Genomic DNA, 144,179 nt, shown 5'->3' on the forward strand with positions numbered 1-144,179 from the left:
GTATTAAAATAATTCTAAATGAACAGAATAGAATCTGGGTGAATTAATTTAGGACCACTTACATCTTGTTTCAGCATCTGCTTATATTTCAAAATAAAATAAGGACATTCACATTAATTTGAAAAACATGAGATCTATTTGGGTCAATACAGTTAAATCCGGGGTGATTTCCCCACCCTTCCCCCACATTTTATTTGTTTGTAAAGTTTAACCAGTAGCAATGTATTTTAGTATGTGTTGAGATGATATTCTTGTGTGTTTAAGAATATGGGCTGTGTCACAAAAGGACTTTGTCTCAATGCTACTAATTTTTTGGTGGGTCAAACTTTCTCAGTTTGTAAGTTGCACTATTTCTTCTTAATTCTGTGGTAAGATTTTTTCTTTGCAAAGAGTTGTTGCTACAATAATAGCAAAAATAACTATAAATATAAATAAATATAAGTAACAATCTATTTCACTTTACACTTGCATCAAATATGTGTTTTAATAAAAAATGTAGCTATTGCTGTATAGTCTTAACTGTTTAAAAATTACTGTGGAGGGTACTGTACATTTGTTAGCCTGAAAGGTCTCTAGTATCAGAAATAAAAACATGCATGATTGCTTTGTTTGATAGCAAAACACATTTATACTGTCATAATACTGGCACATTTTCAAAGCATGCTGTTTTCTGGCTGCTAGCAGGGAGCAATGGAAACAATGCAGTAATCATGCAATTTCTTGAAAATAAACACCAAAATGGTTAAGCAAGCAATGTTTTTAATTTAATAGGGACTCAGATAAGTCTGCATTAAACAGCTGTTTCAGTACCACAGAGATATTTTAATGCCTTGCTGCCTGTAAATTGTTTGTAATTTATTTCTGGTAATTTTCCTTTGGATCAGACTGAGGCTTCTTCTGAATGGTGATATTGCTTGTTGAGGAGTGGTCATGCGAGCAAAATTTGATAACCTCGATATGTCACTTCATCTGCTGCTTTTCTTTTGTTAATGCAAAGCTGGTTGCATAATATCTAATTTCTCCTTTAGCTGACCACAGATGAAAACAATCTATAATGGCAGTGCTGGGTTTTATAAAAAACGCAAGTGAGGAGTTGAAGGATGTGGCTTGTTCTGTTTGGATGATGCAGGATTGCTTTAAGCAGTAAGCTTACTGTTTTCAGATGGCATTAGCAGCATCAGTGATATAGCTGTGTCAGCCTCCTTGTCTACTGGATGTCTGTAACTGCACGGAGGAAACTATATTTAAGATCTGATATCTGGAGGGTAATGACTCCTGCACTTACTGATGGACAGAATGGCTGTTAGTGCTTTCTTCGCTAGCCCAGAAGATTCTGAGAGATAGATGAATCTGTGATGCACTTCTGTAAGACAGGAGATGCAATTTTTGGGGGTCTCTGGAAATAGAAAGGTCATGCAGCTTGGAACCGGTGAGACATTACAATCTTTAAGTCATCAGGTATGACCTCATAGTTTATACTAATATTTCTAATGTAAAGGTTTGTTTTACTGTTTTAGGTCATTTATGATCTCTTTGTCTCCGTAATTGCTTCATGTTGGATTTGCTGCAGGATTTATAGGGTAGACTGTTTACATAAGTAAAGCAACATATATCTTGCAAATATAATGTGTTGTGAATTGCTATTTGAACAGCGTAACATTATTCTGTATATATCTTTTCAACCTGCTTTTATTGTGAAAATGATTTTATTTAACTAACTCAAGGTAGAAGGTTATACCCTTGCTGTAATGCAATAAGGCAAGGTTGTGTTGCATTTTTAGTTTGCTTTGTCTTTACATGGCAGCACAGTTCTATTGTGTGTGTGTTTATCTGTCATATGAAGCACAGTATAAGGCAATTCTACCTACAGTGGCAGGTTATTTAAAAGAACGTAGCACATTGTGTAACAGGACAGAGCTATTCTGCAGGCACAAATCTTCATTTTGCAGTAGCAGTTTTTTTTTTTTTTTTTTTTTTTTTTTCTTCCCCGTTCATCTCAAATCAGATTTTAAAATATCTCCCTGGACATAGCAGTAAAAGTTTGGCAAGGTAATGCTCCCCCTTTTAATTATTATGCTCAGTGATGCATACTAATACTAATGGGCTGTAAAATGGGAGATTAATAGCTTACATATTTAGAATGTTTAAAACTAAATTCATTTTACTGAATCGTGTCTCATCCTTTTTTGTTTTTAATTGTTGCCAACTTTATTGCAAGGCTGGTACTTTGGAATCTGCAAATGTATTGTGGTGACATAAGAAAGTCCGAGTACATAAAAGAAAACAAATATATGGGTATTTTACATAGGAAGATAGTGGCCTAATTTCTTTTAGGGGCACAGAGTGTTATTAGTTATACTGTTACTACATTAGGTATTACAAAGGGTAGATAATAGCTGTTGAAGAGTTCCTATTTTGTTTCCCTTGAACACAGCATACAGCAGTTATATAGGAGAAGTTTTATTTTCAAAAATTATGATCAGCTCCATCTTAAGAAATTCTAGATGTATTTGCAGCACATTTCCATGGCAACATATTTGACCATGTGTTTTAAGAGCTCAGCTGAAGCCTGAAAGTGCAATTTTTCTGCTGTTTGCTTTATTCATGTGAAACAGTGGTCTTCATGTGTATCTATTTAGAATGCAAATGGGCAGGGGTGAGTGGTATTTCCTGACCCCAAAGCACAAGATTTAAGTAATCAAGGTTTGAAGATATTTTCATATTTCCACGTAGAAATGTAAACACGCAAAACATGGTTTTGATTTTGGATTTAGAGCTGTATTCCAGTTCCACCCCCAGCATTTTGTTGGAAATGAATGTGTGGGAGACCACAGAAGACCAAACGTGCAGCAAATTGCTTCAGTAAAATGGCTGTCTTTTCAATTTTAATTAAGAATGTATTTCTAAAAAATGTTATACTCCTCTCACTGTCCATAATTTATAGTTTACCAGTCTACTTATCCAGGTTACATTCTTATTAATAACAGGGAAAGGCTGTCCTACTCTTAAGCTTGATTAGGTCTGGAGTGATTTCACTATACCTTTCACTTAATACAAGATCTTTTTAATCTGTTAGAATTTATTTCAGTATTTTAATGTATTAGTGAGTACATTCTGTTTCTTGGCATTGGAATGAAATTCCTGAAAGTATTGGTTTCATGGTATTTTGGTGCTTTGTGAGGTATTTACAGCCTTTTTAATAGAACCAACCCTCCCCCCACAGTGTCTTTGCCTTACTTATTCAAGTATTATTTAAAATCCTGACTTACCTGTGTTTCTAAGTTCTTCCTGAAGTCTTCTTTGCTCATTTAAAATAATTGGATCTCTGTGGAATTTTGCAATATTGGAAACTATAGTGGTATGCCATGTGCTTACCCTGGACTATGTTTTATCATTTGTATCAATTCTGCAAACTGTATTCTGTGGACAATAATTTCCAAAGAATGCAGTAGACATCTGCTATGGTGTATTTAGGATAGAAACTGTATGTATAGAGAAGGACAAATTAAAAATTGGTGAAGAATGTTTCCTTCAGGAAGTATATGTTTAGGCCATTCCATTTTGAAGCAACAATATTGCTGACCACCTTAGATAAGTTTGTTGTTTCACTCAAGGGATGTATTTCCATTATATGTGCATCTTCATTTGTGGGACTATACTGTAATCATAGAATCATTTGAATTGGAAGGAACCATTAAAGGTTCATCTAGTCTAATTCTCCTGCAATGAACAGGGGCATCTGTACCTAGATTAGGTTGCTGAGAACCTGGTCCAGTCTGAACCTAAGCTTTTCCAGGGACAGGAAACATACCACCTCTCTGGGCAACCTGTTCTAGTGCTAACCTTATTGTAAAAACATTTTTTACTATATAAAATCAAAATCTCCCCTCCTTTATACAGAATCCACTTCACTTTGTTCTGTCAGAACAGACCCTGCTGAAGTGTCTGTTCTTTCTTATAGGCTCCTTTAGATATTAAAAGGCTGCTTGCAGGTCTTCCTGGAGGCTTCCCTTCTCTGGGCTGAACAGCCCCAGTTCACTGCTCGTGAGTAGTGTATTAATGAGGAGAAGTTCTTACAAGATGAGTAATGGAAGCAAGGTAGAGATACACACAAAAGAAGGGAAGTGATCTGAAAATTTATAAGTGTAGAAACTGCTGGAAACGGACTAGATGATCTTGGAGGTCTTTTCCAACCATGGTGATTCTATGATTCTATTTTAAGTTCTGCCAAAAAGCTGACAAACAAACCCAACCTCAAAAAACAAAAACAAAAAAAAACCCACAACAACAAACCCAACCCCAAAATTTTAAATGTGTACAATCTGTTCTGTTTTTATTGCTTTCTTTTAAAAAATGTTTTAACTAAAAATATATTAAAAACTTTAGTTACTTACATACAATAACTGTATTACAGATTTTATATGTGGCCCAAGACGATTCCTCTTCATTCAGAGCTGCCTAGGCAAGCCAGAAGGTTGGATACCCATGGTTTAAACTGTACTTACTGATATTTGGAAAAACTGTTCAAATCCATAGTCAGTGAGTCCAAACACAGTGTGTTGGTATCACTTAAGTTTAAAACTATACCTCCCCTCCTCAGATCAAGTTGACTGCACCTTTCAGTGTATGACGATTACTGTCTTAAAAGCAAAATCAGTAACTGAAGAGATAGTTTCCCTTGATCATGAATAAAGAACACACTTCTTTAGTGTAGTGTATGTTTCCCAGTCTTTAAGCATTTTTTTTTTTACAGAACTCAGTGAAGATCTTAGGAAGAAACAAGGCTCTCAATGGGTTTAAGCACCTGTATTAACTAGCCAATTGGATGAGAAGCCAAATATTTGTGTCATTTATGAATTCTAAACATGAATGTTCACACGCATGTACGTGGCTTATATATGTGCCTGTGCTTCTACCTATTTCTGGTTGCCATTCTAATTCCACACTAATGACTTTTCTCACACCTTACAATGCAAGTTCTTAAGGAAATGGTAGATAGTGGCCAAGCTTTCAGAAATTGCAAAAGAAAGTTAGAAGCATGAAGTGCTTTCAGGACGAATTGAAGGGATTCTGTTTCTTTTGTCCTAGATCACTTTCCCTCCCAGAAGATGTTCTGTTCTCTGGTCAGATTCTTCTTATTTAGTACTGGAATTTATGTATGTGGGCCTAATGACCTGAATGAGGGTGGGTTTATAATAAACATGCCAGAAAGACCTAGGCAGGAAGTAACTTAAAATAAATGTGCAACAGCTAACTGCAGAGTAACAAAATACGCAGCTAAGCAACTCTTTATCGGTTTGTGTTCCAAGAGTGTCACTATGTGATCAATCTGAGTGAAAACTATTTGAAGGAATTTATAAGTACATGAAAATGTGAATATATCAAAACAGTAATGTCATAGTAATCTATGAAATAGTCTCAACCAGTTGCCGTAGATGTAGGGCCTCATAAGAGGGAGTAGTAAGGAAGGTGACCAGGCTGATACAGAAAAAGAGAACGGTTATGCATATTAGGATGGCATTTTGGAGAAGAATCAACTACAGTCAGTCAGTCTGTCTGTCTCATCCCCCCTCTCTGCTCTGATATTGATAATAGGAGTTGTTAATACTGTTCTTTTTTTCTTGCAAGACTGTATTTATTTTGCTTTACTTAGACTATTGATATAAGTTATTAATAATAATAAAAAAACACAAAACACCAAAAACATTAACATAAATGCTGTTTCACTACTGTGATCAGGCTTCATGATAATTAAACTAATAATAGGTGCTGTTCTGCAATTCTGGTAAATTTTGATCGATCAATTTGTAAAGATCAATATAAACTACAGAATAAGCTATATAAAGCTTTCCATTGTGCCATACTGATTTCACTGCGAACGTAGAAGGAAAGCCCTAGTGTTCTTGAATCTATTGTAAACTGTAGATATTACAAGATTTTGAGTGATTACAAGGTTTTTCTGTGTTAGTAAGGGAACTCTGGCCAAAAGAAATAAAATAGATACCCCAAATCAAGTAGAAAATAACAATGTATCCTGGCTTGCTGCTCTGTCTTTGATATAGAGACAAGACACTCCAGAGAATGAGTCTTGGTACAAGTGACAATCTTTTACCATTTTAGACTTGGAGACTAGAAGTGTAAATATATTAAATCAGGAAAAGATTATAATGATTGCAAGACTGAAGAATTTCTGTGTTCGGAAGGAACACCTGAAGGTCATCAAGCTCCCTGGAGCTGAGGAGATTGGAGTCCACCTTCCTCTGCCTAGAGCAGGGACAGCTAGACCACGTTGCTCAGCACTGTGTCTTATCAGGTTTTAAATATCTCCAAGAATAAAGGCTCTGGGTAGCATGTTCCAGTGTTTGACAAATCTCATTTTTTTTCTAGTGTTGAAATGGAATTTCTCATATTTCTGTTAGTGATTATTTCCCCTTGCTCTGTCACTGGTCGCCACTGAGGAGAGTCTGGCTAAGCCTGCCCTACTCTCCCCCACAGTTACTTGTACATTCTAATAAGATCTCCCTGGGCTTTCTTTTCTCCAGGCTGTGCAGTCCTAGTTACTTCAACCTGTCCTTACTTGACAGAAGCTTCAATCACTTCATTGTTTTCCTGGTCCACTTCCACTCCAATATGTCCATATCTTTCTTATAAGAGGGGAGCCCAGAAATAAATAGAGCACTCCAGATATGTCTTCACCAAGATGAGTAGAGAGGATGGTTCCTATTGTCTGGGAAGGAACTTTAGATGGTGTGTGAAATAGTCCATCAAATATAGGAAGCTTTGGATGGGGATCCTTGAAAAATGAGGAGTGAAGGCATATACTTTTTTTTGTAATCTTATGAGAAGAAAAGCTTAGAAAGTGGCTTTATTTCAGTTGTAGCAGTTGCACTAGTGATGAAACTTGTTTTAGAATTTAGAATTTAGAATTTAGAAATTAGTATGGAGTATGAGTACCCAAGTAAAAAATGAAATAAGCAGAGAATGAATTCTAAAGGCAAACTTCTAAACTTTTGGCTTTTGAAGCTAAGTAAATTTTAAAGAACTGATTAATAAGACATCATCTGGCATGGTAATAGCTAATTAAAAAAAAAAAAAGTGAACTCTGAGGAATATGAACTGCAACTGTGTCTTGTCAACTTGCCCAAAATGATTTTTGTTGGAACTTTAGAACATTAAGCATGCTTTCAAGTGTTCTCAGCTGGTGCAGCAAACATCAGCTGATACAAAATATTCAACAGAGTGCATTGAGTGAAAATGCAAAACAGGCATTAAGGGACATGAGGAAGGATTTTGAGGTATTGTAAAACTTTACTCATTTTTGTAATAGCTTCCATTTTGTCTCCCCAGTTGCCTAAATAAAATAGAAGTGTCTGCAAGAGCCATCAGTGATTAAAAATTCTGTTCTGATAACATAATGAGTTTATTATCTGAATTCCCTTTATGAAATATTTTATATAAGCAGATGCAGTCATTAAAATGCATGCAATAAATCATATCCATATGTTATGTATCTACATTTAATGCAGTTAAAACTATTCTAACAAAAGCAGTATCAGTTTTATACCCCAATCTTGTGATAAAAAATTTTCAGCAGAAATTGTCACTTTTTTTTTCACTTGCCTGAATTAAGGGAAACAGTGGAGCCCTATCTTGTCCTTGTGATTGTAAGGATATCTGAGCAAGCTGACACTAGCAATTGCATTCAGGTATGGAGTGTGCTTGCTGATAAAAAGGGCGACAAAGCTGGTGAGGGGTCTGGAGCACAGGCCTTATGAGGAGCGGCTGAAGGAGCTGGGATTGTTCAGTCTAGAGAAGAGGAGGCTCAGGGGAGACCTTACTGCTCTCTATAATTACCTGAAGGGAGGTTGTAGTGAGCTGGGGGTCAGCCTCTTCTCTCGCGTAACTGGTGATAGAACTAGAGGGAATGGCTTCAAGCTGCGCCAGGGGAGATTCAGGCTGGACGTTAGGAAATACTACTTTTCTGAAAGAGTGGTCAGGCAGTGGAATGGGCTGCCCGGGGTGGTGGTGGAGTCACCAACCCTGGAGGTGTTCAAGGAATGTTTGGATTTTGTGTTGAAGGTTATGGTTTAGTGAGAACTATTGGAGATAGGTGGATGGTTGGACTGGATGATCTTGTAGGTCTTTTCCAACCTTGGTGTTTCTGTGATTCTGTGATAACAGTTTACGCGATTGAGACTTGACTAGGTGAGAGGGTAAGCTATTCTTTAGGGGGATTCTGTCCAGCAGTTAGCCATGCAAATTAGTTATATCAGCAGCTGTTGCTCTTTATTCAAAATAGTTCTATGCTGCACCATTTTTAAGGTGTTTAAGAATTTATTTTCTATTTGCCAACAATTCAGCAATTCAGCAAAGATAATCCAAAATACTTTAAATTCAGAAGATCCCCCCCCCCCCCCGACCACTGAATTTCTATTTCCCCTTTTTTATCCCCTCCCTGATTTTCTTTTAACTTTTCTAGTCTTATTCCAAGAAAGCATTTTGGTGAAATGTAAAATTTTAGAATTTATATGTGTGTGTGTTCATCCGATCATTAGAAAAATCTAATAAATAAAGAAAGCACAGATCAATAGATTTTTTTTTCCACTGTCAGTAATGTAACCATTTCTTATAGCACTGTATATTGCACTGAAGATTATTCCTGGATGCTTAAATCGCATGGCAGTTGTAGGCCTAGTGCTATCATTACTGTTACAGAAGAATCTCGATGCCTGGTGACTGTGATATAACTTATCTTTAGAATATCCATTGTGGTAGTTGTGCTAATATGTGTGAAAGTATGACTTAGACCACTGAGGCACAGGTCTTAATGGAGATGACTGGATATTGCCAGTAAACAAATGAAAGGCGAAGCATATCAGAATGAAAAGCACTCTTGGCAGTGATGACTTTCTCCACCGAGTGATTGCTTTGTTGCATTTGCCAGGCTTGTCCCCCCTGCGAGATCTCAGTGTACTGTCATCAGTCCTTTTGTATGTAATCATAAGTGAATTTCTCATTGCTGTTAGTGAGTGTCTTCCAGTGACTGACTCACTGGGGTTGATTATTGCCCAGCCTGCTTTCTGCTCTCCTCCACCTCTTTCCTGAGTGGTTTTTTGTTTTGTAGGGTACAGATGTGATGAGATTTCTCAGCCACCTAACTACTAATGCAAACGTGCATATTTTCTGTGGATGTCAGTGAAAGATGTAATCTGTGCTGTCAGAAGTTGTTACAAGATCTTCCTTGTGTCCTGAACATCTATTGTACAGGCAACTTCAGCAAAGATCTGGGACACACACTGTGTCCTGGTCTTGCCTGCTTCAATAGTGAAGATGTGTTAAATTGTTTCTTTTTTAGCATCCTTTGCAATTGTTGAGACCGAGGTTAAATTTATGTTTTTAGCAATGTCTGTATCATCAGCTATAAACAAATTTCCCTGGTAATAGCTCAGACTTAATTTTCCTTCTGGGCCTCCTTTTACATCTATAAAAATGTCATTATCAATTTCTGGTATAATTTCCTTTTAATTTTACTGTCTTGGCTATTCTGTGCACACATGTAGATCCCTAATTTAATATAGAAATGTACAGCAAAGTGCCTTTAGCTTCTACTATGGACAGTGTAAAATTTCTTCAGTTAAACTGCAATTTATTCAGTCATAGTAAACCAGGCTCTTGGGCTTTGGTCACTTTTAGTACATGATTATATAGAGACCTTGGGCAGCTGTGAGCCTGTAAAATAAATTGCCCAAGCCCTGCAGCTGTTGTTGTCCCCATAATAGATGTTCCTGCCCTCCCAGCATGTTCATTGACAGATATGTTCCTCTCTTGCTTTACAGTTTGCATGTTCATGTTAGGCACAGTGATGTATGCAGATGTGGCAGGTAATTGTGTAACTAGTCTTTTCATAAGACAACAGAGAACTTGTTATTTCCAAGTCAAGAAGTACCTGGTGCTCGGTAAACCTAATATTGGGAGATTTTTTTTTTGTTAATGAAGGCAGCAGTGTTTTGTTTACTTCATCAGATTCTTAGTGCAATTCTAGTCTGTTGGAATAGATACACATGTCTAGTTTTCTAGCCTCTTGTCAGGGGGCCTCTTGCTGGGATTGCAGAGGTTGTGCTGGGTCAGACCAAGAGCTCCCCATAGTATCTTGTCTCTCTGATAGTGGTAAAACCCCAGGGAAACAGAAGTGGGGCATGTGCACAACAACACTGTCTGGGTATTTTCTGAGAACCTCACAGTTCTCAGTGACTCCAACAATGTCTTGTCTGTTCCTTAAATTGTATATTTGGTGCTTTTGAAAGACTTCTATTCCCTGATCAGCTCATTTCTTGAACAAAACTTTTAGTATCCACCGGAGTTCCATAGCTCACCAACATGCTGTGTGAAGAACTATATTTCTGTACACATCTGACTCCAGCTGTCATCATTTAACATTACCATCCTTCTTTACTCCTTCAAGGAATTACAGCGTGGTTCCACAGGATGAGTTCTTTTCCATTATACCATAATTACTACTGTGCCTTGTAATTTTACTCTTATAATCTGCTACTAACCAATAGCAGGATCACTGGGTGATTATTGACAAACGCTGTTCAGAAATCTTTGCGAAAGGTGACATCCTTATGTATGGTCATCCAGTTCAAACGTACATGGATGCCTTCAAGGGTGCTGCACACTACATTCATTCCACACCTGTGGAACTTGGATTATAATCTGGGATTTGTTGGCTAAGATATCCTGATACTTCTATTGGAAGGTTATGCAAATTTAACAGCAACTGTCTTCCACACAGGCTGGATCTCCACAGAAATGTAGTGCAGCATGGCAGTAAAAAGAATAACAGAGGAAGCAGGAATGTGTAATAAGTGTTTCAAATATCAGAAAGATAAATATAAGATAATGTCAGAATTGATTTTTTTTTTTTTTTTTTTTTCATGGCAACTTCAAAGAAGTCATCACACCTTTGCTAATATTTTATAATTCTTTGAAATGAGCATTACTTCTTTGATTCAGGGTGATGAAAACTGAAGGATGAGAATGATCAGGAATTAAGTTTTTAAGTGATTAACAGTAATATCTATTACAAGAATTACGCACAAGATTTATTGACTTGGTCTTTATGCTACAGAAAAGGAGAGCTATCTTAATTAAATATATCACTTGCTACTTTTTCTTTTCTTCCTCTTTTTTTTTTTTTTTTAATATTTCCCTTTTTAGCACATAAATCAGAAACACACATAGACTGCACAGGTAGAGTGTTAGTTGTGCTGGAACCAGCTTCTATAGTGCTTGTGAAGCTTTGGTGGATGGGTAGCCTTACTGACTGTCCTGTGAAAGTCAGATCCACTGCTAAAGGCAGAAGTAGGGACTTTCCTCCGAAAGTTGTTCTGTCTTCTTTTGTTCCTTTGTCAAAAGTTCTTTGGTTTCAGTATAAGCAGAACTGGATGAAATGGCTTCAGTCTTTACCTGCTTTATAAAAGCTGTCAGCCATTTTGATTTGAAACATGGATTAAGATAGATTTGTTTTGTTCTGCTAACTTCCTATTACTCTTTCCAGTTTCCAGTTGATGCTTCTATGCCCTGCTTCAGTTTAAAATGTATCATTCTGCTTCTATGCGGAAGAAAGCTTTTACATATTCAAGTATTCTGTGGCAGTCTTTAGCAATGCTGTAGTTTAAAATAAAATTTCCAAGAATGTTATGTATCTTCTGGGTTCCCATTGACCACATTGGAACTGTACAAGGTGCAAATAAATGTAGGATGTCAGTTGTATTTTTGTGGATTAATATCTTTGTTGTGATCCAGATTGCTGTGAATTCCTCTACTTTGCAGCAGGATTTTGTGGCTGATGCAAATAAATGCAAATAAAAAACCTTATGGATTATGAAGCTGCTGCTTTGGGTTGAATTCTGCTACTTTAGAACTGGAATCAATTTGAAACCATAGGTGTAATCCATAGGTGTAATAATACTAGAATACAAACATTGTAAAGAAAATATAATTATTACACATAATTTTAAGTGTTCCCATTGTTTAAATATACATAACTAGCATGATTAGCGCGTCAGAGTGAGGGGAAGGAGTGGATTTCAATGCGCTTTTTTTTTTTTTGTTCTTTTTCCTCTCAGGCAGATCAACTGTGAGAATTTTTATTGTGTTAGCCAAGAGCTGTGGTCCCCCTTTCCAAGATCTCAGACATCTATATGTCCAAGGATGCAGGGGAGCACTTAACCAGTGATATTTTTAATTCTCTTGTGTACTATATTATAAGAAGAATTAAGCAATCAGCGTGCTATTCTGGCAAACAATCCATAAATATGATTAAAATTCCCAGGAGAATAGGACTTAAATTAGTCCAGTTCTACATTACAAAAGATATATTAGTGCACGTTGGCATGAACTACTAATATAATTACAGAGAGCACCAGTATAAAATGCATCCACCAATACTGCTTATGTGGACTAGGTATGCAATATAAGGAACGGGATTTCATTTTAAGCAAATCATTCTTATCAACTAGTATTTTAAATTAGCATGTAATTTATTTAAACAGCAAATATACAGAGTATGTAGAAAGTATACACAATAGCCTCTGTTATTTAGAGACTTTAGAATATACAGGAGAGTAACAATCAAGATGGCACAGTTTCTTTTCTATTGTTATTGTTGATTGCTTTATTGGTCCTTGTTTATTTATGTTCTGTCTGATACTTCTCATACTTTTATATCCTATGTGCAGATCACAGTTCTAGCTTACCCTTATTGCTTTAAATTTCTCTGCCACAAGTTCATCCTCCTCTATTTGGTGTTTTTTTTCCTTTAGGTGCCCCCATTGTCTTCATTACCTTCTCTGTTCTCTTTTTTCCTGTTAACAATGGTTCATCCATGATTGTGGGTTTTTTTTTTTTTTTTTTTTTTATGAGACTGCTATCTCTGATAGTACTTTCTTTGGATTTGGGTCAAAGAAATTGGCATGTTGTTCCTGAGCTCTTCTTCTTTTTTCCTTTTTTTTTCTTTCTTTTTCGAACAATAATTATTTGCTTTTTTCTAGCCTAACATTTTTAGCATTTGCTGTGCAGACAACTCTACCTAATACCATCTGTGTCTCTGACTTTGACTTGCAACTTTCTTCTCTTTCATTAATAATTCCTTACATTTTGATTTCCATATGGATGACCGTCCAGCTCTGTAGCTGCCCTGGTGCTGTTTTTCATTTGAACGTTATTATACGTACTCAGCTACACACTTGAGTAGTAGTAGTCACCTCTAAGCGCAGTGTTCTCTGAATTCCTTTTCTGTGATAACTTTTTTTTTTTTTAACTTTCCACATTTTTATTCTCTCACTCCAAGAATGGAAGTGTGTAAAATTTTTTTAAAATCAATCTTGACTTCTTTTCTGCTCTTATTTCCTCTATTTCTCTATAACTTCCTCTATTAGCATAGACTCGCTTGTAGTCTCTGTTTTCTTTGCTCTTCTCATCTATTTTAATTGTTGTTCTCATCCACTTCCAAGCCCTTCTGACAATTCACGGTCCTGATTGACTCTCAATATCTACTTTCTCATTTCTTAATACCATCTGCCATGCTGCAGAGATACTGCTTAGTATCTCTGGTGGAAATCTTTTGATTTTGCTGACTTTCTGACTTAGGGATTTCTATACTTCTAGGATTTTTGTTATGCGATGGGTATCTTTGCTTGCAGTTTTCCCTGTTTTGTATTTTGTTATGAACTCTATACTCCCCCCATTTAAATAATCTATTTCTTCTTGCTTCCATGTAAATTTATTAAGATTAACCAACCAGCATCAAAATTCAAGCTTCTTCCTCCTTTTTTTCTGAAACACTGCTCACTTCTGGTTTGTCGTTTGCACTGATATTTATCTTACTAATGTTCAGTTTGACTTACACCTGGAAGACTTCCAGGCTAGTTCCCTATTCTCCTCCACTCCGTCTGTCATATCTCCAAGCTTGTACGCTGTATTCTTCACAAAATTTTGTTGGTTTTAGGCATCTGTCATTTTGTTCCTGTTGATTCTCTTTCCAGACTTTATTTCCTTTTAGGTAAATCTTCTTCTCCCCCTCCTCCTTTTTCTGTACATAGGTGTGTTTTTCACCCAGGAATCCATTATCAGCCTTTGTATTCTCCTTCACACCTTAATTTTGGATAATGTAGCCATAAACACAATCTTTCTGAAGATATTGCTACTGTATTTTTTGTGGTCTACCTCCACTCCAGTTAAACTCAACCTGTCTCAGAAAATCTTCTTGGTCCTCAGTGGTCATCTGAACACAATCATGTCAGACACAATTCCAGAGTTTTCTTTACTGATGCATTCTTCCTCTATGCAGCTCTGAGTTTGAGAGCTCTGAGCTCTTGTTTGTCCCTGTAGCCATAATTCACATTGAAGGCCTGCTCATATCAGTACTATGACTATTATGATCTCATCTTCCTGTCTGACTTTAAAACTTAAAGCTTTGCTTCACTTGATTAATGGTGTTAATATCATCTTAGCTTTTTCCTCTGCCTACATCATTTGCTTTTAAAAGTCTATTTACTCATCTTCTCAAATAAAAACTTCTGGTCTTTCTTTTAAAAATTATGTCTTTCTTTCTTTCCCTTTCAGGAGAGGTATTCTATCACAACTTTGAATTTTTATTTGCTCTTCTGGCAGTACTTATCTATTTTATCTATTTATCTCCCATTTCTTTGTGTGCTTTCTCTTATAGTACCCCATCTTTCTCAGAACTCTTCTGTAGTCTGTAAAGTTAAGTATAAGACCTTTTAATGACTGCATAGGTTGGTTAGCTTGTTTGAATCCTGTTACACTTAGCTTGCTGTGTATTCTTGTTTGCGTACCTACTGCTCGTCTTTTAAAATACATGACTGTTGGTGTAGTTATAAACTATTTACTATCACATCATACATCATACATACATTTGGAGTATATATCTTAACAGAGCCCACAGATGCTATTTTTCTTTCTCTGCATGTGAACACATTTATATTTAGTAGCAATACTAATTCAAAAAAATGATAGTATTTGCAGCTATAGGTGAGGATCCTTATGAGGCAAAATAAAGCCTGGGATATTGTTATTTGCTAAGTATCTGCAATGAGATGGTACCAAGAACTGTCTGGTAAAAATGGGTAGTAAATGTGAATGGTCCAAGTACCTAGCAGCATACAGCATACTGTTTTAATAGCAAGTATTATCTTTTTAGAGTATAAAAACACACACACACAAATCAGTCTTAAATAAAAGAAGTGTTGTGTTGCAAGGAACGGTATGAAAAGCATCTGTTGATCATTCTTTTTCATCATTGTGTATATAATCGTTTTTACAGCAATATAACGAGATACAAATAATGGTATGTAATTCAAAAAAATCATTACTTGTGCTGAACCAGTAAAACTCAGTATCAAGTCATTTCTGCTGTTTTCTCCTGCATGCTGGAAGTACCTAGATCAAAAAGTTTGAAAGGTTAATTGTAATGTGATATTGATAATCTAGCAAATGCATAAATAAATAGGTAAATGTTATGCCTGTTAGAAGGGCCTGTTGAAAAAACTTTTGCTTTGGAAAAGTTTCCCTAACACAGCAGGATTTAGTGGCCATAGAGAAAATTGACAATGAAAACTGTGAAGATCTTTTCTAACAATAAAATTCCTTTCACATAGTAGTACTGACATTTTCTTTCTACTGTATGGTAGTACTTTTATGAGGCAGATTTTGTAATTTTAATATAAAATAATATTAAAGTAATATAAATGATTTCTAACTTCTAGCTTGTTTTGCTGTCAAATATCTTAATGAATTTAGAATAGCAAGCTCATGGAAGTTGATGTTTAAAACTGTATTATGTCGCATATGCACTCTGAACGAGACTAGTTCCTAGATCTCTTAGAGGTGAGAACATCAGCTGAACTGCTACTGTTCGTAATTTGTGCATGGCCCCCAATGGCCACTATGACTTACTGATGATCTGAGATGGGTGAGGAACGAGAGGAGAGATAGCTGGAATACCTTTGTCTAATTATGAGATATTTTTTTCTTATACTGTATAGACATTGTAAAAGTTCTTTACATTTCACTCAGGGAAAGTATGCATTTGCATGCAGCAGGACATTTTTGGGTGATAAAAACCTGTGATTGTCAATCACATCAATTACAGTTGCCTTGATAAAAAAAAAAAAAAATCACTAATGGCAGAAAAATTACGTAAATCAAATTAAATCTCTAGAAACAAAAAACACTAAGTTATCCTTTCAGAATTTTCTTCTGATGCTGCTCCTAAAGGAGGTCTAAAGATGTAGTGCTTCTGGAATGGATTCAGAGGTGGGCCAGAAAGATATGCAGAGGTCTGAAGCACCTCTCTTACGAAGACAGGCTGAGGAAGCTGAGCTTCTTCATTTTGGAGAGGGGAAGGCTTGAGGAAGACATTATTTGCAGCCTTCCAGTTCTTAAAAGGAGCTTATAATCAGGAGAGAGACAGATTTTTTACATGGTCTGATAGTGATAGGACAAAGGAGAATAGTTTTAAAATAAAAGAGGGAGGGGTTTAGATTTAAGATTAGAAAATTAGGAAGAAATATTTAATTCAGAGAATGATGTGTTGCTGGAACAGGTTCCCTGAGAAACTGTGGATACCCCATCCCTGGAGATGTTCAAGGTCAGGCTAGATGGGGCCCTGAGCAGCCCAAGCTGGTGCCTGATTTAGTGGCTAGAAATCCTGCCCACATCAGGGAGGGTTTGGAAATGTGTGATCTTTAAGGTGCCATGCAACCCAAGCCATTTTATTATTCTATGATTCTGTGATTCTATGTGGATGATTTAGGGACTGTTCAGACTGAACCCTACATTGCTATTCATACATTTTGGACAAGATAGATTTGTTGGAAAGACTTGTCAGGAAGCTATTTACTAGTTTCAGTCTAAACAAAAAAAGCCAAAGAAACGAAGCCCTCTCAACTTTGAGAGGTTTGATCACTAGCTGGTATGGTTCAATCTTTCTTCTCTTTCTGCCTGCAACAGAAAATTGTACAGTACTCTAAGTTCATTTTTTTTTCCTGACAATGGATGAGAAGAAGGCCATCTTATTTTTAACGCTTTTTAATTAGATTTGGTTTAGTCAGATTACTTCCCCTACTCATATAGGAAGGATATTATTAGTGTTAGCAAACTTATTTGAAAGGTTAGAAATGAGTTTGGCCAGTAAGAATGTTCACAGTCAATCAGTCTAATAGTCCATTCAGTTTACTCTCCTGCCTCTTTAGATAGTCAGATTATACAGTAAGTCTTGGGGGAAAAAAAAAAAAAGTGCTTCAATCTATATTTAGCATACATTTGTATGTAAAAGATATAGATACCAAACTTACCACATTTTTGTGCCTGTAAATGAATGGAAAAAGTCCTCTCTCCTGATGTTGCAGTTGCTGTAGAAACAAGTCCCGATAACTTGGTCATGACCTCCTTTCTTCTTTGCACTTTCTACTTCCACATGAGTAACTGCTGCAAGAAGACTGCCTTCTGTGATTCTTCTACATGAGCTATTTCTGAGGAAAGAAGTCTGCACACATTTCATCTAGAGACACCTCAATTTTCTGAGACTGAAGCAGGACCTTTGAATTAAGAAGTGTATCCAACTTAAAACTCAATATATCTTACTGCAGATTACGAATCTAGAAATCAAAACAATTTACTTTTTACCATTTGTTACCCAGCAGCAAATACCTTCTTGCACCATGCGCTACACTTAGCATGTTTAATTTGTAACTACACCTAAATAATTCTGTTACCCTGGCTATATCCTCACCTGGCATTAAGCCAAGAGGGAGCCCAGACAAGCTGAAAGTAAATCTGATTTAGGCCTTAGATAAAGTCTTCACATCTGTTCTTCATGCTGTTGGAGTTTTCCTTAGTAGTTGACATAGCCATTGCTATGAAGCGAAAGAAGATTTCAGCTAATGGGACTACATTAGGATAAGATATTCAAATAATAACTGCAGAGTAAAATGCCTGAGATTGAATCTTGTGCTCTTCTTACCTCAATAACTTACAAGTATTTTGACAGTGTAATAAAGAATGCGAAGCACAGGGAATAAAATTACAGTTACAGAGATGTGAGCCAGCTTCTATCTCCCTTCACTAGCAGCAAGAAGCACTATCTTTTATTTATTCAGAGGTCTTTCTGAGACTAGTAATTGATTAAATACTAGCTTACAAACTTGGCAGATGTGATGTGGAAGGAAGGAAGGAAGGGGAAAAGATAAGGGAGTCTTAACTAGGCAGAAAATGTTCAAAGGAACCCAACTACTCTAAGGGTATTGTTCAGGTTTTCTAAGACTCTCACATTGTTTAGACATTACTGATAGTTTTACTCCAAGATATACAAAAGGTGGCAAATACAATTGCAATTAAATGTAAATTTTGAAAATAAGTACCAGAATCCAGAAAAAACAGCTCACCACTTCATCTCTGTATCCATTGTTACAACTTCCTTTTTCTGTCTCCTCCCTATTCCCTCCCCTTATGTTGCTGCAGCCAAAGAATTCTTTTCTGATGGGTGAGTGAAGGCAGGAAAAGTGGGGCATCTAGGTATTAATGCAATAAATAAATGTATTATTTTATCTTGAAATTTTGTCTCCAGTTGCATAGTTATATTAAGAATATATGTAGCAAAGTAACATAATTGCCTTGCAAATGCATTAAGTGGATTTCTTGTTTATTCTAAGAAAGAAGTTCTTTATTGCACGATAAGGAAATATTTTAGCGTTTATGCATTCATTTATGCACTGCTGCATAGCCGTTTGATATTGCATAATGTGTATAACCAGCACAGGATATGTCAATGTAGATAAACACAGGAATTACATGTAATAGTGAGCATTTATTTGTCTCAGACTGCTTTGTTTTAATCATATGTGTTTTCTGCTTGTGTTTAGTTGCATTACATTTGTAACAATTGTATGTGCTTATATTTAATGTCTGAAATGATTGTCTATGCGTATATATTACAGGAATAGCATTATTGTATTAAAAGTGTCTTCAGTCTCAGGTCAATAGCAGACCAGTTCTTTGGAGCCAGTGCTTTTTAGTACAATTTTTAGCAGTGCTGCAGAGAATGGTACTTCTCTATTGAGTCATACTAAGCAGTTCTTGACTTCTATAAAAAGAGAGAAAAGAAGAGGGGAAAAAAGACAACACGAGATGCTCTTCTGCATATGGCATTCAGCCTTGAGCAAGATACAAATCTGGAATGAAAACTAATTGCTTTCTACTTTTTGCATAGGGTGACTTATGTGGAGAAGAGCTGACCAAAAAAGTATGTGCTTTGTGTTAACTAGTAGTGATTACTGAAGAAAGCTGCTGCAAAAAGAATCCTAGTACTATTAGAGAGAAACTTCTAAAAATTATTTCTTTAGACCTTACAGAATAGATGTTATTGTATAAAAAGTATGTTTTGATGATTCTTCCTTGATAAATGGTTAGAGGGGAGAAGGATGATGTAGTATAGCTGGTAGAATAGAAAAATATTTCATATTTCAATATTTCATCAGAAAAATAAAATTCACTGTCCTTTCCACTGCAACAGATTGTTAGATATGATTATATGTAATAGAAGCAATTAAGTGGTAATATTCAAAACAAGGTTTTTTTTTCTTATCTTATAAAAGAGAAGAGAATTACAGCATATAAATTGTAAGCATACACTCTGTATTAAATCAATTTTGTGTGACTGTGTCTGCTCAAGGACAATCTGAAGGACAAGGCTGAACATTGCAGTCACTGATTTGCCTTCTACAACATGGAGGCATGCATCTACATACAGCAGTTTTGTTTTGTTTTGTTTTTTTCTTTTTACCTTTTAGGTTAATTGTCTTTGCAAGATATTCTCTGAGTTGGCAGCTCTTGAGTTCAAAAAACTACTTTTCTTTATCTGTGTTAATGTCACGTTTATGAAATGACAAGCTGCTCTTAACCAAAATGATTGTAAAAATAGATATGTCACACTGTGTCTGAAATAATTACAACACAGATATATAAATAATACAATGCTGAAATCTTCAAACTGGGAAGGCAATCAAGATGTGTATGTGAGGTCTGGATAAATGTGTAGAGTCTCACTACAGATCACAGAAAAGCTGAACACACAAGGTTTGTATCACTAGCTTCATGGAAAAATATATGAACTAAAATTAATACATTAGAATTCCATCTCCAAAAGATATAAACACTGATAATATAAAGTAACAAAAAGTATTTAATGTAACAGATTTCTATTGTTTATAGGAATGCAGTACTTAATATAGTATGCAGTGTTTAATATTCTAACAGGCATTCCATAGTACCATATGGCATTTGAGAATTATGTAGGTTGTCTAATCGTCAATAAGTGTCTTATTTAGAGGAACAATTAATAACATGATTATTTTCCTAATGAGTCAGCACATGTGTCACAGGCACTTCTACTACGGAAAAAATAAAATGGCTCCTGCTCTGCCTATGCCATTTTACAGAAAGAAGAATGGTGAAAAAGGATTGTTGGTTATGTTGCAATTTTTTACTATGAGTGTATTAAGAATTTAAGAATGGAAAGGATTTTAAATGAACATTTGAAAGTCCCAAAGAATTTTCTGGAATACCAATACACTTTATAGCTGACTTTTTTTCCTATTTCGAAGAAAAGCAATCATCCAGTTTACTTTAAACTGTGACCAAAAATCAGAGAAGGAAAATAAAGGTAGCCATCTGTGAAGGAAATTTAGATAGGAAGAGGGATAAAAATAAATGAATAAATAAATAAATAAATAAATTCTAGGTTTTGCTTGCCTAAAATATATTAGCACCAAATATATTAGTAGAACAGAGTACCAAAGGAAAGACAGCAAAATGTTTCTTTTGACTATTTGATAATTTTTTAAATTAGCATGTATGTTAATTGTTAAACCATTATTATCTTATTTACTGTAGCACAGATGATATTCAGTAAATGTTTGTGCAATATTCAGATGGTTTTATGCTGTATGCAAGTGTCTTTTAAGACCATACATTTTCTTTTTTTAGTAAATAAATACATAAAATGTGCATCCTAATTCCATCATCTAGAAATACCTTGAAGTTCTACAGGTTTGTGCATCTACCTTAGCACCTAACATGTCTAAAAATATTTCTTATATGCTTTTGCTTGGATACATCTTTGAAAGAAGTTACTTTCCTCTTCTTTTTGCTCAGACATCTAACGTAACTGAGATACTGAGTATTGAAGGCTTGCACAGTTATAACTGCTGCAAATAAAAAACACCCACAAATATCTGCTATAAAATGATATTTCTTTGCTTTTCTGAGTGTGCGGTTTCTTCATTAATTAAAATGGTTTTAGGTGTGGAAAGGCACTTCAAGTGTTTGTTACAGCTTTCAAAACCATGAAGTTTTTTGTTACTTCTCACCAGTATACTTACAAATACTATCAAGAGTTGTGACCTCACTTTATAATTTGTTCATCTAAGTGTTGAAAATCTGTATTCCTAGCACTTACTACAACCTTCAGTCTTCATGACCACATACAAAAAATAGAAATAAAATATATCTAAGACAATTTATTTCTTTTTAATTTTGTTCAAAAATAAGCAACTTCACATACATATTTCAATTTAAAAATGTGCAGTTGCAATGTAAATGATGCAGAGTTATTGCTCTGTTTTCTGCTTTTCTGTACTTACCAATATGTTAAAACTAGTATCAAGAAACAAAAACTGTGATGTCAGTATTTATAACACTTTTTCATTAGAATAGATTTTTCCTCTGAGGTATGTGCAGTGGTGAGTCATTTCACTGTTCATTTGGAAAATGCAAAAGGTGAAATCCTGAGCTGAGCAGAGTTGCTGAGCCCTGGTCTCTAAGGAGCCCGTGGTTTCCACATGAATGCTTCAGCTTTTCCTTGCCCTTCTATTCCAGATACGTTATTTGTTCTTCTTACTTTGTGTGCTTGCAGATATTTTACTGTTTCAGGGAAACTGTTTCCTGCCTACGTTTTAATTAAACCATTCTGCGATAACACAGAATATTAACAAATATAATTCGAAAGAGAAAAATGTTAGGTTGTTTCTAAATATATTTATATTTATTTAAACATTTATTGCACTCTGGCTGCAGCTCCAGAGAAATGCAATTTCACTGGCTTCTTTAATGTTGTTCTTGGATTAGACCAAAAGAAAGTTAACCCAATGTACTTGTTTATATCATAACCTTTTCCCAGACAGTTGTCATAGCTGTGCACTGCATTACAAGGTGGTAGTATAACTTGATGTTTTGTTTAGAAAAAGTCTAAATGTTGATTTTTACCAATCTGTAGTGTTCTATTATCTCTTTACATTGCATACACTGTACATATTTCTGAATTGAATGACTTTGCACTTCTGTAGTGCTTTACAATTTTTTTAAATGCTGTATGAATATTAATTGTGGTACAGAGCTGATCAGTGAGGAAGGCAGATAAGTAAGTATTATTGTCCCTATTTTACAGATGAGGAAGCTGAGGCAATGAGATTAAGTGACTTTTCCATCACATCGAGTCAGTGACAGATTCAGGATTAGCGCTTGGGTACATTCTGGATCCTCCTCTCATGCTTTAAACAGTAGACCACAGTGTTTGGTGGATTTAGCAAGCAACTCATTGCAATAATGGACAGTACCAAAGACTCCTACCTGGTCAGTGTGTCCATAAATTTGTATGCAGACTGCTCCAGTAGTTCAGTATGGCTTAAACACCAAACTAGCAGACCTGTGCATCATGTAACATTTCTGACCTTCATCATATTCAAACGGGGAATTGAAGAAGCAGCAGAATTCTGACATGAACATGGGAGGGTTATGAAAAAGATCTTCATGCCCCTCTTTGATCACACTGAAAGTGGTGGGCAAAACTGCAGTGAAGTCATGGCTTTCATATACTATGAGGATATTAGCGTGGAGGCTGGTGGCTATTTTGTACATGAAAAGCCACCCAGAGCATGCATTAAATTTCTCATGACTGTCTTATAGTTCTTCTTGCCTATACTTTCAGTTTCTTATTACAACATTTAATAATATCTTAGTTTTCGTGACATCCTAATAGAAAGCAGGGCATTACCAATTGAAGTTATGTTTCTAGTCTCTAATCATCATCTAAAAGTGGAGAGAATCTGCCGCAATTACTACTTGTATTTCTATAGTGCTTCCATCAAAATGAGATTAGTTGTGTTAAACTACTAGTGAGTCCTTCACTTCCTTATTCCTTCCTACAAGTAGGCAGCACAGGAATCACAGAAATTATTTCTGGACTAAGTGCAATACGACTCTTGTGCTGGTAAATGCAAGATGGCTTTCATACTGCTCCCTGGGAAGTGAAAGTGCACAGTGCAAGGCTTGTTTAATTGGACTTTTCTCAGAGTTTGACGAGTGAATTGGCAACAACACAAAACTCCCAGTTAAGCTGTTTTTCCTTGTAATATTAATGGAACAAACCCACTTCTGAGAATGAGGCAAGGCTGAGACTTGCTGTGACATTACAAGAGGAGACAGAGGAGGAAGAGATTGCCAGAAGCTGAAAATTGAACACATGGGAAAGGAGAAGTCAAAGTGTATGAGCATATTTTGATAAATATTAATGAATTAGTTTGTATATAGTTTAGTTAGATGATGTGTTAAGCCTTAAACTTCCCTGTAATTTAATATTCTCCCTGTTACAGAAATTCCCCTAAGTTTACTTCCATAGTGCCTTTTCAGTAACAGCAAAATGCTGGTGGCTGTCTTACACTAGAACAGCTCTACTTCTGACATGGCTGTAATACCTGGCCTTTGGCATCCTCTTTGCCCATTCACCCATGGACATTGTGCCAGCCTGACCCACATGCCAAGTCTGACTTCCTTAAATAATGGTTTAATGTTACCTAATATGATCAAATTGTTTGTGTGATATACTGTTCTGATGCATCTTAATATATTTTTTGTGAATTTTAAATAATTGAGCAGTTTGAATAGAAAGCCTTTTCTCTACGTCAGACTTCAGTTATTTGCTATTATCTACTAGAAAGCTCTAATAAAGACAAATGTAATGCTCACAGTCTTTTGCTTTAGCAGCCGAAATGCTTGGTGCTAACACATTCCTAGGATTTTTCTATATAAGATAGCTACAGCATGACAGCTATTTTTAAAAAAGAGAGAAGCCTGAAACAAAAAACTTAGATCCAGAATTTATGACATCTAGCTCTAGATGTGAATCTTTTTGCCTAGGGCATCTGCTCTTTAAGGATTTGTTCTCATGTGGTTTAATTTCTTGTTATGTTCTATTGCATTCTATATATAGATGTATATTCAGCGTGTAACTGGTATTCAAATCCCTTGTCTCAGACTTTCATTAAGATACCAATTTTATACATAGAAATCATGCAGTTCCAGTTCTAATATATCCCTTACTAAAACCTTTCCACTAATGAGAAATATGTATTGATATATTAACTGATAGTTTCACAGAATCACAGAATGGGCAGGGTTGGAAGGGACCTCAAGGATCATGATCTCCAACCCCCCTGCCATAGCAGGGCCACTAACCTCCCCAGGCTGCCCAGGGCCCCATCCTGTCTGCTCTTGAACATCTCTATGGATGGGGCATCCACAACCTCTCCGGGCAGCCTGTTCCAGCACCTCACCACTCTTATAGTAAAGAAATTCATGTGGGACAAAACAATAAGCCTCCCTGCTTGCCTTTTAATTTCTTTTGTATAGTTAACACTTTTTTTCTTCATCATTATTTACTGGAAACCACTCTGGATCATCTTGTGAATTATAGCCTTCCTGCCTTCCTTCCTGCCTTCCTCCCTCCCTTCCTCTCTTTCACTATTGGTGATGTTAGGCTTTTAGCAAAGCCAACTTGTTTTGCACAGCATCCAGTGCCTTGTTGCTGACTTTTTCCCAAAACATTTCTCTACTGAGAGAGTTTTGATACTTGCCTGAGGTGCCTGAAGTGACTACTTCCTGTAGCTCTTTTTAGTTAGAGCACAATGCATGGCATAATATGTTTAGAGTGCAGTAGAGAATACATTTACAATGCATATATGAGCACAGTAAAAATTAGGCATAAAACGAGTTCCAGTGGAAGAATAGATTTTTTATTTTATGTTGTTAGTGTATAGTATTTGCCTTCATTGTAACTGCAGCTTGTTTTTTGCAAGTTGTAAATCTGGCCACTTGTCTTCATAGTATTAATGTTCTTTTTCTTATCATACTGCCTCTGAATATCATTCTCTGTTTTTGCCAAAGTGGAAGGAGTGTTAGTGCTAATAATTTGGGAATTCTCCTTGTAGCTCAGTATATTTCATATTATGTAAACAAAAATACATATACAATCTCTTTCTTCAAGAACACAATATAAATAAAGCTAAAGAATAAAGCTACCTCAGCCAGACACTTTTCATTTCTTTCACTGTCCCATTGACTCATATTTTTTGTAGTTCACAGTAAGTGCAGTTTACTCATCGTCTTGCATGTTTCAGCAGAACTAATTTATGTCAAAATTAGCTGTAATCATACCTCAGTAAAAACTGACACAGGAGGAATAGACTTTAATAATGAAAGTGAAGTTCCGAAAAACTTTTGGTTCCTGAGTTGAAAGAGTAAAGAGTAAGCATATCCATGTTTCATAGCAATCTTCAGTCTTGGTAATAGATTCCTAGTGGGAAGCAGCTTACCTGTCTTTTTTTCCTTTTGCAGAGAAATGATGAAGAAGCTGTTGTGGATAGAGGAGGAACTCGGTCCATTCTCAAAACTCATTTTGAAAAGGAAGATCTAGAAGGTGAGAGATTATTTTTATATGTATTACATTGTCTCTGTCTTCTGGGAGTTCTGAAATTCAATTCTATAACTGTAATTCTGTAAACTTACTGATTGGAGGATTTAAATGTGAATGGAAGAGGAGAATGTTATCAGTTATTTTAAAACTAAGAAGAAAATTTTCTCACTGTAATGTTCAAATACAGACGGTGGCGGAAATTTGTTAGTTTTCACAGTGCTCTATCATCAAGTCCTACAAACAAATATGCATGGATTTAGTAAGTCTTTTTACTCTAAAGTTTTCAAAAGCTCAAATACAAGTAGGACAGATGATTTAGCAGCAGAGGGCTATGGTGAAAAGAATGCCTCCTGTTTTATTATTCTGGTCCATGACACCAGAGACAGATGGTGGTGGTATGATAGTGGAGCTTGAACCTTCCCACCAATATTCCTTTACATGTTGTTGCTGTGTGACAGATGGCAGCAAAGGGCAGTCTGACCAAATGGCTTCTGACATGGAAGTGCATATGAAACAAAGGTGTGTAATGGAATTCCTCTACATGGAAAAAAATTACACCCGTTGACTTTTATTGTTGCTTGCTGAATGTTTATAGACACCAAACAGTGGACGTGAGCACAGTGGGATCAGTGGGTGGTGTATTTCTACAGTGGTGACAGTGATGTGAAAGACAAGCCATGTTCCAGATAGCATGAAGGCTTTTGTTCATTGCTGGCAAAAAATGCATAACCAGTAGTGGTGACTATGTTGAGAAACAGTGTTCTTAACAGAGAATTTGCTCTATCAGATAATGTTACTGTAGTAGGTAGTTACTTGTAGTTTTCTGTAGAAACAAATAGGAGGCATTACTTTTAGTAGCAACCTGTATTTATTGGCTTCTATCCTTACAAGCCTCTTGTAGTTGACTAGCCACATCTGGTGCTGAACAAAAACATTCTGGAGTGTCACAGATCAGACAGATAGATACTTTGTAATATACAGACTACAGAAACACTGCAGAAATCACATACCTAACGAACCATCTAAGTGTGTAGAGGAAGATAATTCAGTTTATGATATAGGACTAATAGTTCAGATATCTCTGAATCAGTTATGTTATTCTTGTTATGAGTGCTCTTCCACTTCACTACTGAGATATGTGACCTCCAAGTCATAATTACTGGATTACAATGAATTTCTACTGTACATAGGATATCCCACTTTAGAGGCTGGAACTTGCTGATTTTAATTGTTAGCTTCTGAGGCCCATGAACTAGCTAAAAAGAAATGCTAAGATCTGGGGCATGTTTTTATATTGCACGTCTGAAGAGTTAACTGCCTCCAAAGAGGTCCAAAGAGAGTTATCTCTGTTAGTACATGGACCCTGGCTTTCTAAAATGGGTTCCCTTGATTAATTTAGTTGATCCTCATGATTTGTTTTTTTTTTTTTTTTTTCTCTCTGCCTGTATAAATTTTGCATTCTTTGTTGCACAGTGGCCATATTGGTGGTGATATCGTATAAACATCAACGTGATAGAGGGCAATGCCTTGTTCCTCATTGCTTCCCATAGCAGAGCCTCAAAATGCAGGCACGGCTGCAGTTCACACTGTTCAGGGCAAGTCTGAGCATGTGCAAAAGTAGAGTTTCCTGCCTCAGATCTCAATTAGAATATTTTCAGGGTGACTCGTAGAATGTCTCATGAGACTGCTAGCATACCAGATTTGTAATGACCATGTTGGACTTATCCCTACAACTCCCTTTGTGCAGTCTTGCTCTTTGTTTTCTGCAGTCTTCAGACTCTTGAACACATCCTTCGCCAGCTTACAGTTGTTATACCTGATGTTCTTAGAGAAACACCGGATAGAAGAACTGGGTGATCTGTCTTCCCTTCTCTTTATTAATGAAACACGGGGTTATCTGTGGAGAAGATAAAAAGTGTCCTTTTGCTTAATCATTTTTATTGATGATCTTTTTAAAAACTGACAGCTTTCTGTAGAAGTACATCTTCAAAATTAGTCACATGGGTAGACAAGCATTAGGCAGTCAGAATTATTCTGATGTATATTTTAGGTTCCACGTGTGACTGTGGAACACAAAATCCTATCTCAAAATTTGCACAAGTATGTCATTTAAAAACTATATTTAATTACTATTTTCACCCACCATCCTGTATGTAGAGTTGCTTCTGTGAAATATCACTAAAAATATTCTTTTAAAAATCTGCTTATGTGTTGTTATCAATAGAAACTAAAACATGACTGTGACTTGCAGTTGCATCCCCCATCCCAGGCTTTCCATCAATTTGAATTGTTTAAAATTCTTGAAATTGGAGAATAAGTCTGGTTTTCTTCAAAAACAAAATCACGCTGTTTCATAACGTTCTAACAAAACGACTGCTTGATGTAGAATCCTTCTTTATGTGGTTAGCTTTCTCATAATTTTCACGTCCTCTCTGAATCAGAACCTTGTATCTTTAAATACATAGTCACTGCATCCAGAAATACCAAGTGACATAAAAAGGTTTGAAGAGACCGTACATTTTAATGATCAAGTTGTTGTTAATAGCATGCCCTCTTGTTTCACAGCAGAGCTAGGCACTTTTCCATTTCAAAACAATGTATGTGACTCACAAATGTCACTGTCTTATTCTTACCCAATGTACATTATAATGTACTTTGCTAAAAATTTACCTTTTTCTTAATTATGTAGCAGACTTCAGCTATAAAATATGGAATTACACAATCAGGTGCTAATTGCTTAGCTTAGTGAAATCATATAATTAGATAATTAATATGCATTAAACAATTAACTTTTTGGAAGATATTTAATTTGCTTAAAACTGTAGGTAGCTAGTTACAGAATATTCTAGCAAAGATGAGTTTTGACAGAGTTTATGATTCAACAGCGTTGTATCAGAAACTTTTCAAAAACTGCAATTTGAATAAAGAATTAATGATTACTTAAATATGAAATTCAGTTTTCATTTTCTTCTGCGTAAATTTTAAAATCATAACTGTTCTGCTATTCTTTAAATTGTGGACTATCAAGTTTAGATGTTAGAAATAAAGATTTAAATAGGAACTAAAATTTCCAATTGAAATTTATTGGCCTGACAAATACTTGTATTTGCATATTTTGAGGCAGCCATTGTGCAAATATGTTGGAACTGCATATCATGCTGAAAAAACATGGAAATACTGTGGTGAGTAATGCTGCCGGATAGAACATTCCTCAGAATTAGAATTTTTTCTTCGGTCTGTCTGTCAGTGTTTTCTGTCTCTGAGTAGCATGGCAAAAAAAAAACCAACACAAAACACCACCACCACAACAACAACAACAAAAAAAAACAAACAACAACAACAACAAAACAACAAAAAACAAGCAAACAAAACAACAACAACAGCAACAAGAAAACCCCACAACTGGGGAAGTAGGCAGGAATTGCAGGATTTCCTAAGTGACATGCTGTTCATCTTAATGGCAGTAATGATACATTCAGTATATACTTCAAATTGTATCTTTTACCTTCACCACTGTAGTTCTTCAGAAGTAGGTTGTGTGTAGAGCATCAGCATTCAGGTTTTCCACATGAAGGATTTTTCCACGTAATTCATTTTTATTGAGTTGTCAGCTCTGTAAGTAATACAGAACATGTAATTTGTCTGATTGTCGCATTAACAAAGGGTTGAAGGAATAAATCCTACAGGCAAAACAAGAAAAGAAGCCTGTTCCCCTTGATTATTAACGCATACTTTGCAACTTATCTTTCAGAGTGTATACATTCAAAGTTTCTACTGCAATAAATACACTCTTATTTTTATCAGCACTGGAATTCTTAAGTGAGAATTAAACACTGATTCTGAATGCTAGAGGATTTCCTTGTAGTAAGAAGGACAAGTTGTACACATAACAGGTAAACATGTTCCCATTAACAGACGGGCACATAAAACAATAGTTGCTCTCAGTATATTCTCTGTTACTGTCTCTACCAGTGTTTATTTAGTAGTAACGATCGTCTGAGAGAATGAGTGTGCGTACTTCATGTTTTTCTCAAAAAGAAATATTTAGATTCATTTGTATGTGTGTGGAGATCTTATGCTCTCTGTTCATCTGCTTAGACCTTTGGGCAATAAATATATGCAAAATAATTGGCTCTAAATGCACTCATATTAAGATCTTTGTTTAAGCTCTTCATGTCAGCTGAGAGAGAAAAATGACTGTTGTCATCCCTACGTATGGTCAACTGAATCTTTGTGTCAGGACTGCAGAACTGCTGTGGATATAAGTGTCATCTGATTGGAGAAGTAGCTGTGACAGGGAGATGGTTGGAGATGAGGTAGTTTGGTGGATTCCAGGAAAGAATCAGGGATGAATTCTGGCTCTGTTGAAGCAAATTGCAAAATGGTACTTGATTCAGAAAATAGAGCTTAATCTGTTTATACTTTGTGCTTTTTATCTGCCTAAGAAGGATGGGAAATATTTGTCTCGTGGGAAATCAAGTTTGCCTTTTTTCGAGTCTCTCAAGACACATAAAACATCCAGTATATGAATCATGTACATAAGAATATGCACCAAGAACACAGAAATCCCAGAGTATTTAATTCTTCCCTTTTAAATATGGTTATCTTAGTTATTGTTTCTTTTTTTTTTTATTTGCTGTAGTTTGTGGCAGTCAATTAAAAATAGTTTTTATGATATTTTTATGATGCACACATAGGATTTATATATGAAAAAAACATTGTGATTGAACTCTAATCTTCATATATTATTGAGTGAAGATCAGGGTGGCTCCAAAGCAGATAATGAACTGAGTTTCAGAGACATTTTGTAGAAATAACAGAATAGTAGAAATGTCTGCCACTAACATTATTAACCTGAAAATTAATAGGACCTAGCAGCTCACAGAACTGAGAGAACATTAATCATGTTAACCTGCTAGCCTTGCATCAGCCTTGATCTTGCATAGAAGAAAGTCAGCTACTAATTCTACTTGGCTGAAAGGCAACAGTGCCCAAGGTGTCCCTTTCTTTGGCTGCTAGGAAGCTGCAGCTATTGCAGTGTTATCCCATCAGATCCCTTGCTCCAAGCTTCCTTGGCTCTGCTTCTCTTGGGTTTCCTGTTCATTTTGCTACTCAATCTGGTCTTCCAGGTGCTCCTTGTGGTAACATTCATTATATTTAGAGCAAAAAATAAACTGTGGAGGTAAATTTTTGAGAGAGATGTGGGTTGGTCTGTGTCTGTAATGTTAGCTGTGGTTATATAGGTGCAGTAGATATTTTATATTCTATAATAAGGTCTCTTAAACAGAGCAATTTTGGCTTTACAAGCACAGAATTCTTTCATTTTATTGCCTAGCAGGTATTACATGTCTAGCTTCTACCCTTTGTCATTTTCAAGGCATCTCTTGAATCTATTTTGGTCTTTTACCTGTGTCTCTAAATATTCCTTGAGATCACACTTTTTTTTTTTTTTTTTTTTTTTTTTTTTTAATCTTGAGCTGTGCTTAAACTCTTGCCTTGGCAATTGCCCAGTTTGGTCCCTTTGGATGACTCTCATTTCCTTTTCCAAATGATCTCCATGTTCATGGAAAAGTGGATTCACCTTGCAAATTTGTGAATAATGCCATCAGACATTTTAGCAAAATTACTTTGAAAGTTCATATGAAGAATAATGAAATATTGAAAGCAAACAAATTATCACACAGTGTCTGAAAGCCAAATGGTGATCTTAAGCTTTAGCTTTAAGTTTTGAAATTTGACATTACTTTAAACTTCACCAAAAATAAACCTGTTCAATATTTTTGGGAGTTAATATTTCTAAATATTTCACACTTTAAAATTTTGGTAAATAAAATGTACCAAACTAATTTTGTAATAAAAGCTGTACATGTTTACGGAAGATGAGTTACCAGAGAAAGGGTAAATTTATCTTGTAATAAACCTGTTTTTCATAATGTTGTGAGGTCATGATGGCTACAAGATGACATATAAATCATTTCAATGAAATGTTCCCATCCTGTTAATAGAATGTTTCATTTTCACCCAGCTTCTCACCGTTATAAGTGAAAGCTGCATAGCATGCATGAAAAAAATGGAGCATTGCAAGATAAAGTCATTTAAAATATTTATTTAAAATATTTAAATAAATATTTAGCTCTTAACATACTGTTACGCTAGTACTGTTTGCTCTTTTTTTTTTTTTTTTTTTTTGCTTATTAATAATGAAGAAATATAGGTCAACATCTTTCCTCCAACAAACATCAGTGGAAAGGGCATGTGTGTCTGAGGGGACTCTATTATGTGTTTTCTGCTGAGTGTTTTTTACTTCTTCTTCTTCTTTTTTTTAATTGTTTGGAATGTCTGAGACCTGATTGTGTCATAGGAGTGTGTATTCCATGTCTCTGGACTCCTCTGGAACAACATAGAATAATGGGGAATGGAGATAAGTGCAGTTAAAAAGATTTTTTCAGTCCAGCTGCAGCCTGGAAAAATGTTCTCTTAAAAGAATAGATTTGTTAGGAAGGCAGTGATCAATCAGTGCTCTTTAAAAAGGTCCTGTAATGACTGCAGTGTGATGCTCTTATATTTCATATTCAATATATCCTTAATGCTTCCTTGAACCAGAATATGGTTTTGTTGTATTTTAACCCAGAACATTAGTTTTGTGTATGATCTAAAAAACCTGTAGAGGCTTTTTGTTGATTCTTCCAAATCATAGCATCACAGAAAGAAAAAGAAAATATTCCTTGAACAAACCTTATCCACAAACAGCTATGTAAACTGTTGGTTTAGGAAGCACAACTTTTCTCTTTTCTGCTTTTTCTGTAGTTCTGCCTCCTTGCTGCAGTACAATAACGAATAATGACTCACCTCTCTCAACTCCTACACAATTCATCATAATTACTTGTTCTCCTGTAAGGAAAAATACTTTACTTTTTTTTTTTTTTTTTTTTCTGTCTCTACCTCACTGTTCATTTTTGAGTGCATTTGGCTCTGCTCTAACTGAGAATACATGTAAGATGCTTGAAGGCAGTGAGTGTTTTCTGGAGGAGAGAGAAACCCCATTCTTTTGCTGAGGTCAGCAGTCATTTGTCACTTGAGCTGAACCACTGGCAAAATATTCTCTCTCAAGGCATCTTGACATTGCAGAGCATTTTCTTAGTAGGTCACAAAAGCCTGCTTTTGCTCGCTTACTGGAAATGTGTCAAGAGCCATCTGCCCCTATCCATTGTGCCCGTGAGCCTGTGAGCTGGGTCTTGGCAGGGGCCCAAGTCTGGTTTGAATAGCTGAGAGTGTAGAGAAGCAGAGGCAGGTGTCCCATCAGTACTTGGAGCTCATGGATGTCCCGATCCATGGCAGGGCATTTCCTTTGCATGCAAAAGACCCCAGCTTGGCTGTTCACTGAAAGATACACACTTGAGTCCCAAATGCTTGGTGTAACATGGAGACACATGTAGTCTCTCCTGATGGGGAAGAAGGGAGGTGAATGTATCTTATATGTGTCTTCTGACTACCAAATTGGTGTGTGTTTTCTGGGTGAAATTATTTGGAAGGAGTGCGGGAGGCACTTGGGCAAAAATGTTTGCACATTCAACATCCTGTTAAAAAGATACTGATTTATCTAAACTAAGGGAGACAGTTAAATTCCTTTCTCTCCATCTCTGTTGTCTCAAGCAAAGTCACATCCATTCAGATAATTGCAATGGTATTTCTCATTCCCACCATTTCACATCTTATGCCATTGAATGCCATTAATTATAGTGGGATATATGTTGTCAAAGTTTCAGAAATTCTGCTAAATTTATTTCCTTTCTATATAGTTCATGAATATGTTAGGAGCTTAAACAACCTTCAATTTTAAAAATTCAGAATTTTGAAATCCTGGTTTTGAAAACCATTTTTAGGTCTGTCATTTTCAAAGGCTTTGTAGAGAATGTTTGCTTTCCTGAAGTTGCTTTTTTAAATAGTTCATTGGCTACTGGATCTTAAAATAAAATTTATGTGTAAAGGAAAATTTCTTCTGTGGAATACAGCAATCCTAAATAACTCTTCTACTTAGATTTTATTTTGAGAAATATCTCTGCAAGACATTTATGTTAATAATACATGTTTAATTTATGTCTTTTCTAGGGTGATAAGAGGGAGAAAGGGCAGATATTTACAGCAAAATAATACCCCTTTTGTTCAAAAATTTAGAGGAAATCTTGATTTTATGTATGCTTATATGCTCTCTGAACTTCATTATAATTTTAAAATCTTTTAAAACATAAGTTGGATTTATTAATATAATCCTGTAAAACTGAAAAGAACACATAATAATAAGGCTTATTATTTCTTTAATACTTTAGATATTTTGCTTAAGGAGTGTTTTAATCCTTTGAAGGTAAACTTCATGGAGCGAACGCCTCATTTCCTATCAATGCATAGATTTAAAATTATATTCTAGATTTTATTCCTCAGACATTTTTTTTTCTTTGAATAAATTTATATATACAGTGGATTTATATATGTAGTGTATTTATGGCGTTGCATTAAGGTGACATTGCAGAATAGATCAATTCAATCTACTGGATTTCTTTAATAAGCTTTTAGATTGTAAATAAACTTTTCATATTAAATTAATTTCTCAGAAGTTCATTTTTAAAAAAGTCCTAATGCTTAAAACATTTATACTTAGGTTTAGTTTTCCTATTAGCACATAAGAAATAAATTAACATTTTAGTTCACCTTGTGTTTTTGCAGGAAAAAAAACATTCTTTCCACAATAAAATTTGATTGATGTTAATGTAAGGTTAGCTGAAAAGGCTTAGGAACACAGATAAATCTTGTGGTTCACTGTTGTCTAAATTAATTTTGATTTTTTTAATTTGAAATATAACCATGGAGAGGAATAAATCTGTCTTTGTATAAAATTTATTTATTTTGAATATAAGTATTAGTAAGATAAATCCTTTTTCATCTATCATAGCTGCTTTTTATTCTAGAAAAAACAACAGGCTAACCTCTTAACTCTCTCCCAAACCACAGATCTGCATGTGTGTACTTGAGTGCAGTTCATCTGCATGTATTTCCCCGGACCTGACTATGAGTAGGTATCTGTGCATGCATGCACAGAAGTACAGAATAAAGAAATGTTTTTTTTTTCTTAAGCTTTTATCATTGGAGGACAGTTCATAAGAAAATGGGAGAGGAAAACCAAACCAATTGAATTGTTGTGGTTTAACCTGGCAGACAACTCAGCACACTTTGCTGAGCCCTTTGCTCATTCCATCCTGCCTCCTCAAGCAGGATGAATGAGAGAACTCAAAAAAAAAAAAACAAAAAACCACAACAAAAACCCCCACAAAAACAAAACAAAACAAACCCAAAAGAAAACAAAAATCTATTTACTAAGACAGAAAAAGAAAGGAAAAATAATGGTAGTATATCCTAACTTTAATATATATATGTGTATGTGTGTATTTAATATATATATATATGCTTTGTATATATGTATACGTATAGTGTTTGTGTGTGCATATATCTATATAAAGATATATAGGTATAAGTATATATTTACAAAACAAGTGATGCACAATGCATCTGCTCACCACCTGCCGACTGATGCCCAGCCAGCTGCCAAGCAGCAGCTGTCTCCCTGGCCAACTCTCCCCAGCTCTGTAGTTTCACATGATATGATATGGTATGGAACATACCCCTTAGCCAGTTTAGCTGTCCTGGCTCTGTCCTGTCCCAGCAATTTGTGCACCCTCAGTCATCTTGCTGTCAGGCTTCTGTGAGAAGCTGAAGCAACTTTGTCTCTGTTCATTTCTCCTCAGCAACAACTAAAGCATCTGTGTATTATCAGCATCACTTTTCTCTCAGAGCCAAAATATAGCATTATACCAGCCACTATGAAGAAAATCAATTCTGTTCCAGCTGAGATCAGTACAGCCAACTAAAAAGCCAACTAAATAAGGATAAATAGGAATAATATAGATGTTGAAGGTATAACAATGTCTTGTCTGCAACAAACCTAACAACCAAAAAGCTTCTTTACCTAGCATTGCACAGAATGGCTTGGATTGGAAGGGACCTTAAAGTGCATCTAATTCCAACATCCCTGCTGTGGGCAGGGATGCCACCTACTAGGTCAGTTTACCCATTCACTTTGAAAAAATGTGATTCCCTTGGTGTTTGTTGGAATTTTCCAATGGAATTTTGTGATGTTCAGGCATTATTCACAACTTGTATTCATAAAACTGCATAAAATAGCAGTACCCAACATAAAAATGACGGAGTCCAGCTTATTGTTGGAATTCGCGTATGGTGATGGGAATAAAAGCAAGTCTTTTTAAGTTTCTCTTAAAATGTAAAGGGTTGAGTAAAATGTTGCTTTGGAAAAAGTCCTTCCTTTAGAATGTTGGTATAAAAGTTCACTTTGTATTTCTGTTATAAATTTTATGTTAAGCATAGTTCTTAATTATGTTCATCTTCAAATTACTTTCATGTTCAAGTGGTATAATTCTTCACGGGGAAAAAAAAAATGTATTGAAGAACTTCACTGGGATGGGTATGGATGCACATCTCCAGAGTTAAGGCAACAAGAAATGTATCAGAGGAACTGTCCTGCTCTATACTGGAGCCTGTGAGATAGCTTTATGGCTGGCATTCTGGGCTTGGGAAACATGTAGATCTCACTGGAAACAATTATTTAGTAATATCTTAGTCTACTTGTACAGGAAAAGGTAGCTTACGTTCTGTTTGTAAATTTTATCAGCTGTATCATCAAAAAGGTTATTTGATGTAAGATCATCTTATTGATTGCATTCAGTTTATTTTTCCTCCCCCCAACTTTTATTGCTGTCATTTTGCCAGCAGTTTAGAATTCATTAATTTTTGCTTTGATCCCAGCTGATCTTCTTTTTCTTCTTTTTTCCCCTCTATATTTGCTCTTTTATTAAAGCGAACTATTTACTCAGATTTTTCACTTTTGCTCCACCATTTCTCTATAGAAAACTATTTCCCCTGTGAATTTCTTTTTTTTTTTTTTCATTTTTATTTGAGTGTACCTCATTACAAGGGCATGGATTCCCTTGTATGTTGAAATTATTCCTTGGCCTCTACATTTGCACAGAAGGGATCAATTTTGCTTTTTACTGGTAATTCGTATCAGTTTCTGGGTTTAATTTCTCTTCAGCATGAACTAATTCAGTCTGCACTGAGAAAATTATCTTGCAATTCAGACACTTGGCATTTTAAGATGTATTTCCCAGTTTATTGAATATAAAACAGTCTAGATTCAAGTCCTGGTTTCAACCCTGGAAATTAGGTGAAGTGTGAACCTGAATCTGCACTTCTGACATAAGTACACCTGAGTACTGAAGTAGCACAAACTAGGATGAGAATATCCACTTCTTCAAAAATCATCAAGAAGTTATTAAATTACTAAATTAAAAAAAGCAATCCATTTGCACCTGTGGAAATGATTAAAATCCTTTCAAAATTTTATTTTGAAGGGTTTTTTTTCTACCGAAGAAAGTGAACAGGAAAGTGTTAAGTACTACATTATTGCTGCCCTTCAATATCTTTCTAATGAATTATTTTTATGGAATACATTTTAATTTGTTTCACTCGTCACTGATTGCAATACATTTGGAATACACTGAAGGCAGTAGTTTTCTTTAAATCATTCCTTAGGCTACATGTAAGAGGAATGAGATAGGTAAAATAAATAATTTCTCCTCATGGCCTTAGCTTCAGAGAATGTCCTGACTCTAAAAGAATGGTTTTCTCAGAATTGATGGTTCTGCTTTCTAGTCTCCTCTATGCACACAGTTAAAGAAATAAAATGAGGTAGTGTCCAGAGCCTGCTCTCCAGCTTTTCTTGTTTTGTCTCTGCTGAGAATTCCTGTTAGCCTTGAATTTCCTTGGTGTATTATCACAAATGCCTTGCTGTGTATTTACCCCCACTGAAGGCTCCATGAGATTAGAGATCATGTGCTCCCTTAGCTTAATGTTCTTGGCCTTTTTCAGATGGTTGACAGTGCTGAATGATTACAGCAAAGCAGCAATTATCTACTAGCTACGTTATGCTTATTTCAAGGAGAAAATAGATGTTATTTGAGATGAGTAATCTGGACTGTGTCTTTGTGCTGAATAAATGTAGGAGACCAGCCTGTAGTGAGTCATGATTCATTTCCCTTCTGTTTTGTGATACTTTCTGCATGTTTCCCCTGTGCTCTCCTTCTGAATGCTTAACTGTGCACAGAATTTGCTAGCCTACATAGCTGAGGGAGCTAAATCCCTTGGGCTTGATGAGGAACATAAATTCCTCAGGCTCAAAGCGCAAAGATGATGGCAGGCATAGCAAGATGTACTTCCTCATTTATTAAAAAAAAAAAAATAAAAGAAAAAAAGAAAAAGAAAAAAAAAGAAAAATAGAAAAAAATCCCACCCTAAGCTAACAACTATATATTTATAATGTGAGCACATAAATTTTGCAGACTAGCTTCTGTAGTGTTTTATTGTCTTTTTTTTTTTTTTTTTTTTTTTTTTTTTGTCCCAGTCTTTTTTCTCTTCTCTCTTCAGTAAATTTCCCCCAAGAATTCTGTCAAGGTTTGGCTCATAAATAGAAATGAGTTTTGTAAAGTTCCTTCATACACAAGGCAAGCAGTGACTTTATCAAATGTTCAATGCTAAGTGATCTGTGTGTCTTGATATTACTGTTTTGGAAGATATTTTACAGAACACCTGTCTTCCTTTAATCAAAGTTCATACACAGAGATGCAATTTTTTTTTTTTCTAAATCTGGCACTGTATCATGTGGACTTCCAAACTGGGATTTTGTTCTGTATCAGGAGGTTGTATATCTGTGGCTCTACACCATTTTTATTGTAATTAATAATATTACAATGATTAATATTATAGTAATTTATACCATTGCAATTATAGAAATTATTATAATTACTAATAATTAATGACAGTATAGTTATTAATATTCTTATTTTGCCACAGCCTCTTTTTAAAAGGTAACTCTTTTTCTATTAATAGGTCATCGAACATTGTTCATTGGTGTTCACGTGCCACTGGGTGGAAGAAAAAGTCACAGGCGCCATAGGCACCGTGGACATAAACACAGAAAAAGAGACAGAGAACGAGATTCAGGATTAGAAGATGGGAGAGAATCTCCTCCATTTGGTAAGTTAGATTTTACTTTTGCTTTTTTTTTTTTTTGCAATAAACATCAATACAACTGTGCAAGAGCTGTCCCCCTGTTGTGGTTGTGACAGGCCTGGAAGCAGGATTTTGGAAACCCCACCAGAGTCTCTCTGGTCTCTGCTGAAAATACAGGATTTGTTTCTCTGATGAATGGCAGTAGCCGGAGGTGGTCAGTTCACAAGAAACCTCACTAATCCCTACAACTGTATGAGTCTGTTCGTGAGTGTTTATAGAAAGGTAGAGTGCGATGACCATCTAGAGAGGGTACGTGCTTTCTGGCACTAGTAGAGCTCCATGAAAGCGCTGGAATGTTTACCCCTAAAACATAACATAGAGGTCTGCTCCAATTTATAGGAGGGAGATGAGGTTCTTTTAATATCTGCATACCCAGCGTGAGATTAAGAAACAATGGTTCAAATATTGGTCCAACCGGTTTGTTGTAAATCCTGACAGACACCTTTGTTCTTCATCATTGTGGTAGAGCACAGAGGAAGTCCAGGAGGGAGAGAGGCAAGTCGTGAGGCTTCTCATGTCAGAAACCTCCTCTTCTTCATGAGGAATCTGTTGCCAGAAAACCTAAACCTCATAATTGTAGGTCCCCATTTTATCCTTCTTTTTCTGCCTATGTGACATCCCTGGGTGCTTGAGCAAGAGTCATGTGAGTACCCCCTGAGATGGCCATCTTCCTCGAGATAAGCTCACACAAAAGTCCACTTCGTGGCCATTGAGCTGCACCTTATCTCTCTCTCGTTTCCCCTGGCTTTGTCCATCTGTGTCCCTCAGACAAAGGATTTCTCAACCCTTGCCCAGGACTTGCTTGGACTTGTTCATCTGTGTCCCCAGCAAGCTTTGAGACAATGATGTAAAAGAATAATCTCCTACAAGGAGTTGCGGTTCTTTACAATTAGTTTACAATTAGTTTAGTTTTAATACTGCTGATGTCACTGAATCTGTAGTGTTTTAAGATAAAATATCATCTAGATTGTGCCTTTTTCCTTAGATAGTACTCTAAGATGCTATTCTGAGACAAGCCTACTGTGCACTTGAAGGCAAAGAGAAACAAGTATCTTTCAATGAACAAATCTTACAAATGATATAAAAATCCTAAAACTTTCAGATTTTTAAATAAAAAAGTACATTACATAGAACAGGAAAAAAAAGTGGTAATGAGTAGATGAGGTAAGCTCTGTCTCAAGACAAATGAGAATATTCTTTGCTCTTCACAAATAAAAAGTGCATGTGCTGTAATGTCCAAGGCTATAAATAAGAGCTGAAATTTAATGGAAGCATGTATAAGAAACCAGTTGTCAGTGTGCAAGAGAAAGTTTTTAAATCATTAGGGAAATGTACCAATGTAATTTCAGTTTACAGAATAGTAATTATAAGATGTTCTTAAAAGCTGAAGTTTGTATTATGTAATCAGCTTGGTTTGAAGCAAATATGTTGTGTAAATGCTGGTAGTTAAGTGTACAGTAAACACCTTGAAATGCTCAAATATTTCACATATTGAAAATGAATCAGAAAGTAAAAACTTTTTCAAATGTAGTAAATATGAAATGCTTTGAAAACTGAAAAAAGGTTTGCTGAATTGTTTCCATCTGGAATACATTTCAAATGCATTGTAGAAGATTCTACATTGTATTAAAATCAGTTTCTTGGAAAACAGCAAGAGTTCATAAATTACTAAAAATGGTTTTCAGAAAGAATATGCATATATATATATATAATATCAGATTAAAAAGAAACAATGAAAAGTTACATTAACCAAGAAGTGAGATGTCTTAAAGTATGAAGCAGTGTCTTCTATTGAGTCGTCTGGTTTTATTTAATTGCCAATATGTAATGTATTTTGGCAGAAAACTTAACTCTGTTCTTTTAACTTCTGGAGTCCTAGGCCCATGTCCTTCCTAATGTCAAAAGCAAAAATAAACTGAGATGGCTCAGTCTAATAGTCTTTGACAGCGTGCAAATAATAATATGCATTCTTGAATACAATTATTTTCAAACTGAAAATTAACCTGTTTTCTGGGGAGCTCCAAGAGTGGAATGGCAATAATTTATATGTGCATACATAAATACACACACACACATACACATATATATAGAAGGTTTTGAAGTGCGTAAGTTAGTGAGCTTGTCTGGAGGTGTACTTGTTTGAAATAAGTGTAAGACTGCACATTTGTGAGTCAAGTTTTCACTTATGATTTTTCAATTATGACTGCCATGTAGAGGGTGTGTAGGTCATGGCACTTAAAATTATTACTTTTGTAATGACCAGGATAGATAAGATATAGGCCAGAAATGTCTTGATCTTCTCCAGAGCCAGAATGCTGAAGATATTCTTTGAAATGCTGAAGTGATTACAATAGTCTTTGTAAGAGAGCCAACAGCAGAGCTATTAAACACTGGTAAAAATCCGGGAATATCCGGTTTTTGACCTTAAAACAATATCTAAGTAGTAAAATTTGAGGATTCTTCCCCTCAGCCTCACCATGAAACCAAACTTTTACTAAGCTTTGGCATCTGTCTATCCAGGTATAAAAGTGACACCACATAGACCAAATCAAGAGAGATTTGCCTTCATAATGCTTAAAATTATATGGCATTTTAGGGGTTAAGTACAGTCAGAGCAAATTACAGGCAGACAAAATTATTCAGGAATTAATGGTAGTCTACATCTACACTCTTGTTTTTGCTGAGGATTTTCTTTACAGGAAAATTTTAGCAGCTTATGCTAAAACCTAGATAGAGCAAAAAGAATTTTTTTTTTTTTATAATTTATTTTCTGAGAGGGAGTGAAGGATAATTCCCTTACTAAATCTGCATCCACTGAACTTCAGTAATATTTCTTATCTCTTATTGCCCATGGCCACATGGTTATAACAGTACCCAGGGGCTCAAGGAAGTTGCAAAGAAGACAAATGCACTTTATTCTCTCAATGCATAACTTGGCATGAGGGCCAGTGCTACCTAAGAGAACAGATCTGAAATAATCCCTTTTATTTATTTATTTATTTATTCTTACTTAATCGAACATACAGAAATGCTTTACTGCCTCTCATCATAGTCCCCTTTTAACACACGTGCCCTGAATAGTAGAAGGCTGCATTTTTGGGAGTTTAGGAGGAGGATGGTAAAGAAAAAGCATTTCAACAAGCAGGTGCAAGAAAGGAACAGGAAAAAAGGCACTGTGAGACTGGCTTATAGAAAATAGTGCTTCTAAGTAAGTTATAAAGATACAGGATGACTTTTACAGTACAAGAGAATAAATTAGCAGTGTTTTGAAGTTGCAAAGTATTAAAGGGAGGCATAATAAAACCAAAAGGTGTGAGAACTGAATAATACAGATGCTGGAAGAAGTAAAGGCCTGAAATATTCAGACATGAAGTGCTCCAGAGTGCAGTTTACCAAGTGTGAGATAAAGCATTTTTTCTGTGTGGTGGGTCATAATTTATAGGTGCATAATTTGTAACTTCGTCTATGTGGTTTCATTAGGAGTTGCATTTGCATGATGCCAGGGGCTGCACAGGCCACCTCTCCCACTAATCTGGTGCCTGCCTAGCTTTTAATTAGTGGGAGACAGAACTTTAAATTCCTTGTATCAACGTGGGTCTGAAACACCTGCGCTGAGTGCCCACAGTTGGAAGATTTTAGGTAATCCCTTTCAATCATGGCTGAGAAAGCTGTACCAGCTACTTTCTGAGGGATTGTTTCTGCAGATCATAGATTTTAATATATTTTTTTAGAACATTTGCATGGCAGCTCATAAAAGCTTTTCTAGAAAAAAAAAAAATGATCTCCTACTGTCACTTTTCAAAAATAACCCAAATGTTTTCAATTTGCAATTTCAGAGTTTGTAGACAAATAAAATGTAGATTATGTAGTTAGTGGAGTAAAAAGGAGTGAGCCCTGTCACTTGAGGGCGCAGAATACTTACGGAAATGGGTTTTTTTCTTTGTTTTCTCTACATCTGTGTCTTGCTGCCTGTCTGTTCACTCTTAATGATGGTATGAGTTTGTCCAAGTTGTTTGCACTTGCTATAAGGATGTGTCTTTGTATAATTTTCAGATTACGTGGCTTGCTCGTGGAAAGGTTTTTTGGGTTTAAGAATTTAAGCTAAGCAACTACAAGATCTTGATTTTGACTATCTCACCTCATAATTCATAGAAGGAAAAGAGAAATCCAGTGAAATTATCCACTCTAGTTAAAGTACAGAAATGCTGTTTGCTCTGCTGAACAGGGATGAAACACAGCTGTTGTAATTAAGGTTCCAGTTTCATGCTGGTGTTAAGCTCCCCTCCTCCACTGTTTTCTTTGTGGTGCAAGTACAGTGGCTGTTCTGTGAATTAAATTAAGGAATTGATTCAAGTTAAAACTAATTTGGCAAAAAAGCTGTCTTTAGTCTAGAGCAGCCCCTCGGTGCTGTTTGTTGGGAGGGTGATGGGAGCCACAAGCTAAGTGGGGACAACGCTGTCAGCTAACACTGCTGATTGTGGTGGCACTGAAAAGGCAGCACAGGTTATCCCTTTGCTGGCAGGTTATTGCTTGCTTGCTATGCAGATTGATTTTACTGGCAATTTTCTGTGTTTTCTATTTGAAAATGGGGTAGAATAGGAAGACATCAGCTCTCTGTACTATGTCATTAAGTACAGGTTTGATGAGGGTAAAGTGAATGCAGCTGTGAGGATCTGGGGTTTGATTACAGCCTCCTGTGGTGTCCTCTGAAAGAGCAGACACTGGTGAGACTAGTGCCAGTTTTGCTTTGCTGTCTTGGAAACTAGCTTTAATAATTATCTAGTTTTAAAGAGATTTAATCTTGTAACTCATTATAGTAGTTATGGTAAGCAGTCCTGGAAGTGAAATGAGCAGAGGAGTGTACGCAGGTTTCAGGAAAGGTGCTCTGAAGGTAAGACCAGCAAAAGCTTGAATTGTAAAGTGGGATTTTTCTCAGTAGAGGGGCTTGTGGAAAAGTGTAATCAAAGAACTCACCTGATTATATTCAGTAGCTCATTTCAAACCTCAAAGGGGTGTTAATGGGGAAAATTAATTTATTTATAAATAGTTCGTTTAGGAGAATTGCCCTCCTCTTAACTGTGCTTTGTCTGCTGAACTTGGAAGTCTGAATTTCTAGGCAGCTGTGGAACAGATTGCTGTAAATCTGGATTAAAATAATGTAATGTAATGGCAGTTTTAAGAGTTGGGTAAAAAAAAAAAAGTGAAATAGAAGCTTGGGGATTGTCCATGTTGTGACGTGCAAAAGATAAGGTTATGTGTCATAGCCCTGGGGTAATGAAAACAAAGTGAGGAAAACATAGAGTTTACTGAAAACAGGAGTAAGGTTATATTTTATCACATCTTAACAGACAGTTTCTAAGGTCTTTGAATAGGTTTTCAAAAGCGTACTGTATGTGTGTTTACTAATTTGTGTGTACTTTAGTAATGTAATTTTTAAAAAACCATATTTCTAATAAAAAATAATTATCACTCCATTTGCAAATTGCTGAGCTGAAGGGCAAAGTCTTATTTGCACAAGATGGAGGTGGGGGGGGGAGAACCCACACTCACCACTTTCTTGGTGAGCACAAGCAGGAGGGCAATGAATGTTTGTGTGAAGTGATCTTTTCATTTCTGTGATCTGAATTGCTCACACCACTTCATTTTCATTTGAAGAAAATTTTTATTGATGTCAGTATGTTAAGTCAGTTCACACCCTGCCTACAGCATGTCCTATGCAATGAACAATCAGAAACAGTTTATTTAGTATTAATGTACTAGAGCATGAGTTAGGAATTAAATATTTTCTGTGATGCTTGCTATCTTATGCAAAATTCTTTAATGCAAATTGTATTTTAATGTTTGAAATGCTTTCTAATTTAGAAAGTATTAGCCTACTAATACTGACCTTAAATTCAGATTCCTAGCAGGATTAGAAATGCAGACCCCTGTTCTGAGACTATAGCACAAATATTACCAGAAATACTTTTTTGTATCGTTCTTAGATTACATCAGAGAGGAGGACAAAATATGGAGTATAATTGATACAAACCCAAAACCATAATTCTGCTTGTGGTATGGCTTGGGCAGACTATATGTAATTCTGCCTAATGGCAGAGCATTTTGTTTTGGGAAAAACTGTGGCACACACTGAGGAGGAGCTGTATTTCACTCTGAGTGGTGCAGTGGAGTGTGTTCTTTTCTGAGCTGAGCTTACAAGAAGTGGCTAAGAATCATAGAATCAGTGAATGGCTTGGGTTGGAAGGAACCTTAATGATCGTTCAGTTCCAATCACCTAAAATGGACAGGGTTGCCATGCACCAACTCAGGCTGCCCAGGGCCTGTCTGACCTGGCTGTGATTCTTTCCTACATGTGTGTTACAAGGTAGAATGGTGGTGTAGGCCATTGTTCCTCCAAGCCTACTTTCAAATGTAGTCCCAGAATGCAGTGTTTGCTACTGTCACCTGGGAATTAAGTGATGTCCCAATCTGGTTTTTAGCACTGCTGTTTTTTTGGTATATCTGTGTACATACCTTTCTTTTGATTTGTGAACTTCAGTCTGAAGGTAATGACCACACTGAGCAGTGTGTCTGGTATAACAGAATGTCAGGATTAGAAGGGACCTCAAAAGATCATCTGGTCCAATCCTGCTGCCAGAGCAGGAACACCTAGATTAGGTCACACAGGAATGCATCCAGGCAGGATCTGAATGTCTCCAGAGGATACCTCACAGCCTGTCTGGACAGCCTGTTGTGTGTTCTGTTACTCTCACTGTGAAGTTTCTTCTCATATTTATGTGGAATCTTTGTGTATCTGTGGGATCACTTCCTTTCTTCAGTACTGCATCCCAATTTGACTTTGTGCTTTTTACAACAGTATATCTGCCAGATCTTAATGTCTATCCTTTTGATGGTGAAGGTATGGATTTTTAAAACTGCAATCCTTAAATTTTCATATGGGCGATGTATTTAAAGCATCAGAGGCAGTGTGGGCGTCTGTGTGAGTGCTGCATGGATGATGTGAGCATTAGCCCAAGTGTTATGCTGGGTTTGGCAGTAGGCTCCCATGAGCTTCTGTAGCCACAGCAAATAGAAAACTGCTTCAGCTTTTCCTGACTCAGATGGCTCAGCCAAATGTGGTATTGACAGCAGTCCTGCTCCTGTCATGCAGCAGACTGCTTTCTGCCCAGTCCCAGCTGGTCCTGGAGGATTTTCTGAGCAAGTGAGATGAACCATTTACTTGAAATAATCATCAGCTGCTTAGTGCGCAACTTAAGGCTCACGTTGCTTCTAATTTCTCTGTGCTCTGTTATAAAACAACTGCAGTAATAGAAATAATAATTAAATTAATCTCATTCATTCTTTTTTTTTTTTCAGCCCAATCTAGATTACTTTCATCACTTTTTTGAAATAGAGCTAATAAAATGAAGATTTTTTTGTTTTTCAAGCTGGCTTTACTACTTCAAGTGGAAATAGACAGGGATGTGTTCAAACCAGTTTCTGTTTTCCTTACTTGAAAAATTGAGTATCCTATTTTGCAAATATTGTGCTTTTACAGTGATGATTAAGTTATCACAGTTTGACAGTCAGCAATTGAGGTATTCTTTCATAGTGTTTTCGAATCACACATTATTCATTTCCTATATAACACGTTAGTGACATTTGATATTTATTTCTCCTATGAATAAAAGCAAAATCTATCTGGCATTGCTTGCATGTGTAATCCTGTTAACTCAGTTTTATAAGCAGAATCAACAGATCTAATTTTTTTTTTTTAATTTTGTTGCTATTGTTTAATAGCAATAGTTTTGTTAGGGTTTTGTCCTTGAAATAGAATTACTGTTTTACAAATAAAACTGTGTGTGTATATGTACATATATAAATATATATATTCAGCAGCAAATGCAAGTAGCAAAAACGGTATCCAGAATCTAGCAGCTAGTTTCACTATTGTATTAACAGAGAAAAAGAGAACTTAGTGCATTTTTGTCCTTCATGCAGATTCATCACTGTTGTTAATCAACAATGAACTAGAGAGGAGACTTAGAGCAAACTGTGGCTATAAATTGTTCTGTTGTTACTTACCTGACTTCAGAAATCCTGTTTTGCTTCATGTATTGAAAACATGCATTTGCATGAATATTGGAACTGTCATAAGGTGCTAGCCACCTTATGACAGGAGATGTCCCTGCCTGTAGCAGGGCGGTTGGAGCAAGGTGATCTTAAAAGGTCCCTTCCAACTCAAACAGTTCTATGGCTTCTGTAATCCTATAAAACTGCAGCTACACTAATTTATTACTTAACAGTAGCTCTTGCTGTTAATCATTGAATCAGTTCTTGGTGCTGATTTTATCAAGAGTACAGGATGTTCTTGGCAGTGCTTATTCTCATATTCTCACTCAGTCCAGCTCTCTCCCAAAGTAGGTTGTTTTCCATAATCTGTTAGTAGTCATATGTGCTTGTCCTTTCTAAGCTGGTATCTCACTGAATTTTTTTCCTTCTGGAGAATAGTGTTAATAAATTGCACAGTTCTTGACCAGAATGTACTTTCTAGTCTCAGATCACAGCCTGTTGTTTGTATTTATTTTACTGTTCTGTAAGAATGTACCAATGTGTGGATATGAGGGTCATAATTTAACAAATAAATAAGTAGGTAGAGAGAGATGAAAAGAGAGTCTAGAATAAAAGCAAGCTTGAAACATTGTTAAAGAAAAAAAGAGAAAAGAGCAACAAGGGAAAGGGTGAAGTGGAAGTTCTGTTCTTTTTTGCCTAAAGTAATTTCTGTCCCCTTAGCTGTTCCTCCTGCCACTCCGTTCCCTAAAGCTTTTAGTAGCTCTTGAGCCATCTCTTTGTTTACCTACTCTCCTGTATTTAATCCAGGGTTTCTTTGTGAATTAATAAGTAGGCTTTAAAATTATTATTCTTACAACGTTTGAGCTGAATAAACAAGTTCATTCAAGTTCTAGAAATTTTCTGAGTGACATGAAGGAAGAATAGTACACCCTTGAAATACATGGAGTGTTCTGAAATGAAGGATTGAGAAGTAGTATAGAGGATAACAGAAATGTGAATGAGAGACGGGAATAATGAAATGGGGAAGCTGGGGCAGACAAAAGCATGCTCATATGAAACAACCTAATTACATAGCAGTTTTCAAAGGGTTAAGCAGTGGCAGAAGTTCCCAGTTATTAGGCTGAGTTTTGTTTCTTTCTCCTGCTAGGTAAAACAAAGAATGCAGATATAGTTCACCAGATTTGTGAACAGTTAGATCTATAGATGCAGATTTACAATGTGGCAAAGTGGGTATTACTGTAGCATTTTTTGTTTTTTTTTTTTTTTTTTTGAGGCAAATGTTTTCATCTGGATTTATGAAATATAGGTCAAAATAAATATCAAGGGAAAAAAAATCAAAGTAAGCATACTGTATACATGAATTATGGATCCCTAGTTTTATTCATATTTTAGCTCTTCATTTTAATAGATTTTTGAACAGTGTATTATTTTTGAATCCTCAAGAAACTGATAAAAGATTAAAGCAAGGAATAAGATAAACTTTGGAGCAGTAAAACATGTTCTAGGTATCACTGAACAATTACTATTGAGACTTAATATTTTCTTTTTTTCTTTTTCTGCTAAATTAATGCAAAAATAACTGTTTAGATTGCATTTCTGCTGAAAAAAATTATTATTAGAGAAGAAATTGTGTTTTTGCGTGCTTCCTTCCTCAGGCACCTAAATCACACATGCTTAGCTTCATTTTTCTCCTTAGAGACTTAATTGCATCTTTCTCAGTCAGTGTTTGGTGAGAACATCCTTCAAAGCTGCCCAAAAATCAGTGGACTGCATCTTTGGTGTCCTTAGGACAAAAATAGAATTTAAATTTTCAAAAGGATTTTGTGGGAAACTATGTGCCTAAGCTCTTCATTTTCCCTTTAGTCTCACTGCAAATTCCCAGAGGGCTGCAGAATTTTCTATGACCTTCTCCTCCTTTATACATCCATAAGAGGAGCAGGCAGAATCTAAGTATAGAACTTTACATGTAGAAAATCTTCATATGGCAACTGTACTGCAGAATGAATGTAGTGGTGCTCCTAAATCTTATTAGTATTCAGAGAGAGAAAATCTAATTAAAGTAGTAATCTGCACTATTCTCATACTGATTAGAGATATATAGAACCTCTTCTAAGAAGAGGACTTATATTGTGGAAAAAATCCAGTGGCGTATGTTATTTTTAACAGGAAAATAATTGCTGTTCTGGTTCAACTTAAAAATTTCCTCTGCAAATCATCGTAGAGATGTTTCTGAAAATTGTAACAACTTTCATTAGGATAAATAGCTAATAGAGATAGACGGAAAGGAATAAATGAGAAAAAAGGGATTGAAGTTGATCTATCTGTCTGTACAGCCCTTCCTACTGTCATTTGGTAAACAGAGATAAGATTGCTGAAGGATGTGAGAAAGAAAGCAGTCAAGAAAACTGTATTTTGGAGTTTATGAAGTACTGAAAACTGGAAGACCAATAAACAGACTATGACCTTAAATGGTGAAATAGTAAAAATATCTTTCTTGGAAACAAGATTGAGTGAGGGCTACCATGCAGAAATAACTGGTCTAGGTGAATGGTCTTTTCTAGTTTGTATCAAAAAATTTCGGACAAAGTTTGATATAGGAGATTAGCTATTAGAAAAGTAGTATATGGCAGTGAAATGATGATATTCAATATGGTAGTAAGAATCAAGGTGCTTTGCCTATGCAAATAAGAGAGTGCAATATTTTGTCTCACAGAAAGCTGAAAGAACACAAACTAAATCCTATCTTTCTGTGATTCTGTCAGGTAAGTTGTATCATAGCAAACATAGCAACACTCTTCAAGAAAGAAGAAAAGTGGTCTAAACAAACATGGGCCTGTTATTTGGCTTTCAGAGATATGCAAGACTTAGAACAATATCTGACAGAAATAGTAATGGTAGACTTGGAGCTAAATGGAAAATCGGTTAAAGTTCGGTGGTCTATCATCAGGCTAACTTAAGATGCTATTTAATCAGATAATTGATTTTTGTGACAAGAGAAACAGTTGAACTGATTTTTTCTTTATTTAGTAAACCTTGTAATATGATATAGCAAATGAATTTATTACTTAAAATCTATTTTATTGCAAAAATTACATTAATGGGAAGGGCACTAATAGAAGCGGTCACACTTGAAGATGAAACAGTGTGAAGGAAAGAGACAAGGTATAAGAAGAATTCTATTAAATACCCTTGTTATTGAATGAGACAAAAATAGGGTTATATTAAAACTTGCTAAGAAATTTTGGGGTATTGTTACTCTAGTAATAGATAAAGATACCATACACAACAGAATCATGGAATGGTTTGGAAGGGACCTTTAAGATTATCTAGTTCCAATCCCCTGCTATAGGCAAGAACACCTCCATCTAGACCAGGTTGCTTAAAGGCCCATCCAGCCTGGCCTTGAATGCTTCCAGAATGTCAGAGTACAGTGATGGAAATGAGATGTTGTTTAATACAGCAATAAGAGACGGGGTGGTGAATGTTCAGAATGACAATGAGGTGCCAATATTTAATAATAATAAAAAATAGTGTTTAACTGTGCATGACAAGTGGTGTTATCAGTTGTATACTTAATTAATATTAAGATGCTATAATTACAAAATAAACAAGAGAGTTTGGCAAAGCAGATAATGATAACAAAAAGAGAATAGATAGAAAGCTTACCCCTATCCTGGGCTTACTTATAAAACTTGAGCAGAAGAGATCATTCCCCACTGGTAGCCAGCTCTTAAATAGGTCTAGGAGGGGTGGAGCCTAGCCTTCCGGCAGCACAGGTGAATTGCCTTCACCTGGCTGACTTGCCTCAGCTTGCCTCAGGTGATCAATCAGAGGTTTAGGCCATGACTCAGCAGTTCCCATACACCAGTACAGGTAAGGAAATGTTCAACTCAGTATAGAGTATAGAATTGAATGCTTAGCATACATAATTCTAGATATTCTAAAGTACTATTTTGATACTGATGCTTGATCTGGGACTTGATTTGATTAGAAACATGCTATGACAATGATAAACACTGGGTTTGTTGCTGCACTAGCCTTACAATAACTTGTCCATCTGTATGAAAAATGGCAATGGAAGTATTTGTATATTTTAATTGTGCAGCTTTGTAGCTCCAAATTGATAAATTTAAATGAAAATGATACAGAGATTGTCTCTGTCATTATTGTGTTTATTGGGAGTGACATCACTAAGCAGTTCTAAATTCATTTTATAAGGGCTGCTGGAACAAGGACTTGTATTGACTTAGGTAATTAATCTGTATCTTTCTCTTTTTTGATTGATCACAATTGCATGCACAAATTAGCCTTTAAAAAAAAAAAAAATCCCAAAAAACAACTTGAGCAAACTTTTAGAAGTATTGGAGACATTTTGTTCTTGCTTGATCAAAATAGCAACATATCAAAGGGAACTGTGGATAAGAAGATTTGACGAAAGCTTGATGTTCTTTATGTAAATGTGCTCTATTCCTATATCATTTGTTTGGAAGAGTAAGTCATTTTGTAGACGTTTTTCTCCTCTTACAGGAGATAGGGGACTCCTATCTGTTTGCCATTCTTCATTTTTTTCAGTTCTTGATTGACAATTCTAATCAGCAAAAGTGTTCCTGCAAATTAATTAGTGTGTGAAAATGTGCACTGCTACCATAGCCTGTTCCACTCAAAGATCTAATTTAAGGTGCACCATCCGTGGAATTAGTCACCAAAGATGAAATAACTTTGTTTTGTTGGTGTAGAGGGAGTAAAATATTTTTTTTGTCCTGCATTTGCAAGCTATAAGAAGTGGATACCATTTAAAATTAAAAGCTGGTACTACTAATATAATAGATGGAACAATTTTTGGATATGGCCCAGCTGTACAATTTTGTAGAGAATTAATGATGTATAGTTTATACCCTGAAAAAGGAACACAGTGAATCACGAGTCTGGCTTACTGGGGAGGTTTAGACTGGTTATAATAAAAAGCCTTTTCAAGATAAGAGTAGTGAAACACTTGAATAAGTTGCCCAGACTCGGTCACCTTTAAAGGTCCCCTTCTGATGCAAATGATTCTATTCATACAGTAATGCAGTTGAAAATTGCAAGTATTAAGAAAGCAATTCATGTTCAAATCTATCCTATAGCAGCTTGCTGTCATGACTGGAAAACAGTGGCTAATTTGAAGGAAGTATATGTCAAACTGCTGGATCTCAATTACATGTTCATATGAAATGAAAATTTCAGGAGAATACTACTTCATTTCCAAAAAAGGAGGAAAACAGACATTTTGGAACCAGGAGGAATATTTTTAGGTTTGAATTTTAATGAAGTTGCTTTGAAAATAAACCTCTGTCCATAGTTTAGAAAGTAAATTGTTAATAGTAACTGATTAGAAAATGAAAGTACTAGCAAAAAATCAGGATTATGAAGAAGTGGAAATGCATCTCCAAATGGACCAAAATTCCCAAAGGTATTATGTAAAAAAAAATCCTTACATTTGTCACTTCTGTTTTGTTTTTCAACATGCTTATTTCCTTTGGTTTAATCTTTAGACAGCCTAGACAAGGAAAATCTGGTGTGGAAGTTGATACAGATTGTAAGGTTACATTAATAACATTGAATCTTGAGTAGGTTGTAGGTGAATACATGCTCCAGCACTCCGCTGGAGAAATATAATAGACTATGCAAATATAATAGACTATGAAATGGATTGTGTTGGAACTCTCCCAACTTCATGCTGTGTACCAAAATTCTGTAACCAAGCCTACAGTAAAGTGTGCACACTTCTTTTTTTGACTGCTGAAAAAATCAATGGAGGTGGCTTTAGTAGACCTTTTATGTGCACGAACATCTGTTATATATTTTTTCCTGTACTAACAAACTTGGGTGAAGGTCTTGCTGGCACAATTTGTCCTAGCAAATGTCCTGTCAGAGGAACTAAATCTCAGTATACCTGTTCTAGACTTTACCAACACAAGAAAATTGTACAAATTAAACCATTCTGTATTATTGGACCCCCCAAGTAAGGTAGTTACTATCTAGAGGATATATTTCAAGCACATAGAAAATGTGGCATACGAGATCAGAATATATGTGGGGTTAACACTGTTTTCTAGGAAATCATAAATGGCTTTTATTTCTTAATCATATCAATTTAAGGGGTCAAGCAGTAGAACTAAATATATATATTTTGGCTAAGAACTGAAATATGGAAAAGTGTCACACTTGGGATCCATGCCTGAGTTTGGATTTTAGTCATATCTATATCTATCTATATCTTGATATCTTGATATAGATATACTTGAACCTTGAGTTCAGAGGGTTGTTGACATTTTTACTCTAGTCTTAAAATCCACTTGAACATATATGATCGAATGACTGTAAGATTACAGATTTACTTTTTTTTTAATGTGGTTTTTTTTTTTTTTTTTGCTACTATTTCTCACTTCTCATGTTAAATAAGGATAATCTGATGTAATAATTCTGAGGCACAGTTCTGAAAAGCTAAAAGGTGATAAGCATGATTTTCACTTCATGAGTAAGTTCATGTAATGCTTCTTAAAATAGAAATTTAGTCCAAAAGCAGAATTCTCTCAGCTGGGTATGATTTATGTTTATTTAGTAGACTGTTAGTTCATTAGATAAAAATGTAGGATGTGTTTGAACATATAAGTTTTAGTAATGGGAAGAAATTGGATCCAACCTATGAAATTATACCCTTCAAATAGATTGAAACTCAGGTGGATATGATCTTTATGGAAAAAAATAATTATTTGAGTCATAGTAATAATTTTCTATGGACTTTATTGCTCTGCTTTAAGTTTCGTGTCTGATTGACGCCATTAACCAAGGAGCTTTAATTAAAATTCTTATGATGATTTCTATGTCCGTGAAAGATATCAGCTCTAATTATGATGCTAAGAGATTGCTTGTTTTTGTTCTGTCACCTGATTTTATGAAACTTTTAAGAACATGTTTTTCTTTTATCTGTAATTTTAAATCTATTTAGAATTGGTCATTACGTTCCAAACTGGGCAGACTGTAGCAGTATAATCATATAAGTAGTATTGAAGACAGTTTACAAGAACAGAAGCCAATGATAGTATGAGATTTCTGATCAGATTCTGTACGAATCTGTGCTCATATAATTGCTTCTTTGTGTATATATGCATGATTTTTCGTCTTTTGTTTGAATCAGCGTAAAATGAAATTATTGTATGCTAGAAAGAATTGGTAATATCCAAGTATGAATATGATATAAAACTCCTAAAGGCATAAGAAACATGGACAAAAAATGGAAAGGGATGTGAAGGCAAAGCTATAGATAAATGCCTCCTAAGAATTTCTAGAATAATGCATCATAGAATCATAGAATCACTAAGGTTGGAAAAGACCTAAAAGATCACCCAGTCCAACCGTTCACCTATTCCCAATAGCTCCTACTAAACCATGTGTTTAGTATGTTTGGGATGTTATGGCCACAATGTGTCTAGCACATTTTTAAGTTAGACACGTGGGTGCTATAAGTAAACTGGAAGCTGTCTTTCCTTATGAAGTTCAAATGTAGCTGCAAAATGGAGGCTTTTTATTTTTTTGTATACTTTTTTTTTTTTTTTTTTTTTTTTTTCATTTTTCCTCTCTCCTTCTTTGAAGCTTTCATGGCTTGCTGTAGCCATGTCTTTCAAATCTCTTAGCTCATCTCTTTCAAATCATGGCTTTGAATGTGGTAACAGTGGGGGATGAGTTAACGTACGTTTAATGTCTTGATGTTACTTTAGAAAGTCCTGCTGGAAAAACCTTGTTTGCATATATGTATTAGAAACTTAATTTTAAATTCATTATCCAGCTCTCTGGGTAGTGGAGGCAAACATTTTTGTGGGCTGTGACCCTGGTGCTTCTCTGATGGAATGAAAACAAGGAAATAACCCAACTAGATTTGGAGGGAGAAGAGAGATTACAGTGAAAGGAGAGAATAGAAGTATAATGGAGGAAAGGGTCTCATGGGCAAAGATGATATGTGAAAGCAGGCTGGTACAGAGAAAATGGGGCGGAAATGTTTAAATACAAAGAGGAGAGACAGCTAGGCGCAGGAAATTGGAGATATTTTACAGGAGAAAAGTAGAGGAAAAATTGGGGGGAAATGGTGTTTTTAAATAAAAGATAAGTGATGAGAAGGCAAGCAGCTGATGGAGTTAGAATCAGTCAAGTGCATCGGTAAGGTAGCAGATCTGCTGGTGAGTGGGTCAGTAGACTGCAGCAGTAGACTGGTGTCTACTTGCAGCTTAGCATTGGAAGATGTAGTACGTAGTGATGGCTGCAAGGAGGAAAGTGCAGAATATTGGTACACAGGCGTATTTTGCAGGAAGGAGCAGAATTAGGTGAGTGAGACAGGAATGGAAGAGGAATGGGCATGTCTGCTGAGCTACTGGGCTCAGAGGGTTGGTTACATTAGAAAACGCTTAGATCTAGAAGTCTTAAGGCTCTACATTTCCCTGCTGTCTGGAAATCAGTGTGAATGTGCTGTCAAGATGTGAGGCTCTCTCTGACTTCTCTGTTGCTTGGTCCACATAAAATAAACAAGTGCTGTTGGTGTTGTCAAATGATAGAGGCTTCTGCTGTTGCTACAGCTGTTCAAGGCTTGTCAGGCAAGCATGCTACATGTTTCCATTTACCAGCATCTGCATAGGCTGGTTGGTTGAAGGTCTGAACTTCAATTTAAAACACTTCTGCATAAGTGAGCAGCCTTTTCTGGGTTTTGTTTGTGTGTTTAGCATTCTTTGAACATTTTTAGTAACATTCTTTGAACATTAATTTTTATCAGCCAACTAATATGAAGTCATAGGAGTAAGTTCATCCAACTGGCTAGTAACAAAAGACTTAATCTGTCATGTAAGTTTCATGTAATTTTTAATATTATTGAAGTCTCTTCAGAGTTGTACAGAAACCAAGAAGAGCCAAATGAGACATAAAATAGATACAGTTATATTTCTGAACTCTAAAGTGCTGTTTCACATCATTCACATGGTGGTTCTATCAGAGTAAGGACCATATTTTAGGGCTTTCAAGATACACAAATATGTATATGCTGTCTGCATGTGCTTGCACATTTATGTGCCTGTGAGGTTTTTCTTTTTAATTGACTGAACTTTTAAATGAAGAATAGCCTAAATTTTGCATAAAGTTTTACTGCCTTTTTGGGTGGCGTAGTACAGCTAAACAACTAACAAAAGTTCATATCATTGTCTTGTGAAAAGCTTGTGGTGGTGAGAATACATTGATGCATTAACACTTCACGAAATCTCAGTGTATGTTACTTTCAATGAATAATATATTTTTATTCTGTGGTGGTCAAATTACAAACTTGCGTTTAGTAGAGTGTTTCTTACTATGTATAGCTTTTACTTTTTTCTATAACAAATTCTTCTTGAATCCTTTCTACAGTTGTTCTTGTTCCGTCATAGCATTATCATTTTATGGAGAATTGCTCAAAGTTTTTGGAAAATACAGAATTATTGCTTAATATGCTTTTCTTTATCTCTGTGACAAGTTTAACGGTGCTCTTGCAATATCTATGGAAGTAATGTATTTCGTATTTCTTATATACTGTTGTAAAATTGGTTGTTTGGGGCTGTAAATTGATTATTTGGAGTTATAGAATTGTTTGCTTGCACAGGTGGTTGAAGTTTGAAGAAGATGTAGAAGATGGTGGGGAGAGGTGGAGCAAACCGTATGTTGCCACACTGTCACTTCATAGCTTGTTTGAGCTGAGAAGCTGTATCCTGAATGGCACTGTTTTGTTGGACATGAGAGCTAACTCCATAGAAGAAATTGCAGGTATGTATTGATGCTGCATTTAATAGCTATGAAAATTAATTACAAGAATCAAGATACATGTTGCTTACAAGAAAGTCTTGGAAATATTTTGCTCTATGTGTTAGAATCTAAATTCAGACACAACTGATGTGTTATTTTTTTCATTTTCAGTTTTTACTATTTTCAGAGTTGATTCTTATGTAAGGGAGAGAATTAAAACAGTAAAGAGAGCACACTAAGAATATATTTCAGTAGAACATATACATTCTTTACTCCTGTACTGCAACATCACTTTGTGAATTATGCCTGTGCTAATTTCCACAAACTGAAGCTACTGTTACTCTAACTGCAGACAATCTAGTTTAAAAACAAACTAAACATAAAGGAAGATACATTATAATTATACAAGATGAAATCAGACTGGTTTAAAAAATGTTTGAATTAAGGACTAGATCAGAACTGGTATTTTTATGTGCAAGTTTTTCAATGAGTTTTAAGATGTATTTACTTTAGGTAAAGTTGAGAATGTTTTCTTTTCAATGAATTTGGCAGGTCAAATTCTAGAGCTGTTGAGAACAGTAGTAGAAATCAAGCAGACGTAGTGCATGAGCCTTCTGTCCCAAAAATAAGAGAATGAGACTGAATGCCATTTCCTGTTTTCCTAGTATTTCCTATGAAGACGAATTGGTTACTGCAGCAGGCTGGCAATGTGCTCATTGCTGTAATGAAGCAAGTTGTGAGGGGCTGTGTAGGATAGATGTGCAATGCAGTCTCAGACAATTCTAAAACTTTAAAGATGATTGCTTGGCTATGCTAGAATCATCAAGTGCAGTATGATATGTTTTTCCCCCTTTGCCGATAAAGCAGCTAATTTGAATTAGATTGTTTATAAATAATTTTGTTAGTAGACAAGATAAGTTTTCTTTATCAAGGCCGAGCGAATATGTGTTATAAACAAGTACATTTAAGAGGGTCTTTAAAACCCGTTGTTAAAGTGACGCTACTCTGTTTGTGCTCTGATGTGCCCTAGAAAGCCTCTAGTGCTGTATTCTTGAACCTATTTAAAAGTTTCTGTTCCTTCCATCAATGAAGACACAGAGCAAAGAGCAACACTATTTTATCATCTGAGGTCTCTAATTTCCCTTTTCTCTACTTTTAGTGAGGGTTGGTCTCATGCTCGTTATGGCTATTGGACTCCAAATCCTCCATAACAATATGGAGGATTATTTTACAACTTGCTTTATATCTTCATAATCAAAAATGTTACCTTGCTTCTATCTTACTGGATTTTACAGTGTTTCTGATATTTTATACATTTATATTTTGTATAGCATTTTAGACAAATATTAGATTAGGCAATATTAAATGAAACTATATGTTAACGGAAAATGTAGGATAGATAACTTTTGTTGATTTGAAGATACCAAAGTCAGTGCAAGAAAACTTTCCGTTGCTCAAGACTATGAAGACAACTGTTTTACTGATGATATGAAAATCTAGGCAGGTGTCAGATATAATTTGGTTTAGTTACTTAAAAGATCAGATAAGGGAGATGTTGTTCAGTGGGTTATATTTAACAGAGGAAGCAAAATTTGCTACTCTGCATTTACCTTTCCTATATTGTTTATGTCAAACTGATAAAAAATATTATAAATTCAAACCTGCAAAAACTTGTGTGGGTTTCCACTGTGTGCTGAGATCTAGTTCTCCCATGAATCATGATCTGTGAGTCAGAGCTTGAAAATGTTTCTTGTTAATGATAGCAGCTAAACATGAAGGACAAAAAGCAGCTGATTGCATGAACAAAGGTGTTTATCAGTATGCTGCTTTACTGTTTATTTTTTTTTTTTTTAAATCAAGAAGTGCTCAGATCAGCTGTTAGATGTGCTTCTATTACTGTTTGCTTAAATAGTGCGCTAAGATTTTCAAGCTTCAGTTCGAGTGTTTTTAATCTAGAAGTCATTCACCTACTTCCATAGTCACTGAGAGATCCATTCCAGAATTGTTTTTATTCATGTGGGAATTGTCAGAATAAAACTATAACTTCATCAAAGTTCTCTGTCCCCCAGGAGGAAAATTCCGTATAGTGAAACCAAAATAAACGTACATTTATAATCTCTTAACACTAATTAGCTGTAGTCATATTGGTTTTGCTTTGTTTTGTTTTTAGTTAATATATCCAAGAACTCCACGTTTCCACTACTAATTGTGGTTTGAAACTCATCTCAAGTATAAGTTGTCCCTTGGTATAGAATTGGATGAGTAACCGTAATGCTATTTTGAGTTCAGTTTTGCTTTGGGGATATCTAAACTTTTCTTTTTTGCCTAGTTTTTTTTTTCTCCCTGAGAGGAAGCTTTAGATGACTTTCCTGATTTACAGTGTTCTATTTTAAACTCATAAACACCTCACATTGTTGCAGATGTGTATGTATTTTATTGGTTATTTTATTTGATCTTAGTGACAGGTGTGTCTTTATGATAACGTGATAGTTTGCAAGGGTTTTTGTAATTGAGAAAGGAATTTTTCCACTGCCAATTCAATAAGAAATGAGGGATTTTTATTTTTTCTTCTAAGCAGTTTTTCTGCAGACTTTTACTGTGAGCGAATCGTTCTATAAATTACCCCTCTTCTGTCTTAAGTTTCTTTCAAGAGTTTTCCTTATAAATAAAATTTCTATTCTATTTGCTTTTGTCTGTTATTATTGTTTGTGTTGTATTTTTCTTCCTCAAGCATGTTGCTTTGCAATTTCTTACTATAATGATATATATGAGGTCCTTCTCTCCAGTATTAACAGTATGTTACAAAGGCACAAATTAGGCAGGATTGGTGTAAGGAATGATCGTAATGGTAGTAGTGGCAAGCATGCCATCATGACACGTGTGCTAGATAAATTAGAAATGTGATAATTCCAAATAATGTGTTGGTCTGCTCTTTTTTTCCATATAAATTACTTTAGAGCTGAAGATGGAGCAAGATCTCTCAGGAGATTTTTTCCCTTCTCTTCTAATAAGTTGCTATTCAATGTCAGTAGTTATCATAGCTATGATCCTATGTATTGTGCTATACAGTTCAAACTCCAGAGTTGATATCTATTCAAACTGTGTATGACATTCCTGAATGTTAGACTTGACAGAAATGGTTCCTAGTCTATTGGCTTCAGTTGTTTTCAACATTTCATTCCTTATATTAACTTCAGTTCTTGTGCTTCTGATTGACAGCTCAATAATATGTTTGTTGTTTTAAAATTTCATCAGTTGATAACTTTCTGCATTACTATTTTTCATCTTTTCTTTTAAGAACAACTAAATTAGTTGTTCGTATGTAGTTTTTTTCTTTTTATTTTAAAGTTTTTATTTATTTATTTATTTTTAAGGTAGACGTGTGTGTTATGTATTTGTATTTGCTGGTAACATCTTCCTATCTGGGCTACATTCCAATTTCAAATTATACTGTATATGCAGTACCAGTCTTTATATCCTTGAAAGAGTTATACTTAATCTACATTGCTAAATTGAGACCAACAGTTCTTGTTTGTTCTGGTCAAGGCTTTTAATCTATAAATGCTTATTCACTAAAGCATTAAAAGTCCGGCACTTAGCCCTTGAAAGTTTGTTGTGTTTTAAGATCTTAATGGGCTTGCAGTTAAAATCTACAGATGAGAAAATATCTTTTATACTGTTTGTATGGCTCTTAGAACATTTTGTATTTCATCCTTGGAAACTCTGATAGTTCTGCATAAAAATATTTTGGCACCAGTGATATGGTGAGAATTTTTAAATCATCTTGTCTTTCAGCTCGTCCATTCTTGATTAGATTCTTTCTTTCCAACTCTTATTAAAAAATGACTTAATCTACAAAGCTGAAAATTTCTTTGGACAGGCACCCAATTTTCTTTGTTGATAAAGAGCTTATTCATACTCACGGTGTTGAATTTACAGGTGATATCTTACCACAGTGGAGTTTCCTGAGATGATTTCCAACATTGTAATCAAGGAGGGAAAAGAGCATGTTAATTCCTAACATTTCTCAAATTATTCTTAAATTTTATGCATTGTTTCTTTTCCTTTGAAAGTGGCTCAATTCCTGTGCTGAAATGTCATCTTAAAAAAGTACTTTTAAGTATATTTTAAGTTTTTTCTTTTCTTAATGTGACTTGCTTTTTTTTTTAAAAAAAATGTCTTTGAAGTGGCTCCTTTGTGAGTAAGCTAGCACTGCATACGCAAGGAATTCCGTTGAACATTTGATGTAGTAATATTTTATCGATCACTTCTGTATAGAACATATGCTAAAAGGAAGTCTGAAAAATCTATGTAATCAAAACAGTTTATTTTGGAACTTGTCTCTTAAGGAGATATTTGCCAGAATCTGACTGCGCCATTAGAGAGCAGCTTCACTGTGTTGTTCAAGTTGGCAGATGAAAATGTTCTCTTTTGATATTTTCATTTAGTTCCTTTGAAACCATGTAGCTTCTCAAATCACCATCTGTTTTTTTTTTTTTTTTTTTTTTTTTTTTATTGTAATCACTGAATGAACCTAAAAGATTCTTCTTTTTAACATATGATGCCATTTTATATCATTTGGTTCAAAAACTGTTTGGTCCAGCCTTTAATGGCAATACATTCAATCATGAATCACAGATCTTGTGTTTTCTTGTTGTTTTGTGGAGCGTACTGTGAACGAATGTCAAGCCTTTTCAAATACAAACTGTGCCCCCTGAGTTAGTTGGTGGTGCTTTGACTTGCACGCATTTGAATTATTAGAAAGTTCTATTTATTTTAAAAATCATTTTAATATTTTTTGAAGTATAATTTTAAATATTCCCATGCTTTTCAATGCAGATATAACTGTTTTGTTTTGTTTTGTTTTTTTTTCCAAGCAGTCTTTTGTATATGTTTCTCACAATCGAATTTTCAATCTGTTTAACAGCTTAATCTTGTGATTGAGGTCACTGGACTCTGCTCAGCAACTCAGGGCATTACATACCAAGTGTGCAATTTTATTGATTTCAGTAGTATCATGTTAAGCTTTAATTTGAGCAAGTCGTCTTTTGTCTTTGCTCAAGCTATATTTCTCCATCATAATGATCTACTTAAACTGGCTACAGTTCAGATTTTATTTCACTGATTTCCTTTGCTTCAGTTGCAATGCTCACATTTTATTATCTTTCTGTCAGTGCTTTTATGATAAAGTTAGCTTTTATTACAAACACTGCAACAAAGCACTGGATAACCTGTCAGCAATCTTTTTCTCACAGTTTGACCCTCCACCTGGCTTTTGTTCAGCTTTCACCTTCTCACTTGCACATATTTTTGTGTTTGTTTGCTTTATTTACTACTTGCCATGCTGTGATTACCTCCACTGAGAGGCATTTTTCAGGTTTTGTTCCTTTGTGTGTAAGCTATAAATCTCACACCAACATTTAAGTTGTATGGCATATTTTTTGTTTTTGTTTTCTCCCATATCAACTCCAAGTTTGGGAATATTTTAGATCGCACCAGTCAATCTCAGTTATCATTTTCTGTGTATGTAGAACCAATGTCACTCATAGGTCTTGTTCAACATACAGATGCAAAATACCTTGTCCTGTGCTACTTGCAGTGTTCTTTGGGTAGCATCCACTGTGAGATGATAGGACAGCTCTGTGTTTTAACATTATAACATTTCTTTCTCTCTGAGCTTCAAGCTGAAAATATTAGCCTTGACTTCTGTGTGATGTTTTGTGAACATGCTAGTACTTGCTCTTCAAGTTGGAGACACTTAGTTTGAAAAGCAGACGTTTGTCACTGTCCCTCTTTCCTTTTCAAGTAATTCAGCTAAGAAGCTGAATAAAGCAAATTCAGGTAGAGCTGAAAATAGAATCTGGCACTCAGTGCAGTGGAGCACTTTACTTCTTTGGATGAACAGGCTAAATCCATTGGCTTAGATAGCTCATTTATAATCACTGTTGTAAACACCAGAATCCGGTCTTGAATCATAAATACAGCCCAAGAATCTTAATTGTTAGTTTTCTATAGCTCTTAATGTCTGACACACTAGGAAATGTGTAATGGGGTAGGTTAATGATAGATTAGGATAAAAGACAGCATTTCATCTGCATGTCCTGCATAATGCACTGCTTTATGGTTGCTGCTGTTTCTTCTCCTCATCTTTGAGAGAAAGAAAACAAGCACAAAACAAGCAAAGCTTGGCTTTCAAGTTAGATTTTGTAGTTAGCTGTGATTGCAATCATGATGCACAGAAAATCTCATGTGTTCTTTTCTCTTTTTTTTTTTGGTCATTAATCTCTTATTTTGCCCTGCAATTGCAGTTATAAAATTTGGAAGATTGAGGGTTGTAAATAACAGAAACCTCACAGATACACACTGAGTTCAGTTTCTCCGGTTGTAAATTGTCAATAGCAACCTATATCAGAAGAATATAGGCCCAGGAATTCAAAGGTGTTTTTTTTTTTTTTTTGTTTTTGTTTTTTTTTGTTTTTTTTTTGTTTTTTTTTGTCTGGTATGCTGTTCAAAAATAAGAGCTCCAGATCTTGTTTGTTTACTCATTGCTGCAGAAGGGAGATCCAGTGTAGCTTTTCTATTAGATGATACTTGTTTGACTTTAAAGGTATCTTATTGCCAAAGACGTGCACTTTCTTCTGTAAATTTACTGTGCGTTTTACTTGGGAGTTGCCTGAAGTATTGTGACCTGATGGGCATCCTGTGAATCTAGAGAAACGGACAGAAAGCTGTTACTCTAGTATTTTCTTGCTCATGTTTGTTTGGAACTAGGATGACACCATGTGGCTCTAGCTGCATGTCCTTGTGCAGCATCCACTGCAAGGAAGCTGTAGTGTCTAATAGCCATCTCTGTGGTGAGTGAAAGCAGCCAATCTGCTCTAATGTCTTAACTGACCTTAGGGATGAGATAGATGTGGTTTGCTGTGCTGGGCTTGTACAGGTGAGCCATGCTATACTTGAACTCGGAAGTTTTCAATCCTGATGCTTTAATTCACAATCTTTGTAAAATGTTCACAAGTGATGAGGAGTTATATTTGAATTGGTACAATAACTTTTTAAGTTGCCCTGAAAATAAATTTAAAGGTGGATATGTTTTATGTAAATAAAGTACTGTAACAGAGAAAGTGTTCTTGAAACTGTGTGAACCCCCTATTTCTTTTGAATCTTTTTTTTTTTTTTTTTTTTTTTTACAACTAGAGCAGGAAGAATATCTGTCTTTAGAATCTTTAAAAATGTATTAATATATTAATATTAAAATATATATTTTAATATATTAAGTCAAGATTCCTTATGGAGGAAACAACCTGTCTCAGTTATTTCGATGTCAGTAGAAATGGTATGTGAGCAATTAATAGAATGAGTAAAACTATGTTGCTGGGTATTCCATGCATTCCATCTTGTTGAAGACTGTTGTGAAATAATAATAAAAAGATAATCTGTGTCCCTGATTAGAAGGGCTCCACAAGGTGTAAAAGAACATCCAAGAGGAAAACTCTTCAAATGTTTTTTAAAACTCCATGCGCCTTTGTTGCTTAGCGTAGAAAACCTGCAGAGTCTGCATAATGAAGCTCTTATATAGATGAGATACAGTGCTGTGGGATTATTGGTCTTTTCTCTTTTTTTATTTTATGGAATTTGGAGAAATAGTTATGTGCTCTACATACAAAAGTGCCTATAAGAAACAACTTTGGAAAGTAGATGCAGCTTCAGGTGGTGGGATCACATAGTATCATCTTTGTCACAGCAATAAGGAAGTAGTATCTGTTTTGAAAATCGTATGTTTAAAATGCTCTAATTTACAATTTGCCCTCAGACTTTAAACCATGTTGCTCTTGTTTTCAAACATACCTTTGTAATCAATAGAGCTATCTATTACATCGCAGATCCTGGGACTTTTAAAAGATGTTTTGTAAAAGTTATGAAGAAACTGAAGTGGAATCCAATAATGGAAGATAGTAATGGAGGCAGACTTTGTTAGTACTATTCAAATCTGTTCAGGTTGAGAGAAAGTGGTCAAAATACAGGAATCTGGAAGTAATTTGAGTGCACTAAAACTATGGCTGTGACTGCAAATGGATTTGTATTGAATGAATGGCAATTTGGGGGAGTATCAATGTGCAAAAACAAGTTTCCACTCTTCCCAGTTCTGAATGACTTTCCCACTTTTGCATGTGGCAGACATGCTGAAGTAAGCAGGAATTTATGAAAACTGGCAACTTAAGGAAAGGCCACCTCTTTCGCAGTTTGGAAGAAAATACAATTGATCGCTGTAGTAGCAGACACTGCTACTCCCCTGCAGATGTTGTCCGACTGTTAGTGAATCTGTCAGAGCATCCTGGCAAAGAAGAGGATAAGGATATGATTTTCTCTTTTTCCTGGCATTTTCTGTCCTTCAGTGGAACATCTTAAATATCGACATCAGCCTCCAAATTTAAAAGACATTAATATTTAATGTGCAAAACACTGTAATTCCAGGAATGACAATATAGAAGTGAAGTTCCACTGATCTGTAAGAAAGGTGATGATCACAACTCTAAATATGACTATACAAGAGGAGACCTCTGTTCAGCTCATTTGTTGCCTTAGAGCAAGTCAAGATAATACTTGGTTTTACATTTTATACAATTTGTCTTTTGTCACCAGAATTAAAAAGAATGGAGACTATTATCTTCTACTTTGTGCCTTAGCCCAAATGCCCCAGGTTATATGATTACTATCTATTTTTTCCTCTAAAGTTCATATCTCATATGTATTACTGGTCTGGTTTTGGTACTGCACATATTCGTGTACTAAGCCTGTTGGAAAAGAATAGTCTGAAATCTTTAGGATAAGAGTCTCAAAAGGCAGTAAAGTTGGGCAGGAAAATGGATACTTTTCTTGGAGTTGGTGTTTTCATTCCTTTTTTTCTTTGTGTTGCAAATCTGTTCTTATTCTTTGCTCCTTCTGAAGAAAATCTACTGAACCCTTTCTCTTGAATTTGTGCTACCCTTTCTTTTGACTATTTCTCTGTTATTACTATGCTTCTGTCTCTTCCATGAGAGTGTAGAGTAATAGAAAAACTCAATCTTGGCAGGGATCACAGAGTCCAGGTGAAGAACTCCCCAGGCAGGCTGTATTAGTTTAGGCACAGTACCGAGTGGTGTTACTCCACGGTGTGAACTGTTCAGTCAACATATTTGCTAATACTGTGTAGAATGTAATTGTGGAGAGGGTCACAGGTGATGTCTGTCAGGTCAGTACCTCTCTTTATGATGAGATGTGGGTATATCTCATGTTTGCATCTGTTGACTTATGCACTGTCTATGGACTTAGCCATGTCTTTTTGTGTGTGTTGACATAAAGAGCTGTTGGGAGCCTCTTCACATTAAGTGAAATATGTAGTTGTGGTTCAGCTCTGAAACTAGCTACATTTAACACACAAACTAGCTACATTTAACACACTGAATTTTTATGTGGATGCTGAGAACTTCAAAAAAAATTATTATTTTTTAATGTAGATGTGGGTAGTTGACTTAGTAATTAAACTCTGCATATAATTATTTAATGCTTTTTTATTCTCTCCCTTGTGGTTGGCAATTATCACAGACCTGACAAATTATGTTTCTACTGATGGTGCATCTGTTTTTTATTTTCTTTGCTCTGCTTGCTTTGCTGCTGGGTTTACTGGTAGATATCAATCTGACTCCAGCACAGACTTGTGAGCTGTCTGAATTTTCAGTACAAGAAGTTTTTGACACAGCTTATTATATCACTGTTTTTGTGCAGCAGTTTCTTCTAATGGGTATGCAAGGACACTGTGTACTCAAATGCTGTTTTACTTGCTTTTATACAGATTATTATTATTTTTTCCTTCTGTTACGCATTATTACTACTTCTAATAGAATTCCCCTAAATAATCACTAAAATAATGCTACAAAATTCTCAACAGTTCTTTCCCATTTGAAATGTATAATTTATCTCTTAATTAATATATCTGAATGTTAGTATGTGAACGTTTTCTGCCAGTGAATTGCAAAAGTGAATGATTTTTTTTTTTTTTAGCATAGGGATTAATTTTACTCACACATCCATATAGTGATTCTATTGGTTATTGGTATCTTACCTCATTTAAAAAAAAAAACAAAAAAAAACAAAAAAAAAACCCTAAAAGTATACTAAATATACTAAAATATACTAAATAAATATACTAAAAATAATGTAGTTGTAAAAAGCAGTACTTTTAATGATCTTCTGTGGTAAGTATGAAAGGAATCAAAAAATTATTTCTTCTGAGAAGACATTTTTTTGTATTAAATAAGGTGCTGGTTTTCTGTAGGAGATGATACCTTATATACATCATAATCCTGAGCTTAAAGGTATTGTGTATGGGAATGCTTTGGAAATGATTTCCAAGCTGATTTCCAAGGTGATCTTGGCATGGGAACTTCCAACGTTTTTGAGGTAGTGAGCTTGTTATGTTAATAACCTCTTTTTTTTTTTTTTTTTTTTTTCTCCTGACACATTTAGATGAAACATACCATTGAATTTTGTTGTGCTAAAGGAACAGATATCTTTGATTTATAATCCTGTAGGATACTAACTTGTTACTGCAACTTCTTTGAAATTAAGTTTTTCGTCTTTCCCCTCTTTTGTTGTGTTTATGTGCTTATTTATTTATTTATTTATTTTCAGATATGATTCTGGACCAGCAGGTGGGCTCTGGGCAGCTCAGTGAGGATGTTCGTCATAGAGTACATGAGGCATTACTGAAACAGCATCACCATCAGAACCAGAAGAAACTGAGCAATAGGATCCCAATTGTGAGATCCTTTGCTGATATAGGAAAGAAGCAATCTGAGCCACATTCCATGGATAAAAATGGTAATGTATTACTTTATTTTGCATTTTGAACTATCAGTAAAATCTACCTGTACAGTGTTGCTTGTGCTTTGTACCCAGAGTTTGAACTTCAGTGATCATGCTCTGCAAAGTTCCTGTGTAAAAATAGAACCTTTCATATGCGAGAGTGGTTCCTCTTATACATTTAGTAACACGCTTGTTTAACTTTGAAATTCAAATATCTGGAACAACTCAGTGCTGTGCAGAGATGTCCAGCTGAACTAGTTCAAGTGTTGCAGGCAGGTTAGCTTTGTCAGTGTGTCATTCTGTAATTGGTGTGGGATGTTGTTCCCAGTGCAGGACTGCTTGAGTACATGCTTGACGCCATATGCAGTGCATTTCAGATTTCATAGTTGACTTTGCAGGGTTAAATTGAGAAAATTATTTTCAAGACAGTGTTGGGGAGAGAACATGAGCTGTACCTAATTCCTTCAGAAAATCAGTAATTGGAAAATTATGCTTATGAAAGCATTGAATGAGCAAGTCTGCAGACTGGTTTGACAGGAAAATATTTGTTTTTTTCTTACTTTTTATAGAAGCCTTTATAAGCTTATTGTTATGCATAACTGTAGTGAAAATATTTTCTTATTGCCTCTTATTTACGTAAAAACAAGCACATCTAATTAAACTTGCAGATATTTACAATTAACTCACTGGCATTATCCGCTACAGTATTACTGATCCTCCATATCCAGTATCATCACAATACCCAGACATTTTAGTCTGAGCACCACTGGATGGTAATTAGTGACTTTCGTTCCAGAAGTTGCCTTGGTTGTAGTGAATTCTTAGTCCATCCTACTGTGTCTCTGTTCAGGACTCTACTGAGCTCACCTGCAACCTGGGGTGGGGGGGGGGGAGGATGAGGAAACAGCCAAGCACAGAGAAGTTGTAGGATGAAAGAAGAATGTGTATGCTGTGAGGTGTAGGATGGAAGGAGACTGAGAGTACTGTAATGAGTTTTGGTCTGGAAACTTGAGATTGTCTATACAGAGATAAGATTACTTTTGGTTTCAGGGACAGTTTACTAGTTTCACTTGCTGCTGTGTAAAGATTCTAATAGGTACTTCTAAATCTATCTGCTTCCATGAGGAATGCTGTAAGACCTGAAAGAAAATGTACAATTTCATCTGAAGAGGTATTAAATAGAATTGTACTGATCATGTCAAAATATCATTTCAAGAGTAAGAGAAATTTTTTTTAAGATTTGAGTTTTTGTATGTATGTATGCACAGAAGCAGTAAAGATATGTTGGATGATTACCCATCTTTAAAGCAACTTTCAAAACAAAACTTTCCTATTTATTTTATTCAGCTTTTGCTGATGGTCTTAAACAAATATTCATTAATAACTGTAAAGAAATGCAATCCTATTTCTCATAATCCATGGGAGAAAAGATGGAAGCTTGCAATCCTCAAACTTTCTGTAGTAATTTTTATATGAAAATATGCAATAGATCTCCTTAAAAAGACCCCTCAGGTCAAACCGTGAAAACATCATAAGCTCAATTTCACTAACTCTTTCTATATTAGTGGACCTGATGCATGCAGCAATTCACTCCAAAAACTTCTCAATTTTAACTGCTTTTTTTTTTTTTTTTTTGTGTGTGTGTGTGTGTGTGTGTGTGTGTATCTGAACCTTAGATCTCTATTTAATTCTCAAAGAAATAGATTCTGATCAGAATCAGTGTAGCATGTTAAAAAACTAGTTTAATATACTCAACAGTTAAGTGATTCTATAAGTAGGGATTTTTATTACAGGTTTCCATTTGTTTGTCTTTATTGTGCAAGATTAAAAACTACAATTCCTGTTCATGTGCTTTTGTATATGTCCCTCAGGACTTCTGGTTCAAAAAGTCACCTGCTTACGTTATGTTATTTACATTAAGATTAAAAAAAATAATAAAAATACAACAAAACAAATCTAAACGATCGTAGGTACATTTATACAGGATAATTCAGCCTTTTATCTAAATTACAGTAGAGCTTTCCAAAAAGGGTCTTTTTGGATACAGATGTCTTTTAATCAGTTTGAAGTGCTGCTCTTCTGCTTGCATTCCATAAATGCTACTGCACATTAGGGACTCTCTTGTATTGACCTCTTCAAAATAGATGATGACCCTAGGATAAAATAAAGAAGGGCTGATTTATTCTAAGTTTCTATTTTTTTATCCATTGATCTATTAAAAATTTGTAATCTTATTTTATTATCTGAGTTGTAAATATTATGCTAATTTTAGTACAAAATAAATCTCCAGTCTAAATTTTTGGTTTTCCAAACATAATCTTTTTTTTCTCTTCAAGACAACTGGAGATAAGCATCTCATGGGCTTTAAGACATTGTTAATTATATCTCTGGTGTGGATAACCTACCACAATAAATGGCGTGTAAATTATGCAGACGTTATGCTGAGATGCTCATCTTTCAGGAGCTTTGCTGTCATTAGAAACATCAAGAGCAGGAATTGAGTCTTGTGACCATTTTCTCTTGCCATTGCCTCATGATCCAAATGCTAGAGTTCAGCTACAGTATTATACTCACTGCAGCAACATATTTCTTTTCTGATTACTGTGGAACATGTGTACAAGCTTCTCTTAATGATACAAAAATGAGTTGTTACAATACAACTCTGGGTCAGGTGAAGGTAAGAAAAATGAGCTAAATATGTAAATAAATTGAAAAAAGCAAAATTGAGAGTTATAAACATCTAATGCTATTGTTTGTTAGTTACACTCTGAGACACCTTTTTGTTTCCTGAGAACAAACTGGTACAATCCAATCAAGGCATAATTTTCACCTATTAATACCCATTTGTGCACAAATATTGTGTAGAATGTTTGTTCAAAAGAAAATATTTCATGTATTGTCAACAGTAGTGGTACTGTTCCCTCTCCTTATTATTAAAGATATAGAGAGAGAATACGTGCAGCCCAGAATATATAGAGAGATGAACATACAGCCCAGAGATGCGTTTACCCTTAAGAAGGACCACTTAATTTTTCCATGTTCAGATGAGTTCAGAGTAAGTTACTGTTTATGGCTGTAAGGAGATTCTCAGTTTGGTTAATTTTATTTTTAGTGTTGACAGGTTAGCTGATAACAGTCCTCAGCAGCCTGTAGTTTGTGAAATAAATGATTCAGAGGAGTTGCCATGTAGACTATGTGGTACAGCTGAAGGTGCAAAACCCCTTCTTTATCCAGGTTCCTTACCCATGGTAGTTTATCAGTGCTTCCATTTTCAGACACTCCAGAATGAAATCTGAAATGAAGACATGATCTTAAATTCCATACGTGGTTGTGCTGCTGTCAGTCCACTGTGATATCTTTGCTGAAAGTTGGTTGTACATATGTACTCCCCCCCCTTTTTTTTTTTCTTTCTTAAATAGTGTGTCAGACCATCTAGTTAATTTGCTTTGTATTGAGTAGTATTATCTTTTGTTTACAATGGCTTTTCTTCACATCCTCTGCAGGGGTAAGATGTCAGAGTGCTATGCATTTACCATGCATTTTTAATGCTACCATGCTGTGTTTAACTTTCACTTTTTCATTAAGCATCAAAACTGTGAGAGTTAAAAGCCTGCTTTTGATGTTCCAATAAAAAGTGACAGTCAAATTTGGCATAAGAGCAGCAAAAATATATTTCTTTTCAAGTCTAATTTGACACCAAATACCCCTAAATAGAGGGTTGCAGTAATTTTAGCATAAATACTCTAAAAGGTAGGTTAAAAGTAGGAATCTTTGTCATCGTTAAACCTATAGGAAGTTTGACTTGAAAAACAATTTAACCTATTTTTATGGGGATTAATAGGGTTTTTACTCTGGTATCTGGAAAAGCAAAAGACCATTGCAAATTTAGAACACTTTTCTACTAGTACCACAGGAATGCTAAAATAATTTCATAAGTCTCTCCACTTCTCTAAAATGTTCTACAATTCAGAATTTAAGCAAATGAAGTATGGGAAAGTAGCAGATTCAATGAAAATTAAGCTAAGAAAAGCAATTCTCATGATGCACACATTTCCATTACTTTAATAAGCTATTTCATTTTTAATATAGGTTTCAGAGTCCATGTGTGTGTATACATATGTGATGGGATCTAGCAGAACTTTTACTGATTAAAGTTGAAGAAATGAGAAGATATGGCAGGATTAATGACTTGCAAATTGTTTCCATGCACATTGTTGAAGTGTTCATTATCCATAATTGCATGATCTTTTGCATGTTTTCTGTTCCATATACATGCCAACTATAACTGCTGCTTCTTCTTTAGCATCTGAACAAACTATTAGTGCAAAAACTCTGTTATACCACGCATTGTGTTTGATTTTGAGAAATTTTGAAATTCTAAGTTGTTTATTGAACTGCCAAGGAGCTTGAAGAAATCAGTGGCATGTTAAATTTAGGGTCTTCAGAATTAACTGAACAAGTTGCTGGAGCAATTTACTTTGACAGGTTCTTTTTCAAGCATTATTCAAGTTAGTTTGGTTGGTATGTTTGGTTAATTTGGACTTTGTTGTTTGTGTGAATATGAGCATATACAGAGTCATGTAAGTCTATGCTTGGCATGTGATTAAGAAGAGTATCCAAGTAAGTCTAAATTACCAGTTCTCCAATGGTGTTCTTCACTCTACTCAATTTTTATGCCAGTGATAGCTTACAGCATGTGAAATTTAGATGATATCAGTAGTACTATATGGAGACAGAGGGGCATTACTTGGAGCCCCCTGAAAAGGGACATTTCTAGGTATGTGACCTTCATTTTAGGAGCTGGTCACAGTGAATGCTATATGTATAACAGATTTCTACCAGTGGTGATTTTGGACCATATGAGTTCCTCCTGCTTTCCTTGCAGTGCAGGCAGGTCCACTGTTAGTTAATACTAGCTCAAACTATCTAGTACTGTGTTTCTTTATATGCTTTTTGAATGTATGTATTTTAATCAAAAATATATTATCCACAGATTTTTATATCACTAAAATATAACTTATATTTTAAAACATTTTCATTTGATATATATTTTTTTTCATATTTCCTCGTACCCATGATAAAATGTGTAAATCTGTATGTATAAAGCTGTATCATTCATTTTTGTATTTCTTCATTTTGCTCTGTCTTTGTTGTGTCTGTCCCTAACAGGCTCATCTCATCTCTGTATCTTCCTCATCTCCTATCCTTTGGGTTCTGTAAACTCCCTGAAGGTTTGGAGGTAGTATAAATACCTATTCTTGCTTGGGCTTCAGTTCATTTCAGGTGTACACCCATGTCTTCATCTGAGTTTCTTGACAGCATGCAACTTCTTGCTGTAGTGATTAAAAAGTATCTCAGACCTTTGTCAGCAGCCATGGCAGTTATGAGAAGCTTACATGGAATGATGTTATTTTTTTAGTGGGAGGGGAGTTATTTTGGATACCATTTTTTTGTAAATCCGTTATATTGCATCTATTTTTAAAATTGCAAATCATAGCATTTTAGTTTTGACTGCATGACTTCATATGAATTATGTTTGAGATTCAGGCTTAGTGTTAGAATAGTGAGTGAAATTATTTCTGTATCCCCTTAAATTGTATATTTTTAGCAAGCACCAAATTCTGCTTGTAGTTATCCAGGTACAGTGGAGGTATGATTTGAAATGTTATTAAGAGACCTGAAAATACATATGAAATTCACTCTGCAAAGGTGGTATCACTACTCTGTTATATTAGAATTTTAATATATACTTTGGAAAACTTACTGCTTTTCAGTCTTTGAATTTTAGTCTAAATGGACAGCAAGTGCATTTAGATTTGGCAAGTTGGTGACAAGTTACAGTGAAAAGCCTGAAGACTGTGATAGTTGGCTTGCAAATTAGATTTTTTTTTTCTTCTGAATGGGAAGAAATGCATATGGTTTAGAAAAATAAACTACTTTTTTTCCAATTGAATTTCCTTTGAAGTGTCAGATACATCCAATTTTTTTTTTCCATTAACTGTGATTTTTTTTTTTTAATCTGAATAGATTGTACTTGGTATTTGTCATTTTGCATTCTAGAGACCTCTTGTATTTTAACTAAAAAAATACAATATTCATAGTTTAATGTCTAAAGCTTTAAATTTTAGAGACTAAAAGTATATTGTATGTGAACTTAATTTACTGTAATTTTTTTATTTGACAAGACTAATCATCATCTCAAAATGTGAAGTTCTGAATCTGCAAATGCAGATATCCATTAGTGTAACAAATACAGACCTTAACGTTGACTGGTTTTACATGGCGTGGCTTTGCATGACATAATTGCTTTGTGTGAGTTTTGGCTCTAGTGAAAGCTCTGGCAAGTTCAAATTATCTGGATAAAAAGTCCAACACTTCATACCAATTTAAAAAAAAATAAAAAAAATTAAAACTGTTGATACTGACATTTTAATACATAGATAAACCTTAGCACTCATTTCAGTACCAATTTACCTGTTAGATATTAAGTTCTTTTTTGTGTAGGCTGGATATTTCAATGATAATACATTTGTCTGCTACTTCGAAAATCTGAATAACTTTCTGATGACATCTCAAAGAAAGTGACTTCATTCATGTAGATGAATATGCAGGATAAATCACGGCTTTTAAACTTCAGATTTTATAAGTACTCCAACTATTACATTAGACTTTAAAACAAAACAATATTTATGCCATAAAATACATGAATAAAAATTTTGCTTGAGAGGGTTAAAATAGAACTGTCGAGGGCGGAATAAGGAAGAACAGAACAGGAGGGATGTTGCTACCTTTGTGCCCTCTCTTAAGAAATTGGTGGATTATGTCTTCATCATTCTTGCCAGCTTAGTGCGCATACTGCCAATTTGAAGAATCACTATACCATTTCAGTTATGACCTCACTGAATTTCAAGGTTGCCTTAAAATCAGAAGATATGAATGTCTTTGTTAGGTGAAGCTCAGAATTGTGTCTTCAAAGAAGATATTTAAAGCCTGGTTAGAGTTAGATGATAGTTGTTTGTGTATTTATTTGTTTTGGACATAGTGCTTCAGATGTTCATTTGAACATTTGGATATGTTTGGATATTATAAAAGTAAAATTTGGAGAAAACTTAAACAGTGTAGTTGTATTTCAGAGATGATTTGATGCAGTGGTGACTGTTGAGGTTTTAGTAGAAATCAGGAAAGAAATGTGTATTGTTCTTTTTTTTTCTTTTTTTTTTCAGTCCAGGTGTTGTGTGACAGCTCCCCCCTTCATTTGCCTAGCTCTTCAACTATCTGATGTTACCTGGGGTCATTATAGTGTTGATAATTGTGTCCTTCACTCAAAGAAAACAACCGGCTGCTGAAATTAAAATGCACTTGAGGATAAAGCACATGTGTACTGGCCAATATGCATTAGCAAACTGAACAATGAATGGAAAAACCAGTGTAACATGGTGATGTATGTGTTCACTAGGCAGCCATCAGTATAATTCTCGACCTACTCCATTGATATTTTCTTATTCACCTCAAAGAAGTCTCCATTAAGTCAACATGAAATTTTACACAAAGTTCAGGCTACCTTTGTGGCTTCGTAGGTCTGGAACAGAGGAAGCTACCAGGTATGAAAACAGTCTGGTCTTTCAGACATTTTTGCCTGGAGAGAGGCACCATAGCACAGTATCTACACATTTAAAGTGTAAAATACATGGGTGTTTAGTAAACTACACATGTGTGGGAGTAAAAATCTCTCCAGATAACAGTTGCTTTTTATCTTACTTTCTCTGGGAGGACCACATGGAGATCAGGTTGCAGGTTCTTATTTTGTAGATTGTATTGTTTCATAACAAACATGTTTCTGCAGCATATTATTGTATGGATAACAAAAAGTGAAATTAGCTATCTTCTCTACCTTGTATCTTTTTGATTGCTATTCAATCCAGTGAAATTAAAAACAGAAACAAAAGCCTTCGTTGTTCCGAAATCCAGAAAGCTGTCTGAAGTTACAGTTATTTAAACATCTCTTACTGCCTCAAGGTAAAAGTTGTGTTGTAGTCCAGCATATGGGAAAATCAAAGTCTAAGGTCTTCTGTTGGCACAGAAAAAGAACATATGTTATTCTTATAAACTTCACACACTTGCTGTTTGTGACTTTTATTTCCTACCATGTATTCCTTTAGTCCCTGCCCTCCCCCGCCCCCCCCCCCCCCCAAAAAAAAAAATGTGAACACGACATTTAAAAGTTAGCATTTTGGACTATTAAGGTAACTGCTTAGGGGAATTTTCACAGTTCAAATTATGATTGTAAAACTTATGGTGTTAAAACTTCAGTATTTATAACAAATGATCCATGTTCCAATGGTCAGAGTTATTTTCTCCCATGTAGGTATTCATGTTCTCATTTTTTTTTTTTTTTTTTTGAAAGTGTGGTTCCAGAAAAACCATAAATGTAAATCCCTAATTAGCAACAAAATGATCATAATTACTATTTCTTATGCTTTCCTGTGCACAAAATCTCTATAACATTATGTGGATGTTAGTATGAGTGATTATTACAAATATTTCCTTTGGTATAGATCTTAGAATAAGGAGGACTCTCTAAAAGGAAGAAAGTAAAAGTTAAGTAAACTTAAGACTTCCTGGTAGAAATATTCCCTGTAAATTTTATGGCTTCTATTTTAGGACTATTTAAAGATTTTTTTATTTTTCTGTTACATTATTAAAACTATCAAAATACTGCAGATCCCATATTAATATAGAAATTATTTTAATAGTTAGAATGCTAGAGGATCTTTCTTATAAAACTACATAAACTTAATAGAGATAAAATAATGGCATTAAGTAGTGTATGGGTATACTTAGTGTTAAGGTGATGATGGAACTATGATAGTGACACTTTAAGTTCTGATTAAAACAGAGAAGTTGAATGGCCATTTATAAGAATCTTGCACATTTAGTAATTGATGGCTTCCAATTTGAGGAAGTTGTCCCATGTTATATTTAGGAATTAATAGTTTTAACATTATTTTAACATACATTCCTTGAAGTTACAATAATATGTTGTTCTGAAATTAATCCAGAATTCCTGTCATATAAAAATTCTGATATTTTTAACTGCTTAGTTAAGTAACATAATAGTCATGTCTGTTTTTCTGTTGTTTTCTGTTTATTTCACTGGAGTCCTAGGAAAAAGCCCTTATTTCTGTTTTTATTTTTATCTTTGTTCTGAATCTGAGATAAAATTGAAATATTTACATTTAATAAGATTTTTATGAATGATTTTTGAAACATTCTGTGCCTATGCTTCCTAAAAGTGAAACCTCTCTTGCTAATCTATCAGTATGCTTCACAAATCTAAAAACTGATTTATGGTATGAGACTTTCGCTTAGTGGGAAATGAAATGTTGATTTTGATGAAAACCAGCCTTTTTGTCAGCAAGTGTTTATACTGAACATTTGTGGCCAGAGTTAGAGAGGGATATTGAACTGCTCAGTTTTCACAGAAGCTGAATGCTGTAGTTTTCTGACCACAGCTGAGTTTCTCTTGCAAGTCTGTTGTCCTGTTCAGTTTGCATCCTACAAAGTGTTCTGTTTCCTGACTGTGGCTGAGGACATGCTTGGACTACAAATGGATGTAACAAAGATGCTGAGGGTACACGATGGCTTTTTGATTTGCTCAAACAATGTGCCTAGCTTAGGATTGTCTTTGTAGTCATATGTCTTGAACATATGGTCTTTGTTAGTACTCAAGTTTGGATTGATTTTTGCCAGAACCAGTGTTTTTGCATCATAAATTCTTAGTCATATGAGAGACTTTATTTGCTATGGATACAAATGTATGCTGGGCACAAGGTATTGATTGTTGGCCAGTTGGACTCTACAGTTATTCCTGAGTATGTGCTACAGCAGTACTTTTTCCTGTTGATTTGTTTTGGCGTTCAGGGCTATAAGCAGGCCCTGCCATGCCAGGGAGAGCATTAAGAGTAAAGGCAGAGAGGCTCATCAACCCAGCTAGTATGTGTTGCTGCTCTACTGCCTGCATCACAGTGTGCGTGACCTCTGGCTGTGCATGGGAGTAATGCTGGCATTGTATAAAGTAAAATATATTTTAAGTTGTTGCTTAATATTGTTTTTCTTTTTGAGCTTTTGCTGTCAAAATTTAGTTGGTCACAAGAGTTACAGTTGGCTTACATGAGATTGAGGTGTGCTTAAACACTTGTTATATTGAGATATTTTATAAAGATTCTGTAAAGTACTGTACTAAATCCTTGCAAGAATTTTTGAAAATGTGTTCGCCGAAACATTTGTTCTATATATGCCAAGTTCAGTGTTCAATACTGAGATGAAATCATCTTAATTTCCAAAATGTCTTTCTTATATTAGCCCACTCTTATGCTAGGTTTTGTAATATTTATCTAATCAGAATGTTGTTATACATATGAGTAAATATATGGATATTAATACTCCTGTTTTATTCAGTAAGGAGTAATCTAGCAGAGATATTGCCCCAAATTGGCAACTCTTCAGAGTAGTTTAAAAAAAAAAACAAAAAACAAAAAAACAAACCAAAAAAACAACAGACAGCAAAGCAAAACTATATGAATGCAGGACTTTATTCAAGTATAGTACCTCGAGAAACAAAAAGCTTTAATTGACACAGAAAGCTTATCTTCAGTATCTGTGTGACATGGTTTAGTGCTTGTGGTGGCAATGGTGATGAGGAGACGGTTGGGCTAGATGATCTTATAGGTTGTTTCCAACCTTGTGATTCTATGATTCTATGATCTTAGATTTTCTGAGTTATGTTCTCCCACTCTTAGCTGCATGTGGTAAATATTCCCTTTTGAGAATGTTACTCTAAATAAGTATTTAAATAAACATCATGTTTAGATGTTTCATATACACTTGATATGGAATGGATGTCACTCTTTAATTCTAGCAACTGTTTCACTGAATCTTGCTTTATTTATAGAAGTGAATGTTAGTATTCTGTAATGGTATTTTTTTTAGCAGGTCAGATTGTTTCCCCACAATCTGCTCCAGCCTGTGTTGAGAACAAAAATGATGTGAGCAGAGAAAATAGCACTGTTGACTTTAGCAAGGTAAGTATGTTCAATGGTGGCAAATGGAACTTCATGATTACCAAACAGGTCTTCTAAATACATTGAATCTATGTGAGTTAGGAAAAGCCATGAAATGCACTTTTTTACTTGAACATTAAAAATTTTCAAGTGCTGCAATAATGTTTATATGTAACAACAACAAAAAAATTTCCTCATTTTCCTGGTAAATTACTGGTAGTAAGAAATGACAGTGTAAGAATGTGGATATTCATTTGTTAGACCAAAGTATAGTAGGTGTATAGCTGGAGGGGAAGTTTTTACCAATGAACAAAAAATTGCCTCAGTAGAAAGATAATTGAGAATTCTTGTAATTTGAATTTACCTTTCAGATTTCTACTCTTTGTAGAAGTAAAACATGAATGTAAACTGTGTTTTTTATAACCTGAACTTGTGGATTCCTGATGTCTGAAACAGAATGTGTTTCTGTAAACCTATAACTTAATACTTCTGGCAAGCCAAGATATTTCAGTACGCATCACAAAAGATGTTAGCTGTTCAATAGTGGAGATTGCAATGACAGTTCAATGTTAAATAGCAAAGAAAAGCATTCAGCTTCTCAGCTTTAACGTAAAGGAGAATCTTAATTTAAGAAGTTTGTATGTATCTAAAACAAACTGTCACATTAGATGCAGATGACAGACCTGAGAGGAATAAGTGGCTTCAGCTGACGCATTAATACAACAAAGGTTGAGTAAGTGAAGAAAGGTAATTTAAACCAATATTCTGAAAAGCAGCACTTTTGAATCTGTTGAATCTTAATGTTAGTACAACTGAGCTAAAAGTAGAGTTATGTGACTGCTCCATCTGGTGCCAGAGATATTTCCTAGCAGCAGTAGCTATTTGCACCAGTTGAATTCTTGACTGAACATGCCAGACTAGAAATGATATATGGCTGAGATGAAGATGGGAAACAGATCTTATTGTCAAAGATAGTGAGAAGAAAGGAAGAGGGTTGGGGATGTATTGTGGACCATAGCTCTTCAGAGGTAGCAAGGACTATAAACTGAGACATGATAAAAAGTTGCAGACTAACCTTTAAAAATGTTTTAAATTAAGAATACAGAAAATCATATGTGATTTTGGTTTGCTGGTATTAATAGAATTGTTAACTGAAAATAACTGGTCTGCCAATTGTTCTAGAATCAAGGTAATGGTGCTAAACATAAATAAATCTGGCTATTCAAAATTAAACCATACTGAGTTGAAGCTTGTAACAGCCTAGAGGAGATTATGTGACTTTCAGTTGTGCTTTTCTTGCTTATTTTCACTATTTCTTTGAGTTTTGCAGGCTCAAATCCCAATCCATTATCTAGCTGCAAGTTTTTCCTCCTTCTTTTTCTTTGTATTAAACTAGAACGGAGGCTGCAACAACTCATCCTTTAGTCTCTTCAATCTCTAGTTGTGTAGTGCTGGAGCCCTTCCTAGTTAAATTACATGAGAAGAAATCAACATGTCATCTTTGGCTAGGTTCAGCAGCGTTGGATAGCGGCAAGGATGTCAGGATATGAAAGAAACATCTTCTGTTAGCTGAAATGAATTGAGAGACTTCTAATCTAAATACCTTTTTTTTTTTTTCTTTCTTTTTTTTCTTTTCTTCTTCTTTTTTTTTTTTTTTTTTTTTTTTAACTGTCTTTAAATACGTCTATTTATCACTTTGAAGATGCATACGTAAAGTACAATTTCCACTTGAAAGGTGCTATTGCACATAACTCCCAGTGGTTATAATTGGAATTGTGTGCACAGATTGAGAGAAAAGTAGAGCAGTACACTAATTTTCTCTTGAGTATTGTGATTTCTTGCTCTAATTTTGTTCCACATACTAATGTCATTTATCTTCTCCAAAAAGACAATTTTAACTTCTTTGTGTATTTTATCTTTGCTAATCTATCTCCCTTGAGCTGCTTCTAATGTTCTGAACTTTGGAGTTGATTCAAAAAGCTGACTTAATCTGAATATGGCACCAATATTGCTGATTGTATTAGTATCTATTTATGAATAACATGAGGGCACATCACTATAAGCTGTCTTGAGTGTTACTTCTGTAGCCTGAAGAGGGATGTTTGTAGTTGTAAATGTGTCACTCTTTCTCTGGGAATACTTTGTATTCTCAGGACCCAATGAAAGTGGTTGAAATAGTCTGTCACTCCTCTACTTCGAGCTGAGCCAGCGAGCAGGGTGGGGATGGCAGTGTAACAACTGTTTCTGGCTGAGCTCTTATACTGCTGCTTGCCCTGGAGGCTGAAGTGATCCTCAAGTGTCCTGAAATATGTAATGCATTAAGGGACTGCAGCCTGTTTTGGCAACATTTCTGTGCTCCATGTGTAAATGGTATTTCTGAATCAAAACGGTGTCCCTATACTTAATGTAGCTTAAATTTTTTTTTTTTTTTTTTTCCAAATATCACGTAAAACAATCAGTTTGTTCTTGAATGCTTCATGACTCTGTTTATAAGTAAATTTGATTAATACAGATCAAGGCTTTCCTGAGGACTGATGTTGGTTTTTTTCTGTTTGTCTTCATTTCAAGTTGTGTTTGGTTCCTGGGAGCCCTCCCCCTCCTCCTTCAGTCATTGAGTTGAGGTTCCCTGCAGGGGAGCAAACTCCACATTAGTCATTTACTTATGCGCTTAATTGAAGCCTTCTGGGGCTATTAAATGCCACATCATGAATATGCATCAATTTGGGGTTAAGACTAAGATGTGATGAGGACTATCCAACTAAAGACTTCTTGTAATAAGAAATGTATGATGGAGCATGGTGGATAGATTAGGTGAAGCATTTGAAGGATGTAACTTTTGCCATTGCCCCAGATGCACTGCAGGGCTACCTCTGCTTTTATTAGGTAACAGAAACAGCACCTCAGTTTTGCATGTTTTTGGTCATTTGTTGCAGCTTTTGGGTCTCTGTTCAATAGCATATAGATTTTAGAATCTCAAGCTGATCAATTAACAGGAAACTTGTCTCGAAATACTTGCTGGTAGATAAGAGAGTATATCTGAAAGATGTGAATCTTGGTCCTTTGGTCTGTATGTTAGTGGACCTTAAAGTGACAGCTGTAGCATGTGGTATATGAGACATTAGGTTATTAAATTTGTAGAATGCACATTGTTATGTGTGCCTGAAAGATTATTTTATTTATCTCAACTATAATTGACGTAAGTTGCCAAAATTAGATGCAGAATGAATTTGTTTATGTATTGTATTCAAGTCTAAAGAGTTATTTTATGGTTTGAGTGGGCAACAGAAGAATTTATCTCACAAGTAGTTTTAAAAAGTACTTGCACTCCAACCTCTCAGGTTGATTTGATGGCGGTTAGACTTTGTGAGGTGTTGGTCACCACACTTGATTAGCTCAGGGGTAGCGTTAGGCACCTCTTTATGATCTTAGAGAAATTCAATTTCAGATACAGGCAACTTGATCATATCTGAATTCTGATTTAGTGCCAGAGCCATTTGCGAGAAAGCAATTTTCTAAATATTACCAAAACCCATGCATGCTAGTACTGACAGATGGTTGGAAGATAGACATTAAAATGGTCCACTTTAACAGTTTATGTTGGATTTGGTTGCTGTTGTTGTGTTTAGATTAATAAAAGGAAAGCAAATGACAAAATTCATGTATTTTGAAATGTAGACAATACTGGTGTATAATGAAATCAAACATACATTATATACTCTATTTCTCCATGTCAATTTTTGTTACAAACTGTCAACTGACACTGAGAAAAGTAAATACAAATGAGCTCATTCCTAAGCAAATACCTAGAGCTGACATAGTAATGTCATTATGAAGCTGCTTTTTTGTCTCTTCCTACCCTTCCCCTGGAGAAGTCAACATCAGAGACTTAAAACTCCAAAGTTTTTCTTCTGCTTTGCTCTTTCAGCTTACTCCTTTGAGACAATTATGGTCCTAGCTTTTCTGTTGTTTTCAGTAGAAGAAAAGTGTATTCCGTTAAATATGAAAACTACAGAGTAGTGGAAGGGGGGATTTGGGGTAGTGGAGCCTGTTCTTTTTTTTCTCACAGAGAAAATGTAATATGGCAACTATGAACCATGAATTAATGAGTTTAACAATTATTAATTATGCAAAAATTAGATGTCTTCATTTCTTCTACTGCAATTAATTATGTTATGAATGTTGATGCTGCTATGATTTTTATAAAATTATTAAATAGGAGATTAATATTATATGCCTAACAAGACTGTGGTGCTTTCTTTTTTTTTTTCATTATAAATGATTTCTGGAGTATTTTAGCTATGTTTTTAAGATAATGTTAGTCAAATACTGAAAGATCATTTTCTCTTTTTGAGAAACACCTTTATTTTTGAAAATATTGCTTTTTCAAAAGACAGAAGTAAAAGCTGAAGAATTAAAATTATTGTAAAAATTAAAATATATAATGCAGCAAGTGACCAAAATGGGGGGAAACAGAAATCCTTATCTGTAACTCATAGGATAATTTGATATCTTTTTCCCAGGTTGACTTACATTTCATGAAAAAGATACCACCTGGAGCTGAAGCATCAAACATCTTAGTTGGTGAGCTGGAATTCCTGGACCGTGCAGTTGTTGCTTTTGTTAGGTTATCGCCTGCAGTGCTGCTTACAGGACTAGCTGAAGTTCCGATTCCAACTAGGTACTGTTAGATTTGTTTCTTTTCATGTTTTCCTAAGTACCTGTTGGAGGCACGTGTTGTGATCTTCAGCAAATTTCATCTCACCATTAGTTAAGGACATCTTTCTACTTGCAGTTTAATTATGTATATTCAGAAACACACATAAATATGTGTATGCATCTTCTGACACATGCTGTTAATGTGTGATTAGATTTATTCTTTGTGGAAGTAGAAAATACAGTTTGTCAGTTTACAACATGGGGTTAATAATTTACAAACTCTCAATTCTATAGATGAAATACTAGGAAAAAGCAGCAAAGTGGTAGAACTTTAATCTGGAACTAAAATAAATCTTGTGATACTGCAGAATTAAGTCCAGAAGAAAAATATGGTGGAAAAAAAATGGGGTGTTTAAAAGGAAAAATTCAAACTATATGGTTTAATTGGCTAGGGATTGTTAATGGATAAAGAACATGCTGTGAATATGCATCCCTAAAACTCTGTAGATACTTGCATGAAAGGAAATGTAACTTTTGACCATAAATTTTTATTAGATTATATTTTTCTTAGATGAAATTTTTTCTCATGACTATTTTGGCATTGAGGACAATTTATGAAGACTCGTTTTAATGTCTAAAATATACTTTGTAGCCAAATATTAAGCTTCTAAGATCTTTGTTGTTGTCTGTTGGGGCTAATTTGGATCAAAGCTCTATTCTCCCATATCTAAATTCACTGGCTTAACTATTATGCAGCCTCTCAACTTTGTTGTTGGCTTGGCTTTGAGCACATGTATTCTGTTTCTCCTCTTATCTTTCCCTGTTTTTATAAAAATAGAATTTCATCAGAAGACAACACTGCATTGCGGTTATTTATGGCCTTCATCTAGGAGATGAAAAGCTCAGACTCTGATTGTTGCTCACAGTCAGATAAATAGTATAAAATTTGCTTTAATTTTTAATTTTTTTGAATGTGACTTTAGGTCTTTTACTTGTACACATGTATAAAAGTTATTGAGATACTGAGTTAAATTTTTAAAATAACAGGAGCTTTTTTCTGCATAACCTCTCCCACAAAGAAACCCATGACAATGAAGACAGATGTCTTGATTTTTGGCCTAGAGAAAATTAAGAAATTAAAAATTAGGATAATTAATATTTTTTGCAAAATACTTGGTTTAGAAATAATAATTTTCATTAGTAAAAAGTTGTTTTTGCATTTTTACAAACCTGGAAACTACAGTTATTTCATCTGATGAACCCATCCTGTGCATTTTAAAGAATGCAGAGTAGAGGTTAGAGTCTTCTTACTGGGAGGAAAGATGAATTGAAAAATATTTTCATTCAGAGGTAACTTCAAAATCAGAAAAAAAGAAATAATACTTCTGTAACTACCATAAAGTCATTAGTTCCATGACATTAACAGAATTAACGTTAATGTTTTCTGTATGTAGTGTATATCTGCATATGTTTATTATGTAAGATAAGGTTTGTTACGTAAGGGGGTTTTGATAGTCTTAGTCTTAATCAGAAGTCTAATTGTGAAACTTAGGATATATTTCCACAAGTTGTTTAGATGTACTTTCTAACCAGAGCTTCATGTTTAAATGTTTATCTGAGGATCTTGAAGGAATATTATACACAGTACTTGATCTGGGATTTTTTTATTGTCCAATTTTCAAATAGTTATTTTGGTAGTATGTATAGTAACTAGCATACACCTTCCTTTTACATATTTTCATTTAACTTCTTCTTTCAGATTTTTGTTTATTCTTCTTGGGCCATTGGGTAAAGGGCAACAATATCATGAGATTGGAAGATCAATTGCAACGCTGATGACAGATGAGGTAATTTTATTCTTGATTTGGCTTTAGTCATTTTGTAATGACTGAAGGAGATAATACAATAGAGAACTTGGAATGTGGAACTGCCCAGTTAAATTGATGCACAGATACAATGGTGGAAAAAAAACTTGAATTCTATAACTGCTCAGATTATGCTGCCAGGAGATGATAAAATGAGAGCTGAGCCTAACGTACAAGGACATCTTCACTGAGAAGGGGCCACTGTGAAATATTTGGAGTGTTTCATCTCTTTTTCCTTTCACATATGCCTCTTTGCTTTTCATAGGTGTTCCATGACGTTGCTTACAAAGCAAAAGACCGCAATGACTTGGTGTCTGGAATTGATGAGTTTCTTGATCAGGTTACAGTTCTCCCTCCTGGAGAATGGGATCCAACAATCCGAATAGAACCACCTAAAAACGTTCCCTCTCAGGTTTGTGCTTGTAAAATTCAGGTGCTTTTAAAGATTGTGATGAAGTTTTGCTAAGAAGAATTAAGTCTAAATAAGTTAACATTTAGCAAAGTCGCTGTATGGAAATATTGTATGTTTTTTTCTGTCTGCTACTTCACTTTAAGAAAATTGTCTTGAAAACATAGTATAGTGATGACAATCAGCATAGTTCAAAACTATTTCTCTCCTGAATAAAGACAGATGGATCTAAAGATCTTAAATTCAAGGTTAATTGGTAATAAGCATGTTTGATTATTACAAACAGCTGTAGTTTGCTTTTATTCTAAACTTATTGCTGTATCTTTGTTTTCTGAAACAAAGAAAAGCTTAAATCCCAAATATTCTATTGTGTATCCTTCTAGAGGTGCTTAGTTTTTCTCTGAAGATGACTTAGAAGAAGAAAATATTGTGGAAAAATATGAATTCTTTTTTTTTTTTCTTGTTGGCAGTTTTATAATATTACACGATTGTATCTAAGTACTGAGTGCAGGCTGTTACTGAATGGTGGCTATTGACGAAGCTCTTTCAATCAGTATCTATTCTTCTATTCTTTGATAGTTGTAATCTATTTTGAATAATGTCATGCACTTTTAGCCATATAACGTATAATTTGTTATTCATTATTCTTTTCTGCTGCTCATTATGCAAAGTTTCCAGTGAAGTCAGAATACAATGGCCTGATAAGAGCAAGAAATGATCAAAGCAGCTTGGCATGCTGCTCTTTAAAAATGCTTTCTGATAACAAGATTTTTCTGAGATGAATTCTTTAAATTTCTTACATCACAGTTACTTCTACTTCTTCTGGTTACGCAGCTCCTCTACTGCTTATGAAGAGGTTATGCTGATGAATCTTACAATAAAATTTAAATGTTCGGTCTTTCAAGTTTTGAAGTCTGATTTTTTTCGCTAGGTTTGTGTTTGGTTGTGAAAATCTAAGAAAAGTATCTTTTCTTCCTGATAGGAAAAACGTAAGATTCCAGGAGTACCAAATGGGACTGCAGCTCATGGGGAACCAGAACATCCTGGAGGACACTCTGGACCAGAATTGCAACGCACTGGAAAGTTAGTGAAAACATATTCAGAATCATAAGTGTCCCAGATGTTGCCCTACTATAAAGCTGAAAAGGATAGTACTTCTGAATTTCTTCAGAAAAGAAGAGGGCGAAAAAAATTGAGTATTCACAATATAATTACAGAAATCTCCTTACTCTATTATTTATAGAGGTCAGATCACTATTGAACTCAATTAACATTATTTTCTATTTTTGTATGAAGAAAAAGTTGGTAATAGGCTTGTCACATATTACGAATTCTAACAGATATTTTATCGTTGAAGTTACCGTGTTGTGAAGCTCCATCATTTCTTTTTTTGCCTCAGTAAGCCATGATATGCCCTGGTACAAGAGACTGTGGTTACTGTGGTGGCTGCAGTATACGTGCATCTGAAGGAAGGATTTGTCCCAAATAAGACAATACATACTTTCTTAATATATTGTGAAGTAAGCCCACAAGCAGTCAGTGTCTGCGTTAGAGCAGTATTATCATGCTGGTAGCTGTGTGCCAGGCAATTTTGTTACTTTGCTGCCTCTTGATAATTAACTATTATTCCTGTGTTGCTGTTCACAGTGTAGTAGAAGTCGGTAATGGCCAGCCAGTCTGTAAATTTTACTTTTGCTGGTGAACCTGGTGTTGGTTGCTTGAAGGATCATTTATGTTTAGAAGGTGGTAGCGCTGTCTCCTCTACCTCAGAGCTGTCTGGTACATCAGATACATTTGAGAAAAAGAGCGCTGTGGGACATTTGCTGTAACTTAATTATGTATTGTAAAGGAATGCCTGATTCTAAGTTTTTTATTATATTTAGCGTAATGTAAATGACAAGATATGAGTTCTTGTCCATGAAAATTTCTAGCCTGGATTTCATCCTATTGTCAGATGTATTTAGGAAGAGTTTTGCAAGGAATATAATGTGCTCTATATATGGGAATGTAGGCAAGCGTGCAGTATAGTAGCTTTCTGATAAAACAAAAAGAATTATTTCACAAAAATACTGGGGCTTTATGCATGGGAGCTAACAACTGTTCAAAAGTTTTGGGCCTGTGTGATGAAGCTTTTAAATAAGAAACATGAAAATTCTTTTGTTTCAAAACAATTTTCTGATTAAGGTTATCAGGACAGAGTTCCCAGAAACTTTATTCTGTGGAAGGATGAATTATAAGGGTATGTTTCATTTGATTAAGGAAGAGTAGTTTCTCTGCAGCTACTAAGGAATACTGTGGAAGAAAGTTCAGTAAGCATTCTTCATAAATTTTTTCTTTTATTTTTAGATTTTTTGGTGGATTGATTTTAGATATAAAAAGAAAGGCTCCATTCTTCTGGAGTGACTTCAGGGATGCTCTCAGTCTACAGTGTCTGGCATCATTTTTGTTTCTCTACTGTGCTTGCATGTCTCCTGTCATCACATTCGGTGGTCTACTGGGAGAAGCTACTGAAGGTCGTATAGTATGTGTTAAATCTGAATTTTTTAAAACAAACTTACGTTGCTAGATTTATGGTTAGTATTTTTTTTTTTTTACTGTTCCAAGCGGATAAATATATATTAAAATCTATTTTTATGTTTTATATATTTAAAATATATTTGTTTCATTATTTAGAAGTCTACAAATCATTATGTTGCAAAAAAGAACCAGTTGGAAAATTTATACACACTTCTCTCTCTGTTTCATATTCAGAGTGCGATAGAATCGTTGTTTGGAGCGTCCATGACTGGAATTGCCTACTCTCTCTTTGGTGGACAGCCTCTCACTATACTTGGCAGTACAGGACCAGTTCTAGTGTTTGAGAAGATTTTATTCAAATTTTGCAAGTAAGTGACGTAGAACTATATAAAATTTCTAACATATTATAAGATGTAGTAGTTTGCCAGTGACATTTATAGAATCTTCCTAAGCAAGGTTAAGACTTCATTGATTTATTTATGTACCAACTGATGTTTGAGGTGAGTGAGATCTAATATGCATAACTACTGAAGTCTTGTTAGGTGAAATTAAAAACATTGAACAATGAATTCCAGCATCTGGAAAATAAGATCAGGGGGTTGTTTTCAAGTGAACTGCTTAGTCTGAAAATTGTTTTGACAGAAACAAGTGAATTGTTGATCATGCAGGAAAATTGAAGAGTTGATTCCACTTTCTGCCTCCCTCCCTGCTTCTTATCCTCTTTCTGAAGAGCTAAACTGTTCCCAAAATTGCTCATTCTTATACAAAACCTATTTTGGAGTTGCTTCTTCATCTAGGAAACTGTGGCTGGACAAATGATTAACTGTATTGTTTGTTTATTTTTTCTTTAGAGAGTATGGGTTATCATATCTTTCCCTGAGAGCTAGCATTGGTCTGTGGACTGCAATCCTGTGCATCATCCTTGTTGCAACTGATGCAAGCTCCCTGGTCTGTTACATTACCCGGTTTACTGAAGAAGCTTTTGCTTCTCTTATCTGCATAATTTTCATTTATGAGGCCTTAGAGAAGCTATTTCATCTCAGTGAGACATATCCAATCAACATGCATAATGATTTGGACCTGCTGACTAAGTACTCGTAAGTACCATCTCTTAACACTGTTTGTTGTTTTTGTTGTTGTTGGTTGTTTTTTTTTTTTTTTTTTTTTTTCCATAAATGGTGAAATCTTTGAAAGGAATGCAACTAGTGAGCAGCAGGATAAGTTTTCAATTGTTGTGAATATGTGGGAGCTGTTGAATTAGGCATGATTCTGGGATATAGAAGTAGTATTTACTGGAGATGTGTACTGTAATTTAAGTAAAATAAAATATTGGAATTTTGGAAAGCTATTCAAATGAAACCTGGAAATCATTTAATAATAATAATTTAAAAATCAGCTTTAGTTTTTTATTCACATTTTTATTTAATCAAGTGCAACTCAATGGCCTCTTATTATAACATAGTATTGGTGCTTTATAATATTTTATATCATACTTCTGTCATTTTTTTTTTTTCCAAATTGAAATATTGACCTATCTAAAAATTTGATGTGACTCCTTCATTTTAATCCAAATGGCAGTAACTCCGTGAGAACTCAGTGAGTGGATTCAGAATTGTTAGGTGCCTCTCTGCAGTGCTTTTATCATAATCAATTTGTTCTTAATTACAAGATTTTAGCAGGACTGCATTTGTATAGCTTGACAGTGGAAGTTTTATAGGCCTTTTTGGATATAGGGTATTATCATTGGGGAATAGAAAAATAATTGCTTTAATTGATATAGTTTCATTTTGAAGTAAAAATTCAGGATTGTTTCTGTAATATCGGAAGTGTTGGTAAAGAACAAGATCCTAGTTGAGCTTGAGGCCAATTAGGTGTGGTCACTTCAACAAATCAAATATCATTGAAAAGCATTTTCAGAGAAGATTCACCTTCAGGAATATCTTTATTTCACTGAACCCTTTTGAACACTCTGCGTGTACAGAGTGGAGCCCCTATAAACAATGCTTGAACAGAAAAAATATTTGAATTTTGTGCATGCTATCATCACTAGTAAAATAGATAATAAAACCTGAATCCAAATGTGCAGTACCTTAATAAATGGAACAGACTGAAATATTTTAACAGCAGTTCTGCTGTGACATGTTCTGCTGTGCCGAAAAAGTAGTACTGGTCTCTAACAGCTTGACTGGTAGATAAAGTAATATTAATTTGAAGAGAAAGCAGTAAGCATCACAAGCATGCGCACAGTTGAAGTTATATCCCGATATCAGTTAACATCACTTAATTTCTATGATGTTCATACTTTTACTCTAAAGAGCCTTATATAGTACAGTGTTGGTGTTTTTTTTTTTTTCCTGTACCACTTCAAAGTAGTCATGGCAGAGGGAAACGGGATATGATGTTCTCACTGTGTTTTTGACAAGCTGAAATACTTATAGTATAGACACAAATTTATTCAGAAACCACTTAGCAGGCAGAGCTAAGTTATTAAAATATGTAATGAAATATGTAATGAAAAAAATAAATGAAATAGGGATATGGATCCCTGGTTAGCTAGATTTGTTTAGGTGTGAATCTATCTGAGATTACAGAGACAAATTCAAAGTTTTGCTTTGCAGTGCAATGATAGGTATCTCCATATTTTATGATAAAGTTTTATTGTTCTCCTCCTTACATTTACAAATTAATATTTGTTTTTATTTAAAATGCCTTTCATTGATCAGAATCCAGCAAATTAATTGTTTCCGTGATACATTTTGTACGGGCAGTGATTATCTAACTCCTGCTGTGATTTTTTCACTTTTTAAAATAATATGCTGGGTGCAAAAGACCCAAACTAAGTTAAGTACTTAAAAGTCTAATTAACAAAAAATAATAAATTTTGCATTAAGTTACCTTTCAACTTTTTCATTCAGGTAGCAAAGCTAGTTTTCTCAAATGTTGCGGAGTCAGAAAACCCACAGAGTTTGAAATTTTGCCTGTTACTAAGTATGAATATAAAAGCATGACAATTTTTAAAAATCAGCAGTTTGGAATATGACTTCAAAATAACATTGAAGGAAAAAAAACCAGTCAGTCTAGCAATTCAGGGAGTCAGCACTGTATTTCAAGTATGTAAAAGGGATGTTTCTCCTAAGCTTCAGAGCTATGTACCTTCAACTTTCATCTTTCTGAGTAAGCATTTGTAATTTATTTGCTTCCAAGTAAATAGAAACAAGGAAGTGTTTCTATCTTCGTGCTTTCTTCCAAGGAAAAGCCTCTCCCTTCCTTCTATATTCTAAAGACCAATTGTTTTCTGTTAATAATCTGGTTCCTTCAGCTTGCTTTTCTCATGGTCAGGAGGAGTTTGAGAGATTGATTTTTCTCTTTTCAACATCTCTGGTGTTTGTTTTCATCTGACACTATTCTCCTCCATCCCACCAGCTTACCAGTAAAAATGATTGTGGAAAGTTGCTGTTTGGTTCCTTCTGCACAGACAGCCCGGTACAGCTTTTGCTACCCTGATTAAAATATCTGTATGTGTCTTCATCAGTTCTTGAAAGATCAGAAAATGAGTATGTTCAAAAACTTACTTGAAATAAAAAAATCATTTTTGTGTACTTGAAGTGAGGATATTACTTCCACAAGAAATGAGAAGCTTTTTTTTTTTTTTTTTTTTCTGCAGTGTATGACTCCAAATCTTCTATTTATTGTTTAAACGGGTAACAAGCTTGGTCTGAAACTGGTTCTGTCCTTAAAGGACCAGCATACTCTGTTACAGAAGCTAATTAATATCTGCTGTTTGCTAATTAAAACAGCTGTTTGCATTTTTTTTGTTTAATCATTGGGGATTTTAAAGACAAGTTTTTAATTGTTAGTGAAGCCTTGGCAGTTCTTTAATTAGCAATGGGCTAACTTCAAAAGGTTCATTTCTCTTTGGATGTTTTGCCAAAGCTTACGCAAAAAATACTTCTTGGATCTGCAATTCTGTGCTAAAAAAAAAACTTAGGTTATACAATAAAATTTCTGTTTTCTGTATTCTCCTTGTTGTCTACTTGAATAAAAAAGAAGATAAATAGGTTAGGGTAATTTGAAGCTCATTTGTGTAAGTTGTGAGCTCACCCTCCTCTCTTACCCCATAGGCCTTCTAAGGATGTTCTGATGTCTGTAGATAGTCAGTGTGCAATCCCAGTATTGCTGCCTTTGCTGTGGTGAAGAAATGAATTTGACTTAGGAAAAATCATTGGCGTACTATTAGTATTGTCCTTTGGAGTACTAAAAAGACAAAGAATAATAATTTAAAATGATATTTTATTTCAAACAATTGTGTAACCATATTTCAAGTGAGAAAGATGTATTTTTGGTGGGTTTGTCTTCTGTTATCACAGAAATGTAGGGGCTGGGAGGCACCTCCAGAGATCATCTAGCCCAAACCACCTGCCCCCCAGGTCTTGAATATCTCCAGAGAAGGAGAACCCAGAGAACCTCTCTGGGCACCTATTCCAGTGCTCTGTCACACTTACTGTGAAGAAGTTCCTTCAAATATTGACGCAGAACTTTCTATGCTCCGGTTTACGGCTGTTTCCCCTTGTCCTGTCCCCACAGGCAGCTGAAAAGAGGAAGGCTATGACTGTTTGACTCCACACTTAAGTAACATATAGACATTAAAGGGCAACTTATTTTATTTTTACTCTATTGCAGGAGTTTTATATAAACAACTGTACTACATGTATTTCTACTTACTGTACAGCACCTCAGGTTGCATCAAAAAAGGTATGGCCAGCAGGGAAAGAGAAGTGATTGTCCCCCTCTACTCTCATGAGACCCTTTTTGGAGTACATCCAGGCCTGGAGCCCCCAGCACAGGAATGATGTGGAGCTGTTAGAGTGGGTTCAGAGGAGGCCTGCAAAGGTGATCAGAGGGCTGGAGTACCTCTCATACAAAGATGTGTTGAGAGAGCTGGGCTTGTTCAGCCTGATGAAGAGAAAGCTCCCAGGAGCATCCCACTGCTGCCTTCCAGTACTTAAAAGGAGCTTATAATCAGGAGAGAGACCAACTTTTTGCGTAGTCTGATAGTGATAGGACAAGGGGGAATGGCTTTAAACTGAAAGAGGGGAGATGTAGGTTAGAATTTAGAGGGAAATAGTGAGGCAGTGACTTAAGCTGCCCAGAAAAGCTGTGGGTGCCCCATCCCTGGAGGTGCTGAAGGCCATGTTGGATGGGCCCTGAGCAGCCAGAGTTGGTGGGTGACAACCTTGTCCACTGCACGGGGTTAGAACTATGTGGTCTTTAGTGTCCCTTCTCAGCCAAGCCATTCTATGATACATGTTTGAGTTTGTTACAGAATTCTATCTCAAAAAGATACCTGTTGTTTCATGATCGGATTACCACAGAACTAGTTCTAACACACTTATTTGCTTTAGTATACTTTTTTGTTACTTTGTGTTAAAATGTTGGCCATGATATTCAAGTGTTCTTTCTGGAAAATCTAATTTTTGTTCATTTATTTATTTTTTGAACACAGTCTTTAGGATATAGATAATTAAGCATTTTAAAAGTAAATCAGAAGGAGAAGGCAATGTGATTTTAAGCATGCAGCTGTGGTACATTTTTTCTTTTTAAAACGCATAGTTTTGAAGGAATTTAAATACATATTTCTGTATGAAATACACATACATTTTGATCTGGATTTTCTCTTCCTTTTTTCTCGTTTTCTCTGTGACCTTTTTGTATTTGTCATGCCATTAGCATTTGTAGGTTGGCATAGCAACTCTTTTATTTCTGCACTTTCCTCCTCCTGCTTTTTCCTACTTCTGCAGCAAACGTATCTCCAGTTAGTGAATTCAGTCTGGAACACTAATACACATCAGTTTTAATGTGTACTTTAAATGTTAGGATATCACATTTTACTAGGAAAGGAGACCCCCTACAATTGTGTGGTTTGAAGATCTTGGATGAAAGGAAAAGGATTTAGAAAAGAAATCTAGTGCTCTCTAAAGGGCAAGCATGTTATGGTGGTTGTCTTTGAATACAGAAGATAAATTATTTCTCTAGCTGAAGTTGCTTAGACCTTGGGACTTTATATATCTTCTACTTTTTTATTAATTTTATGTCACCCCCCCCCCCCCCCCCGGGATAAATTTGTGTTATTTTAATAGTTCTTTACCAGAAGTTACTCAATTATTAACAGATTACATTGAATAATTTTAAAGTGATTTTTTTTTGGCATAGTAATATGCATATTGCAATCTGTCTTGGTATTGACATGCACTTAAGGATTAGGAGTAGAAAATCCCATTCTTATGTAATGAAGGAGCCAAGATCACGTCAATCTCAGTATTTTTTGCAGGCTACAGAAACCATTGCTTCTAGAAGTCATTGTGAAGATAAGCTTTGTGCATTCCACTCTTTGCACAAACAAGTTTTAAATATTTAATTATATGTTCGCAACTTAATTTGCATCCTGTAATAATGCATTTACATTGTTATTTTGTATCTCTCTTCCTTAAGTTGCAGCTGGAATGCATGGTTAGTGATTCTAAGCACAGAATTTCTCATTAAGATCCCCAGTGTATAATGGAATTCCACTTTATGTAATGATTTCTTTGAACTCGGATATGAATATAGATTTTCTTCATCTATTCTCTATAGATATTTTTCCCCTCAAGGTTAAGTAACTGTGCTATATACCCAGTTTCTTTCCCTGAGAGTCATAGAGTAGAATTACAGAATGGCTTGGGTTGTAAGAGACTTCAAAGATCTAGTTCCAGCCCTGCTATCACAGGCAGGGTTGCCAACCAGTGTCAGGCATCAGATTAGGTTGCCCACAGCCCCATCCAACCTTGCCCTTGAGCAGTTCCAAGGATGGGGCATTCCCAGCTTCTCTGGGCAACCTGTTCCAGCACCTCATGAAAATGAAAATGAAAAATTTTCCCTGATGTGTTTGCTAAATCTCTCTTTTCAATTCTTCATTGTCCTATTACTATCTACCCATGTAAAAAGTTGATTTATCTGCTGTTTGCAACCTTCCACTACTAAAACGGAGCTAATAATGAGTCTTCTTAGAGCCTTCTCTTTTCCATGCTGAAGAAGGCTGGCCTGTCTTTGTAGGAAAGATGATGCTTCAGCCCTCCGATCATCTTTGTGGCTCTTCTCTGGACCCATTTTAAAAGGTCCACAAATTTATTTAATTTTTATGTGTGTGTGCTGGGGATCCAGGCACACACACTGTATTCCAGACGGGATCTATAGAATATCCCTCTTATTCCTAGAGCCATTCAATTGCCGTCAAGTTTAACTGCTGGTTCTATCTTTTTTTTTTCTTGGCAAGCCTTGGAATCCAGAAATTTATTTATTTATTGCATTTATTCCAGGACTTACCTATTTCTGTTCAAATCCAACTAACTCACTTTATTTTATTTCTCTATTAAGCTCAGTAAATGCTTCATTCTTTCCTATTATCTATCCCCTCTGATTTGGAATAGAATCTCTTTGTTAAGCAATTCTCCACAACAAATAACTTCTCTGCACAATGTAGTCTTAATCTAGAAAAGTTTACAGGCAATCCTTGTATAGTTTTGTTAGAGTACATTTATTTATATTGGTACACTATGCTTGAACAATCAAAAATTAAGCTGATCACATAACGTGTATCTCTTTAGGTATTCATTGATTTTTATTGTTATTTTTCCTCACTGTGGAAATGGGGTGAGATTACAACTTGGAATTACTAATGAATGAAAGCTTTCAAATGAAATTTCAAAACAAGAAACATCCCACGTAATAACACTGATTTTCTTCCTGATAAAGTCTATGCGTAGCATAATATTTTTACAAATGTATAGACTGCACTCTGTACCAGGCAGGTAATAGAGCAGCCTTTATGAGAGACAAGCTTGGCTAACAAAACTACAGTGTGATTATAAATCTGTTTTCTAGACTTTCCACTTGGTGGGACAATCTTCTTCTCACACAGTTCAAAGAAACCTAATTCTTTGTGATTTCTTCAATGTAACATCAGATGTCTGATGTAGATACGTTCTTATTTGTGTGTATGAAGTGATGTGGAGTTACCTAGATACTTTTATAGGCTTCTCTGTTTTCCTCTTCAATTTCCCCAACTAAATTCTATGTACTTCAAAATTTATAGAATATACTTGAATGTCTACTCATGTTTGTGATTGCCAGAGACAGGCTACTTAACTTAATGACTCAATAGTCTAAATCAGGATGGCAGATCTCATTAATAAATGAAGAAAATAATTTCATCTTGCCCTGACAGCTGTGCTTTGAAAGGATTTCATGATACTGAGAATAGAAATTAACTGACAAGACCATTTCCCATCAGTATTAATTATTTTTCTTCCAGTCTCTCCTCCACTGAGACTTTAGTTTCATCATTATGAATGCTGACATGAGAAGGAATATGGTGAATACAATGTCATGGATATACAGGTGTTGTACATATGGGGCAGCAGGGTATGTGAGTGTGATGCTGTTGTTGTCACTTTCATGTAGCAGATGTTAGACAAACAGAAGGACTCTTCAGTGCTTATAAGGCTCACGTGAAAATAGTATGTATTTGGAGACAACATAAACATGCATGGCATTATAATACTGATGGGCTTGTCTTCAGTCTTGTAAATGCAGTGTTAGCAAGCCTGATGTGCATGTTCCAGTAGTTTGCTTTTAAAATGAAATTAGTGATTTATTTAACGTTTCTTACTGTGTTCTTATTCTGTCTGTTATGTGATTAATGCACAGTGTATTTGTAGAGCATAGTCTGTTTCTTAGGATAAAATCTTCCTACCCGTTACCAAATATGTGTTCTGATATTCAATGAGACACATTATTTAAACAAGCACATTTTGTAACTTATTTGTCATACTTGCCTGCTTTTTTTATAATATAAATATTCATATCAAGCAAATCTCATTATCTTTCTGAAGCGAGCTCAAAAATATTTTTTCCTCTTCTAGGAAGGGGAAATGGTACATTAGCTAATTGCAAAGACAGTGCAGTTGCATCTTTTATAGACCAAAGTCTTATCTAGTATTAATATGTGTAGCTTATAGTATGTACATGCTGGAAAAATAGGATCTCTGTAAATTGAGCCTTGCAACTTGAATAAAATTGCTAGTAGTTAGTGCTTCCCAGCTGTAAAAACAAAATACTATAAATTGACAGTTGCATGGGAATGATTGAGTCTTCCAAATGAGCTGCACCAGTTGAGCATTTTTTATTCACTCAGATACACGCTGTGCAGGACACTTGTTTGAACATTTGATATTGTCTGTGGTGGCAGCAGAATGAGCAAGCAACATGCTGCACTGTGTGGGGAGGAGGATGCGCATGGTGGGCTTAGGAGCTTCATTAACACATGGAGAAGAAAGAGCTTGAAGAATTGGGATGAGAGGTGGAAATGAGAGGGATTTTCACACCACACCTATGTTAAATTCAATCAAGTAAACAGGCCTAGGGAGCAAGTTTTTTTGTTTTGCATTAAACAGTCAGAATTCAGTGGTTTTATTCCAGAATCTTTTATCTGACTACTTGCTGAGTAACAATGATGTGTACATTTTATTGCTGATCTGCAAAAGAGAGAAGAACTTTTAATATAAAATAATAGGTTTATGATCTGCTAACCTGTATTAGTCATACAGGCCATCTTTTGGGTGCTAATATTGATACTATTAACTATTTCTTTTAGGGAACAGTGAAGAGCACTTCTAGTTATCTGAGATGATCTGAAGCCTCTGTTGTCAAATCCTATCTCTGCTCTTTGATAACAGACCAAGATGTTGAAAATTTTGTGTATAGTGAAGTTACAATGGCTGCCTCAAGTTAATAATAAATAAATAGCAGATTGAGACTTAAGAAACAAGTTAGACAGTTTAGCTTAAGTTCTTGTCATCCCCATCCTGATTTGCTTGAGTACCTTAGAAGATGTAGACAGTGAAGACTCCTTACCCTGCTTATTTTTCCATCTAGCAGCTTAGGGCCATTATAATTCATTTAAGGCCAGAATCATTCCCTATCTTTTATCATAGCAAAGGTGATTACTGACTCCTTATCACTAAACAGCATGGAAATGTTTTGCATGGTTCCTGCTCTGTTTGAACCTGAACCTGTTGCTTAGAAAATGTGTCTATAGCTTTATGTATAGTCTCTTTTCCATTGTTAAAGATCTGTAGTTGGCAATCGTTCAGCACTTTGAACAGTTCTACAAGGATTTAAGTACACTGGAACCTTCAAAAGGCAATACATATTTACTCGCCAGCCTTCTGAATAATAAGGTATCAAAAAATAGAAATAGGTGTTTGTAGTTAACAATTCAGTATATTTTTGTCCTGAGAGCTGACCTCTCCATTAGAGTAAAAAATAAAAGAAATTTAGACTTTTGAAAACCTTACTTTTCTGGTATGAGTTTCTTTTCGTAGGTCAGTTGTTTTGGGAAATATTCATCATTACAGAATTATATCTATAATGAAACGTCACATTTTGGTAGTTACTTTTTATGTTCTGGAACTCCAGTTATATTTTCTGATTTGGACAGGAATTGTTTCCCATTTCTATAATGCTAAGCAATGGTCTACTCTGATTTTAATTTTACCTCTTTCAATAAAAAGTGGGATCTTTACAATTAGAATGTAATTCTTTGTCCATTCCTTGGCAATATCTAGATTCAAGGTAAAGTTTTTGGTCATCATGGGCAGAGTTTGCTCAAGTTACTGTACTTGATGAGTGAACTGCTGCTGGTAAATGCCCATGAAACTTGGTATAGGCCAGACTTGAAAGCTCTGAAGAAGGAAAGTGGTACTGATCTAGCAATAAGCAGGAGGATGATCTCATCTGAAGCTGAATTACTTGAGCTGTTTTGAACTATACCTTAAATTGTGAGACTTATCTAAATGTAAATTTGCAGTTTGCAGCAAGTATAGCTATACCATATAGTGTTGGTGACATTCACAGTCTTACCTTCTAGTGAGGAAGAAGTGACTGTGATTGAGCAGCCCACATTACCTTGGCCTACTGTGATCAAACCTCAATGGACCATTGCCCAGCGTCTGGCCACTCTGCGATCAGCAATGGGCGTCAGGGGCAGGGAGCTCCTGTGCTCACAAGAACCAATAGTAACCTGAAATAGCCACACTTGTATTGTTGCATGAACATCAAATACTCTCTTGTAATAACATAGACGTACCGTTTATTGACTTATTATGCTACCTTAGCTCACTGCTAGTTATGCACTTCATTTAACCTATTTTGTAATATTTAAAACTATGCATTAAACACACATTTATTATGCCCTTGGGGCCTGATCCAAAGCACTTTGTCTGTTTGAAAAAATCCAGTCTACTGCAGTGGCTTTTGGCTCAGGCCCTCTGTTTTTCTGAATAGCATTGCTTTGTTTAATTATTTATGGGCTGTAAGGGATTTTTCTTTCTTTATAAATAGCTGCATTTAAAATGAAAGCAAGGAACTGCACACAGAAAACCTGCATCTTTCTCTATATAATTATTAAATGCAGCTATTTTGTCACATGCATAGTATTGTAATGGAAGTACAATAGCACTATTTTGTAGTCAAAATGTAGATGACAGAATTCTACGTATAGAAAATATTACAAGTTTATATAGGAATCGTCATCCTTGTTTTGTGGAAAGATGTCTGCAGAAAAAAGAATGATGGCTTAGCTAAGTGAGAAACGCGATACTCTGGTGGAAATGGGACACAAATGTGTGCTTAATGGTTCTCTGCTATATCATCAGATTTTATCCTTTACCCAGCGACTGAGAATCAGGAAAGGAAATGCAGTACCTAATTGCACCTGTCATAAGTGAGTTAAAATACCAGCAGAGTAGATAGTACTACAGATTTTTGAAGTAGGATTAATTTAAAGGGAATTGCAAAGCACACTTGACATCTTGGAACCTGCAGAGTATTCTGCATATTTTGAAGTCTCTGTCAAAGGAAAAGCCTCCCTCAGTTCCTTCAGAGGCTTAAAAGACTTAATTTTTTTCTTCAAATTGCCTCTTTGCAGTACTGTCCTCCCACTCTGCCTCTTCATGTTTTGCATGTTAAAATACGCAATTTAAAATGAAAAGCATGCTTTTAACATAGCTGCAGGGAGAGGAAAAACAATAGACACAAGTTCACGGAGCCTTTGGTGCTGGTGATCTTGCAGAGCCCTGGCAGTTGACTGGGCACTTAGTCTGGTCTTAATGATAAGACCCTGCGGTAAAGAAAAAGAAACAGATTAGAGACAGTTTGCTTTTGGGAAGTGTATCAGCCTGGTAGAGGGGAATAGGACTGGCACATTGTCAGTGTTCAAAAGCTGCACTCAGAAACATCAGAATAGGAGGAAAGTAGGTGGAAAACATGCTGTGGACAGTAGTTTAAATACATTAAACACGTTACATACTATATATGCATATGCACCTCACAGCAACTTTTACTCCTGTAATAGCACTAGCTGCTGAACTCCAAACTGCTTCAGAGCATGCATTTACTGAATTCATTTAAACTAAAATTACATGGCAAAGTAGAGCACAATTCTAATATATCATAATGTTGATAATTTGGATCCATTTGGTATGTCTTTTGTTACTAAGGAAAATATACTATTTTGTCATTTCAGATGCAATTGTGTGGAACCAGAGCATCCTAGCAATAAAACCTTACGATACTGGCAGGACTACAATATATCTGCATCTGATGTGCCATGGGGGAACCTAACTGTGTCAGTAAGTGAAATACTGGGACTTAGGGAGTAAGGGTGTAAGCATGAATGATTCAATCTGTCCTTAATACAGTATATAAATAGAAAAAGTACTGTTTTTTCTGATCCTATTTGTTCAAAGTGTATAATATACTTAACTGAAAAGAGGTTAACTTAGACTTTGTAGAATTATCTTTTTTTGTACACATTTTCCTAGATTGTTATGCAGTCTTTGGTAGTACATGTTAAAGCAAGTATGCTCATTCTGTGCCCTGCTTTAGAAACTCCTTGACATGCTAGCACAAGAGTTTGACTGAGATTAAGTCTAAACATGTCAAATGATAACGGGTTTGTCCTAAATTCTGCCAGATGGCGAAACCGAAGTTCTCTTGTGTAGAAAGACTTTAGGAGTATTTACTTCCCCAAAAACATTCTTCCAGCTGTTCACGCTATGAAGGAGAGGAAGGGGAGCCATTTTGCAGTGTTCCTGTTCAGTGGCCACATTTTTCTCTTATCTAGGCCCTGAGTGTTACATATATCATTTCTATGTGAATTAGTTCCCTGAGTGGAAAGACAGGAATAAGCAAAAGACAGGTTGTTCACACAGATACATTATTTCTAAATTGTACAAATTGTACCATTTTCTATATTTAAAGGATTTACTAGTAAAGATTTTCATTCATTAAAGTAACCTTCACAATTTGATTAAAATGTCATATTGAGGTCTGGCTACCAATTTTTCTCACAAAGATAGCACTTCATTGTAAAGCCAAGGAGATGTTAGAACTATAAGTTATTTCTATCTCAAAAAACAAACAAACAAAAAACAACAAAAAAACCCAACCTTGTTGTAAGCATAATCAAATGAAGTGCTTAAAACCCAATCCAGTCAATCACCTCCAGCACTTTTTCTTTCTAAGGCAAAAATGCAGAAGAACTGCTGTCATGGTGCATGGTGCATGGAAGACTGCAGTCTTCCTATCATGAGTTAAGCAAGAGCTGCCTTCCATGACTGTTATGCTTTAATAGAAAGGGCTGCTCCTCAACTCTGTTGGTGTGGCAACAAGCGGGGAGAAATTTGAGAACTGCTGGCCTGAGGAATTCCAGCAAACCAGAATGAATATTCCCAAAACTGCAGCACACTCAAATAGCATCTGTGCAGGGGCAGACTCCTCCTCTCACTTTCTCAGATCTCTGACAGTGTTTTTCAGAGTACATTTGCAGCTGAAGAGATTTAAAATAACAGATTTTGTTTTAAATATAAATGTAAAAGACCAGCTGCATTATATAAAGCCCTTTAAAACTTCTCAAAAGCTTATTACCAAAACTTGAGTTTAAATGGGTAGCAGTGTAACTGTCCATCTTTACCCATGAATTACTACAGTTGTCAAATAAATACCCATTTTTTTTCATACTTTCTTATGTTTGCTTCTGTTGCATCCTCAGGAAACTTCAGTTCTCCTGTTGAAATGCAGTAAAAGATTAGACTTAGTTATCTTTAAAAATTTGGTCAGCCTCTCTGTGTATTCTGAAGATTAATTTTTCTTGTTTCTTTTGTCAGATTTATAAGTTCTGAGTTTCTGATTACATAAACTGGCCATGAAGGACAAATATCTTCTCTTAAAGAACATAGGAAGACCGATTATTTTTTTTTTAATTGTTTTTTTGTTTGTTTGTTTGTTTGTTTTGCTTTCTACAATCTAGGACAAACCAAGCATGAAAAGAGTTCTTATTCTAATGGTGACAAAGTACTTTTCAGTAGATGGCGTTGGTACCTCTTATACAGTGAATTTCATCCCCATGTTCTCCCAGCATCAAGTACTAGCTCAGACTTGGACAAGTTCTCTATTTGATTTTCTGATTATTTGTATATTTTTTTCCCCAGTTGACACATCTATAACCTATTTCATCAATCAAAACCACATCATGTTTATTTGAGGAGTCCTAGTATAGGTATAGTTTTATCTCAATGCTTTCAAATCTTCAAATAGGAATGATGGTTTTTTTTCAAGCCAGCCCTTTGCTCATAGACTGTTTCTCATAAAATGGCAAGCCACAGTGACCCAGTATGTTTGGAGCAAAAAGATCCTGATCTGGCCAGGATACTGCTGTCTGGAGTTGCTGGATGCTGTGTTTCTTTTTGCTTCATATGTGTGGAGGGGGTTGAGTAAGGAGAAGGAAAGAATTACAAGTCCAGAGCTTGTAGTTCCTATTTTTATAGCTGCTCTCTATTCCTTAGCTTGTCTCCTTGGAAGAAGTGTAACAACTAAGGATACTATTGGAGAATTACTAGAAATGTTTTCTACTGCATGCCTGCATGGTTGATCTTAAATTACATTCAGTAAAGTTAATACAGAGTTTGGATTTTGCGGTGTTTTGCCCGATCGCTTTTTTAAAGCAAAAGGTAATTTGTGGAATGTGCTGCCCTCATGTGGTATTAAAAGTATTGGTCTCGTTTTAAGCTAATACTATACATTCGAAGCAGCTTTTCTATCAACAGCTTGGCCTGTGGAGCTAAAACAAAAAGTCATTTCATGTGGATATATCAGGAGTAGCCTTTCTCTTTGTTTTTTTTTTTTTGTTTTGTTTTTTTTTTGTTTTTTTTTCCCCAAACTTTCAAATTGGGAAGTTTGGGGCATAAAGTAAATATATGTACATGTTCTGTTTTAAATATATCTAGTTTTATATGAATTATTTATGTTATGTCTTAGTGACTCTATTATCCAATATGGTTAAAAACTGTGATTCTTTTGAGAGTTTGAGGCTTTTCAGAGATACTTTTGAGATCAGATAGAAATACAAGTAGTCTTAATTTTAAAAGAGTGCCTAAAGAAGATTGTAATATGTCTAAATACAGTCTAGTTTACTTGCAACTTAGGAAAGGAATGGGAAAGAAATTACCAGAATAAGCATGGATATTTTTCAGAACAATACTAATTTGTTCTCTCTGATAGGAATGTAAAAAGCTTCATGGAGAATTTGTTGGACGAGCCTGTGGTCACCATGGTCCTTATGTTCCAGATGTCCTTTTCTGGTCTGTCATCTTATTTTTTTCTACAGTAACTCTGTCATCCACACTGAAGCAGTTCAAAACTAGCCGATACTTCCCAACAAAGGTGTGTCACATTGTTTAATTCAGAAGTTGTGGTTAGTTTTGTGCAAGAATTAATTGCATTTGTTTTGCAAATTCAGTTTACTGCTGGTAAAGTGGACACTATTATCTGTCCTCTGTTAAAAATTTGAACTAGAATAAATATTTTTATCTGTAAGCAAAAAATGGAACTCTGAAGAGAAATAAGTTCTAGTAGGTCCTAAACCATGTAAGTGGTGTGGTTAAAATTGTTGTTTCTCCTGATAGGTACGATCTGTTGTCAGCGATTTTGCTGTCTTTCTTACTATTTTGTCCATGGTTTTAATTGACTATGCCATTGGGATCCCATCACCAAAACTTCAAGTTCCAAACGCTTTTAAGGTAATTTGATGATAAGTTGCACAGCCTGATTATTTTGGAAAAAAAAAGTATTAGTGCACTACAGTAATTTTTTAGTAATTTTATCATGCTTTTATTGTCAGGAAGTATGTGAATTTGTTGTGCTCACTGAGTGCTAAACAACTGCTCTGAATAATGACCTGTGTAACTGACTCTTTCCAAATACACCTGAGTCTGCAATATATTATATTACATATACTTTGTCATCTTTATATTATGGGAAGTTTAGCATTTTTCTGTTGTTTCACATAGAGAGATTATTTATTCATTTTAAAGAAAATTGAATGCTAGAAACGTTTTTCTGTGTTCTCGCATGCGTAGTCCTTAGAGTTCTGACTAGCCATGCATGACTTTCTTTTTGTAGCCCACCAGAGATGATCGTGGATGGTTTATTACTCCTTTGGGGCCTAATCCTTGGTGGACAGTGATAGCTGCTGTAATTCCAGCTCTGCTTTGTACTATCCTTATTTTTATGGACCAGCAAATTACAGCTGTCATTATAAATAGAAAAGAGCATAAACTAAAGGTATTCCATCAAATACTTTTCATTGTCATTTTCAATCATGTAGCTTCATCTACTCAAGGATGCTAATTTATTTAATATAGTGCTTCTTTATATTGTTACACTTTTTTCCTGTTTGTCCATGTGGTACCTATGCCCTGTGTCTTTGATCTGTTACCTTGGAAAAGTCTTTGCTCGTATTATTTGGAGCAGAGGTTCTGAATCAAGACAGTGTTTTCTTCAATGATTTATTTGTAGTATGATATCAATTCATCTCAAGAGAAAAATCATGAAGTTAATTGTTTCCTTAATCACATTGATTGCCCCTTCAGATATTGATAGTGTTGTTCTGCAGAATGGGTTTTTGAAAGACTGGGGGCCATTCTGTAATATGGGATTTTTTTTTGTTTGCTCTTCCTCCTAAATAAAAAGAGAATAAAACTGAACTTTAGAGGCACAATGGGTTCTTCAAACATAGGGTAACTCTTTGCTCTGTTCTCTAACACTTCAGTTGCCTACAGATGGAGAGAGAAAAAGGGACATCACCCCTCTGAAAAACTGTTGGGCAAAATGTAGCAGCAGGTTTCTGTACATGTATATGCAGCAAGCTTAGGCTTTTTTTTTGACATAGTTTTAATAAGCAGGAATCCAATCCCAAGTTGCTTTAGCAAATGCATTTGCAACCTTCACTCTGCACTGCCTCTTCTTGGATGATTGTGACATTTGATATGTTCTTTTTTTGCCCTCTTTGTCAGCCTGGCTCCTCATGTCAATCCATAGCATTGCATGTGGTTAACTTGACAGATGCAGGAATTTGCTGCCAAGCTTTGGAATGTGTTTTTTCAGCACTGGCATCTGGGAGTCAGATGGTCCTCCTGGCTGCCCCCTTGTCTTGCTGCGTTTTAGTTTTGCTGGGGTCTGGTGTAGCATCACCTGTTGCTATGCTTCCTTTTCTTCCCATATGTCAGGTTCCTCAGATCATGTATGAATGTGAGGAAATGCTCTCAGATTCTGTATGCATTAGCAGATACATTCCTTATAAATGTGTCAGAAGGTAAAAAAAGGTGTCTCTCTTAGGATTTAGAATTAGACTCTTTGAGTGCGTTGTGCATGTAACTAATATCTTTGTTTGACGCAGCTCTGAGTTTAAGATATGTCTTGGAAATAAGACTTATAAGTGCTTTGAGGGAGTGAGGGAAGGTGGCTAGAGTTGCATTTTAAAAATTTTCTTTATATGAATTCCCCTTTTCAAATAATGTAAGTAAATAAGATGGCATTTTCATGTGGCTTACATTTTCATAAACCCAGACACTTCCCATTTTAGAAAAAAAAAAAAAAAAGTTGTCTTCAGAAAGAAATGACTTGTTTGCTTCCAGCTCGTTTCCCCCTCTTTTTATATACTTCCCATAGCAAATTCTGCATTTCAGTTTTTGGCAGTCGCTGTAGCAAACCTTTCCAAGTTTAGTTTAGTTACTTTTTTTATGTCAAAATGCATTTGCATGGGTTTGCAGGCAAAGTTATGGTTCAACATATTATTGTTTGCATGAATGTCGCTGCTTCATCAGACCATGACATTGAATTTGTTGCCATATTGCAGAATTTTGTGGAGATAAATCATTACCTGACTTTTTAAAGGAAAAAAACTTGCAGCTAAATAGCATTTCAGGAGCCTTATTAAATCAGAAAATATTCTTTCCAGCTATGCTAAGAAACATTCGTGTGACCAAGTTTGATGCAGTTCATCAGCAATTTTCAAATTTGCAAGAAAAGTTGGCTGTGCAAGTGGATGGTCTGCACACTAGCATCCGATGTTATTAAGAGATTTAGTTAAACTGGAAAAATACCTGTATCTTCCATTTTCTCGCTGTTATCTCATTTATAAAATTTCTGCTTATTATTGTGGCACAAAATTGTTTTGGACTCATAATACATACATTTACTGATAACAGGAATGTGACTAACAAAATTGTTTCATGTGAGCTAGCAGGAACTCAGGAGATCCCCTTAGATAACTGGTTTACCACCACTACTGCCCCAGCCTGGATACTGCTTTAGGAGAAAGTGATTTTTTGGCTATAAGTCACAGAATTTTAAATCATCTCTAGTTGTTCATTAGGAATGCCTGCCAGGAGTGCTCTCCTTAATGCAGGTGTCATTTTATATCTTTTTTTTTTCTTTTTTTTTTCCTTCTTAAACAGAAAGGGTGTGGATACCATCTTGACTTACTCATGGTGGCAGTCATGCTTGGAGTGTGTTCCATTATGGGATTGCCGTGGTTTGTTGCAGCCACTGTCCTCTCTATTTCTCATGTGAACAGCTTAAAACTGGAATCAGAGTGTTCTGCTCCAGGGGAACAGCCGAAATTTCTTGGAATCCGGGAGCAAAGAGTCACAGGGCTCATGATTTTTGTACTCATGGGCTCATCTGTCTTTTTGACAAGTATTCTGAAGGTAATTTGGGGGAAATAAGGAAATGCTAAATAATAATGCACTGCACAGAACATTTCACTGTTGTTACTATATTACTTAATGTCTTTTCCAGGCATATTACTATCATGTTTAGATTCACAATGATAATCTAAAATGGAATTCTAATTTTGCATAATGAAACAGCTTTGGACACATAACATTTGTGTAGCAGAAGCCTTGTAATAAAAGTTTGGTCTTACTGAAGTCAAAATAAATTCTACCATTGACCTGTAACGTATCAAGATTTATCTTTTCTCTGTACTTTGGGCTCAAGGCAAATATTATTATGAGCCAGCCTGGCTGAGCTATATCATTAAGTAAATGTCTTCAAATAATTTTAAAGAATGTTGTGATTACTAGCTAATTTAAAAAATATTTCCACAGTTGCAGGAGACTCTTTGTGGTTAATTACTTGGCATGAACCGAAAAATTATCTCATGCTGTCAGCATGCCCTATGCTGCTCACCAATGTCCTGAAACTGGATGTCTAGTCAAGTGCTGTAATATCAACTTTATTTTTATAATATTTTTAAGAATTTTTAGGCCACAGGGAAATCAGTAAATACTGCCATTGGCTTCAGTAAAATCAGAATTTAGACTTGCACATTGTCACAGTAAAGGGAGTAAGCCTTTAGAACTTGTGCAGTATTTTATTACATACATGTATGTAATAATTAGTGAAAGCAAACTAGACAAATTTTATGCATTAAGTATATAAAAAAGATACTTATGTACGGAAATATTTTGTAACTACACACTTCATACATGAGTGTCTGAATATTTTAAGTGCTCTTTTCCATGCCATTCCATGAAAATCATCCACCATTTTAAAATGCTTACAGTATAGAAATTTTCCATTGGCTATATATGAAATATTCTGCGTGTATCATGAACAGGTTTTTGAGGATTATAATTCTACTATTCAGATCCTCTTGAACAGTCCTTTAAGTAAAATATTTCAGTATGAATCTAACACACACATTTTTCTTGCAGTTCTGTTAATTTTATTAATAGTGAATAAAATATGTTGGCCTCAGTTCTGGCCATGGAAGGAGAATAAAACTATGGAGCCAGATTAGTCTTTTGCTTTATACTCTGAGTATCGTTATTAATTTGTAATAGAGGAATCTGAGTTTACAACCTGTCTGATTAATGCAGGCATATGGCACATTGAATTTCAACTGCTTAGCATTTAATATTTTAAAATTCTATTTAATGTGTTTCCTTTCCTTTTTTTTTTTTTTTTTTTTTTTTGGTGCAGTTTATCCCTATGCCAGTACTTTACGGAGTATTCCTTTACATGGGTGCTTCATCTCTAAAGGGAATTCAGGTAAAATGCATTCACGGAGTGTGTTCCTGACAGTGCTTTCTTTTAAATGTGGAGCTAATTTTATTCAATTATTTCATTCTTTTCCATATGATCTTAAAGGAATCTTGTCAGCCTTAAATTCTTGAAAGTGACTCACTTAAAAAGGAGAATGGATTCTCTCTAACTAGGATATTTCCTTTAGGCACTGTGCTCCATATTTTTGTTAGATGCTTATTTCACTGAATCTAAAACCTGAGTAACAAATGTTGGGTTCTCATCCCTCTCTGTCTCCCCTTTCATTTGTTTGCCTGCTGCCTTTTCAGCTTCCAGATTAGTGCCTTTGTAATTACATACTTGATCTTGAACTTTGCCTATATGAAGCTTTTGTATATGTGCCATAAAACTGAGGTGTGATTTGGAAGATCTTTCCTCTGCAAATAAATTCCCCAGCTGGTGGAACTGTTTTACTTAATTGCTGCTAAACTTATGGCTTTAGGGCTGTAGGACAGGCTTAGAGGAAGGGCAGCATTCCTACAGTGGCCTTAAGTATGAGCTCCTGGTGCAAGCCAGGCACTTCAGCAGTCAGATTGAGTATTTATGTGCCATTTCTTGTAGACTGCTGTAGCGTTAATTGGCATGGCAATAAATTGTAGCCCATCTGATTGAAACAAACCCAAAGTTTCAAGTGTACCTCAGCACATCTGCAATAGAAAATACATGAGACAAGTGTAAAAAAGGAACTTGACAAGTATGACTAATGAAATAATTACATTTTTCATAAATAATGTGATTCTTATTCTTACTGGTGTGGCTTGACCAGAGAGAGGACTGCATATCCACTGTTGGACTCGCACAGATTCATAGTTTATGATTGTAACTGTGGTAGTTTCTTTCTATGCACTTGAACTTCTGCAGTTTTTATGTTTATAATAACACGATTCTTAGGATAACCATGCTATCTTATGTAGTCTGTAAATATCAGCATGTTTTGATGCAAATTTTTAAAAATATCTCTTTCAGCTTTTTGACAGGATAAAATTATTCTGGATGCCTGCAAAGCATCAGCCAGATTTTATTTATCTGAGGCATGTTCCTCTTAGAAAAGTCCATCTCTTCACTGTAATTCAGCTGAGTTGTCTTGTACTCCTATGGATTATAAAGGTTTCAAGAGCTGCTATTGTCTTTCCCATGATGGTATGGAATATTTTTTATTTCCCCTAAAAACTCATTTTCTTCTTAATTTTGGGTCGTTGTTATTGAAGAAGAAAGTTAGTTGTGGATGGTTAATTATAATATTGCTTTGATTCAGTGTGCAAGGTCAATTTATGTTATGTAAATAAAGTTATGTATATGAACTCAAATTTGAGTCTAGGTTGCACTAAGTTTATAGCTGTGGATGGTCCTACTGTATTTCCTTAAAGAAAATTCTTTCAAATTTTAGAAATTGATATGATGCTTTTGTTTAAGGAGCAGTGCTTAACCTGTTTTACAGAAAGAACGGTTACTTAGTAAGGAAGACTGTTTATTGCATAGAGGAACTTTGTTTCTATACCTTGCTGGAAATAAGAATCTGTCCAGCTGGTTAACTGATGTTTGCTTGACTATTTCACTAATGTGAAATAAAAGAGAAGTACTGAACTTCCATCATTGTGAAATGCTTCAATTCACACTAATTCCAAATAAAGGAAGTCCAGGCGTTGACCTGTCCAGTATGAACAATAACATTCCAGCTGAAAAACTGTGGTGACTTTTGGAAGTAGAACTGTCAATTTTGTTTGTTTAATTTCCTAATTCTTTGAATAAATATCATTACAGGTCTTAGCTTTGGTGTTTGTCCGAAAACTCATGGATTTTTTTTTCACTAAACGGGAGCTCAGTTGGTTAGATGATTTGATGCCTGAGAGCAAGAAAAAGAAACTAGAAGACGCAGAGAAAGAGGTGGGTCCTGGTTTCAGGTGTGGATTCTTCTTGTTTTGGGATGGTGGTTTCATCGTTTGGATGGTTTTATTGTTTGGATGGTTTTGTTGTTTTCTGTTTGGTTGGTTAGGTTTTATTTATTTATTTATTTATTTTTTGTAATATGTTACCAATATCTCCTTTAGACAATTAGAGAAAAATTCTGTAATGAAGGCATATTCAATGCAACAAGCAGATTTGCTATATCTTGGATGAGCATTTCCCTTCTGCCACTGCAGAAACCATTTACTTCCACTTTCTAGTGAAAAAATGTCAGTGATTTTGCTTACCCTGTTAATCAAATCTTCAGATTTCTGACTTTAGTTTTCTAATCAGTTTTGCATCTGATATCATTTTCCACTAGAATGCACTTCTTGAGTTGCTTGTTTGAATATTGTGTTAAGCTGAAAGAATACAAAGTAACTTCCTGTGTGGGGGCCCTGATAGCTTTCTCCTCTGTTGCCATTATTCATATTTACCTGATTGAATGCCAACTGTTAGGGGGCATTAGGGTTGTGTTCCTAAGTCATAGGTCCAAATAAATGAAGGACAGGTCTTGATGGAAAAGCACTAACTGTAGAAGCAGTTGTAAGAATATGTCAGTGCCTTGTTCTTTTAAATGTCTGTTGTGTGTCCTGCCCTAGTATGATGTAAGGTGGTTGTGGCATGAGGAGGCAAAGGTCTAGGCTGTTCTAATGTTGTCTTGGAAGGCTGTGGTAATTTCAGTGCTCTGGGCACTTTTTTTGTACAGGAGTTGCAATTTCTAAGTTACCCTGGAGACTTTGCAAAGGCCTGGGACCCATGAGGCATAAGATTTTGGTGGTACAAGTGTACTGCAAGAACTAGATAATGTGAATGGATAAATCAGCAATTTATCCTCAGAGAAGCCATGAGGTATCTGAGACCAGTGAAAATGTATGTGTAGGGATTCCCCTTGGTAAGTCGGTTTACAGAAATAGGACATGAGCTAATAAGTTGAACTTTGTCATGAGGACTAATTTTCTCTCCCTTTTGCATTCTTTTGTGACCTTTGACAACTCACTGCCTCAGCTGTGATCTGGAGAATGTAACTTTGGTTTCTTTAATGCATGTTATGTACTTTAACAAAATTCGTTTGGGAAAAAGTTCTACCTAGGTAATACATACCACAGTTACTATTTAGTACGTGCCTGAAAAGATATTAGGATGAAGTTCAAGTGCATGGTTTGTTTTTTCCCCTTTGAACTATATAAATAATAATAATAAAAAACCCTGTTATTTCATCACAGTATTTAGCTTTCATAGCAATTCAGAGTAACCAAAAATAATTAAGATACGTCTCTTTTTTTGGGTCTGGTTACAGGAAAAATTTGTTACTCTTATATTTTGGTTATTTGTCACTTTGCTTCTCATACTTGGTAAGATGGCAGCATAAAACAAAATTGGGAAAATCTACTGGTGTTACTTTATTTCATTCACTGTCTGTTTTGAGAGGCTATTTTTACATATTTTGGCATTTCTAAATATTTGAAGCTATTATTAAAACTGTTCAACTGTCAAAAACTTATAAAGCTGTGAAGCCTGGAAATGACAAAATTAACTAGTAATAAAACTTCTGACATGTAGCCTAAGGAATTAATTGGAGAGTTGCTATCACACGGCTTTTAAAAATAGAAGTATTCTACCCACAAGAATATTCAGAAATATAGTTGACAAGATCTGAAACTTCATTGGATCCTAACTTCATCACTTAAGTTGTTTTTATATTTTTAGGCCATGTTTTTCCACGGCATTCTACATTTATAGTGGATATTTTTTTTGCCTTCTTCTCACAGATCTTCTTTGTCAGCAATTTGATGTAATCAAGTCTTTCTGAGACCAGAATGAACAAAAGTGACTTCTCCCATTTGGAGGAAAAAAAAAATCACAACTTTTAAAATAGCTGTAGTAGTAAAACATGAAGGAAACTGGAAAATCACCTCAATTCTTCTAGCTAATGCCAATTTACAAACGTGTGTGAGATTTGTCAGGTTTTGGGTGGCTGGCCAGGGAATGACATGCTTCTCTTTTTGGGAAAGCCAATGTCACTTTAAATCATGCTTTTCACTAAACACCAGGGTAAGTTGTTACCAAGCCATCTAATAAAGGGAAAAAAGAACAGGCGGTCCTTGTGTGTTGCTATGCTCACACACACACAGTGCAACAGTATAGGGCAGGATCTGATAGTTATTCCACATGAAGGCATGTTAACCTCCTGGCAGCTGTTTTGCTATGTATGAAAACATTGATTACAAGAGCCATGTGGGTTCTGGGGAAGCGTACAGAATCACCTACTTACATGGTTGCCAGTAATTTAGGCCTTAAGCCACCCTTATTTCAGAGGTTTTGCTTTATAGCTAATGTCTTGTCATGACTGCTCTGGTTTTCCTGACCTAACAGTGGTGGGGAGTCTTCAGAATCTTCCTTCAGCTCATACCTGTGGAGCCATGAGCTGTTATGGTCTGAAAGACAGGCTGTTTTTTCTTTGTCTCAGACAGGAGGGGGAGGCTGTTTTGTTCTCCCCTTCCCCCTTATATTTCCTAAAGTTGTAATTATTTGACAATAGATTTGTTGTAGATACATCTAGTTCTCATAGAATCATAAAAATTTATTTTCCCTGTTTAGGTGAAAACTAATATTGGCATCTTGTTGCACTACCTTTCATTGCATTAAAACTTCAATCAGTATTTAAACTGTGTGCACAAACTTAAATTTGACTGCCTTAATTTTCGTATGTTAATGATGCTATGCATGTGTCTAGGTTAAGTGTGATATTTAAAATTCGCCATCTCATTACAAAGTTGTCTTTATTAAAAAAGTGTCTCCTCTATTTGGTATTGATAAGTAACATTAATTGGAGATATTGCTTCGAAATAGCGGGGTGTCAATCTTGAATATTCAAATTAAGAGTTGAGAATCTTATTTTAGGAATCATTAACAAATAGTAAATATTAAGGGGTAAGATGCTTATAATTAAGTTTTCACAACAATATATCCTGTCTCACATTTAAGTTCCTTCTTCCTAGGAAGAGCAAAGTATGTTAGCGATGGAAGAGGAAGGGACTGTTCAATTGCCTCTAGAAGGACATTACAGGTAAAATATACATTTCCTCTTTTAGGTGAGTTGCAATTAAATAAAAATAAACATGCCACCATATTTATTCTTAATGTTCATTGAATGTTAGGAGAATGCACGTCTGATAGTAGAGTAAGCCCTGTGCACTGAACCATATAATGCAGTGTTTAACAAGCTGTACCCCTTTCTAGTATTTCCATAAGATATCACAGTCCTTAGGAAGAGGACTTCATTTGCCCTTGGACAAGATAGCAGGATTCGGCTATTCAGAAGCAACTTTGGCTTCTGATATATACAGTGTGAAAGGAAGGTGTAGAAAAGACAAATCCTTCACTCTCATGATTGCTAGGGAACAAGAACAGTCTTGAACATACTGGAAAAAAAGCCTAGGCTCTTTACAGTATCATGTTTTGTAACATTCTAATTAAGATCCTAGCTGTGTGAGATAGTAAGTAAATTAAGAGTTGTCTGGAGCAGATGAGGCATAATGGAATGATGGAACATTTTCGTACGAAACGTTCTGTTTTGTCAAGTGTGTTATTACTGACCAGCCCAATAAGACCTTACTCTTATTGACAGTTTTCAGAAAGTTAATAATGAAGATTGGAAATATCTGCTGATAGGAATCTCTGCATTACCACAAATTTGTAGAACACTCATGTCCCAGAATGGCCATATCTTATATTTTGATATTATCTTAGCGTATCCTAAGGCAAATAGATGTAATGTTTTACTGTCTGTGTATCTGAAAAATCCTACACTGTTTCTTATTTTTGATTAATCACATTTCTAATGTTCATTTTCTTTTCTCTACACATTTTGTTCTGTTTTATATTAGCAATATATAATTTATAGCATGTTTGCTTAGTTAAAGTTGCCTGAATAATTTGTACAGTTCTTTACTGCAAGGGCCTCAGGCCTACAGCTGAAAAGAAGGATCAATGTATTGGTTGATAAAGGGATTCCCCTAAACAATGTGAAAACAAGTTTACTGAGATCTTAGTGTCAAACCATGTATTAGCCAGAGTTGGAAATAATGTACAGACAAACTCTTCAAGGATTATTACTCTTATGTGTAAAAATACATATTCAAAGCAGCTAAGGGCTACACATTACTGATTAAAGCTACTGATTATCTTGTTTTATCAGGCCATTTTTTTTAGATCACTTAAATCTTTGACTTTTTCATGTTTTTGATAGCTTTTAAATTGTTTTCAAAGCGGCTGATGTTTCCAAACATAAGTACCTTGATAACTGTTTGGAGCTGTTAGAGTTCTTGTTAAATCCAGCTATGCCACTGGCAAACTGTGAGATCTTGGGCAAATACTTGCTTTCACAGAACAGGCTTCCTGGAGATGGTGCTGGTGGCCCATGCCTATGGGCCTATGTTCAAGGAACATCTGACAAATAATATCATAATGCACTTAAGAATATTCTTAACTTTTATTTAGCGTGAAATTAGTAGCCAATTCTGAACTATTCTATTCAGGACTATTCTGAAGTTCTAAATTTAAAAATTTTCTATTAGTTGTTAATCATATTAACATCAATAAAATATATTGTGTAACTAATTGCTGTTAGATGAGGAACATTCTAAAAATGTGCCAAGATTTGTCTTAAATTGTATTGCTTGTTTATTGTCACCACTATCAGTTTCCAAGGGCTTTTGTATAGTTAATAATTAACAAAGAATGAATGCCAATTGTTTTATTGTGTATTTACTTTTATTCTTGCCTAGAGATGATCCATCTGTGATAAACATTTCTGATGAGATGGCAAAAACTGCTGTGTGGAAGACACTGTTGATATCCTCTGAGAATGCAAAAGATAAGGAGTCAAGCTTTCCTTCTAAAAGGTTTTGATCTTTTTTTTTTTCCTACTATGTTATGCTTACAGATTCAAACCAATATTAGAACATTTTGCTAGGGATTAGAAAGACTTTTAGCATCTTGCAGTTTTAGTTCTTGAGGTTTCCTTTTGCTTCTGTCTAGTCAAATATTCTAAGGTCAAAACACTGATACACTATGTGTATTTATTAAAAAAACAAACAAACAAAAAAAAAAAAACACAAGCAAAAAAACCCCATAACACAAATATTTGCATGTAATTTAATTATGCTACAGTAGAAAATGAAGTTGAGCATGCTTAATGCTTGTGCAATGAACCACCAGCTTACACCTGGATATTGCACAACAGCTGTTGTTCTGCTTGCTTTTGTTCTCCCCTCTTGAAAAAGAAGTGGTTATCACTGCCCTGGAAATAGCTATATGAAGAGCCCAATATTTTGATGTGATCTACTAATATTGGAGTGAAAATAATTTAAAGATTGCATCACTTCTGGTAACCTTTTTCATGCCTACTTCAGTTGTACTCAAAATAGTTAAATATCTCAAAGTTTAATCCACAGAAAATGTAAAATGAACCAATGATATTTTGTCTGTGCTAGAAAAGTATAACAGGAATAAGTATAAGCACAGTACTATTGTAAATAAGATTTTCCAATTCTATAAATTTAAAATGTAACAGTATTTTCTACTTAATTGTTTTATATCACATTTCTGTCATAAGCTCCCCTTCCTAATCAATCTAGAAGCTGATTTCCCCAAAGGTAAGACCCCATCCCCCAAACTTTTCCTTGGTTGTATCTTCCAATTCAAAGTGGTGTTGTCTAGGAACCCAAGTGACTTGACTGTGTAATTTTTGGGGAGGCAGAATAAAAAGACATTTGAAATAGGAATGTGCAAATGTTTTCTTCACATCTCTTTAACATTATAAAATTTGAATTTTATTATATTAAAAGTAGAAACTGTAGATACAAGATATTTAAATGCTAAATTGAATTTTTTTCAGTATATTTGTCTTTTTTTAAAAGGCAAAGTGATATTCTGTACATTTCTAAGTCTCATATTCAAAACAAGTTCTAAGTTTGAAATATCTAGTCATTGTTTTATGGTGAAGAGATGCACTAAGGGAAAACAATTTGTACTGAAATACTGCTTTTTAATTTTGTCACCCCAAAATGGCATGCTGCCTTTCAGTGTTATTCCTTTCCCTAAACAGCATAAACAAGATGAACAGTTAACGACTGCAGAATCTTCGTTTCAAGCATCCATGGATCAGCACATTAATTTTAATACTATTTTACTGACAGACAGAATAGTGATGTAGTTCTGCTTTGTCCTCTGCCTTACATGTAGGCTAAAAACAATCCTGTCACAGTGGTATCGGTGTGGTGCACAGGAGAAGGATGTGCAATATGATTTTCTTACCTTACATGCCTCTGTTGCCCAGGCAGTGCAAGTCTGGAGAAAGAGAAGAAATTCACTGCCAGTGGGTATTCAGGAGTTGTAATTTTTCTGGTAGATGTTACTTTCTCTGATATTATGATAAATTATGTAGACATGTAATTCTTTACCTGAGATTTTTCAAAGATCCTCTGAGCAAAGAGCAATGCTGAGACTGTGGCTCAGACAACAATGGTAAAAGATGGTTTTGCTTTTACACTGCAGCAAAATAGCAGTTCATTTTCTCAAAAGCTTCTTTGGCTCAACCTAGATTTTTATTCTGTTCGTGTATCTTCATTCACAAAACTAAGGACTCAAGTGAAAAGGAACTAAGGGATCACTGTTGGGTTTTAGATACGAATGTCCTGTTGCAAATGAATTACTAGTGAAGAATCTGAAATCTTTTTTCATGTGCTCTAGTTTGTCTCAGATTCACAGATGGAAGTAGATTCTAAGAACTGTGAATTTGGAGGGCTTGCTTGTGATAACAGACAATATTGATTTTGTATTAGAGACAACTAAAAAAAGCATTAAAATCCTGAATGCACATATAATGTGCATATACACATATAGTTAAGAATAACTTTGTCCTAGGTAAGCACTGAGAAAAAAATGAAAGCTTAGGATAGGCAGCAGTCATAATTTTTGTAAATGATCAAGTACCACGCAATTCCCTTTACTGAGGGGTGTCTTACCACAGGGAGGTGAGTGGGGAAACATTATTTTGTAATTAATGGTAATTTTAGGTACTGGTATAAGATAAGTATATGTGACAGTAGGAAAAGGACTACTATGTACTTCTGTAGTTGAACTTTAAAGGCATCATTAAAATTTAATAGAGATAATTAAATTATGATAGTGTACTATGATTTCATGTAATGCCTTTTAAATTAGGGACTGATCAATTAACAACGTAGAACTATTTTCAAAATATATAAAATCTGAAAGTACTTCCCACTAATTAAATACTGAGTTGACTTGAGCAATGACAGACCAGTCCATAATAAACTACAGTGATCCCAGAGAGAGATTGCTCTTTCAAGCAACGGGGAGACAAAGGAGTATGTGATGATTCTAACATCACAGATTGACAATGGTATTACATATCTGAAGAGGTTACTTGCTTGAGATTTACTTAGCAGGCATCTAACCATGCAAGCAGCTGAGTTCTACCTTAATACCTTAATTTTTTGTCATTAAAGCGCCTAGGCATCTGAAAGTCAGCTTCTGAGTGTAGCCTGTCCTGATAGGTGCCCTGGTGCTCAATTCTATCTTCTGTCTTTGCCTATAATATTAAATCTGTCAAGCAGCAATTTCAAAACATATGGAGAAGATCTGACCATAGTTTTAGCTGTCCTAACCCACATCTGCAGGGGATGCAAATCCTAAATAAAAGGAAGGCTTTCCTGGTATTGGGGGCAGCTAAAGCCTGGAAATAGTATAGGCTTTAAAGACACAGTATATCCTCAGTGTTTGCTTTTGCTAAGCACAGGTAACTGCCAGCTGTACTGTTACATTTTAAGTTAATCCACCAAGAATTTGTTTGTGTGTCCTTTGTGTGCAGAAAGTGTGTGCATACCCAGTTTTATCACTGTTCTACAGAAGGTGACAGATCTGGCAGTTGACGTGGCAGAAGTTGGTATTTTTCAGTTATTTCCATTAACACCTCTAGAAGCAGCCATAGGCATAGAAGTAAGCTTTGGCTGAATAGAATTGTTTCCTTAAAGCAATTTTAACATGAAGGAAAACGTCAGATGATTGTAAAATTGTTCATGATCACATTAATAATTTGAGAATTGATCTTTCTTTCTTTCATGCCTTGTTTAACTCAGCCTATTTTTCATTCATTCTAGTTAAGGAATTATTCCCATGAAAACTGGTAGGTTGTGCTTGATAGAGGTTTGTTCTCAGAAACATCTGTTTAGATACCCTGCCCCTCTTTGTTGAAGGCTTGATTTGCCTGTGTTGTGGCATTTCTTCTATTTTTTCATTCTTGTAGTGACTAAAACTCACTGTAACAACTGGACTTTTTAAATTTACATATTTATGCTGTTGTAAATTAGGACCCACTTCACAAAAAAGAATATCATCTGCTTTGCACGTATATTACTTTCTGTAGGCAAATCAACAGTGTTTAATTGGGGAAAAAAAAAAAAAACTGAATCTGAATTTGAACTCTGCTTTTATGTGATCTTTTAGCTGATTAAAAAAAAAAAAAAAAAAATTAAACCACTAGGAAATACATTATTTCTTATGTGTGTATGTGAGCGAGTATATGCTAAACTGAGATCCAAGCAGGGAATATTGTCATCTCCCTGCCCCTCTGCCACTCCCATCTCCCATCAGGGAAGACTGAAAGCCAAATACTACAGCTATAAAATGGCTTGCACTGCTTTACTTCTGAAACGTTCCTTCCAAATGTATAAGCAACAGAATATGTGTTAAAGAAATACTTACTGTAACCTCTTGTTTGTGCCATTTAAGAAAATGCTGGTATTGTCTGGGAACTGTACATTATTACTATTTAACAGTTGTATTTGCCAAAAAAAAAAAAAAGTGCCTACCTGCTTGCATGCTGGCTGACTTGTTTTTCTGTACATCTTAAGTTCTCCACTCACCTCGTCACTAAACTGCTGGCTGATGTCTTCTGCACCATTCAACACAGCAGCCTTCACTTGCTTCCCAGTTTGTGTTATGCAGCATGTAAAATTAATTATAATATCAGTACAGTATTGGTTTTCAGATCTGTATATACATATATATAATATGTATGATAGTGCAACTGCAATATTTTTTTTTCCTCTTCTTTTTCTAGTGCTGAAATCAGACAAGAGAAGAAAGCTGACTCAGGGAAAGGTGTCGACCGAGAGACTTGTCTATGACCTGTTCTAAAACTTTTATTTTTTTTTTTTTAAACAAATGAATGAAAGGAGTGCCACAGCCAATAGATATAACTGATTTGATCTTGTAACTTTTGTCTTTCATCTCAAACTAGCGCAGGTAATGTAGTGCAATGTTTGTCTCATTACTCTTTGTCTAAATGTCTACATTGTCTGCTATCTGTGCAAAAGTCTGCAGTAGCCAATGCCAAAAATCTTCATTTCTTTTGCTGATATTGACCATTTATCAGTATTCATATCATAAATTTAACAAGCAGTTTCTTTCAAATTCAACTTACCTGTTAATAGGTTTGTACTGTATTTTGCTACTTTTCCTGTGTGAGAAAACTTAATCTTCACTCATGGTGAACTTGAAACAGTTGTTCCAATTTTTTTTTAAGTCATTTTACTGGAGTGATTTTAGGAGACCCATCTTGACTAGTTGAGATTAAAGTTGTTTTTAAAGTCAGAACTGATCTGACCCTGTGAACAAACTCACAAGTATAATCCTTTTCTCCTCAAATTGTCATTTTGAAGTCATGGATTACTCTTGCAATGGAGATTGCAGGGTCAGATTCTGGATTTGTGCAGTTTTTCTTGATTTATAATACAGTGTATTTAATATTCAAATTTGTATGTAACTGGAACATAGTCATATATATTATATTTATTAAAAATATCTATTATAAACATTTCATCACCTTAGTTGAAAAATACCACCACATCCTTTGATGTGAAACATTGGTACAGTATTTGTAAAAAAAAAAAAAAAAAAAAAAAATCCATGATTACAGTATCTTGTATTGTATGAATGTCACTGTGGTAGGCCAAATAACTGCATTACATCATTACTGAATTCATTATTTTTACAATAGGAAAAATTTTATAGATACAAACTATAACCCTGTGCATTTGCAACACCTGCCCAATGATTTTCCTCTTCTTTCCTAAAACACATCCACTTAAGTTGATATTTCTATTGTTTTGTCTCTACTAACAAAAGTAGAACTCTTTAATTCCAGAGATTGCATATACTTACTTAAATGGGTATCCTTCTATCAGTTTTGTTACAGCCATTTTAACTATTCCATAAAGTACATCTTGATAAAAAGATTAAAAACTGCATTGCAGAGTAAAATATGGCTTTAAAGCTCTTTGCAAACACATTTTTTCATAACCAGTTTTCTTATTGCCTGATCCTTCAGGCTGTTTTTTTTTGTGTAAAACAAGGACTGTGAGATTAGGTACTGAATTAATAGGCAACATGGAACAAAAGTTTTATGGATTATTTGCAATTTACTAATTTTTAAATTTTTTTAGGTAAATTTTTAAATGATTAAATGAAGACTAACTGTCACTACTGCTTTGAATCCTAAGAAAGAGAATTCACACTGTTGTGATTATTATAGCAACTTAGTGACAGGGCTTTAACGTTCTCTAGCTTTCCAAGACATGCTAACCTTCTCATAGCCTTCAAGTGAATAAGTTTGCATATCCAGTACATTTAAAGTATTCCTTGTAATTTTTTTTTGTGTGTGTATTTACTTTCTACTACTTCAGCCATAAACAACTGCATTTTGCTGCAAACAATTAGGGTTACTGTTCTAAGTTTTTCCTAGCATTATCAAAGCCCAATTAAAGGCTATTTTTATGGGGGAAAAACAACTAATGGACATGAAGGAGGATTTATATTTAATTAAATGTTTGTGTTTATGAATTTATGAAAAAAAAAGCCTATACATTAAGGTTAAATGCTTTGTTTTGTGTACTCGATGATAAATTGTAAGATTTGAATTGTTTTAAGGTTAGTATAGAAGTTCAAAACTGGTTTGTCCTGAAAGCAGCCTGGTGGTGTTTTAATATGTTGCTGACATTGTTACAAATAATATATACAATCAAAATGTATTAGTTTCACTTGACCAACTCTTAGAATATTAAGAAATCAGTGTATTCGATGGCATTCTGTATTTCTGTTCAGTATTCCAGAGTGTTTTATTTTTTTTTAAACAGTTACTCTATTCTTGTGTGAATTTAAATGCTATTCTGATGTTAAACTCAACATTCTGAATCACACACAATATAAAGAAAATGTAGTGCTATATTTACTTCTAATTTCATATTCTTGCTCAAAATTATTTAAATTCTTGGATGTAATTTATTACAAGAGTTTATGTGTACATGTGAATAGACTATTGTGTTTTTCACAACTAAGAAATGTTATGTGAAAATAAATATTTATCCTAACTAATTTTCAATTCTTACTTTCACACCGCAAAACTCAGAATAAGTATGCAATATTAAATGGCTGCCTAACATTTGAATATGGAGCAGGACTGTGCTGTACAATGCAGAAGCTTGGGAAGCATATTAAAGTGCAACCTCATTGAAACATGGAATACAGTCGGCATTGGTTAGCTGCATGCAGTTGTTGGTGATATACATGGTCTGACTCTAACAAACAGTACGTGCACCATCAGGGATGGCACATTACTCACCTGTCCCAGGAAGAGTGGGAATTAGATTCTGATTTATTGATCATGAGTTGCTTCTTCTTGCTTTTGGGAGAAACACTCTGGAGCAGGCAGCAGTAATTCAAACCTCCAGCCGTTCAACAGGTAAGTTCATACAATTTTAAATACTGTAGCTTTGAGGAATTTAAAGTGTCTAATAGTTGAGCACTGGCTTGGCTACTCCCTCTTGTGGGAGTGTCTGCGATTCTTACCACACGAGAATTCTGCTTCTGAAAAAATTTGTAGTCCTTGAGGTTCAGTACTACTGCAAAAACCCAAATGTTTGAAGTATTACCTCCATCTTATTAAAATGCTCTGAGTTTCAACCAAGTTTTGAATGTGAAGTGGAAGCTTTCCAGCCAGAGAAACCACTCTAACTCGCCCTTCAGGCTTCTGCTGCCTCTGAACAATAAACTGTGTAAAGTACCAATAAAGAGCATAAATTCATCCTTTTCACGTAGGAAAAAAAAAAAAAATTAACTGGCCAATAAGTCCCTAAATCTAGCAATATGGCAGATTTTTGGCCACAATTGGTTTATAGTGCTAGCTTTATACACTAACAGAAGAAACTGGCTTACCTGTGTGACATCAGTTTTAGGTGTTTTCTAGTAGTCATGCATTTTTAAGTGAAGTTGAAACCCTGTTCGTTGATTCCCTGAGGCAGCTTTATCATCTTATTAACTGCCCGTATCCTGCGTTGTTCTTGGGACTGGGGAGGATCTACTGGTGAGAAGAAGCTGATTTGATGCCCATAAGAAAACCTCAATTGAAAGAATTGCATATATGCATATAAACCTTTTAAAGTTACGTGGTGCTCCAATAGCAGTATATCCTAGAAGTTGCTTTCCAAACCAAGAATTCTAATTGATGGTAATTAGCATTGTACTTTCTTTTGCCTCACAGATAAAGTTAGAACTACATGTTCAGATTCCAGAACAATTTCCCAGTGAGACTCTAGCATCAGTAAGGTAGGTCAGATACAAAAGAACATTATCATAATGACTTATGAAGACTATATAACTTTTAGTTTCACTTAAAAAAAAAAAAAAAAAAGTACTGCTTCTCTGATCTCTAAGGAATCACTTGCAGCTCTTTAACTGCAAGTAATAACTCACAGCTACCTTTCCCCCCTCCTTCTTTGTCTACCTGTTAAGTACTTTGTATTTGCACCCGGTATCACTTATAACATAGAAATGTACCATCACTTATGGACATCGAATATCAAGAAACTAAGTGTTAGCTAATCACCTTCCAATCCCGTACACTAAACAAAAACAGAAATTTCACTGTAAGTCTCTCATGGAATTGATGTACTTTTATGACGTTCTAGGAACAAAGTTCTTAAGCAGAATTTTCAGCAATACAGAATATACAACTTTTCATAACTTAATGACCATTTATTAATTTAAGCAGCACATTTTTCAGAAAAAATGCAACCCTTTTGTACTATTTATGTGAAATGAAGAGAAAGTCATTCTTATCTTCAGCTGGAGAAGCCTACCTAGAGTGCCAAAGATAAAGCAGAAGTTTAAAGGGAGGCTACAAGGAAAAAGGCAGGTTTGCTAAATACCTTGATCATGTGAGAGCTGCAGTCCCAGTCCTTGCTTCAAGTGACAGCTAAGTTGCATTGTAGCATTTATTTTGTTAGATTGCAAGGAATATATCTTACTTATTGGAAAATAGGATTTTATTTATTAAAAAAAAAAAAAAAAAAAAAAAAAGATTTCTGTCCCATGGAGAAACAACTGTGATCTGCTAGAGTACCAGTACAGGTTTTGACAGTTGCAGCCTTTTTCCCTATGAAGTAAGTAAATATCAGAGTATAGTGATAGGAAACAAATTCAATGCCACTGGTTTAAGTATCGTTCACAATCTCTGGTAAAAGCTGGTTGAATGCTTTCCTTGCAAGATTCTGCAACTGTAATCCAAGAGTTTGCAGTTAAATAATAACTCAAGGGACTGAAGTAAACTGTTTTAATCTGCATAGAAATTATTAATGTTGCAGAATTCCTGATATATTTCTAAAATAATCACTGATCAAGCATAAGGTAATTTCAGCAAAATCTGTTCAAAATTTTATCAACATTTTCATAGAAATAATTATTTTTGGGGGGAAACATCATGATTACCATGTCAGTTTCTCTTCGATGTTATTTTCAGCATTTGTTACATCAGTAGACAAGCTGGAGGTTTGCTTTTTTTTTTTTTTTTTTTTTTTTTTAAGGATTGAAATATCAAAGCATAAGTTCCTGATTCAAGTAAGTACTGTGCTTTCTAGAAGTCTGTAGCCTACATACATACATTCTAGTGTTGTTAATGACTTGATTAAACAATCAAAAAAATGCAATGGTTGCTTGGCAACAGAAATCATTATTAAGATTAGAGCTTCATTGTATACTCAGGTATCCCAAGATCTGACTCCCTAATGTCATCTTAAAAGTTTATACTTGTTCAGTACATTTGCTAAGGAGTTTTCTGGAGAAATACCATCACTAACAAGCAAAAAGGTGTTGCCATTGCTGTGCTAGGGCAGTGAGAAACACTGCTTTATGAAGTGGCTCATATGGGTATAAATGTGTTTATGTGCTTGACCGCTGATGCCATGGTCTTTGTCAGTATACCACTGCAGGAAAGAAAATATAGAGACTGTTACCTCTAGCTACATACAAGTCATATAAATCAAACAGTAGACATAAAAGCAGACTAAAAAAATAAAAATAAAAAAATCAGCCATCTAGAATGAGGCTAATTCAGCAAAGACAATCATAGCAAGAAACTGCAGTGATTTCTGTCCCTGCTTTCTGTGTGGGATACACCAGCTATTCATGCTAGAAGTACAGAATAAGTACATTACTTGTCTGCTTGCTCTGTCCCTGGAGGTGTTCAAGGTCAGATTGGATGGGGCCCTGGGCAGCCTGGTCTAGTATTAAATGGGGAGGTTGATGGCCCTGCATGTGGCAGGGGGGTTGGAGATTCATGATTCTTGAGGTCCCTTCCAACCCTGGCCATTCTGTGATTCTGTAAGCTAGATCCAGTTTCTCTGTTAAGAATGGTGTCCCTTCTCACTAGATTGTTATCCCTGCTGAAGGAAAGACCATACAGTGGTGCGCTTGGCTTCATTTTGTATTTATCCATTGTTCCTCAAGGGCTGGGACAAATAGAAAAGGAAGCACAGCTACCTTAAGCTGAGAATTTCCATTCACAGGGCAAATAACTGCTCTGTCTTTACAAGTCTAAAAGGGATGCCAAAAGTGTATCTCAGGTAAAGAAATGGATCTAGCTTAAGTTTACTTTTCCTTATACAGAAAGTATACTACTGAGTGAACTGTTTCTAAGACTGGGACTGAGTTGGCTGATTTGAGAATACAGAACAATAAAATGGAAGATCAAATACCAGAAAAAAAACTGCATTTGTTTTTGTTCTTGTGTAGTAGATACATAGACAGTTATGTAATGATTTCAATTACTGAACATGAAATACAAATACATAAACTTATTTAAGATTGCAGTTGTTTTCTACCTAACTAGAGGGGGCTGTTGCTATCATTCTCATAATGAGTCCATTCATATGATAATGAAAAAAAAACCAAAAACACAACCATACCATTGCCTGAAAATCCACTTCAGCATCAACAAGAGCTTTGGAAATCTGAGCTGCTTGCTGAAAGTGAACATTATCTGAAAAATGAAAGAAAAAAAAAAATAGAAAAGGTAAACAAAAATTGTTTTAGTACTGCTATGGAGGGAAAAAGCAAAACAATGAACACAGACTCCCCAGCACTGCTGACTGAGACACAAAGTAGTAGCATAAAGCTGATTTATTTTATTGACGTAAATGTAACAGCCTTGCCCCTTCATGCTTTTGTTTTGTCAGTAGTAGAATTGCAAACCTGTCTGTAATACTAAAATGTCTAATTAACTGCAACTCACCATCTGCTGTTCCATGGATAAGGAGATATTCAACTTCCTTGAATTTTTCAGCTCTGGCCATTACTGTTGAACTCTGAAATTAAAGAAAAGGAAAAAAGAAAAAAAGGTGCTATTTGTTAGATGATTATTTGCTACCAACTGACTTTGATTCCTATTGACACAGTCTGGGGTTCTTCAGATAAAAAGTAACAACTCTTGCCCTCCTCCCTCAAAGTAGCATATTCACGTATCCAACAGCACTGTGCTCACACTCTAACCATTCTGCACTGGTCTGCAATTATTACCAAAGGTTATGTCTACAAAGTGACAAGCAAGTCCAGAGGGGAAGAGTTTTGCAAGTTAGATACACATTTAATGCTTTGCTAGCATGTTGTTAGCCTGCAGCACACCACTTACCATTGGTTTTCTGTGTTACTGCAGGCAAGTTACAAATGTTGCCATGGCAACAGTGCACCCTATGATAGAAAGGAGAAGATATTACAGACTACACATTATTTTCCTCACTAACATGTACACTACAGTATACCTGTAGCTAAGCCGGCAGAGCTTGCGTACGTGTACGTCATCGTTCTCAAGTAAATACGTCTCAAAAGTTTAAAACAATGACCTCCTCTGAGTATAATACATGCCTAACAGAAAAAAAAAAAAAAAAAAAAAAAAAAAAAACCTCACAAGACAAAAAGTCTATAAATAAAAAGTCAATCTGCATTTTGGGAATTACAATACAGCAATGAAAAAAAATCAGCAATTGAACTTAATCAACAAATTGAAAACACTGACACAAATGTTCACCAGAACATAACTGAATTACTATAGTGATCAGGTACTAAGGAATGAGGAAAGTAAAGACATCAGAAACTGCATTTGGGCAAGGGAAGGGAGTGGGATAGCCTTTGCCATGAGGATGGGAAGATGCAGGTGAACAATACAAGATACTGTATGCTTGATAAGACAGACACCTGATGTTATGGGGCCAAACATTTTGAATGAAATTTCCTTCTATTAGCACTATTACAGAGATTCTCTTTTAAAAATGCCAAAGTCCCTGTAGAAGTAAGTATGTGTTCTCCATATTAGAGCAACTTAAAAGCTACTGTGGCTAAAAAAATATGTAAAAGGTTCAGAAAATAAAGTGCATATCCCCCCCTTCCTCCCTCCCCAGTTTGCATGAAGGCTGCATCCATGCACAGCAATTTGCATGAGTTTACAAACAGGAAATAGGAACTTTTTCATTTCTTGGTAATATAATGCATTTGACTTTTTTTGGTGCACTAAATACAAAGTATCATTAAAGAAAGCATTGAAGAAAAGCACTGATATTAAATTTCTTCTGTCACAGCAAAATACCATACTGCAACTTCTCATTTGTAGTAATTCAATCAAATTAAAAGACTGAGTACAGTAGAAGGAAACCAACCAAACCAACAAAACACCTCTAATACAACACTGCATTTGCCATCTTTTCATAATCTAAGGCTGCAGTTTAACAGAAGCCCCATCAAATGCATAGAAGACTGTGCACATTGGAAGTGTGTCACTATCCATTGAAACACACCAGTACAGATAGCTAAGAGTGCCAGAATCCGAGGGGACATAAAGTAAGGAGCACTATTACTGTGGCCAACTAGTGTATAAAAAAAGAAAACAACACAGGCAATATCCTTTGATGAAGTACTTTCCATAGGCATGGAAAACAACTTGATAGATTTTCTTTATAAGCTTTCTCCTAGCAAATAAATTTAGTTTAAGGGACAGCAAACTTATGTGTGGAAGCCTTACTTGATCTACAATTTTAGGGATTTGACCTTCCAAAAGTGGTTTTAAGGAAAGCATGTCATTTCTTTTTGTCTTCAATCATTAAACAAAATGAAGCTGTAAAATATGTCAGAAAGAAGGTGTACACAAAAGGAAGAATTTCTTTTCTAAGTCATTTCTCTCTTGCTGTACCCAGACATAACACTGAGTGCCTTCCCTTTCCCTAAATTGTGCAGTAAATACAAAGCATTTCTGCCACCCCATCCCTTCCTTAAAAAAAAAAAAAAAAAAAAAAAATTAAAGAGATGTCACAATAGCTAACAGTATGAAGTTAGACACAGTCACAACTCAAGCCACAGCTGAAATAACTGAACAAACCTCAGGTGGACTGTATGTAAATGCAATGTAATTAATCCTTTCCATTTCATAGTTATGCTGTAATGGCAAAGGGTCTGAAAACGGGCTGTGTGCAAGTACTGAGAATTAGGCCCTGCTGAGTGTAACTGGCTTTTCTAAAGATCACACAGCAGTCAACATTTTATCAGCACTCAACAAACAACTTAAGGTTTGGCTGAAACTGAAGGTCTCTCTCTCTTTAAGCATATTCTCAGATAATAGAACAAATGTCAAATCAGTACAAGATGGCATATTTACAAAATTGTACCCTGTTTTGCATAACCTAATGATGCAGCAGTTCTTAAGGACTGAACATTTCAAATCTGCTAGAAAAAGATTGCCAAATGTATGACTGTTTCAAACACTTGCCAAAAGCATATCAAATTCAGAGTGAACTGCAAAATAATCTCACAAGTTGAACAGTCCTCTTTGATATGCTTTATGTGGCTACTACATCTGACCGGCAAAACTCCAGCATACTTTAGCCTCCAGTCCTTCACATCAGGGACATTTCTGACATCAGATGAGATTTCTGCCATCAGCACAGGACCTGTACTCACATTTTCATGCTTATAGTGGGAGCCCTACCCATGCTCATGACTGTCTTTTACAAAATGCCAACTGTTAATACCTCACAACCATTAAGTGGCACTGATCACACCTAAGTACCCTACAGAGAGGATTATGAACCATCCTTCAGCCTGGTAACTGAATGTCAGATCTCATCCATCAATAAGTGTGATATCTAATGTCACAGTAATACATAGGTAGGGTTTACCTCTCAACACCACTAGATGCAGTTTCCTGAGATGACACAATCACAGTCATTAATATCACTCTGCTTTAGGAAGGCATTTAGCAATATACACCTATTCTCAACAGGTGTGCACATATCCCCATTTCTTTTAAATTAGATCACACAGTACAGGGTTTATGCAACTTTCCACTTTCAAACCAGCTTCATGTTTTATGTGGTAGAACAGGGAATATATATAATGCAGCATGCAAACCTGACAGTATGAAGTTAACATACTTTAACAGCTTTAGCTAGGAGAGCTTTTCAGTACTTGTTTTGCTGAACAACACTATTCAGGAGTTGGCCTTCAGCTTCAGTAAGGGGCCAGGAGCAGATTTATTGGGCCTGAGCCACTGAAGGAAGGGTCTGTAAGCCAGAGAAACATACTGGGTGGAGGACGGGAAAGGTCTTCAGCAACAACATACTATGACTCTTTCATTGTAGTTATATGAAAAGCAACGAACTCACCTCTGAAGCTACACACCCTCTAAGTTTATGTGGAAAAGCAAATTTTAAGTAATAGGTTATTTGGAGCTTTCAGCAATAAATGAAGACATGTCAAATTTTCATGTATCTAGAAGGAGCAATGAAGTGCGACAATCTGATCTGTGCAATTGCCCCTCCTCCATCTAGCCACCATTCTCCCCAATTAGTCCTCAGAGTAACACATTTGAAACCTTTAGCTCTTTGGTACTGGCAGTTTCAACGTGGCTATTGCCAGCAATGAATACTATGCCAAGAAAATCCGACTCCTGGCTTGAAAGGATTAAACAGTCCTCTGTTGCCATCTGTGCCGTGAAGCTGGTGAATGACTTTGTGCACCCAGAGCGTTAACGTTCGTTCCACACAACGACTGTAACTTCTATTTACTCTGCTATCTCACAGACCTCCTACTGTTCCCATTGCCATAAAGAATTGCATTTGGAAAAAAGCAGGCAGGCTGCTGCAGGCTGCTGGTCAGCCCTGCTGGGTGCAAGCACCTCGCCTATTAGAGGCGGACACAGCAGACAATCACCCTGCAAATCACTACTGATTTCCTCAGCTCATACAGCAGTATGACAAACTGGATCACTGTTGTAGTATGTCAAAACAGACACTTCAGTCTGTATTTCAGTGTATATAATCATATGTTTTACACACTGTTAAGTCACTCTTTCTTCCCCACCTCATGATATTGAAATAGTGTAGGACTGATTGTGTACTGGGGAGGAAAAGAATCAAACCGATTCACCAAGCTAAACAGAGAGAATACCCCATCTCTTTGTCTCTAAAATTTATGTTTGGTTTCAACGTGATTATAGCTAAACATCTCCATGAAATACCGCAATAACAAAGTACTCCTCACATCACTCACTCTTCTCCAATAGTCAGTGTATTTCCACCTCGATCTGAAATTTAACAAAACCTTACAGAAAATTTGGGCAGCTGTCGTACTCTCCGCAGCTTGCAGTTTCAAAAAGCCTTTTAAGCAACAAAAAGCTGCTGGCACATTGAGGGTAGACGTTACTCCTCCATCAGAAACTTCTCTGTGCAATGAAGCAAAATCCACAGGTATTTTGTTCCCATTACATTGCCTGGAAATTTTTTAATATCTGGACAAACATCAGTTACTTTTGATCAACTTTCAGAAATCCTATATTCATAGAGAGGTCCCAAGCTGGCTCTCAGTTGGTCTGCAGTGTATTTGTATGCTCAGAGTACTCACAGACTTGCCTCCCTGTAAAGGTTTCCAAATACCTGGGAGATTTTTCTTTCCCTGAATAAAGCTTACAGCTTCCAAAGTTGGAAAGTTCACGATATCCATGCTTTTTAATTAAATTTCAGAGAGAACTGGTGTAGATTTGTTTTGATGGAAATGTTTAAGGGTTTTGTTTGTTTTTGTTGGGCTTTTTTTCAGATAATACATAGTTTGTCCATGAGCATATTAAGACAAATTTGTTTCTTTGTGATTAAAATAAAACAGTTTTACAGCTTATTTCACAGTCTGCATAGTAGCCAAATGGAACTGAATGTAAAAGAAAGAAAACCCAACAAAAATGAGTAAACCAAAGAAACAACAAAGAGCCCACGCTGTACAGCAAGGAGTAACTGCCTCATTCAAACTCAGAAGCATGAGACTACAACCTCTAAAAGTGGAATGCAATAATTAACACTGGAACGAAGAAACAAACTTAATTCTTCACACGGGGATGCAATAAACTGCATGAAGAACAGCTTAGGAAAGAAAGAACATACTTAAAAATGAAATCAAGTGATTTCTTACGTTATAGTTTCTCAGATTATCACTTTCTGTAGGAAGGCCCATGTATCGCTCCGTGTATATTGAGTCTGTAATTAAAAAAAAAAAAAACAAAAAAAAACAAATAGAATGTACTACTTAATTCCCAATATTTCTGACTGCCAGACGTTTCACACACTGATAGACACAATAAGAATAAATACTAGAAATTAAAAAGAGATGGAAGATAAAAAACAAGTTTTCCCACAATAAGCTGTGTAGGTAACCATTATTAGTCAGAGTATTTGATCTTGTTGCCATGGACACTTGAATGTTTAATATTAATAAAGTACTTTATGTCAATGCTACCTTATTGTTATTCTTTCAACTAGCCTAAGAAAATTGCTGAAATAGCTGCTAAAACAGTTCAGTAAATGATGAGCATTTTAAAAATATATATTACTTTTTTTTTTTTTTTTTTTTTTTTTTTTAAACTAAACATGTAACACTTAAAGTCTATGATATGAAATGTTGCAGAAGCTTAGGACTCTATCTTATATGTAGTCAAAGTTTAATATCTAAATTTCCACAGATTTTTGAGAATGATATCTTATTACTCTTGCAAATTTACTGCTTTATTTTAACCATACAAACCAGTGTTTGTTATGTCAACATATTTTAATGTCCACATTGCCGCACTGTACTAACATATACTGTACTGTTAACTATACGTTATTATCTGGGAGAAAGTTCTCTATAAAACCATATTTATAGCCTTGTGTGTCTCACAACCTTATAAACTATAACATGGAAGTTTGTACAGACCTGTCAATTTGTTCAGCTTTTCCTCACATCAAGCTACGTGTAAAATTAAATTTGATTGTCGTTTTGAGAGAGCAGTTTGCAATGCAAGTTTGATTTTAGGTCTCACAGTTCTCTCTTTTTTTTTAAAAAAAAGTAGCATTTTAAATACACAAAGTATACTTGATACTGGTCTCAGTACCTCAGAGCATGTGGCAGCTCAGCAATACATGTGCAGACATATTACAGTATTACTACAAATATAAAAATTTTGCATCATTAAAGGTCATAGAGATTATCTGAAATTGTGGTTGTAACTTTTTAAAATGGAAATAAGGTTTAGGCAACTGGTTTTATTCTGAAATGCAATACCCATGAGTTCATAAAAACAGACCAAATGGCATTTATATGGCATCTAGTAGATAATCAAAGTTCTGCACTATGAGTCAACACTTTGCAGCATGTGCACTGCAAGACATATGGGAATCCTTGTAACAAGGAAGCCATCACATACCATAATATTGCCAACGTGACACAGGGGCAACCGCTATTCCACACTTGAATACGCCGCTTCCAGAGCCAAGCACCATGGAGGTCACATATCCCCCATAAGACTGAGAAGAAAACATTGCTGTTATTTTAGTCGGAAAGGAAAGGATGGGGCCCATCTGCTAAGTGGTTCAGACATTTATAGGATCAGCATTTTTCATATTAATGAATTCCATTCTGAATTTGGGTCAGATCTCACTCAGCCTGCACAGTGTGGGAAACAGACATCAAACAGTGCATGGCAGCTGTGGCTCTGATGAATGAGAGTGTGCTGTGGAAAAGGGGTGCAAACGCCATTGATCTGTGACTCAGCTTAGAATGACAGTGTTTGGTAGCACTGTAGGCAGCAGCGAAAGACAGGAAACAAGACACTGCTGAACCACTGTGTCCCTCTCTGTGCTGGGGAAGTAGGTGGAAGCAGAGCTGAGGCCCGTAACATGCTTGATGAGTAGTTGTACCAGGGCACCCGAAAATTTACAGCTCCCTCAGAGCAGGCCTATGGCAGCTCACTTACTTCCTCTCCTACAAAGCGTAAGAGCAAGACTGTGACTGGGAGTGAAGGATCTTCTGCTGATTCTGTGGGAGGAACTGTGCAGCAAGACACTTCTTGCTAGGCACAGAACATTCACAGTCTAGCCCGATACACAGATGAGTAAATATCCGACACACTTGAGCATTCAGGCAGCAAGATACCTAAACAATGTCACCAACCTCCCAAACGACTGCCCTCACTGTAGTTTGGAGAGATTATTTAGGAAAGCGTGCCCACGTACATTCAAAAAGAAGAGTGATTTTTGGATCTCGTTTTTGCCTTGAGAACAGATTACAGGCAGATGGAACTGTGACTTAGTTCAAAGCTCTTAAATGTTTGCTCCAGCTTCAATACTTAAGTCTTCTCAATGAAATCAGCAACATAATGCATGTACTTACTAATTAAACCTGTGTATGAATACTTTGCATAACCTGGCAAAATGAATGCACATAGTGAGAGGCTGACAATCTGAAAACCCAAGAGAAAGAAATTCCCATGGATTTGGTATCCAGGATACATGACCCCCAGCCTAGCCCCAGGAGGACTGCTCTTCAACTATTCATCCCGAGGCTCATGAGCAGTAAAATGGGAATGCATTAAGTCCTCTGTTTCTGCAGAAAGAATTTTCCTCCTGAAAATGCTCATTACAGAAGGCTCAACTTCATACATCACAGAGGTGTTGGAAAGGTACTAAAAGCATCACTGTCATCATAACTTGCCTTCAAACAATTATTCACTGGCACTTGTCATCAGCAATGAAGAAATTTCAGCTCACAATTTAGTTCAAGATCCTGCATGCATTCCTGTATTTAATTCAACATAAAGCATGCAAAAAACACCCATTGAACACCAGAAAAACAATGAAATGGCAGCCTAGGATGGAGAAGTGTTTAAACAGAGCTTGTACCAAATAGCTACAACTAATGCTACATGCATGTATGATTTACCTTGAAGCTGAGAAGCTATATATATGCTATTAAGTGCTCCCATCCTCTGTAACAGATTTAAAAACATAGCCAAATCAGAGATATCTAGCCTGAAATAAAATAATCAAAACCAAACAGTATGTTTAGGTATTTTCGGACTGCTAGTGAAAACGCTACAAGCATACCACACAGCCTTACATTATTATTATTTTTAATCTGGAGTCATCCAATTAGTATTAAGAGATATTATTGAATATATTTGGAATTTTTCTTTAAATATTACTATCTGGGCAGCCAGGTCTAGTGGTTGGCAACCCTGCCCACGGCGAGGGGGTTGAAACTAGATGATCTTTGAGGTCCTTTTCAACCCAGGCCATTCTACGATTCTATGATCTTATGATCTAGTACACAGTAACTTGGCTGTATCTCTTTAAATAGTTTTTAATCCCTCCAGTAGTCTGAATTTTTGTTTCAAAAGCACCTAAACACAAATGGGGAATGTCTCATGCATACATGCAACTGCATGATACACTTCATCAGTTCAAGATACTGGACTGTGCTGCTACACCAGAGGTGCTTCACATTCAATACTCAAGTACATCACACCCACAGGAGGCAGTACAACAACTAGTTGTTACAACTAAGTAAGCCAGCCAAGCAAATTTGAGTACTTACCCAACCCCAAATAGCTATTCTGTCCTTATCGACAAAGCTCATTTCAGAAAACTTTCTAAAAGCAAACACAATAATTGAACACTTAATAGATTGCAGGAATCTGCCATGGTGCAGATGTGCCTAGTCTTCATCCTTTTGGCCTCTTTCTCTTCTGTGAATAAGCATTTCCCACTGCACAGTAGTGACTCCTTACGACGGCAGACCCTGAGAAGTTTGCAAAAACTCTTAAATCACATCCACTGACATCTGTATCATTTGCTGGAACTAGTTCTGATAACCAAGTTGTCCCCATCCTACCTCTCTGCCACTTTTTCAATTCCATGTGTAATTCTGAAAGAATTAACTTCCATAAGATTCTTCAATATAAACTAAGTTACAAAGATGAACTGTAACATAAACAAAGGGCACCTCAGTGCATACAAGTAAGTCTCAGTTGCAACAGAAAGCTGCAAAAAAGCTTGGAGAAAAACTTTAAACTACAAATTCATTGTTGGTGTACTTTCCTTAACTAAAGTGACAGCTACTATCCCTATAAAATCAGAAATATAGTAAATTTAGTACAGCATTAACTCTTCTCTCTTTTTGAGCATAAGATGACACAGTTGTTGACCATTTCACTGTAGCTTACCTGGCTGCTGAAATCTGATCTTCCACTTCATAGGTTCCTAGTCTTCGGTTTATTGCATGCATGATCTCATCTCCCTGGTATCCACTTCCTCTGCCATCAAAGCTGGCCACAATGATCTGCTCTGTACTGGCAAGGTACGTAGCCCAGTTAATCCGGAAGGCATGATCTACTTTCTGACTGCAGGGTCCTGCATACCTGAGTGAAAAGACCCATAGCATTCAAGCACTTACTCTCCACATTCTCTCATATAGCATTTGAAACATAATTTGCACAAGAAGGGCAAACTTTTAAACTAGACAGAACGAACAAGAAAAGCATCGCTCTGACTCTAATATGCTTTTGAAATTGGAATTTTGTTTTATTGCTTTTTACTGTAATAGGAAGCTTTCGTCTTCTAAGTGGCTTATCAGAAATCTCACTCAAAATCTTCCCTGTTTGTGTTGACGTATCCACTCATCTGAGTTTTAGTGATGACTTACCAATTTCTGTTCCATTTACTTACAATTTTTCTGTTTAAAGTCTGAAGTAAACAAATAGCCTTCATCTACAACATGAAAAAGATCTCTTCTGCATTTTTAGTGTTTCATCAGTGAATTAACTGTTACTGTCTAAGCAAGCTATTTTTTTAAGCGTGCTGTGAAAAAGGAATAAAATATTGAAAACGTAATTTTTTATTTGAAAGTATTTGGAAGCAGTTGAATTCTACAAAATCAGACTGAGTACCTGCAAGGTGCAATTATGTTCACATTTGCCTAACCACTGTCCAACAGAAGGCCCACCAAAGAGTGGTCTTGTGGCTCTCATGGTTGTATAACCTACTTTTCTCTGTTTTGAGAGCAAAGAAAGGCTATTAGGAATAGTTGATGTCTGTACACAATAGTTGTTTCTGTACACTCTGAATCCTGCCACTGCTGAAAGGTTTTCTAATATAAAGGCGTAAAGGCAACTTTGCAGCAGAGGTGACCCAGACAATGGCTCAGGTTTCAGTAAAAAAAAGAATCAAAATGAAAAGGAGTTTGTACAACACAAGAACACTGATGGCTCATTAAAGTGTTCAGTAGGCAAAAACTGTTACAGTGGTCCCAGATCATATAAAGGTATATCTAGCAGGTAATGATTATTCTCTTTGGGGGGTAATATCCTGGAAAACAAAGGAAAAGTTAACATTTCAGTAATTTCCAGTTAGAAGAAAATGCACTGCCACAAACAGAAGTGCTTGAGGAAGAGTGGATCAAACTGCACGCATTCATTAGCTGTTCAACTTTTTTTTTTTTATACCTTGTTTCTAAGAATAGGAAGAACTCCTTACCAGCAAGGGTGTATTTCTCTGGTAAAGATGTTCTTTTCTTCTGCTTGTTTTCAATAAGAAGAGAACAAAACCCATTCAAGAATAACTACCCCTACAGAATAGTTCTAAGTTAATGGTCATCCCAATTTTAAAAAACCTTTACATTATTTTCAGCAATTTCTAAGCTGAATAACAGAATCTGGTTATTTGTTCATCTGAAGACAATACAAATAATTCTCACATCTTAAATCCAGAGTATTGGGTCTCCTTTTCTGAGGAGATTAAGGTCTTTAAAAATAAATAAATAAATAAATAAGCAGCTTAAAAAAAAAAACCAAAAAAAAAACCTTAAAAAAAAACTTTCATGAAAACTATTTCTTTCAACTTTTTTTGTTAAGTGAAGGATAAGCAAACTGAGCTGAACTAAACTTTGTATGGCTGTTTACCAGCCTGATTTTTTTTTTTTTTTTTTTTTTTTTTTTTTAAACCAGACATGGCTTATCTCACTTTCTTCTCTCATCCCTTAAAATAGATAAGTGGCAAGACTGGCATTTGAACAAAATGCAGAAGGCAGATACACTGGATATTTTTGCAAAATGAGACAATGCTCCAAACAGTCAAATATCAACAGATACGTGGCTTATTCAAGGTTTCATTTTGAAATGCAGTTTTAAAATATTCCTAAAGGACTAAGAACAGAGAACATAGCAAGTTAACACTAACATCCTGGCTTTTAAATAAGATACAGAACATATCTGCTTCGCTGCTAGTCACAAAATATGCTCTTATTAAGCACAGCATCATCTTATGGCACAGAAATTTATCAGAAATTGGGATACATCCCTTATTTTCATTCTCTATTAAAACTCCTTCAAGAAGTAATTAGAAAACACATCAGTTCCACGCTTCCCAAACTTATTAAAAGGATTTGAAGTACATACAGGTGATTGATTATTAATGCAACATTCCCACATAAGTTGAAGACTTACACTTCGAGGAGCAAAGGGTACTTCTTTGATGAATCCAAATGGGGAGGCAATATCATTTGATACCAGAGGTCTAAAAGAGAAGCAAGTGATTTTGGTCAGTTCTCCGGTAAAATAACTTGACATACTTTGCAATTCATACAAGGGCACATTCGAATCACTCCCTTAAAAAGTAACTTCATCTGAACTGTAGTAACATACACAAGTAAAGGTTTCCAGTTAAGCAAACAAATACATAGAGAAAAGTTAGAAGAAAGTTTTAAACTAGAAAGCCTAAAATAATACAATCTGTGGCATTAACATGATTTCCTTTAACACTATCCTACATTATAAAGCTTACCTGTAAAACTAGACAAGTATCTGCAGAGGGTATTATACAACAAACTCAAAAATATTTCAATACTCAAGTTTCTCTCCCAACACTAAAAAAATAAATTCTAAATACTATCAACATACCATGTAGGCTTTACAGAGCAGTTTGTAAAGCATCACAGGAACATACCCAAATATCTATTATATCCTCAAGCAACATTGTTCTGGTTCTATCCATATTGCTCTTTCTAGAGAAGTTGTCAGAGAGCTAGGAGAATATTTGAAATGTACACAACATAAGTTTTGCAAACCAACTGGCTTTACCATTACTCATTAATTTTAAAAGAATGGATGCTGTAAAGTACATGTATAATTGCATGAATCAATTATAATGGACTGTACTGCAGTAATGATTAGAGTGTATTACAGTATTGCAGCAGTCTGTCCAGACAGAAAAATACAATACATTAAAACCACTGAAAAATTCTAAGCCTTAATCGAACATTTAAAAATGCATTTTTTTTCCTTTATTTTACATTGTCTATGTACTTTTGCAGTCATAGGAGTCAATTTCTTTGATAAGTACGTTGTACGTAAGTGCAAGTAATACACTGATTTGCAAGTGGACTTGGAACTTGAATTAGGACAACAGAAATGAATTTATTTATTCTATTTGTGACATTAAAAATAGAATCCCCTTACCCAGAAGTTTTTACTCTGATGAGATGAAGTAGTGAGAGCAAAGAAGAATAAAAAGATGAATACACAACTGATAGCATAAAGAATACTTTAAACCTCCATCTTTCCTGGAAGATTTCACCTTTCGCCCTATTAAAAATGTGACTAAAATAAAAGACAGAAAACACAAAGGTAAAGACTGTTATTAAACAAAGTAACAGCGGAAGTAGGGAGACATCTACAAGAACAGGTTACAGGGACTGAGAGAAATCAACACAGCATGTAAAATAAAATTTAAGAATATTCAATTTATCAAGAGGAAGCCTGTCACAAATAGAAAAGCTAGTAGCAAAGGCTTGAGCAAAAAACAGTTCAGACAGAATGGCAATGTTAGGCCTGGTACCTATCTGATGTTCCTCAGCCTAGGAACATTCCAAGGAATTGTCTGTATTTGGATGTGCAGATTCAAATAAGCACTATGAGCAAAGCATTACCAGTTAGTTTTCTAACATTCTGTTATTCAGTTTATGCGACCTTGAGCGTGAACATGCTTTTAACAATGTGACTATTCAACTGAAATATCCCCTGCAGAAGTTCAAAGGTGTTCAAAAAAAAAAAATTCAAAAGTGTTTTTTGATTTGCAAAACCTTACCATTTAGGTTAGAAAACTTTTCAGTACTAATTGTATGTCACCTCCCACCTGCTCTCTCCAACCAAAGAAATTTATGTCTGTACATTAAGACCTGCTTGAATTTAGAATTTAAGGTAACGCGCTTATGAATGTTGTGCCTGCTCCACCTCACTTTTTTCCTTTTTTTCCCTCCAAATTGGTGGTAGAGCCTACTACTATTTTTCAGGTAAAGATCAAGGAAAAATAGAGCAAATTCATATCATTATGAGAACTTAAAGACATCACATTATGGAAAAAGAGTGTTTTAGGTCAGAATGCTTGTATATTGCAGCGAATACACACACACACACACACACACACACACACACACACATATATACACATACACACATAATATATTTTTCTATATTTTCTATACTTCTAAACACCAAATAACTGCAAACATATCCTCTACACTCATCTTTTTTGTCATGCTCTTTTAACAAAGACTTTGAAGGACTTGGCAAAGTGGAGAAGAAAAGCAAAACATTTTTGAACTTACTGTATCCTCCTACAGTAATGGAGCCAAGTTTTTTTGAAGGCATTTGAATATCTTTCAATGAATTTTCCAGCTCAGTATTATTTTCCAAGTACCTGAGGACTAAATAACAGTTCATAAGTGTCGAAGCTCAAACACTATTTTCAAATCCATTACTCTCTGAATATGAATCACTTTGAAAAGTCAACCTGAGAAGATGGCCACCTACTTGGTAGTCTCAGTATACTGCAGTTTGTTTTCTCTCATAATCAATGCTTCTGGCATAGTTCTCCCTCAGTAATTTAGAAACCAGAATGCCAGTTTCCACATTTTCTAACTGCATTTTCACAAAACCCAAGCAATTGTCCGCTAAATAAGACATAGATTATTTACTGTCTTCTAGCACAGTGTAAGATAATATTAAATGAAGTATTAATAGCTGCAAGCTGAACTACTTATTTTATTCTTGTGGTTAACTATAGTAGAGAAATAAAGGATGACTTTTTAATTATTATACTAGGCAATGAGAATTAAAATAAATTTACAATGCATGTTCCCGGTTTAACAGAAATTATATTTTAAGACAATTTCATACCTTGATCATCACTACTTCTGTGCAGAGTAGCCAAGGGCAGGCCAGGACCTGTTGACAGAGCACAAAACCTTTATGTTTGCTTGCTGTCTCATAAAACAACTCTGAAAAAGTAATTGGAATTGGGTGAATCACAAAGGCTCAGAATTCGTTTTCATCCATTCTACGTATATTGTTTTCAGTTAGTGGGGCCCAAACTGAAGCTGAAGCATCATATGAATATTCAAATTAACTTGAAAAGCATGTACCTCACAGTCACATAGTTGCCTGCAAGACAAGTGGAAATCTTAGAAAGATTTTTATTTTTCCCCACCCTGTGATTCATTTATATCTAGTGCTTACAGGTCAGACTGCAGTCCCAGTGCTTAACGTATGACTATGTAATTATATACAGTGGATTCTTTAAACAGTGCTACCTATCTTAATTTTATTCCCACATAGGGCACTTCTCTTTACCTAGCTGATGACCTCTTGTTCCCAGAGCTTACAGATCACTTCTACTGATAGAGCTCCCCATGCACAGTACGTTCCCTTAGACAGCACGACTGTATGCAGTGCTCTACAGGAACAGCCCGGAAAAAAAGAAACAAGTCCTCTTTCAGGGCCTTAGCAATGATTTCCTATCTTCAAATACCTCGTAGGCAGAGAAATTTCTCTATTCTCTCTGGCCTCAAAGTAAGGTACTACCTCCTCTTTGTCACAATTGTGATGAAGGAATTTTAATCCATAAGATATGATGTTATTGTTCTTTTAACTTGCTCTAAAGAAACTGCAGTTCACTACAACTTTTAGCATATTACAAATGGCATCTAATTATGTGGGCGGCTTCTGAGGATAATCAGGTTTGCATACAGAACAGGAATGTTTGCTGCCCTTTCAGGTCCATTAGTGAATAGAACTATAATTTATAACCTTGTAATTTTATTGAAGTTCTTTTAAGCCTAGAAGGGAGTATGTTTTTCCACTGCCAATGCCAATACATAAGGCCTTTATGCAGTGCCTATGAAGATCTTGACAGGGTGAACTTCCCCACCCAACTAAACAGTGAATCATACGTATGTCAACTAATTCCAGATGTACTCACCAAGACAATTTAGCTGATAATATTGTGCATCTTTGCTGAAGGAAGCAGAATAATACTGGCATCTTTCTTGATTCAAATCACAGCTAACACACTGAGTAGATTTTGGACTGCTTTCCAAGAGCATTCTGCAAAGTAGATGAGCTTAATTTCAGAGAGGAAAGATTATTATTAAAAAAAAAAACAAAAACCAAAAAACAAAACAAAACAAAAAAAAAAACAATGGAGCAGAAGTATATTTTTTAAAATAAGATGACCAAATAAAATTTGATAAAATTCAAGAATAAAGCTCTTATTGACTTAAATAGCAAAGCAAGGAAATTTAAAATTTTTAATTTCAGTTAATACTGGAATTATCATCACAGCAAAAGTAAAAGCATGAGAGGTTTTCTTCAGGGGCAGCATGCTTCTTTCTTTATTACTAAGATTACAGAAAAATACTATAGTTTTTTGAAGTTTAATTACTATATTGATTCTAATTAAATATCCTATTAATGGAGGTATTTGAGACTATGAACAGCCTAATCTTTGACACAGAAATTTTAAGTATTACATTTTCATTAGCAGATATGTTACTCGTAGTGCAGAACAAATTTCTTACTTGTAAAGGTTCCTTCCACCTGGCATATCACCATTTTGATTACTAATATAGTACCTAGAAAAACAAAGCATACTGGTTTTGATAAAGTGCTTCCAATACAATACAATATTTAAAGAATTATCTTAAATGTTTAGATCAGATTTTTAATAAATTAAAAGGCACCCACCCCTTGTTCTCTCTCCTGGTCTGTTTAAACACTGCTAGGAGGCAATAGCTTAATTATGATACTTACAGAAAATTTTTGTTTACAGCTGCTATGCTGATTACTTCCCACTTTCCTTCAGTAATAGGTACTGGAGCCTGGAGAGGAGAAAAAGGCAAGGCAAAAAACAGAATATGAGGCTTCTTGACCACCAGCAGAAAAAAAGTCAGCAGTTATTGTCCTATAACTTACCTCTGTGCCATTTATGTAATGAATGTGTTTGTAACCTTCTGTGTCACTGAAGACTTTGTAGTAGGTAGTGTTGTCTGGGGCAAAATAAGGTACAGATGGCTGAAACTTAAACGCAAGAAAGATGTTGATTAAAGCAAACACCAAAACTCCAAAAGAAAAATGATAAATTCAGTTTTTGATATCTCTAAACAGAAGCTTCTATACTTTAAACAATATTTCACCGGGATATTTTGCCTACTGACTTAGCAGGCAAAACTTGTAGCCACTACTCTAGAAGTGAACCCACTCAAAATATCTCATTGATTCTAAAGGGGGCAGAACTTCTTGAGTGCTAGACCTCTGCTAATGACAGATGCTCTTCCTTACCTTGTTTAAATTTGAATTCCTGTAAGTGTTCTTGGTTTCCTATAATTTTACGAAATGATATATGCATCTACCTTTAAAGTAACTGCTTTATTATGCCATAGGTTATGGCTTTGGTTTGGATAATGTAAATATTGAAAGCAGTTTCTTTGAACGCCCCATTTTAAAACACACAGTTGTAAACAAATTTTTGAACTCTGAAAGAAAACAAGCTGCTTTTCTAGAGAAATTTTACTAGTAAGTAGGTCATTATGAGATGTCTCATAAAACCTAACTGGAATGCTACGTTCGTGAAGGAATATCCATGCAGTTATCAAATGGGAGTGATAGAAACAAATGGGTCCCTTCTACAGCACATACTTTGGATGCGCTCCACACGGTAGGGAAAAAAACACAGAGGAATGAGCAAATGAAGCAGAAGTTATTCCTGATCGATGTATCAAATGCATTAACATTTACCCGATAGACACAGCATGATCTGAGATATTATACCTGTTTTGTAAATGAAAACTGAAAGTTAAACTAACTTGCCCCCAGTCATTAAATAAGCAATGACAGAACTTAATCTCCCTCCCTCACATGCTCCAGGTAATTGTACCTTCTTTGCTAGTAGTATATTTGCATAAAACATCCAGATGCATTTTTCTAGCTTTTCCCTTATCAGTCTTGCTTTTTCAAAGTGTGACTTTTTGTCATCTCAACTGGCAGGTTCTATCTGAGCTCATGACCTGGATGTCTTATTGCAGTAACACAGGCTGCGAAGTTCGGAGCATTCTTATATTAAGAACAATTTCATCTCTACATTTAGAAAAAATAAAAATAAAAAAAGAAGGAAAAAAACCCTATGAACACACGCAAAAAAAGAAGTATATGTTTTATGCACATATACATGATTTTATGTAAGCTTGTACATAGAACATATGAAATATGTGTATGTACATATATAGAATCATATACATATCTTTCTTTTATATATTTAGAAATATGCCTTATCAGTCAAACATCATTTTATCATCCTTAAGTAGAAGATTAAGAGGGTATAAAGATAGCTTTCTTATCCCCTCTTCAATCATGCTTACTTTCCTCTCCCTTCTCTAATCCAAGAACCATACAGTGA

At 35.3% G+C, this 144,179-nt stretch overlaps 2 protein-coding genes across 5 annotated transcripts in view; one reads left to right on the plus strand and one right to left on the minus strand.

Annotated features, from left to right (window-relative positions):
* The first annotated feature begins 1,377 nt into the window (after window positions 1-1,377).
* On the plus strand, window positions 1,378-119,918 carry SLC4A10 (solute carrier family 4 member 10). Its single transcript, XM_042874402.1, has 25 exons — window positions 1,378-1,458; window positions 25,753-25,834; window positions 38,843-38,989; window positions 54,751-54,805; window positions 56,730-56,890; window positions 67,541-67,729; window positions 78,707-78,795; window positions 83,295-83,452; window positions 85,190-85,277; window positions 85,561-85,707; window positions 86,687-86,787; window positions 88,051-88,225; window positions 88,456-88,589; window positions 89,073-89,318; window positions 100,841-100,946; window positions 103,876-104,037; window positions 104,280-104,393; window positions 104,776-104,937; window positions 107,112-107,363; window positions 108,643-108,711; window positions 109,711-109,884; window positions 110,506-110,628; window positions 113,691-113,758; window positions 115,479-115,595; window positions 119,840-119,918. The coding sequence occupies exons 1-25, from the start codon at window positions 1,378-1,380 to the stop codon at window positions 119,904-119,906; spliced, it is 3,267 nt and encodes a 1,088-aa protein (XP_042730336.1). The 3' UTR covers window positions 119,907-119,918.
* A 3,871-nt stretch (window positions 119,919-123,789) lies between these two features.
* DPP4 (dipeptidyl peptidase 4) overlaps window positions 123,790-144,179 on the minus strand; it is a 38,652-nt gene continuing 18,262 nt past the window's right edge. Inside the window, exons 13-26 of one of the 4 annotated variants that reach the window (XM_042874917.1) lie at window positions 142,700-142,804; window positions 142,538-142,605; window positions 142,306-142,359; window positions 141,708-141,832; window positions 140,627-140,674; window positions 140,056-140,154; window positions 137,897-137,966; window positions 135,620-135,814; window positions 134,992-135,046; window positions 132,824-132,923; window positions 131,554-131,618; window positions 126,344-126,416; window positions 126,018-126,091; window positions 123,790-125,036 (exon numbers count right to left, since the gene is read on the minus strand). In XM_042874917.1, the coding sequence (XP_042730851.1) occupies window positions 124,938-125,036; window positions 126,018-126,091; window positions 126,344-126,416; window positions 131,554-131,618; window positions 132,824-132,923; window positions 134,992-135,046; window positions 135,620-135,814; window positions 137,897-137,966; window positions 140,056-140,154; window positions 140,627-140,674; window positions 141,708-141,832; window positions 142,306-142,359; window positions 142,538-142,605; window positions 142,700-142,804 (1,230 nt within the window). In that variant the 3' untranslated portion in view covers window positions 123,790-124,937. The other 3 variants (XR_006179655.1, XM_042874918.1, XM_042874919.1) reach the window with 3 other exon arrangements.

Source organism: Lagopus leucura, unplaced genomic scaffold (assembly GCF_019238085.1).
Source record: "Lagopus leucura isolate 7727_CA_CO unplaced genomic scaffold, USGS_WTPT01 Super-Scaffold_100012, whole genome shotgun sequence".
NCBI lineage: Eukaryota > Metazoa > Chordata > Aves > Galliformes > Phasianidae > Lagopus > Lagopus leucura.

What these genes read in the sequence shown, in the direction of transcription:
- SLC4A10 (XM_042874402.1), top strand. Translation starts at nt 1,378, where the DNA reads ATGCAATTTTTGGGGGTCTCTGGAAATAGAAAGGTCATGCAGCTTGGA. An exon ending in CAACGCTGATGACAGATGAG is followed by an intron (nt 85,278 to 85,560) that starts GTAATTTTATTC and finishes TGCTTTTCATAG; the next exon opens with GTGTTCCATGACGTTGCTTA. An exon ending in TCAAGCTTTCCTTCTAAAAG is followed by an intron (nt 115,596 to 119,839) that starts GTTTTGATCTTT and finishes TTCTTTTTCTAG; the next exon opens with TGCTGAAATCAGACAAGAGA.